We start from the raw sequence: 143,166 nt of genomic DNA on the forward strand, positions 1-143,166 counted from the left end.
TGTCAGATAGGGTGGCTATTTAAATTAATAAAATGTAATAAAAGCAAACCTTCAGTTCCTCTGGTGCACTAGCCACGTTTCAAGGGCTCCGTAACCACATGTGCCTATCATTTTGGACAGCGTAGAAATTCGACATTTGCATCATTGAAGAAATTCTACTGGACAACACTGCCTAAAAGGTTGGGTCCCTGGACTTAGGGGACCAAGGTTATAGGGCCAGGATTGGCACCAAGCAAACTTGGCCAGGAACCCCTTTCTGTGCCCTTACCCCCACCATCCGGTCCCTCATCATTTCCCTCAAGTGAGCTCTGCCCTTTCTATCAAAAGCTCCTCAGAAAAGATTTAGGAGAAACTTAACTCACATTTCATTTTTCCTGACCCAACCTGACAAAGAGCCTCCTCTTCCAAGAGGCCTTCCCAGCCTGGCACAGGCCCCTGAGCTCACCCAGGCTTAGTTCCTTCCTCCTCTATCCGTAGAGCCTATTTATTTGTCTGTCTGTCCCACCGGGCTGTGGACTGTGGCAGGAAATATGCTGCATCCCTCCTTATATCCCAATGCTGATGGTATCTGGCACACAGTTGGTGCTCAATAATTGTGTGTCAAAAGTTTAACACTGAGAGCATGAACAGAAGCAGGATAATGCAAATTCTGACCAGATTTAATGGGGGCCTTTTCTGGGGACCTTGTGACTATTAGCCAATGGAATTACTATCTAATAACTACCGTTCAGTGGCCATGCAGAGGAAGTGTTCTCAGCAGAGGGTCTCCCTGGCTGCTGATGGAGATGGGACGAGGTTAGAACCCACCTGACCACTGGGCTGAGACGGATGGAATGTATATTCCAAAGCCTTTAAGCAAGATTCCAAGGATGGGAAAAAAACAAACCCCAAAAAACAAACCCCCTCAAACCCCTTCCCCCTACCTGCCTTTCCGGAAGCCCCAGAAAGGCTTGAGAATCTCAGCAGGCCTTTCCCAAAGCTTCACATGCTGCATGGGCTGCCCAGGAAGCGTCATACCTCTAGAGCAATGTCCATTTGCCTTCGGAGCAAGAGAACTTAGGTTCTTGGCTTGAATCTCTATCGCCTCTTATTGTTCCACCTTGGTTAAGTAAACTCGCTGAGTCTCAGATTTCTCCTCATCTGGAGAACTAGCTTAAGAGTACAAACAAGCTATGCCTAGACTGAAGTTCAAACGAAGTGACAAACCCCAAAGTACCTTGTGGGCTCCAAAGGTCTTCCCCCAAATAAAGTGTGTTCTGATGCAGCCCCTGCCAGCTGGTCTGACAGTGCTCATGCCAAATATAGGTCCCCTCCGCTATGCTATGCTTCGAGGCCCACCCCGCCCCTGCTGTTCTCAGCAGGAGGTGGCAGAAATGAGTGCTCCCTGCAGGGAGGAGGATTTGGACATCTTGTAGCTCAAGGATTTCTGGCTGAAGGAAGGGCCCAGGTAGGGGACTGGAGCAGAAAGTGGCCCTCGTTGCTGCGGGTGCCGGTTAGCAGGCAGGGTCAGGAACTCTGGCCTGCAGTATATAAGCAGAAGGGCCCAGCCAAACCCCAAACCACTATCCGGCCAGCGGCAGGAAAATGAATCAGAGGCGATCAGGAAGAAGTCCGAGGTTAACCTCATGCAGACTGCGGGCCATGGCCAGGAAGGGGTTGGTGGAAGGACTGGGGTCTGGGCAGGGCCTGGGAGGGCATGCAAAGACCCCTTGAACAAGGCACTAAAGTCATTTAGGGGTGGGCGGTGAGCAGGCAGCCCTGGGCAAAAGCGGCCATGTTTGCTAGAGAGTACCCCTCCCCTGCCCCAGCAAAGGCCAGAGCAGCCCTTCTGTCCCCTGGTTTCTCTCCTCGGTATCTAGGAGGGGTAGTAGGGTGACCCGGCTCTGCTGCCCTGGACGCTGGACTGCTGAGGGAGCAAGGTGGCCCACACCAGCCTGGTAAGCCCCACAGCAGGGCGGTTGGACCACAGAGAGGCTCACTCTGTCTCCCCCTGCAGATGCTAAGCCTGTGCGACCAGACGCTAGTGTGGGACCACAGGAAAGTCCACACGTTGCTCCCTCCGGCCCTGTCTACAGTTTACACTGACTCAGCTCCACGACTGGGTGACTGTGAGTCAGAAGAGGTTATGGATTGGGGTGGTGGAGGAGGCTGGTCAGGGTGTTGGTGGGTGAATTCCTGGAGGAGGGCTGGGGCAGAACTCTAGGTTGAACTCCAACCTCTCCGGCCCCTGCCCTGGGGTCCTGGACACCGGCCCCCAGCCACTCTGCTGTTTAGTCTCTTCCTGTGTGTGCACCTAGTGAGGTCTCTAAAGGCCGGATCCTCATCTTCATTCATTCATTCATTTCCCCATTGATTGCTAGATACTGAGGACCAAAGTCGGTGAAAGAGATAGACACCAGCCAAATAATCACACAAATAAATACCTCATCATAAAGTATGCGTAGAGGTAGGAAGAAGCGCAACAGGGGACCTGATCCAGGGACGCAGGACCCTGCAGGCCTTCAGAAAGGTTAAGACAGAGAAAGCCATAGAAGGGTTACAAGTGGTGAGGCATGGTCTGTTCCTCCTCCTTATTCAAGACTGCCAACAAGATTGAATGGAAAGCTATTTGCTAATTACCTGGTATTGTGAGGCACTCTAGAAAAATGCAGTCTCGTTCTATCTCACAGTAGCCCTGTGAGCTAGGTGCTAATATCCTAATCCTAATATCTACAGATGTGGAGACTAAGGCTTACAGAAATTTAATAACTCAGCTGAGGTCATAGCAGCTAGTAAGTAGCAAAGCCTGGATTTGAAGCCAGGTCTGACTGTTTTCAAGCCCCACACTCTTGTCATAACATCACACTCTTGCAGGCATTTAACAGATGGTTCTTGCACAAACGGACAGCTTGTGCCGGCCTGGCGGACTTTGAGGGTCCCCAGGGCTTTAGCATCCTTCTTTTTCTTCCTTTCAAAAGGACTGTGTTGTCTGCAACTGGGGAAAAGTTGCCTGCGACAGACGCCTCCTCTCTCAGCCTTGGTGCTGTCCCTAATTCACTAGGAGAGGAGAAGGGACCCTTGGGTTGTGTGCCCACTGCCTGGGCCTCTGGGAAGGGCCTCCCTTGACCTCCAGCCCCTCCCTCAAGCTTTGGCTAGGGTCCTTTGTGACCCATGTGTTTTCTCCCCGCCCTCCCTTTGGGCACCTTCCAACTCCCTGATTAATAATTGGCCCAGGTGACATCTGGGCACTGATCCCTCCAGCTGGCAGCAGGCTTTGGCATCCTTCTTATTTTGCCCGATTGTGACCTTCTTGGATGAAAAAACTATTAATTTGCTTCCCCACACCCAGCCATATCTCTAGGAGAGGTTGTCCAGCCCTGGGCTGGGGTTGCATGATGGGAAAGGCTGGATAAGGACCACCGAGTGTGACATCTGCAGGCTCAACATGCTCTAGTGATTCTGGGGAGAAAGGCCAAAGGCTGGGGGCTGGAGAGCCTCAGGGGTGGAAGCAGAGCCCTCACCCTGCCTGTGATATTTGGAGGAGCCTCAAAGAGCCATCATTATCAGAGTGCACTATGGTTGCTTGATCTATGTTGGTTTTCCTGAAACGAGCTCCATGCCCACATGCAGGAAGCCCTCTATGCCTACTTACTCTCCCAAAGAAGAGCTTCAGGGGGGAAGGTAATCTGGCCCAAGTTCTGAGATATGTTCAGAATATTTTCCTATAGCAACAACAACAGCAAACCCTGGGGAAAGGTTAGAAATCTGATTTCTATAGTTGCTGCCTTATATTGTTTTAAACATCTAGTTTTCAACAACAACAAAAAATTGCAAGGCATGTAAAGATACAAGAAAGGAAAAAAGCAATCAATAGAAACTGTCCTTGAGGAACCTCAGACATTGGTTTTCTAGACAAAGACTTTAAATCAGGTTTTGTTCTTTTGGTTTTTTTTTTATTCTTCAGCTGAAACGGATTTATTGTACACTTGTTACACTTGGCCACAGCTGAGAACAGAACTAGTCCAGAATGTCAGATTGAGGGTAAAGGACCAACAGGGACTGTTCTGGCATGAGCAAATGGGTCTCTCAGAGGTGGTCTTAGCGATCGGATGATGATGACGTTCTAGATCCACTGTGAGGCAGGTTCTAGACAGTAGCGTGCAGTCCAACAACTTGTACCAGTGTCCTCAGCCTCTGGCATCCACGTTTCTGTTCTTGTGGACTTCATGTGTGCACAAGCAAGCAGTTTACTTGAACTTCTGCCTCATCTTTATTCTTTTATGTTTTAGCCTGCACATTTGCTTCTTCCTTCACTCGGCTCTCATAATAGGGAGGTTTCTAGAAGATGGTGCTAAGGCCAAGAGCTAAATCAGGTATTTTAAATGTGTTCAAAGACTAAAGGAAAACATGTATAAAGAACTAAAGGAAAATATGAGAATGATGTCTCACCAAGTAGAGACTATCAATAAAGATGAGAAATTATTTAAAAAGAACCAAATAGAAATTCTGGAATTGAAAAGTATAACAACTGAAGTGAGAATTTCACTACAGGGGTTCAATAGCAGATTTGAGCTGCCAGAAGAAAGAATCCATGAACTTGATTGAAATTATCCAGTCTGAGGAACAGAAAAAATGAAGAAGAATGAATAGAAATGGAAAGAGCCGAAGAGGACTGTAGGACACCATCAAGCACATCAACATATGCACAATGGGAGTCCAAGAATGAGAAGACAATGAAAAAGGAGTGAAAAGAATATTTGAGGAAATTTTGTTTGGAATTTTTCCGAATTTGATGAAAGATGTTAATCTACACATCTAAGAAGCTCAGCATACTCTAAGTAGGATAAACTCCAAGAGATCCACACCTAGACACATACTCAAACTCTTGAAAGACAGAGACTCTTCAAAGCAGCAAAAATAACTTACCCAATGCAAAGATAGTCTCAGTAAAATTAACAGCTGATTTTTCATCATAAACCAGAGCTGCTAGAAGACAGTGAAATGGCATATTCAAAGTACTGAACAAAAACCCCTGTCAATCAAGAATTCTAGGCCAAGCACAGTGGCTCATGCCTGTAATCCCAACACTCTGGGAAGCCAAGGTGGGAGGATTGCTTGAGGTCAGGAGTTCGAGGTCAGCCTGAGCAAGACAGAAAATAGAAAAATCAGCTGGATATGGTAGTGCATGCCACACACCAAACGGGCACAATCCTTTCTGCAACAAGGACAATGGGGCAATCATGAGTACCTCCAGCAGGGCTGGACCAATACAGCAGCCCACCGTGGGAGGCATGCCTGAGGGTTTCTTTGCCAGGACAGCAGAGCCAGACTGCAGGTTTGACCTGGTCAGAGGAAGACATACGATTGCCATTTCTGATCTCAACCTTCTCCTTTCTGGGCTAGATTAACCTAGTTCAATGTCCTGAACAAAGTGGGCATCAGATACTGATCCATAAGAAAAGAAGATTGGATTTTAGGATCTCTGAGGTCCCTTTCCAACTCCAACACTCTGATCTTTTCTGGGACCAATTTCCTCCAAAGTCCATGGACCATTTAAACTATACTAAGGAGAGACATTTTTGTTTCCTCAGTCATAAATAATCATGTAAATGTATTTCCCTACTTATACACCATCTTATTGCAGCCATGATGTCACCTACACAAATTCCACCCAGGCAGCTCGACCCCTTGGGGAAACCACAGATCACAAGGCAAACCTTCAACTAACCAGTCTCTTCCATGGCGTTCTTGCTTTCTTTTAAGTGGATGATTTATTCAATTTTTTTTTCTTTTTATAAAGTTAGCACAAGTTGACTGTAGATAAATAGGAAAATACAAAAAGTATGAGTAAGAAAATAAAAATCACTCTTATTCTCACCAGAGATAACCACTGTCAGCATTCAGTTGTATTTCCTTCCAGTATTTTAATAGCATGTTTATATTTTTATGTAGTTGATATTACAATATACGTACAGTTTTATATTGATTTTTTTTACTTAATGTTATAATCATGAACATTTTCCCATATCATTACAATTTTTTGGAGATAGCTTTTTACTCTTTTACTTTTATGTTTTGTACATACATGTACAAAGCTTTCGGGAAAGGCCAGGAGGAAAGAAACCATTGTGTCGGAGGAGTGGGAAAGAGACAATGGGCAATTCTAGGGACCATATTTTCTGATCCAAAAATTGGGCTCCAAGATCTGACCAAGGTGACCTTGGGAAAGTCATTTAACCTCGCTGAGCCTCAGTTTCATCATATGTAAATTGGGAATGATAATAGTACAAAATTTACCTTTAAAGGGTCCTGGGAAATAGCACTATGCAAGTTCTTGCTGTTTTTATTTAATGTTGTTTGAGGGACACAGAGGTATGCGGAAGCTGTTATTTGGTTGTCAAAATATTTGCATTTCTAGTATATTCTTATGTAGGGATTGTGGGCCAAAGTATTTGAAATCTTAACTGTCCTTGGAGATATGAAATCAAAGACCACCTCTACCTAGAGGAAAGGGTATGAGGAAGAGAGAGAGAAAGACAGGAAAAGAGAGAAAGAGGTAGAAAGAGTCCTTCTAGCAAATGATCAGGGAATAATACATGGAGAAGGAGAGATTTAACATGGGCTTTAGACTCTTCCTTAAAAGTTGTAACTCTTTGATTTAAAAGTTCAAATGCTGACGTAGAGGAACTTTGTCTGACACCCCTTCCCCACCAGACTGGAATTCCATTCATAAATCCTGCTGCCCGGCCACAGACGGACACAGAGGACACACTCAGCTGACCTCCACGGAGCTGAAAGGAACAAACAGAAAGAAAAGACAGATACAACTTTCAGACCGCTTATTTCTCTCTGTCTCTCTCTCTTTTTTAACCAGGAAACAAACACTGACCCAGGACTTTTGTTCCAGTCCAAACATTCTCCACCAATTTTTCAACACAATGTAATTTGATACAGGAATATCAGTAGAGTTCCAAATAGAACATACTTTAAACAGCATTTGGCTTTGGGCTTTCAATGATAGATCATCTCTCCCAAAGACTATTCTCTTCATCCTTTGCATGGTTTGACAATGAGCAATTTTCTCATTAAAAAAATTTTTTTTTTACTTGAACAGCATTTTTTTCTGTAAAATGTTTTATGGGAGACTGAACAGCATTTTTTAAAGAAAAAAAAAGAAAAGACTAGCGAGGTCCAGCTCCTACCTACGTGGCTGGTGTTGAAATAGCACGGATGGGGAAAGGAGCACAGATTGGAGCCACACAGCCTGGGTTTCGCTCTGGACACCTTAATGGGGAGCTGGGGTGACAAGTTGCAGGCAGGGAGGCCAAGGGAGTGAGGGTTAGGAAGGGTTTATGGGAAGGCTCGGATTCAGCCCTATGAAGGTGCCGACCTCCACACCTCTGTCATTGCTCATCACCTGGAGAGTCACGGTCAGACACAGGTAACCCCTCCACAGCCGGGGCCCAACCTATCATTTAACCTCCTCTCCAGCCACTTATATCCACCTCTTGTACCCTTCTTCCTCCTTGTCTTTCCATTTGAGACGTCCACTTCCCGTCCCACCAAAACCTGCTATAACATCAGTCCTCTAGAAAGCTTTCCTGATCGCCCTAGCTGAGAGCTCATCTCGTCTGTCACGCCACCCGAGTCTCTTGCATGACATTTATCTTTCTCACATGCTTTGAAGCTATTTATGTTGCTTGCCTTATTTTTCTTATACCTAATTACAATAATACCTTTTATTTCTAGAATGCTTTATAGGTTACAAGGCAATTTCACATATATTAATATTCTATCACAGCATGTGGTATAATATCTCTTTTTATGATTTACATGGAAGGACCTAAACCCAAAAAGGTTAAATAAGTGGTCCAAAGTGATGATAATTCAGGGCTTTTATGTCAAGCCTCCCCAGTGGGACTGTAAGTTCCTTGAGGGCAAGAACTCTGCCTTAATCATCTTCATGTCCTCCTGTAAGTAACACAGGACCTGGTTCAGAGAAGACGCCCAATAAATGTTTGCTCAGTGAACGAATGTGTATGACCCTGGACAATCCCTTCACCTCGCCACACTCAAAGTGCTAGATGAGATGGCTCTAACAACCCTTCCCACTTGCCTTCAGTGAAAGAGTCAATGCCATCACCTCTATGAATTCCCTGACACCTGCATGCCCCACGTGTCCCCTGGGCAGTTGTCAGGGCGTCCACTCCATCCTGTGCCCCTTATTTCACTAAACGCTGATGAATTCATTTCCTATTGCTGCTGTCACAAATTACCACAAACCAAGTGGCTTACAACAACACAAATTTATTCTCTTACAGATCTGGAGGTCCGAAGTCTGAACTCAGTTTCAGTGGGCGGGCCAAAGTCAAGGTGTAGGCAGGGCTGGTTCCTTCCGGAGGCTCTGAGGGGACAATCCGTTTTCTTGGCTTTTTCCAGCTTCTAGAGGCCTCCTGCCTTGCTTGGCCAGTGCCCTCTTCCTCCAAGCACAGCACTCCAGTCGCTGCTTCCGTCATCACATCACCTTCCCTTCTTGGTCAAAGCTCCTCTGCCTTCCTCTTACAAGGACTCCTGCGATGACACCCTGGGGAAGATACCATTCGCAGGTTCCAGGGGTTAGGATCTGGGTGTCTTTGGGAGACATTATTCAGCCTACCACAATTATCAGTACACTTACAGTTTACCTTTTGTTTATATATTTGTCTGTAAGACCAGTAGACTGTGAACAACGTGAGAACAAGGACTGTTTCTTTCTGTTAACATCTCCATAGTCTCACCTTCTAACATGGCTCCTCATATATGGTAGGTTCCTAACACATAATTACTATCTGAATAAGCAAGCCCATATATATGGACTTCTATTGTTTCTGCCTTAAGGACCATCCAGCACAGCATTCCAAAGAAATCTAAAGCTAACTTAAAAAAAAAAAATCAGTAAAATAAATGTCAGGGATTTTTTTTTTGAGACAGGGTTTCTGTTGCCCTGGCTACAGTGCTGTGGCATCATTATAGCTCACTGAAAACTCAAGTTCCTGGGCTCAAATGACCCTCCCACCTGAGCCTGCCAAGTAGCTGGAACTACAGGTGCACACCACCACACCCAGCTAATATTTCTGTTTTTTGTGGAGATGAGGTCTTGCTAAGTTGCTCAGGCTGGTCTTGAACTTCTGGCCTCAAGCTATCCTCCTGCCTTGGCATCCCAAAATGCTAGGATTACAGGTGTGACCTACTGCGCCCAGACATAAATATCAGTCTTTAGTAGAATTCTTTTGGGGACACAGAGGAGAAAGTTACACAATACATGGCACAATAAAGCTTCCTTAAAATGCCCTGGAGACATTTATTCCTCTCCTCCAGACCCCTTCACTCAGTCTCTCCACTTGCCTGCCCATCCACCACCCCAGTCAGTCAAATTTGTAATTATTCCCAGGGACAACATGCATGCATCAGGATTTAATTGTGTCACTACTCACTCTCAACCAATAGTCAGGCTATCCGCAGGAAGGAAAAAATCTGCTTCCTAAATTCTCAGATATGTTCCTGGATCTGCCTCCCACATAGTGGAGTCTGCAAGGCACCCATGGCCTGGTGCCCAGTGGTCCCGTGACTCCCTTTGGGATCAGCCCTGCCTTACTAGAAGCAATTCAAGGGGACTGGCTCCAGCCAGGTCCTGAGTTGACCACAAGAGAGCCTGCAGTGAGAGACAACCTGCCTGACAGCCCGTCTGAGACTTGAAGGCTCAGAGCATCTGACCTCCTTGCGCCAACCGGGCTTCCCCAGTGTCAATGCCTAAAGGCTTTCCTTCTTCCTGCTCCCAAATTAATGTCATCAACAAACAAAAAGTCCAGGTTAAATCTCAGTGAGTTCAGTAACTCTTAGCTACAAATTCCTGATGCTCTGACCTGATTTAGCAATTTCGGATTCTCCCGGCTGTGCTCCTAGGCACTTTGCTGCATGAGCAAGACACCCTGGGTGCATAATAATGACAAGAGCTAGCGGTTAATGAGAATTCCAATGTAGGGACTTTTCCTGCTTTGTTGCATCTAACACAGCACCCTAAGAAGGAGGTACTCTTGTTATCCTGCATTTTCCCGGGGGCAAACTGAGCCACAGCAAGCTTAAGTGACTTGCTGAAAGTCACACGACTAAGAAATGGTAGAATCAGGATTCAAAGCCAGGCAGTCTGGCAAAGGTCTCATCTTCCTACTTACCTGGATTATGAGTTTTACAAATAAATGGTAGCCGCCCTCCATCTTGCCACATGTCTTATTTAGGGCTTCCAGGCATCCTACAGCACATGCAGAAAGCTCTGGGTGCAGGCAGGATCCCCTAACATTGCATTCTCTGGCATTTCCCACCCTAAGCCCTGGGGGCACCATTCTTGCAGCCTCTGGGGGCACCTCCCTGGCCCAGTGCTCCCTATGAAGTTCTCTAGTTTCCAGGAGCTTATAGCCCCTGAGATGGTTTACTGCTTCCTCCTCAGTGGGCTTCCAGGCTGGGCTTAGCCTCTGAGCCTTTTAATCCTGCTTGCCTGGGCATCCTCCTCCCTCCCACTTCCTGCAGGACAAGAGTGTCCATGAGGCTGAGTTAATAGCGTCCGTGAGGCAAAATGAAATCCTAACTTTAAACCTCAAGCCTCACCAGCAAGTTTCATAGGCTTTTCAGTCTTGACAGCTCGTATAACCGTGTGTAAGGGGATTCTTCGTTTTGTACAATAAATTCTGGACAGTCCGTTGTCCCAAAGATTAGAATTCTGATCCCAAGGGTGACCTCTCTTGGCTTTGTTACAGAAAGATCACATGCCAAGTTCAACATTTCAGATGGTAGCCCTGCTGTGTTAGCATTCACATTCCCCTGTGTTAAAAAAATGTCCCTACATTGTCATTTTTAATGGTCCGATGTGTTGTTATAAGAAAGTTTGCTTAGAAATTCCTCTATTATTTGGCACTTGGGTCATTTCCAACTTTTTACTTTTCTACACAGTAGGGAACAGATTGATTTTTTGTTTGTTTGCTTAATTTTTGTTTCATTTACTTCCTTGGAGATAAGTTTCCTAAAGCGGAATAAATAGTCCAGAAGATATGAACATTTTTATGGCATTTGATACAGATCATTTTATCGTTTGTTTAAGAGATTGCACAAGCTCATATTGTCACCAGCAACATATAAATAAGGACTTGTTTCCCCACAGTTCTGTTAACATGGGGGTTATCATTTTTATTTGCTTTTTACTAGTTTAATATTATAGTTCTAGAATGATACATTGCAATTATTTGAATATGCTTCTCTTTATTGTTTTCAAGGCTTCATACTTTTCTATGTGATGATTGTTCTTCCTTTTTATTCGGGAATAAACTATTCCTCTCCTTTGGCAACTCACAGAGGGGAATCCAGACACAAACAATGTATTTGTATCACCAGTTCTTTCCTGTTTTGGGATAAGCTTCTAATAATTATATTTTTCACATGTCTTTTATTTCTACAGGTTTGTTTTATATGTAGCTGCTATAAACTCAGAATAATCTTTATATATTTATGTTTCTCTTTTTCCTTAATAATATTTTTATTTCTTTAATAGTTAGATATTTATGATCCTTTCAAACATGAGGTATGCATGTTATTTTTTCCATTAAAAAACATACTACTATCTAGATGCATTCATTACACAATGCCAAAAAAAGAATAAAAAATATAAAACAAACAAACAAACATACTACTAGGGAGATGGTCACACTGGAAACTCAGACTTGTGGGGGGAGGGGGAAAAGGGGCATTTTTTGAAATCTTAAAATTTGTACTCCCATAATATGCTGAAATAAATTTTAAAAAAACAACATACTACTAGTATAGGTTTTACTTGAATCCATCTGAAATGTATTATTAAACATGATGTGATGTATGACTCTAAGATATTCACTTCCTATGTCTTATCCCATTGCTCAAACAATTAGCAATCAGTGAAATCTTTCTGCATTGTTGTGTTGCTTCTGCTTTGTTGTAAATTAAGTTTGTAAAATAGAATGGCTATGCTACAGAAATTTATGTTCGACTTTATTTATTCACCCAACACCTACTATCTACCAGGCACTGTTCTAGGTGCTCAGGACACAGCCGTGAACAGAACAAACATTCCCCACCCTTACAGAACTATCATTCTGATAGTGGGGGAGACAACTTAAAAGATAGATACCAGATGGATAAATAAATAACAACTAAGATAGGAAAGAGTAAGGAGTAGGGAGTGCAACATTGAACTTTGCACTGGGAAGCTGGAGGAGGACCTCTCCGAGAAGATGTCACTTGAGCCAAGCCTAAAGGAGGCGAGGGAATGAGTGTGCACATACATGAGGGAAAGAGGCTCCAGGTGGAAAGAACTGCAAGCACAGAGGAACGTCAACTTCCATGACCAGGAAGGTGCCTAACGTGTTCAAGGCATAGCAAGAGGCCAGGGTGGCCGCAGCAGAGTGAGTGAGGGACAGAGAGAGGTGACCAGACAGAGAAGGGTGGGAGCAGCTCTTTCAGGGCCATCGTAAGGACTATCGTGTTTACTCAGAGGGACACGAGAGCCTTTGGATGGTTTTGCACAAAGGAAAGGCAGGGTCTGACTTAGCTTACCAGGGACACTCTGGCTGTGGTGCAGAGAAAGTTTCGATAAATGTACTTTTTGTAATACATTTTAAATCTTGTGAGGGAGTCCTAATTTTTTCTTAATCTCAAAGATTGCTGTCAATTATTCTGCTTCTATCATTACTTTCCAAGGCCTTAAACTAGTATTGCATGAAATCTATTAACTTTGAAACACTGTCACATTCATTAGATTTTTTTTTCAGTAATGATCTGGTGTATCTGTCCCTTTGTTCACATCCTCCTTTACTTTTCCTGCTATGGTTTAATAATTTACTTGGAATAAACCTGTGGCTTAAGGAAAATCCTCAAGCAAATTATATTTGGTTCGTGGTTATGAATGGAATCTTTCTCTCTTTTTTATTTTATGTTTTTGTTAATATGCAGCTGTATTTCACTGACAGATAGAAATGCAATTGTTCTATGTGGGTTTCTTTTGACTCACATCTTTGCTGAATTCATTTATTATTTATAGTAATATGGGAGATGCTATTTTTAGAATATTCAGGTATATAATTATGTCAACTGGAGTCGTATTTTTTTATCCTTATATTTTTATGACCTTCCCAAATAGCTATTGCCAACATTTCTAATATCACTTTGAGAAAAATAGCCATGGGTGAACCTTCTGTTTTATTTTTGAGGAGAAGAACTCTCATGCATCTCCAATAAATATGACATTGGTTCTTCAGAATAAGTACATTCCTCTTCTCATTTGAGAATAAAAATCTCCACATCTAATTGCAAAGACATAATGAGAAATAAATATTAAACTTTCTTGGTTGTCTTTTCAACAGCTATTAAAAATATGATTAATTGCCTAAAATTGCTTTTTTTTTTCCATTCATGATTTAATTTTCCCCATATTCTCTCTTTTGAAAATGAAAATTAGCTATAAAGTGCCAAGGAATCCAAATGCAATTATATTCTTATTTTTCACTTCAATTTTTCACAGCTTTTTGTATGTTTTTATTATTACATTATTTGGAACTTAACACTTGAGAATTATTGGACGTTCATTGTTCAATGTATGTTATCATCCTTCATATTTGTAATTATAAAATCTACTTTATTTGATACCATGTTTTTTATATATGCTCATGGGAGAACTTAGGATTCTTCCACCATTTTAGTCTTTTTAAAAAAAAATATTATGGTTTTAATTATTTTAAATAATAATTTAGTGAAAAGTTATATTTCTTTATATTTCTTTTTTAGCCCAATCTTTAATCTTATTTTCTCCTTATAAGGAAGTTATCTCCTTGACATGTAATGTAAGTGATATACTTGTATGATCTTTCACTGTCACTTATTTCTATCTTTATTGCACCATTCTTAGCTTTCCTGTTTTCTTTAACTGGTCTCTGAAGAGGAACAGCATCAACCTTTGTGAGAATATCTTGACAGTCTGGAATTCTTTTTGAGGTTGACTTTTTTAGATAAGATTTGACAGAGATTTGAAGCTAGTTATTATTATTATTTTTTGCCTATACTGTCTCATTTATATGGGGTAACAATCTTGGGAAGTAGGTATTATCCTCATTTTGCAGATTTTGAGGCTGAGGGAGGTTTGTGACTTGTCGATGTTTTACATCTAGTAAGTGGTAGAACCATGATTTAAACTTTTTTAAATGTCACTTTACCAGTTGGTTTTACTTCGATTCATTTACTTTGCCTTTTGATAATGTCCTAGTGGATTACTTTCTCCTAAAAGTTTTTCTGCTTCTTAGACTGCTTTGTCCCTGGCTGTGGTCTTTGCCTTTATAGGAATCTGCTGATAAATACTACCCCGCCCTCTCCTTTGGTCTTTGAGAGGTGACATCGGTCAATTTCCCTTGTTTATTGGCAAAGGGGAAGCCTCTTTGTGCCTCTCCAAACCCTGAAGTAACCTCCAGGACAGTGTTTCTGGATGTGGGGACCACCTGCCTCAGACACATCTGAGAAATTAACTGCTGGTTAACACAACAGACTCCTGGGCCCCGCCTCAGACTTACTGAGTCAGAAATTCTGGGGGTAGGTCCCAGGAATCGTAACTATTAACAGGCCCCCTAGGTGTTCTTAGGTACACTCAAATTTGAGAAGCACTGCCCAAGTTTGAGACAGTACACTGCCTGTAGAGGACACACCCTAGGATGACCCCCCAAAGAGCCATTTCCTTGCTCCCTTTGAGAATGGTTGGAATGTGAGTTATGTGAGTAATGTGAGTATGTGAGAATGTGAGTATGAGACTGTCATGTGATTACCTTACATTATATAAGACTCACATTATGTTATCTTACGTGATGTTATATGAGACTCTGTCTTTGGGGGCCAGAGAGGGAGATTTGCTTGCTGGTCTTAAAGAAGTAAGCTGCCATGTTGTGAGAGCTACGTGCCAGGAAATGTGGGTGACCTCGAGAAGCTGCGAGCAGGACCCAGATGACAACCACAAGAAAATAGGGGCCTCAGTTCTACAACCACAGGAACTGAGTTCTGCTAACAGCCACGTGAGCTGGAAGAGGATCTGAGCTCCATAAAAAAATGCAGCCTGGCAGAAATCTTGACTGCCACCTTGTGAAACCCTGAGCAGAGCACCCAGCAAAGCCATACCTGGACTCCTGACCCACAGATGCCGTGAGATAATAAATGCATGTTGTTTTAAGCCGCTAATTTGGGGATAATTTGCTGCATGGCAATCGAAAACTAATATACCTCCCTTCTCAAAATTTCAACACTCAGCTTTTTCATAGCATTATTTATGGAACTGAGGAGAGAGGCTGCAAGAAATTATCTATTTATTTTTTATTATAAATGTATCTTTTAAAATAGTTAACACACCACTGCACATTCATTATAAAATTAAAAAGACTAAAAACACCAGGTATTGGCAAGATTGAGAGCAACTGGAATTATTATGGTAGGAATGGAAAATGGTGCAATCACTTTGGAAAACTGTCATTTCTTTAAAAGTTAACATACACGTATCATATAATCGAGCCACTCCACTCCTAAATATTTACTTAAAAGAAATGAAAACATATTTCCACTCAGATACTTATGCACAAATGCTCACAACAGCTTTATTCACATAGTCCAAACCTGTAAACAACCCAAATGTTCATCAACAGTTGGCTGGATAAACCAAATGTGGTATATCCATACAATAGAACACTGTTCGAGAATGAACTATTGGCCAGACATGGTGGCTCATGCCTGAAATCCTAGCACTCTGGAGGTCAAGGTGGGAGAACTGCTTGAGCTCAGGAGTTCAAGACCAGCCTGAGCAAGGGCCAGACCTGGTCTCTACTAAAAATAGAAAATTTTTGTGGGCATCTTGGCATGTGCCTGTAGTCCCAGCAACCCAGGAGGCTGAGGCACAGGATTGCTTGAGCCCAGGAGTTTGAGGTTGCTGTGAGCTACAATGACGCCACAGCACTCTACCCAGGTCAACAGAGCAGGACTCTGTCTAAAGAAAGGAAAGGAAGAAAGAAAGAGAGAGAGAATGAACTATTGATACACATAACAACACAAATCAAAATCATTACACAGAGTGTAGAAGTAAGATACAAAAGATACATATTGCATGATTCCATTGATAAAAAATGCAAACTCATCACTAATGACAGAAAGCAGACTAGTGGTTGCCAGGGGCCAGGGCTGAGAGAGAGATGGACAGCAAAGATCATGCAGAATCTTTTGGGGATGATGTCAATGTTTTGTATCTCGATTGTGGTGGTATTTTCACAAGTGTATACAATTTTCAAAACTCATTGCATTGCACATTTTAAATGGATATGGTTTAACTATATATAAATTATTTCTTAAAAAGTTGATAAGGAAAGAATATATATCTATTTTTAATACATCTGTGGTACAAAATTCAAAAGGTATAAAAGATGCAAAGCAAGTCTGTCCAATCCCAGAAAAACTGCTGTTAACCAGTTTCTTGTGTGTATTTCTGGGGATATTTTTACTTAATATAAGTTGCAAATCTTTACATACCAGTACATTAAACAAAACTCTCTTTTTAAAAAAATAGCTGCATAAATGTCTATTTATGGTTGTACCATAATTTACAAAGCTGGTCTCTAATTGATGGGGACTAGATTATTTCCAATCTTTTTACAAACAACAATGAGCATAAAATTGCTGGACTAAAGAGTATGTGCATTTCTTTTTAATTTTTTTTTTTTTGAGGCAGAGTCTCACTCTGTTGCCTGGGCTAGAGTGCTGTGGTGTCAGCCTAGCTCACAGCAACCTCAAACTCCTGGGCTCAATCAATCTTTCTCCCTCAGCCTCCCAAGTAGCTGGGACTACAGGCATGCACCACAATGCCCGGCTAATTTTTTCTATATATTTTTAGTTGGTCAATTAATTTCGTTCTATTTTTAGTAGACGGGATCTCGCTCTTGCTCAGGCTGGTCTTGAACTCCTGACCTCGAGTGATCCACTGGCCTTGGCCTCCCAGAGTGCTAGGATTACAGGCATCAACCACCAGGTCCGGCCCATTTTTTTTTTTTTTTTTTAAAGATCTTGCTAAATTACCTACATAGAAGTTATATCAATGTATAGTTCCACCAGTGATGAGAGTGCCTATTTTTCCACCCCCTTTCTGACACAGCATGTTATAAAACTATTCAATTTGACAGGTAAAAACAAATATAATAATCTCAAATATAACAAGTGCAAACCGTGGCCCTAGCCCAACCTTCATCCTGGGGGAGGACAAGACAGGCAGCGAAGTTGGGGATAAGGCAGCGAGGGCAGTAGCCGAGGTACTCTATTGAGCAAGCCACTGAGGTCCTAAGGGGTGGGCAGATGTGAGCAATTCTGGAGGGAATGATTGATACAGATACAGATATAATCATATGCAGTTATAGCAATATATGTAAAATCATCCTTTTGCTGTATTATAAGCTTCAACTATTCCTCTTCCCCAGGTTATTTGACTTTAAGCATATATATATCTATCAAACATTTATTGATATAAACATTGATATATATATATATATATATATATATATATATATATATATATATATATATATATCAAACATTTCTGCAGGCCAATATGTGTATATTGGCCTGCAGAAATGTTTGATTTTTATATACCTTAATTTATCAATGATTTCTATTATGGCTTCAGCCCTTTCCTCCTCTGAGATTACGGAAACAAACAAAAACAAAAACTTCCTATGTTTTCTTCTGGTGCTTCTGGCATTTCATTTTTCAAAGCTTAAATATTTCTGATTCAGCTGGGTTTTATTTTGCAGTAAAGGCATATAGTATGGATCCAATTTTATTTTTTTCCAAATGGCCACACAGTTATCCCTGATGTAAAAGGCCACCTTTATCGTATATTAAACTGACTTACTTTTGAAGACTTCTTATTGAACATGTTTTCACCTAAGTGAGTATGAAGTTTACCAAGCCTAAGGAATGATTTATGAGAGGAGAGTCATGCAATTGTAAGCTGGACTTTTTCCTGTACTGTTGTCAACTCTATAGAGGGCAATAGTGGTCAAATAACTGGCAGTTAAAATATAGTTAATAATTCATTTTGTAATACTATGGCCAAAGTCTCATCTTCTTCATTTCACAAAGATGTTGCTGGTTATGGAGACATCGCCCAATCCTGATGTATTGTGGTTTGAATTAAAACTTCTTTCCCTGGAGAATGTGCTTAAATATAAATGCAGTTTAAGATGTGCTATTTTTACTTGGCATGGTCTGTGGGATATCCTCAAAGGTTTTTAAAGTGCCAAAAAAACAGCAAGACAGGGATGAATAGGAAAAAGGAAAAAACATGTTTAAAAGAAACTGGATCTCTGAAACACCACTTGCCCTTCAGAATTAACCCTTGTGCACCCAACCATCCCTACCACCAAAATAACTTTTACATCCTTCTGGAATAACCCCAACACAATTTTAATGGCATTTAATTATTTATAGTCCATCCCTCCTGGCTAGACTATAAGTTTCTTGGGGCATAGACTGGAGGAAACCATGCGCATGTTTAATCCCAGGGCTTAGCCTAGAGCCTGAAACAGAGTAGTTGCTCAAAACACATTTCTGGAATTAATGAAATAAAGAGCAGGATAATGAATCAATTAAAATCGCCTCCTGTGAAAGTCTGTTCTGACATTGTCATTTCTCCCTCCAACCCCATCTGGACTGTGGGGTCCCACTGTGTCCTTTGATCTAATCACTGATTTCCCCACTTATCTATTTATGTGTGTGTCTCCCCATCAGAGTATAAATTCTTTGAAGATATAGCCTGTCTTAATCATTTTTATATCCTTAGCACCTAATATACACTCAATAAACATTTGCAGAGTGAATGAATGAATTAATTGCATGACAGAGGCATACTATTAGAAAAGGTCTGAAAGTTGTTAGGAGTAGCTAGTATATCTGGTCTTTGTGCCCAGAAAAGAGAGACTTCTCTTCCCAGAGGAGAAAATGTGATTAAATGGAAAGAGCATGTGTTTGGAGGGAGAAGGCCTGAGTTCTAGTTACAACTCCATCACTTTGGGCAAGTCACTTCTCTTCTCTGAGCTTCAGTTTCCTGCATTGTAAACTGGAAATGGTTAGGATTGGAGACAATGTTCAGAAAGCCCCACCACAGGGCATGGGTATGTAGTAGGTGGTAGCTGTGCTGTGGCTATTAGTTTTATTTACACATATTGTTATTAAGAGGTGTAAGGAGAATACAGAGAAAGAGAGAGCTGTTAAATTCAGAGTCTAGGTATCTTTAAAGAAGATAGTTTGGGCATGGAGAAGTATGGGGAGGGTCCTCTAGTAATTGTCACGGTGATGATAACCATCAAATATTGAGCACCTACTGTCAGGCACTCTGCACACATCAGTTCATTAAATCCTTACAACAAACCTCAACATCAGTAGCCTCACCCCAGTTGTCAAAATGAGGAAACTGATTCTCAGACAACATTTCTGAGTTTCAAGGTCAAAGAGCCACTAAAGGGTTGAAATGGGTTCAAACCCAAATACATTTGATTTCAAAGCTAGTGGTCCAGGCTTAATTTTTATCTTATTCTGCATAACCTAGGAGCTAGAATATTCTGAGAGTAAAGCCTAGATTAGAGACTTGTCAAGAGCTTAGCTAGTGAGTTGAGCTGGGCTGAGATACTGAGTAAGATGACAAGGCTACAGGTGCCAGCTTCTCATCTTCCTGTGCTTATTTCTCCTACTGTCATTAAAGATGTCTTAGCATTTTAAGTGACTGAGCTTGTGCTGGACCCATGGACTATATTGGGTGTGGGAGCAGGTCCTTGGGGAAAAACCTCCACCTGCCCCTGTATCTTTAGCAGCAGAAAGTTACCAGCGGTTTTAGGAAAGCTACCTTTTAGGGGACTGACTGTCCTGGGCCTGGCTTACCTCATGAATGGAGAATTTCATTGGTTTGCAATTTCCCAGTCCACAGCAGATGTTTGCCTTAGCATACCATACATTCTCCAAGCTTGCAGGACATGGAGACGCACCCCAGGCAGGGCTGTTGCAAAGCTTCAACCAGCCGCAGCCTCTCTGATCCCTTCTCTACTGCACAGGCTCATCCTGGGCAAAGACTTCTCTTTAGCAACAGAAGCAAATTTAGAAACCAATTCTGAATTCCCATGCATTGTTTGCCAATGTTGCACAAGTCTTCCCTCCTCCAGCCAGATGGTCTTAAATGTGTCTTGACCCCCACAGTTCGGAAGGAGTTGCGGAGCTCTTGGTAGGTACTCAGTAAATATGCTCTGAACTCAGAGGTTAATTGAACAAGAGGAGTTTAGCTGTGTCACCTCTTGGCATCAGTATTATGTAGCATCAGTATGTAAGAGAGGATGAGGGACTGTGGAGCAGGGGTGACTTCTTTAAAACCTCTCAGTTTGTATGTATGCCTCCCCCACAGAGTCCTCCTGGAAACACACACAGCCTGCCCTGTGAGTCTACACCACAGGAGGGCATATAGCAGGGATAAGAACTGGCTTCTCTGAGAGAGCTTTTCCAAAGGACACCATCTATTTACTCAGCAAATATTTACTAAGCAAAATCGGGGGAGGAAGGGCATTCCAGGAAGAGGAAACAATTTGGACAAAGCTAAAGGGGAGAGAAAACCACTGGGTAAGTACGGCATAAGGTGAGCAGTGAAATTCAGGAAATAAAATCAGAAAGGAAGGAGGGAACTGATCAGATAGATCTTTGAATGCTTGGCAGAGGACTTTGGACTTATTTCAACAGGCAAGAAGAAATCAAAGAAAGATTTTGAGCAAATGATGGACATAATTGAAAAATACTCATTGTGAAAATTAATTTGCCAGTTGATGCCTAAACTGGATTGAAATGAAGAGTAATTACATGAAGCAGCTAGCAATGATTGAATACTTACTATGCACCCAACACCATACCAAAATCTTTACATACATTGTCTCATTTAATGAAAGCAATAGATAATGCATGTAAGATTCAGTGCCTGGCCCATGGTGTTTTCCCATTTTCACAAAACACCCTGTAAATTGAGCATTATTATTATTATTATGTCAGTTTTACAGAAGATGCCTATATTAGTCAGTTTTCTTTTGTTTATGACAGAATACCTGAAACTGAGTATTTCTAAAGAAAATAAATTTACTTTTTATAGTTATGGAGGCTGAGAAGTCCTAGGTGAAGGGGCTGCAGCCGGTGAGAGTCTTTTTGCCAGTGGGGACTCTCTGCAGAGGCCCAAGGCAGTGCAGTGTATCACACGGCAAAGGGGCTGAGTGTGCTAGTGTGCTACCCTCAGGTCTCTCTTCCTCTTCTTATAAAGACGCCAATTCCACTCCCATGATAGCCCATTAATCCATTAACCCATGAATCGATTAATCCATCCATAAGAGCAGAGCTCACATGATCCAATCACCTCTTAAAGGCGCCACCTCTCAGTACTGCCCCATTGGGGATTATATTTCAACATGAGTTTTGGAGGGAACAAATATCCAAAGTGCAGCAAGGCGTGAGGTTCGACGAGGTTAAGTTTATTTTAACCAAAGTCAAACAGCTATCAATGGCAGAGCTAGGATTTAATCTCAGATTGGTCTGACTCCAAAGCTGACTCTGAAGGCAGGGAAATGCCAGGAAGCAATTTCTGAAGTCCTGGCAAGTGGCAATGCTACAGGAGGGCAAGAGGGAAGGAGAAGAAACAATGAACATATGACTAAACTGTGGCTGCATAACAGACCTGACACGGCAACAGATAAACCTTTGGGTATAGAGAGTGGTCAAAGATGACCCAAAGTTTCAAGCATAGGTGACTGACAAAAAGGTGGCAATAATCAAGAACATAGGAGGCAAGGTAAGTTAAAGATATTCTGAATATGTTGACTTTGATGTGTTGATGCCATAACCAAGTAGAGATATCTTGCAAACATGTAGAAAAGTTGATTTATTCCTTACACTCTATTCCCTATTTATAACTTCTTTCTTTTCTTTTTGAAAATTTTTAATGTGGCAAAACATACATAACATAAAACTTATTTTAACTGTTTTTAAGGGCCTTTTATTTTCTTAATTAACATAAGGTTGGCTTCCAGTTTCTCATCCAACATGTAAGGAGCTTGGAAGTCATCATTACATCCCAACAGTAAGTAAAAAGCTGAACAAACAGAATCATCAACAATGCTTCTGAAACCCATCATAGATGTGAGGTCATAAGACAAATTACTGTCTCCAAAATTAGAGAGACAGATTCAGCGGATCATAACTTACCAAAGAAGAAACCCACGAGCAGGAACCTCTGTGGGAACCAGAGCCAGGGTAGGGAGACCTAAACTGTAGCTGATGAATTGCTAAAGGCTCAGCGTGGACAAGGTTGAAAAAGGAAAACTCCAGTGGGTCCCAGTCAGAAGGGGGATCCCCAAGTTTTCATGAATTTTACCTCCAGAAGCTGTACCAGGTTCTTACAGAGATGTTCAGAGAAAAATCCCTTCATGTTTCTGGGGAAAAGTAACCATTTTGAAATATTCCAAAGCTTTCTGTTCTTCTGAATAAGTCCTGCCTTCAAGGGAAACTATTTTACCAGAGCCTAACCTAATGGAGCTTTATCAGAGACTAAACAATCTGGGGGAAGGGAAATACCCAATGCCAGCTCACTGTAGTCACTGCAGTCCTCCTGTCCCACATAGATGGGGTGAAGGGCACAGACTGGGAAGCTCTGTGAAGTTCACAGCCCATGGGCACAGGCTCATTAAAAAACTGACACCTAATTATATCTAATGCTATAAAAGGCTTACCCTACCCCCAAAGCCCCGCATCTTACAACCATGCCACTAAGGACTATTTATCAGAGTTCTTTTACCCAGTACATTGTGTCTAGCTTTCAGTAAAAGATTACAAGACACGCCAAAAGGCAAAATTTGTAGTTTTAAAAAATAGAGCAGGCATCTGACTCAGATATGGCAGGGATGTTGGAATTATCAGACTGGGAATTTAAAACAAAGATGATTAATACACTAAGAAGAGCTCTAATGGAAAAGTAGGCAACATGCAAGAACGAATGGTTAGCGTAAACAGAGAGCTGGAGATTATTTTGTTTTTTGTTTTGTTTTTGAGAGATGGAGATTCTAAGAAAGAGTTTTTATAAAGCTAGAGTTCAAAAACACTGTAATAAAAATGAATAATGCCTTTGATGGGCTCATTAGTACACTGGACATGGCTGAGGAATTGGTAAAATAGTTTCCCTTGAAGGCAGGACTTGTTCAGAAGAACAGAAAGCTTTGGAATATTTCAAAATGGTTACTTTTCCCCAGAAACATGAAGGGATTTTTCTCTGAACATCTCTGTAAGAACCTGGTAGAGCTTCTGGAGGTAAAACTCTGAGATTGAGGATATGTCAATAGAAACTTGCAAAGAGAAAAAAGACTATTAAAAAAAAAAAAAGAACAAAATATCCAAGAACTGTGGGACAACTACAAAAGGTGTAATGTGTATAAATGAGAATATCAGAAAGAGAAGAGAGAAAGGAACAGAAGAAATATTTGAAGCAATAAAGACTGAGAATTTACCCCAAATTAATGTCAGATACCAAACCTCAGATCCAGGAAGCTCAGAGAACCCCAAGCAGAATAAATGCCAACCCTGGCCCAAAATAAAACCTATACCTCGGCATATCATGTTCAAATTGTAGGAAATCAAAGATAAAGAAGCCAAAAGGGGAAAAATTTTTACCTATAGAACAGCAAAGATATGAATTACATTTAACTTCTCAGAAGCCAAACAAGCTTAAAAGACAGTGGACTGAAATATTTTAAGTGTCAAGAGAAAAAAACATTAATCTAAAATTTTGTGAAATGATTGCAGAACTGAAGGAGAAATAAATAATTGCTTAGACAAACAAAAACTGACGGAATTTGTTGCCTGCCTTTTCTTCAGAAAGAAGAAAATGATATAGATCAGAAACTCAGAGCTACATAAAGAAAGGAAGAATATCACAGAAGAAATAAGTCAAGGTAAAATTAAAAACTTCTATTTTTATTATTCTTTTTTTTAACTGCACAGGATGTTCTGTGACTATTTTCCTTGTTCTTAATTGATCTAACATATAACAGTTTGTTAGAAAAATAGCAGCAATATATTCTGTTATGGATGTTTTTATGTGTATATATGCTTATGTATATTTATGTGTAAGCAAAACACATGGCAGTAAATGATTCAGTAAATGATTCAAGGAACTGGGGGGAGGAATTAGGAACAATTTGTTATTATAAGGTATGTGGACTGTCCCTGAAGTGATATAGTGTTATTTGAAAGTGGACTTGGATTAGTTGTAAATGAACATTGCAAAATCTAGGGCAACCACTGAAAGAAGTTAAAAAAAAATTTATAATTAACATGCTAAGAAAGGAGAGAAAATGGAATCATATAAAATGCTCAATGAAAGCCACAAAATGCAGAAAAAGAATGGAAGACAAAAATAGGAACAAAGAACAAGTACAATGAATAGAAAAGAGTAATAACTATGGTAGATATTAGTCCAAATATATCTATAATCATGTTAAATGTCAATGGTCTAATATGCTAATTAAAAGACAGATTATCAGAGTGGATCAAAAAGATGTAACTGTATAAGAAACCCACTTTAAATATAAAGTTATGTATAGATTAAAAGTAAATGAATGGATAAAAGTAAATTCTGCTAACACTAATGAAAAGAGAGTATGATAGCTATATTAATTTTAGACAGCAGACTTGAGAGCAAGGAAAGTTATTAGGAATAAAAAAAGGTATTACATAATGATAAAGGGCTCAATTATCCTAGAAGACACAACAATCCTTAATGTGTATACACCTAAAAACAGCATTAATATACATGAGGCAAAAATACATAGAACTGCAAGGAGAAATACAAGAAACCACTATTATAGTTGCAGACTTCAATACCCCTCTGTCAGAAATGGACAGATCCAGCAGCCAGAAAATCAGTAGGGCATTCTTGAACTCAATAGCCTCATTAATTAACTGGATATAATTAACATCTATAGACTACTTTATTACAAAACAGCAGAATACACATTCTTCTCAAGTTCACATGGAACATCTACCAAGATAGAACACATTCCAGACCATAAAACACACTTTAACAAATTAAAAGAATAGAAATCAGGCCGGGCGCTGTGGCTCACGCCTGTAATCCTAGCTCTTGGGAGGCCGAGGCGGGCGGATTGCTCAAGGTCAGGAGTTCAAAACCAGCCTGAGCAAGAGCGAGACCCCGTCTCTACTATAAATAGAAATAAATTAATTGGCCAACTGATATATATATAAAAAATAAGCCGGGCATGGTGGCGCATGCCTGTAGTCCCAGCTACCCGGGAGGCTGAGGCAGAAGGATCACTGGAGCCCAGGAGTTTGAGGTTGCTGTGAGCTAGGCTGACGCCACGGCACTCACTCTAGCCTAGGCAACAAAGCGAGACTCTGTCTCAAAAAAAAAAAAAAAAAAAAAAAAAAAAAAAAAAAAAGAATAGAAATCATACAACGTCTAACCTCAAACCACAATGGAATTAAACTAGAAATCCATAACAGAAAGATAGCTGAAAAATTCAAAAATACTTGAGACTAAATAGTGCACTTCTAAATAACTCATGGATCAAAAAAGAAATCTTAAGAGAAATTTTAAGATATTTTGAACTAACTGAAAAAACAACATATCAAAATTTGTGGGATACAATGAAAGTAGTGCTTAAAGGGAAATGTATAGCAATAAATGCATATATTAGAAAATAATAAAGATTTAAAATCAATAATTGTTATATACTGAATGTTTGCGTACCTCTAAAATTCATATGTCAAAGCCCTAACCTTGAATGTGATGGTATTAGGAGGTGGGGTCTTTTGAAAATAATTAGATTTAGATGAGATCATGCAGGTGGAACTCCATGATAAGAAGAGGAAAAAAACACCTGAGCTTCCTCTCTCTACCATATGAGGATACAGCAAGCAGGCAGCCATCTGAAACCCATGAAGAGGACCCTCACCAGAACCCAGTCATGCTGGCACCCTGATCCTAAACTTTCCAGCCTCCAGAACTGTGAGAAAAAAATATCTGTGGTTTAAGCCACACAGTCAGTGGTATTTTGTTATAGCAGCCTGAGCTGACTAAGACAATAATCTAAACTTACACTTTGGGAAACTAAAAAAAGAAGATTAAATTAAATACAAGTAAGCAGAAGAAAAGAAATAATAAAAATTACAGGACAAATCAATGAAGTTGAAAGAGAAAAGTCAATAAATAAAATAAATGCAACCAAAAGCTTGTTCTTTAAAAATTCCATAATATTGATAAGCCTCTAGCCAGGCTAACTAGGAAAAAATTAAGCCGGGCGCAGTGGCTCACGCCTGTAATCCTAGCACTCTGGGAGGCTGAGGCGGGCGGATTGCTCGAGGTCAGGAGTTCGAAACCAGCCTGAGCAAGAGCAAGACCCCGTCTCTACTATAAATAGAAAGAAATTAATTGGCCAACTAATATATATATATATATAAAAAAAATTAGCTGGGCATGGTGGCGCATGCCTGTAGTCCCAGCTACTCGGGAGGCTGAGGCAGCAGGATTGCTTGAGCCCAGGAGTTTGAGGTTGCTGTGAGCTAGGCTGATGCCACGGCACTCACTCTAGCCTGGGCAACAAGCGAGACTCTGTCTCAAAAAAAAAAAAAAAAAAAAAGGCCGGGCGCTGTGGCTCACGCCTGTAATCCTAGCTCTTGGGAGGCCGAGGCGGGCGGATTGCTCAAGGTCAGGAGTTCAAAACCAGCCTGAGCAAGAGCGAGACCCCGTCTCTACTATAAATAGAAAGAAATTAATTGGCCAACTGATATATATATAAAAAAAATGAGCCGGGCATGGTGGCACATGCCTGTAGTCCCAGCTACCCGGGAGGCTGAGGCAGAAGGATCACTTGAGCCCAGGAGTTTGAGGTTGCTGTGAGCTAGGCTGACGCCACGGCACTCACTCTAGCCTGGGCAACAAAGCGAGACTCTGTCTCAAAAAAAAAAAAAAAAAAAAAAAAAAAAAAAATTAGAGAAGACCCAAATTAATAGTAGACATGAAGGAAAGGACATCACTACAAATGCCATGGACATTTAAAGGATAATATATGAGTACATGAACAACTAAATGAATAAATGAACAGCTAATAAAGTAAGACCAGAAAAGGAAATAAAAGATATTTGGATCAGGAATGTAGAACCAAAACTGTCTTTGTTCACAGATGACATGCTTGTCTATGTTGAAAATCTGAAAGAATCAACAAAACTGTCTTTGCTCACAGATGACGTAATTGTCTATGTAGAAAATCTAAAACAGTCAACAAGGTGCAGGATACAATGTTGATTTACAGAAGTCAGTTGCCTTTCTATATGCCAGCAATGAACAAATGGAATTTGGAATTTAAAACAGGATACTATTTACATTATCACCTCCCAAAATGAAACACTTAAGTATAAATATAACAAAATATGTGCAAGATCTATATGATGACAGAAATCAAAGACAAACTAAATAAGTGGAGTGATATTTTGTGTTCATTAATAGGAATACTCAATATTGTCAAGATATAAGATTGTCAAGATGTAAGTTTTCCCCAACTTGGTCTGTAGATTCACACACAATTCCAAAAAGTTATTTTGTGTGTATCGATAAACTTATTTTAAAGTTGATCTAGAAAGGCAAATGACCCAGAATAGGCAAGACAACATTGAAGGAGAAAAACAAAGTTGGAAGATGAACATTACCTGAATTTAAGATTTACTACAAAACTACAATAATCAAGACAATGTTGTACTAGCGAAAAAATAGACATAGATTAATTGAATAGAATAGGAAGTCCAGAAATAGACCCACATAAATACAGACAACTGATTTTTAACAAAGGAGCAAAGGTGATTCGATAAAGAGATTCTTTTCAAAAAAATGGCACTGGAACAAGTAGACTTCCACTTGAAAAAATGTGAATCTAGACATAAACTTTACACCCCTTACAAAACTAAACTCAAAATGGATTATAGATGTAAATGTAAAATGCAAAACTATAAAACTCCTAGAAGATAACATAGGTGAAAATGTCACATGGAGGAAATCTAGATGACCTTTGGATATGGCAATGACTTTATAGATACAACATCAAAGGCATGATCTATGAAAGAAATATTGATAAGCTAGACTTCGCTAAAATTAAAAACTTTTGCTCTGTGAAGGAAACTGTCAATGTTACTGAGCCATCAGTGGGCTTGCTGCCTGAAGCCAATACCATAGCACCAGCTTTTGAGAAAAGAAAAATTTTATTCCAAGTTGACTGGCAAAGAGACAGGAGGAAACACTCAAATCTGTCTCCCTGAGCTGGGGACTGGGTCAAGTTTTATAAGAATAAGATAATGAGGCATGATCTGATTGGATCTTGCGATTATGTCATGCCAGGAGCCATGATTTGACTGGATCCTGCCATAGGATGACACCAGGCCTCAATGTGATTGGATCCTGGATCCTGCCATGCAGTGTCCACTTCTTAATTTAGTCCCCCCCCCCCCAATCCTTCTGAACACTTAGGGTCTGCCCATGGCTGCACTGCTTGGTTTATCTAAGCATGCTCGGGTCACATGACTTTCAAACTGGGGGTTCATGGCAACTAAAAAAACAACTCACAACTTTATTACATAAAAGTCTAGCTAGATTCTTCTGATGCAGTTACATCAAGAGAATGGGAAGACAGGAATGTAAAATGGTATAGCCACTGTGGAAAACAACATAAGCTTTCCTCAAAAAATTAAAAATAAAATTACCACATGGTACAGCAATTACACTTCTGAGTACATACCCAAAAGAATTAAAAGCAGAGTCCCAAAGAGATGAACACCCATGTTCATAGCAGCATTATTCACAACAGCTAAAACATGGAAGCAACCTGCTATCATTTGGATATTTGACCCTCCAAGCCTCATGCTGAAATTTGATCCCCAGCATTGGATGTGAGGCCTAGTGGGGGTGTTTAGGTCATGGAAGCAGATCCCTTACAAATGGCTTGCTGCCATCCTCAAGGTAATGAGTTCTTACTCTCTTAGTTTCCCCACAAGCTGGTTGATAAAAAGAGCCTAGAACCTTCCCCCCTCTTGCTTCCACTCTCTCACCATGCGATTGCTTCACATACCAGCGCCCTTTCACCTTCTGCCATGAGTGGAAACAGCCTGAGGCCCTCACCAAAGGCAGATGCTAGTGCCATGCTTCTTGTACAGCCTGCAGAACCATGAGCCAAAGAAACCTCTTGTCTTCATAAATTACCCAGCCTCAGGTATTCCTGGCTAGCAACACTAAGGGGACTAAGACACAGCTCAAGTGTCCATCAACAGATGAATGGACAAGCAAAGTGTGGGATAGCCATACAATGGAATATTATTCAGTTTTTAAAAGTAAGGAAATTCTGACATGTGTTACAACATACATGAACTTTGTAGATATTATGCTAAATGGAAAAAGCCAGTCACAAAGAGACAAATACTGTATGATTCCATTTATATGAGGTACTTAGAGTAGTCAAACTCATAGAGACAGAAAAAGTATAATAGTGGTTGCAAAGGGCTGGGGAAGGGGAAAATGGGGAGTTATTGTTTAATGGGTACAGTGACTTAGCTTTTGCAAGATGAAAAGCATCATAGAGATGGATGGTGGTGATGATTGCACGACATTACGAGTGCATTTAATACCACTGAATCTGTACACTTAAAAATGGTTGAGAGGATACATTTTATGTCTTGTGTAGTTTACCACAATAAAAAATTGGAAAAACATAATGAGAAGACCAGCCACAGACTAAGAAAAAACATTTGCAAAAGACATATCTGACAAAGGATTGTTATCCAAAATATACAAAACATTTTTAAAACTGAATAAGAAAACAACCTGATTTTAAAAATAGGCAAAAGACCTGGACAGTCACTTCATCAAAAAAGATATACAGATGGCAAGTAAGCATATAGAAAGATGCTCAACATTACATGTCTCGAGGGAATTTCAAACTAAAACAATAATGAGATTACCACTATACACCTCCTAGAATAGCCAAAATCCAGAAAACGGACAATACCAAATGCTGGGGAGGAAATGGGGCAATAGGAACCCTCATTCATTGCTGGCAAGAATGCAAAATAATACAGCTACTTTGGAAGATGGGTGGATTTTTACAAAACTAAACAAACTCTTATTAGCATATGATTCAGCAATTATGCTCTTGGTATTTATTCAAGGAGTTGCAAACATGTCCACACAAAACCCCACACATGAATGTTTATAGCAGCTTGATTCATAGTTAACAAAATTGTCCTTAAAGTAGGTGAATGAATTAAATGTGGTACATCCAAACTATGGAATATTGTTCTGTGCTAAAAAGAAATGAGCTATCAAGACATGAAAGGATATAGAGGAATCTTAAGTGCATATTACTAAATAAAAATAAGCCAATCTGAAAAAGCTACATACTATAGGATTCCAGCTACATGACATTCTGGAAAAGGCAAAACAATGGAGACAATGAAAGGATCCGTGACTGCTAGGGCTCATGGGGGTGGGAGTGGTGAACTGGTACGGAGGATTTTTAGGACAGTAAAACTATTCTGCCTAGTACAATAATGGTGAATACATGTCATTGTACATGTGTGAAAACCTATAGAATGTACAACACCATTGGTGAACCCTAATGCAAACTACAGTCTTTGGGTGATATTGATGTGCTAATGTAAGTGTTAGCAATTGGAACAAACACGTTCATGGAGGAGGGGAAGGCTGTGCATCTGGGGGCAGTGGGTATATGAGAAATCCCTGTGACCTAAAACTACTCTAAAAGTTGTCTATTTTAAAAATATTTAACATAAAGTTAAACTGATGTGTGTGTGTATGGATTTAAAAATTTTAACACATGTATAGATTTGTGTAACCACCACCATAATCAGGATATAGAATAGTTCCATCACCGCCAAAACTTTCTCATACCATCTATTGGTAATTACACTTTCTCCTTACCTCTAACCCCTGCCAGTCACTGATCTGTTCTCTATTACTGAAGAATGTCACATGAATGGAATCACACAGTATGCAACTTTTTATGGCTGGCTTCTTTCACTCAGCATGCCTTTGAGATTCATCAAAGTTTTTTCATGTATCAATAGTTTATTCCTTTTTTAATCCATTGTGTGGATGAACCACAGTTTGTTTATCCATTTAACTTGTTGAAGAACATTTGGATTGCTTCAGTTTTTGGCAGTCATGAATAGAGCTGCTATAAATATTCTCGTACAGGTTTTTGTATGAACATAAATTTTTATTTCTCTAGAGCAATTACCTACAAGTGCAATTGCTGGGTCATACGGTAATTTATGTTTCATTTTATAAGAAATTGCCAAACTTTTCCAGAGTGGCCTTACCATTTTGCATTCCCACCAGCAATGTATGAGGGTTCCAGTGTAGGAGAGCATCCTCATCAGTACTTTGTATTGCCAAAATTTTTACTGTAGCCATTCTAACGTGTGTCATGGTATCTTATTGAAGTTTTAATTTGTATTTTTCCAATGGCTAATGATATTGAACATCCTTATTTGCTTTGTATATCCTTTATGGTAAAGTGTCTAAGTCTTTTAGTCATTTTTTTTTTTTTTTTTTTAGAGAGAGAGAAGGAGGGAGGGAGGGAGGGAGGGAGGGAGCTCTTTTAGTCATTTTTTGACTGGGATGCTTGCTTGCTTTTCCTCTCCTCTCCTCTCCTCTCCTCTCCTCTCCTCTCCTCTCCTCTCCTCTCCTCTCCTCTCCTCTCCTCTCCTCTCCTCTCCTCTCCTCTCCTCTCCTCCCCTCCCCTCCCCTCCCCTCCCCTCCCCTCCCCTCTCCTCTCTTCTCTTTTCATTCTCAGCTCAGTTCCTAACAGCCCAATGATGTTTGCTTTCTTATTGCCAAGTTTTGAGAGTTCTTTACATATTCTCCATTCAAGTCCTTTGTTTTTATATGATTTGCAAATATTTTCTTCCAGTCTGTCGCTTGTGTTTTCATTCCTCTTAATTGTGTATTTTACAGCAGTTTTTTAAAACATGGATGAAGTCCAGTGTTTCCATATTTTTCTTATATGGATCATGTTTTTCTTGTCATGTCTTAGAACTTTTTACATAATTCCAGGTCATTAAGATTTTCTCCTGTTTTCTTCTAAAAGTTTTGTGGTTTTATGCTTTACATTTAAGTCCATGATCCATTTTTTTATGAATCGATTTTTGTATAGATAGAGGTTTAGAGTGAGGTTTGTTTTTCTGCATACGGATGTCCAACTGTTCCTACACAATTTGTTAAAAAGACTATCCTTTCTCCAGTGAATTGCCTTTGCACCTTTGTAAAACATCAATTGGCCATATTTGTGTATGTCTATTTTCAGATTCTTTATTCTGTTTCATTGATCTATGTGTTTCTTCTGTTTCTAATACCAAATGTTTTGATTACTGTAGTTTTGTAATATGTCTTAAAATCAGGTAGTGTGATTCATCCAATTTTATTTTTCTTTTTCAAATTGTTTTAGCTATTCTAGTTCCTTTACCTTTTTGTATAAACTTTAGAATTGACTTGTATATGTCTACCAAAATCTGCAGGGTTTTGATTGAAATTGAGTTACATTTATTTATCAATTTGTAGAGAATAGAGTTTATACGCTATTGAGTTTTGCAATCCCTGAACATGGTATGCCTCTTGATTTATTTAGGTCTTCTTTGATTTTTTTTCATCAAAGGTTTATAGTTTTCCACAGATAGATCCTGGATATGTTTTAGGAGATTTGTATAAAATATTTATATAAAATAAAATATTTCATTTTTTTAGCTATTGGAAATGCTATTGGTTTTTTGAATTTTGGTTTCCAATTTTTATTGCTAGTATGTAGACATATGATTGATTTTTACATGTTGACCTTACCTCCTGCAACCTAGCTAAACTCAGTTTTAGGGATGTGTGTGTGTGTATGTGTATGTGTATGTATGTGAGTCCTTCGGACTTTTCTATGTAAACAATCATGTCATATGTGAATAGAGACAGTTTTATTTCTTCATTTCCAAACTGTGTGCCTTTTTTTTTTTTTAATCATAAATGGATGTCAAGATTTGTCAAATGTTTTTATGTAAAAATTGCTATGGTTTTCTTTCTTTAAAATACAAATATGGGAGTTACATTGATTGGTTTTCAAATATGGAACAAGCCTTGCATTCACTAGATAGACACCACTTGGGCATGGTGTATTATTCTTTTTTAAAATATATTGTTACGTTTTATTTCCTAATGTTCTGCTGAGGATTTTCATGTCTATGTTCATGAGAGATATTGGTCTGTAGTTTTCTTCCCTTGTAATTTCTTTTCTGGGTCTTGTATAATGATTCATTTTTAAAAGGATGAAACTTAAATGACTAGGATTTTGCAAACATCCCATAAAAGACACTTCCTGGTAGCATTTGCTGGTCTGTGAGTTGGATATAACTATGTTTTGCTCCTGAATCTAAAATACAGATGATAGTCATATTATTCCCAGTAATAACTGACTTTTGTATCTCACTGTCTTATCACAAATGTTAAAACTGCTCTTTCCTGCTGACACATTTTCAGTGATTGATGCAACAGATGTTCATATTTTCCTACAGCTGCACCATCAACCTGATCACTTTTTCTTCTTGTTTTGCAGCTACACCCCAAATGGGACAAAATCTACCAACCAAGACCCTCTGTATTTCACAACCATAGAGATTTCTAGGGAGCTTAGGGCATTTCTGCTTCATTTCCTTCCAGAAAAGCACAAATAGTTCAGGTAACCCCAAGCCTCTAGGTAAGAAGGGCATTTGGCTAGTAGACTGCCCATCTGAGGCCTGCGGTCATTCAGGGAAAGGCCACTAAGGCTCGCCAGTTGGGGCGTGTGCAAACAGACAAAGGGGGAAATTTTCACCAGGCAGCCCCTCTGCAAATGGTGGGAAGAACAGACAAAAAGTTAGTTATTCATTTGTCTTGTTTCATTTTCAAAAAAAAATTTTTTTAACTTTTTCCTAAGTATTAAGTAGATATAGTCCTAATGTGCAGGGATGTCTATGAAATAGAGCAGCGTGGGAGGGTTTGCCAGGAGCCTGGCAGTGGCTGGGTGGATGGAGGTGGCCATGGCTCCAAGGAGGAGTCCCCCCGACGGACCCCAAGAGAAGAGCCTGCAGGAGAGGAAAGTTTATGTGAACTGCAATGTAACCACTTCCCTGGAGCCAGAAGTTATCCAGCCATGATTGAAGCCATGCTGGAGGCCTGGGGAAGTCCCAGCAGTCCTTACCTGGCAGTGTGATCTTATTCCACCATCCTTTCATGCTCCTGTCTTCATGAGTGGGAAGCAAGGCAGATGGCTACAGCTTCCCCTCTCCTCTGGCGTCGGGTAAAAAGGCCAAGGACATTAGAAATGCAACTTGGGAAAGCCTTGTGAAAATGATAGGTGGGAAACCTCAAGATGTAATCTTCACTTCCAGGGCATAGAGTCAAATAATTTAATAATCCATTCTATGGTGAAACACTTCCATGAAAACCAAACCCCAAAGGAGGGATATGGTAGAGCGTTGTAGCCCAGTGGAGGGAGCGAAACCCCATTTTATTATTTGAACAGTGAAGCAAGACTCCAACTCAGAGCCCTCCCTGGAGCACCTGGTGAAAGAACAAGTAGCCACGGTCACCTTTGTCTGGGTGTCCATGATGAATGGGCAGGCAGAGGTTGACAACATCCTTGTGGCTGTTCACCTGACCATATGCCTTGTGACCATTGTGCTGGCCAACAGTGGGACTGGCATCATCATGCACATCTCTAAAATAGTCAGCACATGAAAGCTCTGAACCAGAAACTGGCAGCTTCCAAGCTGCCTCACATTCTCATGCACACAGACGCCAGGCAGGCCTTGGGGAAAAAGCATGTGGATGAGGAGGACCTGAGCAAGGACTTCCTTACAATTGTGGGGCACGAGTTCTATGGTCCCAGGATTAAAGCACTTTATGTACAAGATCTCAGTAAACTTACCCCTCTGCACCCAATCCTGTTTGGAGGTGGACAAGAATGGAATTTCAGACCAGGGACAGAGAACACTCCAAATGATTGCCAGCCTTGGGAAAGATGCTGAGCTGGTGACCCACAACCGTGCTGTTTATGAGGGCCACATTGAGGAATGTCCAAGACTACCTGGAGGAGACACTGGAGGCTGCAGTTGATAAAAAGAGAATCCATTTAATAGCCAGTTGCCAGGTCCCCAGTTGCTTCCCAATACCTGTAACTTCTCTATCCTAGGACCTGAGCTTCAAGGCCACATGGTGCTCACACAGTGCTGGATGCTGCTGGCCAGTATGAGGGCCAAATGCCACTAGGACCACGGGGACCAGCCGTCCTAGGTGCTGCTGAGCTATGGCTTCCCGTTCAAAGTGACCAGAACCCACTCAGGCTCAGCATGAACCACAGCACCCCCAGCACTGAGGTGGACCCTGCTGGAGGGCCAGGCCTAGCATGAGGGCCACCCTCTCCGCTCTGCTCAGAGGAAGCCAGTTGCCAGGGCAGCTGGGTGCTTCACCTTTCGTGCTTGAATGACTGTCTTACTTCTCCAAATCTTCATTCTGTCCTAGAGTATCTGACTTTGGGCCATTCCTGAGATGGGGAATCAGGTCATCTCTAACTCGGCTTCCATCTTAATTTTATTTTATCTTCACAAAATATTCTGTGGCATTCTGACACACATCACATGTCGATATTTATATAGGAGTGGTTTTCAGTGGAATAACATTTTTAATATGTGTTTTTAAGGTACAAAGAACTACATGATAATATTGAGGAAGCAATTGTCAGGAATTAAATTAACTAAAGTTTTCAGTGCTCAGCAAAAATAAATAAATAAATACATTAAAATAGTTAAAACTCATATAGTGCTTTTTATATGCCAGGGACTGCTCTAAGAGCTTTACATATATTAATGCGTTTAATTCTAACTTAATAATGGTACCCCATTATTATCTTGATTTTAACTAGGAAACTATCACAAGAGGGGTTACAGAATAATATGGATAGTGCCATATGTACAATAAAAAAAATCCACATATGAAAATATGATGTGGAGGTGAGGTTCTCTACTCTCAGCCTGGACAAGAGTGAGTAGGGAAATAGAAGATTTTCACTTTTGTTGCATATGTGTCTGTCTGTTTAGATGTTTTACAATGAGTATGTATTACTTTTGTAGTTTAAAAAATTACTTTAAAAATTTTTTCTTCCAATTACTCACCAAAATGAGGTAATACATACTCAGTGTAGAATTTTTGGAAAATGAAAACAAACAAAAATGAGAAAGTCAAAACAACCTAAAATTTCATTGCACAAAGGAAATAAACATTTTGGTGTTACCTTTCAGTTCTTTTTTCTTTGTATAGATATATAGCTTTATGTTTACCCCAAAATTGGGCCACACTGTGATGCTGTTTTAACAGCTGCTTTTTTTCAGTTACCAAGGTTATCATGAACACCTTTCCATGTCATTAAATACCCTCCTGCTAGGATGCACACTATGGCCTTGTATGACTATACCATATTTTTGTCACCTGCTACTGAACTTTTCTTTTGCTGTTAGAAATATAACAGGGTGATTAATTGAACATTTAATGTGGCATAATTATATGATTGAGAAATCAGCCCTATCTGGTTTTCTTGGCTGTGGACTCTTCAGAAAAGAATGTGAAGCATTTTCCCCACATCCTCCCTCCCAAGAGGGTGGTCAGGGCTTTGAGTCCAAGAGGTCAGAAAGGTTGGAAGGTGGTTTTTCAATTGGGAAGTAAGAGTAGACTTACCTGTGGCCAGTGACTCCCGGCACCTGGAAATAGGGTGGGAAATCATAAGTGTCCACAGTGGCAGAAGTTGAGATCCAACTGGAACTCCCCACACACACACTCCAGAGATGCACAGCCCCAGGACGGAGCCAGGAGCAAGGAGGCTGGAAGAAAGCCCACTAAGAGGCCAGCTGCTGGGAGAGGCCACTGTGAGTGGGCAGTTCACCAGCCTGCCCAGAGAAGCAGCACCCACGGGGAAGATCCATGCTCAGCATGCAGGGCAGCCACTAACAGTGGTGATCTCCACTGAATCAGGACCAGCTGCCCCAGTCTTGCAAGAAAAAAACTCTGCTTGCTTGGAGATTTTTATTTTATTTTTTGTGAAATCTAATGAGCCAAGGGAGGGAGTCCTAATAATATTAGACTTCTCACCAACTGTGGATGGAGTTTGGGATCAAATTTAAATAAACTTGGGAAGATAATGAATACTGGCATTTTATTCCCATCATGTGTCATGGAGCTATCGATTCCTCCTAAATACGCAACACCATGAGGAGCAGTCATGTAGCCATAATCACTGGTTGTTCATTTCATACGTCTTCTTGGCCCACTAAGGGGCGGCAGGGTCTGTTGGGTCAGCCAGCTTCATGGATTAAGCCCCCTGCATTAAGAGACCTGAACTGGGCCAAGACCAAGAAGAGTGGGAGAACCTGGGTCTATTCCTTGCTCTGCCACGAATGTAGTGTACAGCTCCAAGAGAGTTTCATACCTTTCTGTGCCTCCATTGGCGGATCTATAAAGCTCCATGAACCAATAGGTCTTTGCCATTTGGGAGCCCTCAGACTACAGGAAATCTAGACAAAGTCATACACCCATGGAAACATAAGCTGCTCCATATTCTCCCACGTGCTCCAGTCACACCAGATTGCTGGCCGAGTTCCCAAACATATCCTGAATGTCACACCTCCGTATTTCTCATTTCTGCCTCATGAAACCATTTCTGCCTGATGAAATCCTGGTCATCCTTTAAGATTCAACAGAAACGACTCCTTCACAGGGCTCCTCATTCCTTCCATGGGAAGCATCCTTCTTTCTTCTTCTGCAGGCATCAATTTAATGCCTTTGACTGCAGACATCTGGCTACACTTTGCAAGCTCCCTGAAGGCAGGGGCTGGGCTTCATTCATCTCTGCATCCCCACAGGACCCAGCTCGGGATCCTGCAAGTTATAGCGCAGCCAAATGTTTGTGGAACTGAAATTGGGACCCGGGCCTAGGCTTGGATGAAGTTTCAGGCTATTTCAGGCCCTGGAATGGGTGTGGTGATGAAGGGAATGCTGGGGCTGGAGATAAAAGTCCTGAGCGGGAATGTGGCCTGGGCTTTGCTGACTGGAAGGCCTCTCCACCCCCACCCCATGCCTCCTCTGCCAGCCCCTACAGGAGCAGGGAAACAGTATGTACTTGCGACTCTCCTCAGTCAGCCCCATGGGCCCTCTCGGGCCGTCACTCCACCCATTCCTTCCCCAAGCTCCTCCCGAGAGGGCAAAGGCGCAAATAGGTCTGCAGGAAATGGCTGGAGAGGCTCTGGGGAGGGGCCAAGGGCCAAGCTTCTGGCCTCTGGCTCGAGCCCCGCTCTTGCTCTAGGTCTAAAACGTCGTGTTGACCCTCTGGCGGGACTCTGGTTGGAGTGTGGAAGTGGCATGAGCTCATGCTGGAGGCTGAGGAGCTCTGTCCTCACCGCTGCAGAATGGGACAAATGCTGAGGGTGGGGATGGCGGAGGTTAACTCTTTTCCCGTGGAAGAGACGAGGCTGGCGTTGGGTATGGTGGAGCCTTCAATCCTCAAAAGGCTGCCCAGGCACAGGCCCTGGGTGTCACGGAGTAGAATGGAGGTTTTCAAGACCTGGGCAGAGAGGCATGAGGGCAGCCTTGGGAATCCAGATTGGTTGCAAGGAGGGATAGGAGGGTGAAATGGTTAATGGTTTGTTGAAAAACAGGGAGAGTCCCTCCTCCAGGGGCCCAGCTGGCTGCAAAGCCAGCAGCAGAGGCTCCAAGGCTGACGCAATGGGGCCCGCCCTGCACACCAGAGAGGGTGAGGAAGGTGGCTGCCACCCAGCAGCAGCCCACATGACCCACAGCCCACCACTCTGTCCTCTCTGTCTCCAACAAACCAGGCTCAGGGCCGGGCCTTTGGGACAAAAGGGCAAGACCCTGCCTGCCTGAGCTTTGGGAGATAGTGGCTTCTGTCTGTCCCACTCTGGGCAGCCCCTGCACCTTTCCAGTCAAAACGAACCCCTCCACTAGCCCCCGGCAGGCTTCCTGAAGCAGTGCCCACCCGGGGGATCTAACCAGTCTGGCCAACTGCATCTCCTCTGATTCCAGACCATTTCCAGTCCTAGGGGCAAGCAGCAGGTCGGCGGTGGGGGTGGGAGGCATGCCCGTGAGAGTCACAGGCAGGAATTGCAGTCCCTGAGCCCAGCGAGCTGGCACCTCCGCCTCCCCCGCCCACTCGCCGTTGTCTTGGGAGAGGACGCCTGCCAAGGAGACAGTTTCCCAGAAGCTCCTAAAAGACTCAGGGCAACTTCAAGGCTGGTGAGCATCTCTGAGCTCTGGAAATAGACTGCTCTCCCCTCCCCACCTGGGCTCTGACAAGGTTTCAGGGGCCAGGGAGTGTGCACGCCATGTACTCCTGAGAAGGACTGCTTGGGGTGGGGCACACGGAGACAGCAAGGAGATGCCCTCTCTGAGGGCACTGGGGGACCTTGATTTTCTGACAAAGCTGTGCTATTGACTCTAAGCCCCATGAGGACAGGAACTGTGTCTGTCCTGTTTACTGTGCCATCTGTGGCGCCTAGCACAGCTCCTGACACAAAGCCGACGCTCCATAAATGACTGACCAGGCAGAGGCTGAAATCCAAGGCCAGTTGCACAATGTCTGCTTTTTTGGTAAACTCCTCACCACACACACACACACACACAGAGAGAGAGAGAGAGAGAGAGAGAGAGAGAGAGAGAGAGAGAGAGAGAGAGAGAGAGAGAGAGAGAGAGAGAGAGAGAGAGAGAGAGAGAGAGATACACAAAGTAGCACAAAGAATCATTAGAACAGATTCCTTGAACATTGTTTACAGTGACTGAATGCCTTCTCTGCCTTAATTTTAATGGGCTGCAGCTTTGGGAACTGAAGAAAGCTACATCAGGATTTCTGGTCCAACCCAGACAAAAAGCATTTGAGGAAGTTTGGAGGGGCTGCTGGATACACAGTAGCCAGGCCCTGGGCCATGTGTGGCCAGGGAGCAGCAGTGGCTCCTGGCAGGGGCAGTTTCAGCCCTCCTTTTCAAGGAAGCACAGCCCAAGTGTAAACAAGTACTCAAAACCAGCAATGCTGATCCTTTCCTGCAGCAAGCAGATTTCTGCTCAGCAGGGCACAGAGAGAATTCTGAATTCTTGACAATAGCTTCTTTCCTCTTCAAATTTTTAGTCTGGACCCACATATTAATAACGTACATTTGCACAATATTTACGACTTGTTTAAAGCTCTTGTGTACTTATTATGTTATTAGATTAGGTCATCACAAGCCCCAGATGGAGAGCTATCACCCTGTTTTGCACAAGGAAGCAGAGGTCCAGAAAGGTCCAGGATCCCAGTGGCTGAGTTGGTAGCAAAGCCAAGATTTGAGCCCACATCTCCGACTGCCCAGATCCCCTGCTTCCTCCACGCCAAGCGGCCTCTCCATGAGTCAGCCATCATGAGTTCCGGGTACAGGACCTCAGATCTCCTATGGCCGAAAGGTGCCTTGTCCTCATTCTTGTTTATAGCCAGGATAACTGGCCCCAAGACTTAACATTATTGCTTCCTTTCTCTGCCAGAAACTGGTTCTGTGACTCATCTTAACCCGTTTTGCTTGAAAGCCATTCTCTTTCAAAGATGAGTGCCCATAAAAAAAAAAAAAAAGAAAGCCATTCTCACACCCACTCCCAACCACCCCCCACACTCTATTATGTTGCACTAAGTTGGAAACAACTCAAATGCCCAACAATGGGGAAATGATTAAGTAAACTCATAAAGCAGTATGGCAGAACCTTCAGGAAACACGAACAATGGCCAGTGTGCCGACGATCTCTGTATAGGCAATTTGTTTTTGAAACATTGTAATTTGATCAAAGCAGAATGCAAAATGACATGGATCTACTGATCACAGGTATGTAAAAATGAGTTTCTGTAAATTGATATGAACCAGAAGTGAACTTAGGAAGATGAAGAGAGTTTTTTAATCTCCATGGGTTTTTCTTTCCCAAAATATTCAAAGTAATAATAAATCATAAAAAATAATAATAAATATGACGATAATGAGCAGAGGGGAGCCAGAGAAGGAGAAGGGATGTTTCCCTACGGAATTGCAGAAAGGGAAGTGGAAGAGGCTGGGAGCAGGAGCCAGGGAGCTCAGAGGGAAGCAGGAGCCAGGCTGCCTGGAGAGCCAGCACCCAGAGCTGCGGAAGTGCACCTGGAAGCCAGTATGTGGGTGCTCCTCAGGGCCAGCGAGGCAGGTGATCAGTCTGAAGACAGTGTTCTAGGGACGCCCTTCACACTGACACCCAATGTCAGTGGTGCCTCTCAGACCTGTGCAAAGTGGCAGGTCTGGGACAGAAAGAAGACTGGGGCTGGGGAGGGTTTGCCCATTTTGGAGAGCTGGAGACAGAGCCACTGTCCTCTTCACCTGCCCCCAGATTTCCACTGTCACCCAAGATCTCTGCAGATTTTCCACACCTTTCATTACAGAAGGCTAAAAGGAGAGCACAGCCTCCCTCTGGTGGGGAGCCAGGTAGGCAGGGAGCAGGTGAGTATAATAGGCCAACTCCTTATCTCGGCAGCCCCTCCCACCCAGACCTGCTTCTCCTCCCGTGCTCCCCAGTGCAGTGGGCGTCACCACCACCCACCCAGGGCTTACTGGGCCCTGCAGAATCGGGCTCTGGTTTCAGTGCTCATTCCACCCTGCTTTGCACCCCATTCCCCCCGCCCCTGCACTGCAGCATCAACAGTTGCATGATATGCCACGCTGTTTCAATCGCCCTGCCTCTTCTCAAGCTGCTTCTTCAGCCTGGAGCCACTTCCTCCCTTGCCCAGCTCCAGCAGCATCTCCCTCTGTGACATCTTTCCTGGTCATTCCCTCACCCCCACTGCACCCCACTCCATCATGTGTCCCCAGGCAGAGATCACAACCCCATCTCACTTGTCTCTATAGTCACAGCATCTAGCACTGCCCCAGCACATCTTCAGCATTCAATATATAGTTTGTAAATAAAAGAACAATTGAATGAATGTGGAACATAAATTTTAGAGTGGACAAAGTGAATTTGATTGACCAGACCACGCCCACATGTGGTAGCCCAATGCCAATACATTTCTAGTGACAGCATCTCCCAATTCACCTCTACCCTCAGGTCACTCCTCTCTAGAGAGGGTCCTTTCTGGTCTCCAGGCCCTTGGAGATGTCCCACCATCATTCACAACAGGTGCACCTGTCCTTGGGTCTCTGCTCTTCACAAACTAGCCCCTAGATGGGTCTCTCATATATGTGCGAATTGTGCTGTTCAGGGTGAGGAGCTTACCAGTAGAGGTGCTGAGTCAGGTGGATGGGTGGGCTGAAGACAAGTAACTCCTTGGCTTTCATGAGAGGCAATTGCCTTTGCTGGGCCATGTGAGGCCATCTTAAGATTAGGCTTTGGTGGGGGGTGGGCAGCATGCAGTGGTTCTCCTGGATGTTAGGATGTCCCACTCCCTGGCTGGGTGAGCTCTTTGATCTCCAGCCCACACATGGTGGGAGGAATGGCAGCCACCCATGCCTTCTGCAGTGGCTGGTTTCCAGGAATGCCCTGGGGCCCTGGCCTGACAAATGCCTTTCCACCAGGGCAAGTGGTACCACCCCTTCCCCCTTCCAGTCTGAGCACCCTGATTCTTCTACGTCAGCTCACTAGTGTCCCCTCATGCCAGGAACTCAGGTCAGTGGAGTCTGACCCACTAGTGTCCTTTTTGGACCCAAACTGCTAAAGTACTGCCTCCTCTAAACCTGGCCCTGTCTTCACCATTCTTGGCAGCAGCAGCAACAACAGCCACCGTTGTGAGCCTGGTGCTATGGCAAACCTGTTACTACTGGTCCAAGAGGAGTAAAAGAGAGGCTGAACTTCCACCTCTAGGAAGGTGACAGTCTGGATGCTAAAATGCACAGCAGAACTGGGGTACTGAGAAACAAAGTGCTTGCACAATGGAAGTTTTAAAAATCAAATCCAAAAGATAGATACACTGATGCTATTTTTAAAAATAAGTAATAAGAGGTTATCTTAAGTCACATGTTTTTCTAGTTAAGGGACTTGGAGTTTTCACCCCTGGTTCCAACAAACTCTACCTCTGGTCTTTGAGCAGACAGCTCTGATCCCTGGGCTGTGACAATGGTTCGAGCAAACCTATGAGGATAAAAGCTACTGTGGGACTTATGTCCAGAGTCCTCAGTGGGCCAGGTGTGGTTCTTGACCCCTAGCTAGAAGATGAAGAGAAAGGTGTCAGTCTGGCACCCTTATGGATGAATCTGGTATTCTGGTCTCTGTCTGCCCCTTCTGCTACAGGAGTGCCCCTGACAAGGAAGCCTGAGTCCTCAAAAATGTGGACAGATGAGAGAATTCTAACAGTTCAAGATCAGGATCTGCAAAATGTGCATCCTTCCAGCACCTCCACAGACATGAGGTTGGGTGGTTGGAACATGGGCTTCTGTGACTAAGACTTTTGGGGTCCCAAAGGTATTTCACACTCTCCCCAACCTTGAACACAAACCAGCGGGGATATGTCATTTCAACCACAACTTCCTTCTTGAAAGGAAGTTCCTTCCTTCTTAAAAACCTAGTGGGTTTCTGGATATAAAAAGGTTGTCTTGGTGAGGAATTTAGAAAAAAGGCATTGGGAAGACTTGAATTGCTCAGCACAGTAGAGAAGAAGCTGGCTTCTCAGTCAATCAAGGAAGGAAGGGTGAGGTGGAGGGATGGGAAGGGAGTAGCAGGCAGAAGCTAGATTAGATAGCGGTGGGCAAGGGAGCTGTGTGGGGCTGTGTGGCCACTGAGAAAACCTGGGGTGGTGAAAGAGCCAAAATAACTTTTCAGAACATTTCAGAAATGTGATTTAAAATTGTTTGCTATGTGATGTAACCTCTCCCCTGTGACCCACAAACCTTTATTAAAAGTTCTGCTACATGTTACAGCCTTATTTTTGTGGTTGCTTTAGAATAGGGGTGGGAATTGAAAGGAGAAGGGGCTGAATTGACAGCAGGGACTAAAGAAACAGTCACAAGACCAGAATAGTGAATAAAATTCCAGACGGGGCAAAAACTAGAGCCAGAGGCAACCATGAAAATCTAAGTTCTCTCAGCAAGTCACAGAAATCCCGGGGAGGGCATTGGACTTTCCACAGGACATGGGAATTGGAGCCAATGTCATTTGAATCTCAAAGGACAAGCTACCTCAGCTGACATTAGGTTACAAACAGGCTTTGCCTCTCCAGCTGAACTAAACCTAGCAAAACATAAAATGTGTCACATGCACCTTTGCCACCCAGAGTCTTAACACAGGGACTGCACACAATGTGGCCCAGTAAGTGAGTGAATGCTCCATGAATGCCCTGGATGCTTCCTGGGAGCTGGCAGAACCTAATGCTTAGGTAGAGCCTGGAGCAAGAAAGCCATTTGGCTGGGGACTTCTTCAGCCCTCCTACTCTCCACCCTCTCACCGATCAGCCTTATCCCAATGGACACTTAACATCAGCTCTGCGGCTTGAAGGTCTTGTAAACAGGCAAGGCCCAGGCCGAGATGGTAGCAGAGGAAATCACAGGGGTTATGCAGAAACCAGACGGCGGCGCTGAGTCAGTTCTGCCCCCTGTGAAGTCAAACAGGCAAACACTGCCAGTTGCAAAGGAGATTCTGGTCCAAAGGGCCTGGGGCAGGGGCATTGAGTGACTGGGCTATCTCAGGCCCCGACTTTTCCTAGGAATGGCTATAAGATGTGTCATGTGGAGAGCTCTGGTTTTTGTTCCCAAGCACCCCTGTTATGCCCCTCTGAGGCCTTGTCCAGAAGCCCGTAGCTCAAGAATCCTCCGTTCGGCGGAATCTTTGCACGAACCACGCGCCGCTCACAGGGCTGATGGCGCCACCTGGTGGCGCAAAAGGTCCGGCTCACCCTGAGAACTTCACAAGCCGCGAGCAGGAAAGGAAGAGGGGCGGCTTCTGCGGCCCGGCCCAGCCCAGTGTGGTGACATCAAGACACAGCGCCGACTCTCCCCGCCCCTTCCCCCCCATCCTCCCGCACTCCCCGGAGCTGCCAGTACTTGACGTGGCGTCACTGCCCTCTACCCTTACTTTGCGTGCGTGTTTGCGTGCAGCGGAGGTGGCGGCGCGGGCAGGTCGGCGCTCGGCGCTGGGCACTGCTGTTTTTGGTGCTCCTGCGGCCGGTGTCGCGGTCAGGTTGTCTTAGGCTGCCGAGGAGACCAGGCGCCGGCCACCGCACCTCGGAAGCCGGCGCAGCTGGACGCGCGGCCCGGCGGGAGGGTGGGCGAGCGCGTGTCGGAGGGCGCCGCGCGGCCGGGCGAGCGGGCGCCCGTGAGGGGAAGAGGCGGGGGCGGCGGGTCAGCCGCGGGCCGGGCCGGCCGGGGGATGTCGATGCCTGACGCGATGCCGCTGCCCGGGGTCGGGGAGGAGCTGAAGCAGGCCAAGGAGATCGAGGACGCCGAGAAGTACTCCTTCATGGCCACCGTCACCAAGGCTCCCAAGAAGGTGCGGGGGCTCCGGGTGGTGGCGGGGGCCCAGACTCCGGCCTCGCGGGATGGGTGCGAGCAAGCCCGGGCCCAAGCTCCGGCTAGTTCGGGGCTTAAGGGGCCAGGGTTTGGGGTGACCAGGGACGACGGAGGTGATGAGCGGAGGGAGGCGGCTGAGCGGCCCCAGGCCTATCCCGGGCTGAAAAGGCCGCCCCTGACCTCGCTTTCCTTTGTCCCTCGGCCCCACTCCCCCGGGATCTTTTTGAAACCTAACGGGGCAGGGCCTTAAATTTGCAGTTGAATTTTTCTGGTTGAAGGATGTCGAAGACGAGAGTGGAAGGGGGTGAACCAACTCAGCTGACCTCTGACCAGTCCAGGGGATGGCGGTGTTAGAGAAAACCTCCCTTTAGGTGGGTGGGTAAATCTGGCAGAACTTCCGTCAAATCTTTTCGAGCAGTGGCCAGTTTATCCAACAGCTGCGTGATAGCTGGGAGGCAAGAGAAAAGAAAGCTAGCTTTATGCAGGTGAAGGCAATGAGGGCAGCATGAGATTGAAAATCTACGATTTTCACATTGTGTGGTCTTCCAGTTGCTTGGACATATGTAAGAAATTGACATTTGGAGGTTTGTGACAACAGACACTGTCATGGATACACGTTGATCCTAGAGTCATGTGAATAGATCACTTAGGCATCCCTTGAGAAAGGAGCTTGGGTGGGTTGGAGCAGTGGGTGGTAAGAGAACGATTGCTCATTCTTTACTGCACTTACTGAGGCGGAACAAGTTTAGTCTATTGTGCTGTGGGTTGAGCTCAAAGGACATTTTTCTATTGCTCTTATAAATGGTAACCTTTGGAGGTTTTAGTATAACTAGCTCTCTGGGTGGTGGAATTGGGATCCCTAGTGCCTTTTGATCATTCACTGCCAGCCACATCTTGACTTTCTACATACTTGGCATCCAATTAACAGTAGACCAGAGAACCTTTGCAAGAAGGTGACCTTCCTGAAGCCAATGAGAACCCAGATAAATATTTTTCTCATGGATGAGGACAGAGTGTTTCAAGGCTGTCTCTTTGCCTGCAGTGTTTAATGGGATGCAGGGCTTGTATAAGCTGAACAAAGCAAAGTTTGCAGGAATAGTTACAGTCCTGGAGTCTCCTACACCTGAGCTAGTTAAACTGTCTTAAGTGTGAGAAATGTGGTTTTTTTTTTAAGTGAATTAATGTACCACTCCAGAAATCAAAAGCAAGATTGAAAAGACAAAGCACCATGTGTGTTTTAGCTCTGTTTTCTCACAAAATTAAGATTTTACCAACAATTCATTTAAAAGATTGTGGAACGTCCCTTGATTCTAAAAAGTCTGATTAACCTTATGTTTAGTACTCTCAGCTCAGCTGACTGCTTTGTTGAGGCAGTAACCCCCTGTTAACTGCACTATTCTTTGGAGAAATAGTCACACTTATAAGTAGAATGCTTCAGAGTGGTACCTCAGGTGAATTAGGGGGAAGAATGGGAAAGCCCAGATACCTTAATTCCCAGACTTTTCCTTTCCCTGTTAACTCATCTTCTTTTGTCTAGTAGCTTCAGAGGATTAGGAATCTTTATTGTTACTTGCCTTTATTTTTGCAAGTACCTGTATTCTTGCAAGTACCATTGTTGATAGGAGAAAGTCTGTATTGTAGATTGTAAACTCCCATAAAAGCAGGGACTCTTGTTCACTATTGTATCTGGTGTGCCTAACCTTGTATCTAGCATTTAGTAGGTACTCAGATTTTTTTTGGTATTCAAATATTAATTGCCCACCTGGCTAACTAGTAACTCAGGTATCCATGTGGCTGCCTACCAGGAATAAATATATCCCTTTTCCTCTCTTCTTCCCAGGAGGAATGTTGCTAATGTGTATTATTATCAGGCCAAGTGCTAATGATTTTAGACTAATATTCCATTAGCTAAAAGAAGCAGTCTCTGCTAGGAATGTGGGAAGACCCTGTTGTAAGTTTCCATTTACTGGTAAATGTGCCCCTGTGTTTTACGTAGCATTTACGCAGCACTTTGTATTAAAGTGGTTTATGATGACTAATTACCCTATCCCTAGTGATGATAAAAGGCATTTATTTAGTTAATGGATCAGTTGAGGACTAGTCAAGGTCACATAGGGAGTCCTAGGTAATCTGTTTTTCACTTCAGCTGAATTGGACATTATGACTAAGTCACTTTTGTACCTCTGCCATGTGTTGATAATGTGAGAAAGCATGAGAAAAGTAAGGGAAAAAAGTAACTTTGGCATGGTACTGAATGGTGTGAGAAAAAAACCTCTTCAAATGTGCAGTCCTTTACGTGTGAGAATTCTAGTCTGGCTGTAGACCAAGTAATCCCTGGATCATTTCAAGGTCCAGAGGCCCCTCAGGAACTGAAGACATTCCTAATGCCAGAGATATAGGTTACTTCAGGGTGACCTTGATGGTCCTCAATCAGCTCAGATCCCAATATAACTTTCTGGTCAGCCTTTATTCACTTCATTTGCTTTGAGGTAGAGTGGATGTTCATCAATTAAAACATAGATATCTGTATTCTTCAGTTATAATCATGACTTAGTTTTGTATGCTGTTGGGTCTACAGCATTGCTATGAACATAATAGGACTTGTTGGTTTGATTCAAAGTTTGAGATGTCTGGGTGTCAAGAAGCCAACTGGTAGGCAGCCATACAGACATCTCAGTTAAATTAATTAGATTCTGTGCTTCAGTTTCCTCATCTGCCAAATAAGTGCCTATTGTTTGGAACAAGTGGAGATAGGGGCATGTTGGGAGTTAAGATAGCAAAAATGATTTTTAAAAAGAATTCTGTTAGTATATTTATACTTGTAATGAACATTTGAGGTGGCTTGTAACACAGGACATATATATGATATTAATATAAATAGGAAGTCAAAACTATAGAAAGAAGGAGAAAAATATCGTTAATCTCAAAGGCTGAAGTAGTTTATGAGGTTGATCATCACATGCAACTCTTAACTTCCTGGCAGCCAGAAAATAAAGAGAATCACAGTCTCCTTAGCAGGCATGGGAAATACCAGTAATACATGCCAATTCCTCTGGAAGACAACTTTTCTCGACACAAAGTTCTAAAAGAAATTTTCATGGGACTTTATTAATAGCTATAGTATGATTCACATGGTAAGGCTTGTTCACAACTGTCACTGGTGATTTCAGATGGTATGGCTAGGAAAATCTGAGGTGAGAAAAGGAGATCTTGAGTTGTAAGAGTAAGTATACATTGTACCACAACTGAAGACCCTTTTCTAATGTTAACAGTTATTAGTCAAACCAAATTGGTCATCTAGTTCCCCATAATCACTAGTTATTTATCCCTCTCTTCCTCTTACTTTGTATCACAGGGATGATAACTGTCAGTGGACCTTTGGAAATTAACACTGTCAAATTGACTCTTTTTTTCATAGAGTAAACTCAATCTCCAATTTGCTGATGAAACCTCCTACAATATGCATGTTTCTCTGGAAGGCCTATCAGAATGTTTGCAGTTCCCTGAGCCTCTGAACATTGCGAGGACTCTCTGGAGTGATATATTAGGCATTTGACCTAAGATCTGTGCAATCTGACCTTTACCACCAGGAAAATACAGGGAAGGAGAAGAAGAATACAAAAGAAGCTACTTTTGTTTATGGGATATTCTTTATTTGAGTAAATCATGTGTGGCACTAATTCATCAAAAGAGTCAGCTGCGACTTAGGAAGCCCACCAAGTAGAGTCCCAGTGAGTACTGCATAGTTGTTAACCTGTCCAGGATACTCCTTTTCTCATCATGGTTATCTTATGGCTAATTTTTGGTTCAGTTTTATAGAATTTACACCAGTACTTCTCAGGATCACTGAAAAGAGATTTGATAGGTCCACATTTCCTGTCTTCTCCACATCATTAGTATCTCTTGATTCTCTTTAGAGTGCTACTGTTTTAGTAGTAGTCTTTGAAATAGGAGTCAGGGGTGCAAGAAGATCCTCTTTTTAAGATTTCTCCACAGATCTTGATCACCTTTCTTTTTTGATTTGGTTTGGTTTGGTTTAGTTACTTGCGCTCTGGTTTCCAAATTACTTTGTTCCAAGTTCCTTTAGACATTTAACTTGTAACAGAGAAATCTGTTCATTGTCTAGATCCTTTGCTGGCAAGATTACAGATATGTACCTTTTATTAGGAGGGTGTCATTTGGATCCAGTGTGTGTTACCCAGTATAATATTCTTTTGAATTTGTCTATAAAGGTTATTTTGATACATAGAATCATGTAGGTCTTTAGATGCCTGTGATTCCTAGAAACTTTACTCTGCCACCTCAAGTAGTTAATGATTTGTAAACAAACCCCAGTGCACCCTTGGGGTTGTTTTAAAGGAACTACCTGGTAAAGGAGAATCATACCTGTTTCTCAAGTTTGGGAATGTGGTATTAAATTTTTATAAAGAAGGGCCACCTTTTTTATACTGAGCATATAATTCATTATAAATCAGAAAGGAATAATAATTCAGAACACATTCTGCTGAGGTGAGTCAGAATCATTCCCATCATATATGCAGGACAACACGTTTGCATAGACCGGAGTTTTTTCCAACCTGAAATCTGAGAATCCCAAGTTGAAGGCGGATTCTTAACACAAATTTTCCTTTCAGTTCTTGTCAGCGCTATTAGTGCCTTTCACGTGGTAAGCAGTAAATAAAAATTCACATAGAATTGTGGTTGCCTTTATTTTCCTTTGATTCAGATAGTTAGTTCTCTTATTGTCCCACTCTTGCTTGGCTGTTACGTAAGACCTCTTTAATTTCCCCTTTTTGTTCCTAAAATTATGAGTAGTAGTACAATGTAAGTTAAGCACTTGATTTTTGGAGTCAGGTTTATCTTCAGTCTCTACCATCTATGGTTATGACCTTGGACAAGTGACTTAACCTGTCTGAGCCTCCATTTTCTCGTCTATAAAATGAGGAATAACAGATTGGTTGAGAGGATTAGCATTTAGTAAATATTAGTGTTTATTTTTTGTATACCTAGAGTGATTATATATCCTGCTTTGCCTGGGACAGTTGTGGTTTATACCCATTAACCTAGCATGCTGACCAATGAGTGCCTTCTTACAATCTGAAAAGTACCCTGGTTTATATGGTCACCCTATTTATAACTTTCTGGATGATATGACATGATAGTTCAAATGAGAGCAGCTAATTTTGAAATATTGCTAAAGAGCCAAAACAAAGATGTTTCTATTGGAACATCTATGTAGAGCTTATTTGTTGATTACAAGAGGGTGCATAGACTATGAGAGATCTTAGAGCTTGTGATGGAAGTGAGATGTGCTCTACCTTACCACTCCCCAACCCCGCCTCCCCCAATACAAATTGCACTCATAGAATGTAGGTGTTTGTCAGACATTGAGCTAGGCTCAGTGCAGGAGTTTATTTCCATAAACTGCAATAGTTTAGGGGTCTTCCCAAAACTAGAATCCTTGAACTACATGAAACAATTCATAAGACTCTTCTGAACTGTGACTTATAATTTTATATAGCCACCTTCGGATCCTGTCTCTATGTACTCCAACTCCCTCCCCCAAGGAGTTTCACACTGCTTTAACAGCCTGCTCCTAATTATGTAAAACTGATTTTCTCCTGCAGAAATATGTGGCCTTTGCTCTAAACCAATTACAGAACTAGGGTGGAGCACCCATGTCTTCCTTGAGACTCAGACTGGTTTCATTTTTGTTTCTATCTCTGTTCATTTTTCTAAAGGATTCACCCTGGTGCTTTAATCTCAGAATTTTTATGATTGGTACTACCTAACAGTATAGACAGTGGGGCTTAATAATTTACTATGCAAACAAGACACACAGTAAAAAAGTTTAATGAACCACCAGTAATAGGTAGTAATTGAAATCCTGGGGAAGAGATTAGGAAAAGGACTTTGAGAGAACCACAAGTGTAAGACTATGCAAGCATGCTCCTGCTTTCTTACCATGAAAGCTCTAATGCCTCAGCTAATGAGCCTGCGTACTTAACCTGTGAGGCTTAATGGGCTTAACAGGTTCTCCTCTGCCAGTCCAAGCCAGTTCACTTCTTTTAAAATGGACACCCTGTACTTCGTTGTGTGATGGAAATGAGGCTTAGTAAACAGAAGGGTTTGGAACTGCTCACTGTTCCATGCTTGTTCATCTTGGACCAGCCTCGGGCTTAGTTCTTTACAATCCGAAGAACTGCCCAACAAGAGCACACCCTATCGTTTAGATGTTTTCTCTCCTGAACCTGTGAGTAGACGATGGCATCAGTGGAATCCCACTGAGTCTATGTACTCAAGGTGCCAAGGAAAGTGCTAATGTGCTGATCTGCAATGTCACTCTGTGAGCTAGAAGGTAAATTCGTGAGTGTCAGAGTGAAGGGGCTGAAAGCCTGGAGAAGATGAGTATAACCATTTTTCATTCACTTAGACCTCTTGAATGAAGCTGTTCTTGCTGAATTTTGAGCAATGGCAGGATTTTGGAAGTTTTTAATAAATGGCTCCAACTCTTGTAGTACTTATTAATTGTATTAAGGTGAACCTTTTGGGCACAGGTTTCCATGGACATAATGGGAATTACTTTATCCTTTTCCTCCAGACTTAGCTTGACCTCAGGTTAAAGCTTTTGAGCCATGACCTATTTCCATTATGGTCTGCAAAGCCTGACATTAAAAAAAAAAGAGAGACCTATCAACATGTTAATAGGACAGAGATTCTGATCTGCCCTCTTTGACCAGTGCCACCTCATCTCCTTCCTCGAAGACTTTAAGGAAAACTTATTTGGGCTTTCACAACTATTAGCTTTATTTTGGAGATGTAAAAAAGAGACATTCACCTTGACTTTTAAAAATGCACACCCCCATCTCTGTTTCCAATTTCAGAAGAGAGGTCAATAGACAGATAAATTTGTGTGCAAGGTAGAGAATTAAAATAGGCTTCTCTTTTCCTCATTTGAGGAAATGTTCTTGAGAGTCTCTGGATGAGAGACTCTAGAACAATCATTCTTCATCTTTTGAGTCTCAGATCCTTTGAAGAATTTTATGAAAATCATGGTTCTTTCCTCAGAAAAATTCAGGAGCACAAAAATTTCTGTATACTTTTGGAGGATTTATGAGACTCCTGAAACTCAGTCATAGATCCTCGGTTTAAAAGACCCTGATTTAGAAGGTCAGGCCTCTAAGTCATAGTACCTCTTTTTGTTACATGTCCAGAAACTGCTAAGAGATTGTTTCCAGCCTGCAGTTTGTCCTTGTGGCTTGGAATAAAGCTGAAGTTGTTGGTGTTTTCACCCCCCTCTTTGGGATGCTCCTTGGCTTCCCAAGAGACTCATTATATTAATAAATGCCTTGAGGGTTCAACTCAGGCACACTCAAAGCAGCATTTCAGCTACTTTTGGAGTTTTCTGTAGTATCTTGACCCCACTGCTCTTCATATGAAGTGTGGATGCCCCTAAACTAAAGCTCTAGGGCAGCTTCCATAAGAGCGTTTGGAATACTAGACTGAGTATAAACAAAATAATTTGCCTCCCTGTGTCTCTCAAAAATAGATTTCACTGTAGTACTTCTCAAACTGTTTTAAAGGCTGATGATATTTGAATCTTATCATTTGATTTCTCTAGATGGAATATATTGAAGGCAAGGATCCTATATCACACATATATACACACATACATATAGTATGTAGTGCCTGGCACATAACACTATCATTAAATGTTTATTGAATAAAATAACATAGATGATCATCCCTAGGAGAAAGTAAGTTGGACTCGTGGTAGCTTTGACTCACTTTCCCTTTCAGTTGGCCAAGGGTGTCTTTCTAACTTAGATCCCTCCCACATGGGTGATAAGGGAGTACCAAGAAGTACAGGTGAGAAATTCTAACACCTTAGTAGATCCCTTTATAAGTCTGAATACCTGCCTCCAGCTGCTTAATCCAGTGGCTGTGGGTTTAGGGATATCCTTAGACATAATGGGGAAGGTGACCTGAATTTTTCACCATTGAAACAAATTTTAAACACTTAGCATCAGGGACACTGCCCAAAGTTGAAACTAGTGTTCTGGTTTACACATGCTTTTGATTTAAGGAACAGGGACGCTTTCACTTAGGGTGTTTGAGGTTTGGGGGCTAGTGATTAGTTGAGCAGTTTGACTTTGGAACACTGAAAGTAATAAACAACAGCTTTCCCAACAGTGCTGAGCAAATTTCTGGTTCTTATTCTGCGACCCTGGCTGCCCCTTCTGAGCCAGGCTGAGCTTGATGCTCAAAAGCTGTATGTGCCCTTGCCTTTGAAACACACCTTCTTTATAATTACAATCTTCTGGGAAATGAGCCAGTGTTTGTCCTAGCCAAAAGCTCTCAGGCTGTAGTTGGCACCGGATTTTTTGTATTTTCTTTCCTTAAAGTACATGACTTAGGCAGGATTTCTGGGAAAGGGAGACCTTCACAATTTTGCTGCTTTGGAAGTTGAAATAGGTGATTTGTAGAGATAGCAGATGTGTCCAGTTGCTCTGGTAACTAATTCTGTTTCCTGTTGGTGACTAGTTGGTACCCAACTTCTGATTCAGTACTTGAGTTTTAACTGCCCAGCTTTGAGCACCAGACTTCTTAGCAAGCAAGACATGAAGATTCCCAGTGTTCACTTACGGGGAATAGCCCAGCTGGCTTGTCCTGCTGGACTAGATGAATTGTGAATGTTAATTATACTGATCAATACAGTGGCCTTGGTAACAGGCTTGTAGCTGCTGTAGAATCTGTTTACTTCAGGTTTGTAACAGAAAAGAGACCAGGCTGGTTTGGGACATGGTGTTCTCAGTGTAATTAGCTGTATTGTAAGTCCTAGGAAAATGCATGTTGGAGGGGCTGACCTTATTGCACCCTTTCCCCAGGATTTCCCAGAGGGAATCATTATTCTGGGAGTAGTTTCTGTTCATGTTTGCCAATTGAGAATGAATTGAGGTTGGCAAAGGCTTGGTTCTCAGTAGGCAGGGTTAAAGGATGTTTACAAATCATAAAGGTTAGAAGGAGAGCGCCTGTGTTGAGGAGCACCTTATTTCTATACCTAGTTTGCAATTAGGAATGAATAGTTGTGATGAGATTAGTTTCAGCCTATACATTCAAGAGAAGGAACTCCTATTTGGGGAGTAGGGGGTTCATAATTCTGCACATTCTTTTCTGCCTTAACAGCAAGGGGATTAGCTAAGTGCTGGGCATGTTTGGAATGAGAACACTTTGCCAATTTTTACTGAATTTAGACCAAGCCGTTGTAAAAATATGGTCTGTCTTCCTCAGACAAGCTCTTTGTCATCTTCTCTTAACCCTTTGTGGAGCCATCTGATCGATTGTCTGTACCTGACAGATGGAGTTGTATGAGAGGTAGATTCCCTACTTCCTTTCTCTTATTTGTTTTATTTCTGAACAAGGCATATCTAACCCACTTGTTCCCTGTCTTCCTCAAGTCACTTTATCAGGAGCCTGATAAACTCAGTGTGCTTGTGTTTGGTTTTTCAGATTCTGCTTAACTTAATTTCTTAGATCAGTACTTCTCGTGGGGTAGGGAGGAGTGGAAGCTGTCAGTCACATAAGGAGCTTTTTCAAAATATTCATTAACTGGGCCCTAAACTAGACCAATTTAATCAGAATTAGGGATGGGCAGGTGGAGAATAGGGTGGCATTTTGAAACAGCTTCCCCAGATGAAAATCCCAGATTTAGAACCACTCTTTTAGATTATCTAGCAAGGCTCTCTGAAATTGTTACAAAATCTGATATTGAGATGGTAATGCAGCTACGACCTATGTTGGATGACTTTGATCATGAGGAAGAAATTTGTGCCTTGTGTGAAAAAGTCCTAAGAATAGTCTGCCCTTACTCTTCTTCATGGCATTCAAACTAAGCCCCAAGCCATGACCAGAAGTCATGCAGCCCTGTCTCTTTAGGATTGAGGACCTGCTGTGTCCCAGGACCTGTGTGTGCTAGGCAGTTAGGATGCATCAGTGAACAAACAAAGATTCATACTCTGTAGAGCTTTCATTCTTATGAGGTTATTATTTGGATCATTTAAGTCTAGTATAGGGGTTCTTAACCATTTGGGGTTTGGAGCCTTATCAGAGATGTGTTCATATTCTGGAATAATGCTTATACAGTCATGTGCCACTTAACTATGGGATACATTCTGAGAAATTTTGTTATTGTGGGAACATCACAGAGCGTACTTACACAAACCTGGATAATATAGCCTATTACACACCTAAGCTATGTGGGGCCTATTGTGCCCAGGTTGCAAACCTGTATAGCATATTACTTTATTGAATACTGTAGGCAATTGGAATACAATTGTAAGTATTTATGTATCTAAACAAAAAGGCTACAGTAAAAGTATGGTATTATATAAAAGATTAAAAAGGGGCAGAGCATGGTGGTTCATGCCTGTAATCTTAGCATTTTGGGAAGCCACAGCAGGAAGATCGCTTGAGGCCAGGAGTTGGAGACCAGCCTGGGCAACATAGTGAGACCCCTTCTCTACAAAAAAATAGAAAAATAAGCTGAGTGTGTTGGCATGCACCTGCCCCAACTACCGGGGAGGCTGAGGTAGGATGATCGCCTGAGCTCAGGAGTTCAATGCTGCAGTAAACTATGATTGTTCCACTGCTCACTAGCCTGGGTAACAGAGCAAGACCCTGTCTCAAAAAAAAAAAAAAAAGAAAGAAAGAAAAAATGGTATGATGGTATGCCTGTATAGGGCACTTACCATGAATGGAGCTCGCAGGACTGGAAGTTACATTGGGTGAGTCAGTAGTAAGTGAATATAAAGACCAAGGGTATTACTGTACACTATTGTAGACTTTATAAACACTGTACACTTGATCTACACTAAATTTATTTTTTAAAAATTTCTTTTCAATAATAAATTTACCTTACCATACTGTAACTTTTTTACTTTATAAACTTTTTAATTTTCTTTAACTTCTTGACTTTTTTGTAATAGTACTTAGCTTAAGACACAAACATATTGTACAGCCATATAAAAATATTTTCTTTATATTTTTATTCTATAAGCTTTTTTCTATTTTGAAAATTTTTTATTTTTACTTTTTAGATTTTTTTTGTTAAAAACTAAAACATACACCTTAGCTTAGGACTACATGGGGTCAGGATTATCAATATCTGTCTTCCATCTCCACATCTTGTCTTACTGGAAGGTCTTCAGGGGCAGTGACAGGCATGGGGCTGTCATCTCTGATGATAACAGTGCCTTCCTATAATATCTCTTGAAGGACCTGCCTGAGGCTGTTTTATGGTTCACTTTTTTTTATAAGTAGGAGTACACTCTAAAATAACGATAGGCCAGGCATAGTGACTCACACCTGTAATCCTAGCACTCTGGGAGGCCAAGGCAGGAGGATTGCTTGAGCTCAGGAGTTTGAGACCAGCCTGAGCAAGAGTAAGACCCCAACTCTCCTAAAAATAGAAAAATTAGCTATGTATTGTTGGTACATGTCTATAGTCCTCGCTACTGAGGAGTCTCAGGCAAGGGGGTTGCTTGATGCCGAGGAGTTTGAAGTTGTAGTGAGCTATGATGACACCACTGCACTCTACCCAGGGCAACAGAGTGAGATTCTGTCTCAAAAAAAAAAAAATAATAATGATAAAAAGTATCATATAGTAATTACATATACCAGTAACATAGTCGATTATTATCAAGTATTATGTACTGCACATAATTGTATGTACTGGACTCTAAACAGGTGGCAGCACAGTAGGTTTGTTTATGCCAGCATCACCATAAACGCTTGAGTAATGCATTGCACTACAAAGTCACTAGATGATAGGAATTATCATCTTATCCATTATATTCTTATGGAACCATTGTTGTATATATGGTCGGTCATTAACCAAAATGACATTGTGGAGCACATGACTATAAACATAACAATTTGCATATGAAAGGGAGTTGGCAGCCTGAAGCCCATCTGTGGACCCCAGGCTAAGAACCTAGAATCCTTGTCAGAATTGAGGATGTGGTGATTGGGATAAAGCCAGGCCCTGGGTTAAGTGTTTGAGAGTATTATATGCTAGCCAGACTGGGTTGTAGTTTTTTGATCTATACAGTGAAGGCAATTTGCAAAGAAGGGTATCTCTAGAAAAAGAGGGAATAGCCAGGTCTCCTCTAAGCCAACAGCATTTCTTGAGTCTGTATTTTACGTGAAATGCTAAGAATCATTTTGACTCTGTCCTCATCCCCACCTCTAGTTTCTGGTTGGCTGTGCTTCCTATACTCAATGGATTAAAAATCAGGTCAAAGAAATAAGAATTCCCATGCCATGCTACTTTATATTATGCATTCCTGGACTGAAGTGAGAGTAAAATTATAAAGATCATGACAGGATGTTTTTGTGAAATTCTGGCTTCAAAAACATAGAAAATCACAGTTGATTTGAGGGGCTGATGAAATGGCCAAAGAGTAAAGGTTAGAGGAAAATGATAGGAAAAAAAGGGGACAGAACTCAGAAAGACAGTTGACTAGGCTGGTAAGCCAGAAGGCCAGGAGAGCAGTTTCCTCCATAAGCCAGAGTGAGCAGATCTGAGGCACACGCACGCACACACACAGACACACATGCACGCACACACACAATTCCTCTTTAGTCTTGAAGGGGTCTGTCACTATTTCTTTATCATCAAATGGGACCCAAGATAAAAAAGGGAAGGCAGATAAGGGTTTGCTTTATTTATACTAACGTTAATATGTCTCTATCCCTAGAAAAATTGGTGTTTGACATGAAAGAAAGGTCAAAGTCCTGCCTCTGGGTTAGCACAGTGTGTAACATGTATTGCAGAAACATGAATGACATTTCATTTGGGGCACTGGGAGAGAGAATTATGTAGAAAGCGGGATTTAGAGGTTGGAGTACATAGAGTCCTGTGCCAATTCTACCTTTACCTCCCTGAAATCTGATCGTTAGTATAACCACAGGCCAAGACCTCTTTACTTTAGGATAGTCTGTACAGGGATATTCTTGTTGCTTTGCCTGAGGTTGAAGGGGACCTTTCCATATTTACACTGAAAGATAGCTGAATAAGGACTGTATTTAAGGCCCTCCAGACTAAACTTGTATAAACTCTGATCCCATTAGAGAACAGAGTCCACACTCCTTCCCAGAGGAGTCAGGAGGCTCTGGAGGTTCCAGTTATAACTGCTTTCCAGCATATAGAAAAACTGCTCTGCTAGGAAACCTTGCAACTGGCTGTTTATACAAGGACATCTCATTGTTTGCTCAATGATGCTTTAAAGCTGAAGCTGCCTAATCTTGGGAAATATAAGCATACCAATTATCTTTATATTTTTAAAGAAACCTTAAAGTGACCAAAGGCATTCCAGACCTCACTTCCTGGGACTATTATGTTTTTCAGTTCTGTTCAGCTTGTGAAACTATATACTTAAAACCTGCTTACTCAGTTTTTGGAAAAATTCTGTTCCTAAAAACCATATAAGTGGAAATTTTTCTTCATTAACTGAGTACTTTATTTTACATTTTTCAACTTTATTAAGGTATAATGGACAAATAAAAGTTACATATATTCAAAATGTACAATGTGATGTTTTGATATATGTATACATTGTGAAATGATTATCACAGTTGAGCTAATTAACTATCCATCATCCACTGCACTCCAGCTAGCCTGGTTGACAGAGCAAGAAAGACCCTGTCTCAAAAAAAGAAAAAAACATATCCATCACCTCACAGTTAACTTTTGTGTGCATGTAGTGAGAATATTTAAGATCTATTCTCTTAGAAATTTCAAGTATACAATATATTATTATTAAGTGTAGTCTCTGCTATACAATAGCTCTTTAGAACTTACTCATCTTATAACTGCAAGATTATACCCTTTAACCAACATCTCCCTGTTTCTCCCTTCTGCTGAGCCCCAACCCCTGGTATCCACCCTTGCCCTTCCTGTTTCTATGAGTTTGGCTTTTTTAGATTCCACATACAAGTGAAATTATTTAATCAGGTACTTTAAATATCTACCATAGTTATGAAATCAAGATTCAATGATCATATATCATGTACTTAAATCAAGAATACTTTGATTAAATTAATAGCCTTATAAGAACTTTAAGTTAATAGAGTCAGAGAGGTGGTACCAAAAAGTGAAAATACATTCATGACAAAATTTGTCCTTTTTTTTTTTCCGATTTGGGGTCCCTAAATTTAATATAACTCTTTTTGTATTGGGGAAATTCAACTTCACTAGATCTTTTAGACATGGTAGTAATATAAGATGTGAGATGACTTGGAGAGGGTGCTTTTTGAATGGCACACCATAGATGAGAAAGGAACCTAATGGAATGTTTTCAATTTAAGGGCATGTTCTCTGATTGTGATAAGTGTTAGTGTGTGAAAGAAAAAAATCCCTTATCACTATTTAGCACATAAATAAATCCCTTTGAAAAGCACATTTAAATATATATTCTCTGTTATATATTTTAAAGTATGGTAACTTCTCATGAAAATAACCAGTGAGTTTCCCAGGTGACCAAAAAAAACCGAAAAAACAAAAACTTACTGGTCAGTTTAACCATACCAAATTGAAAATTTCCTTGTGTAAATGCTGCTAGAATTGATTTAAATAGGAAATTCTGAGTTAATTTCTTTTGTCCTAGTAAAGTGGTCAGGATTAGATTGCCCATACATTCTTCTTCTCCTCACTCCACCTCCCAAAAGACAATGGGTATGCTAGAATGGAATATTTTGCCTCCACGTTGTTTGGGCTCTACTATTCACACCCTTTCCAGGCTAATGAGGTAATGGATATAATGCCTCTCAATGGCAATTCATTGGCAACTTTAAAACATTACATTTTTGTCTGCATCATTTCACTTCTCCCAAAATTAATTAAGATTTTCTTCCTAAAGCTGACAAATGTTTAGTATTGAAAGCTTTAATACAGCAATAGTCTTTTCTGTAAACTGACCCATCGAAAATAAAGAGGAAAGCTGCTGTTTCCCCAGCCTATTCCAAAAGAAGGAAAATAGTACAGAGCTTGTAGGTGCTTTTTGTTTTTTGCTTTTTAAATCTCAATGTGGGTAGTGAATTGCCTTAAGCAAGTCACTTAACCCTCACCCCTGTTCTCTCATCTGTGAAGTGTAGATGCAGCACTCAAAAGATTCCAGAATGTTTTGAAACTACAAGTCCTCTGTAAACTGTAAGTCACTGATGTTGAGGCAGAGCACTTAAACTGTAAAGTCATAGAGATCTAGGCATTCAGGATCTTGGTGTTCACCATACTAGTAAGTGTGGATTTCAAACTTGTTTTTGAATCAGCTTTAAGTAAAAATCTTGACCTAGTGCTTTCAGGTGGTTTTATCAGTGAAGCTTGTTCTTTTTGTATGCCAAGAGTTAAACAAAAATGGTTTGAAAATATTTAGATTAGTGATGTTCTAGTAGTAGTATTTATTGATAAAATTTGCCCAAATAACATCCTTTACAAAATTTAATTTTGACTTTTGGTTTGGCATACAACATATATAGCAAGAAATCTTTATCCTTGTACTTTTGTCTACTTGTCAGAAAATAGCTGTTCAGAAAGTTATAGGTGAGGAAAACTGAAACTTCTGTGTTCTGGTCTTGGGAGGTGGAGAGGATGGGGGGGTTGTGTGTTATTCATTCATTCTAGAGCAACATGTAATGTCACAATCAACAGTTCTTTTCAACCAGCTTATTTCTTACAAGTCATCTAAGGTCATGATTTCATACTGATATTTTAATCTAAAATTGAACATATACATATCAAGTTGTTTGGTATGTGTTTGTCTTTCTAGTCAAGAAGAATGGCAAATACGGCCTCTCTAGAATGAAAAATATACTTATGTTTTAAAAATAGTTTGACGTGACTGACTGATAGTTTCTTGTCTGTGTATTGTGTCTCTAGTCTCTTCTAGAGACTTAATAGTTTTTGTTTTGTTTTTAAGAACTGTGGAAATTAAAGTCAGCTGCAGCTGATCTTTAAAGGGATTTCACTTTGTCCTTTGAACTTGAAAAATATGCATTTTAACTACAAAATGGATTCCGAAAGCCCCATTAACCCAGTCACATTTGGAAACAATACATGTCACTGTATAGTCACTATTTAACATTAGGTCCTTAAAGTCAGATTTATTTAATGTTGAGTTTTGAGGTCTTTTTGCTTCCCTAAACCCATACTTTATAGGAAGCAGTGGATGGTGACTAAAAAAAATGATATGGTTTCTGTCTCATTAATGTTTGTTGGATGTTAGCCTGGGATTCAGAACACCAACCCTCATAGACTTGGCTGCCACTAATTGGGAGCTGCTTGTAATTCTTCTGCCCAACTAAGTACTGCTTGGCAATGACTTTCCATGTCTTTTACCTCTAGTTAAGATATAGCCTAGCCTTCTCAAATGCTGAGCTGACTCAACAGCTGGGATTCACTCAGTCAAGGAAATATGTGAATTTAGTTTGAATTTGTAAAATGTAATTGGCTTTCAACCACTCGAGCTAGGCTTCCAGATCTATGAAGGAAAAATTGTTTTTATACGTTGCTAATCATGTTCTTTTTCATAATATAAAGAAATTACACAGATGGCATTTGCTTAATCTGTGTGACTACCTTCCAAAATGCCAGAGATCCCATCTTCTAGAGCTGTCCAGTGATTGCTTGCATTTGGTGTTAAATTTTCTTCCCATAGACATGAATTTGAAAAATACAGATTTGCCTATTTGTAAGCAATTGACAAGTTTTCATCTTAAAAAAGAACATCCCAGCATATCTTGCAGTATGGTTTGCCAAGTTAACTTCTTGTGCGCTTCATTTAAAATCAAGGTTGAAACCAGGTTCTGTGGCATGTGCCTGTTGTATGGCAGGAGGAGCACTTGAGCTCAGGAATTCGGAACTGCAGTGCACTACAATCCACCTCTTATTTCAAACTTACAAACATATAGTAACCTACCTTGGTCTTTCCTTGGTCTTTTCCAACAATCAAGAAATACTGATTCTTATACTCTGAACCAATACAAAGTGATTTCCAAATGGAAAACACCAGGTACAGATTATATTTTCCCTCTCTTTCCTTTTGATTAAGAGAGGGAAAATAAGAATATAAATACATATTTTCTCCCTCTCCTCCCCCCAAAAAAGCAACAGAAGGATAAACCAGAAAGCAGTGAAAATGGTGGCATTGAGACATAAATGTTTTATATTTCAAAAATAAGATTAAAGCAAAGAGAAAAATAAGGAACCTTTAAATTGTTTATAAACACAAATGAACCTAACTAAACTATCAAATATAACCTAACCTAATATATCAAATTGATTATACAATCACCCAGAAAACTGTACTTTGACTATGCATTCTTTATGAAATATATTCTAAGGATAAAAGATTTTAATGAAATCTTGACATGTCATTCAGTAAATTATGGTTAGTAATAAGATTATTCTTGTCATTTTGAAACTATTGTATGTGTATTATAGAATAAAGTGGATAAATATTGTTATTAAAGAGCAAGATTTTCAACATGGGAGAAAAGAGATACATATAGGGAAATTAAACTTTTTTTGAAAAAAGGTAATATTAAATTTGAAATAAAAATATCAATATGAACTCATGTAAAACAAAAAGATTTTTTTTCCCTACTGAAACAACCTAAAAGCAGTGACAACTCTCACAGCAGTTAGCATGCCTTGTACCCAGATATTACTTTCTGAATACCATTACCCACTAAAAGAAATAAAGACTCCTTAGAGAAATGGCTGATGCTAGGTCTAGAGCAGAGAAAGAACAAGGTGAGCCTGGTATATCATGTCAAAAGAACAGAAGAGTCAGCTTGAAGAAAGTTCCCACTGGCTCAATGCTGGGCAATATGAGCATTCGGTGCACTTTATGTATAACTGAGTGTAACACATTAAATAATATGAATGACAGAAGAAAAGCTTTTCTTTATAAAAGAATGCCAACTAATATCTGTGGAAGGAAGGATAGAAAAACATAATTATGATTTTATAACCCCTCAATATTATTGGTTCAGGCAAGGATAATATCTAGTAAAGTCACTAGGGAGCAGGATACTAATAGAATGACAAGTGTCACCCCACAAATTAACCTTTATTTGCAAAAGAGAAAATGTACCTTTCAATGAAGAGATATGATGGTCTCCCTTTAACCAGGGTTCAGTCTTAGCATTGCTAATAGTGGAACAACCTGATGTCATGTGCTCCCTGATATGATGCAAAGTGAAATGTAATACATCATCTGTGAAATGCTCTTGCCAAAATTTTAATCTCTTTCAAATCTCAGAACTGAACTTCCAGTTTATAGCAAGGAAGCAATCTGAAAATTCCAAGATATTGGAAATTCCATAAGAACTGGCCTGGATTCCTCAAAGAAAAGTCAGTATCACAAGGGGGATGGAGAGTGGAAGGACTGTACTAGATTAGCAGAGGCTAAAGAAATTTAACAAATGCATTTAATGCACCTTGATTCCAACCTGGGTTGGAAGGGCGTGAGGAGGAGAGTGATGGGTCCACAACTATAAAAAGTTATTCCTGAGAAAATTTGGGAAGTTTGAATACAGTCTGGATATTTGATGATATAGAATTATTAATATTCTTAAGTGTGATATGTCATCATGGTTCTGTAGGAGGATATCCTTATTCTTAGAAGATGTATTTTGAAGAATTTATTGGTGAATGTTTGCAACCTTTTTTTTTTTTTTTTTTTTTTGCAGAACCATGTGAAAGTATGCATGTGTATGTGTGTATGTATACCTAGAAGAAAACCTAATATGGAAAGTGGAAAGATTCAGTCTAGGTGGAGAGTATACAGGTGTTCATTATATTATCCTTTTAAATTTTTTGTATGTTGAAAATGATCATAATAAAGTTAGGAAGAATGTTCAACAGTGGTTCTGGTGGGGGAAGACCATAGTGTATCACCAAAAAGTAATGGGTATGTTTCAGGAACTAAGATTTCTTTAGTCACCTGTACTAATATTTTTTTAAACCTAGAATTGATGATAATTAAATGTTTGGGAGAAAAAGAGAGATGACTGGCATGTTTTTATATAATATTGGTAGTGGGATGGAGGATAAGGAAGTATGGACAGGCCAGGCAAATGGACAGGTAGGTAGCTAAATAGGCATTGAAACATAGTCTGGATGTGTGCTACATTCTGTTGTAAATTGTGGTTTTCAAAACATTAGGAACCCCTTTCCTACTTACTGCCATTTTTTTTTTTAACCTCTTGATTTTACCTTTAGTTGGGAGGCCTCGGTCACTTATATTAACTAGAGGAGTAGTCCCCAACCTTTTTGGCACCAGGGACCATTTTCATGGAATACAGTTTTTCCACAGATGGAGTGGGACAGTAGGGGGAGTGGGAGGGTATGGTTAGGGATGGGAGTGGCTGTAAATACAGATGAAGCTTCACTCGCTGGCCCGCTGCTCACCTCTTACTATGGGGCCCTGTTTCTAACAGGCCGCACAGATGTACTGGTACCAGTCCATGGGGTTTGGGGACCACAGAACTAGAGCACTTCAGACAATTAGTAGAAAGCCAGTAATGTGTTTTGTTTCATAGGAAGAGAGGGGGTGTGTCTGTTAAAGGTAAAACTGCTCTTGATAGAGTTTTTAAATCTCTACTTTCCTCACCTTTTAAGTGACTCAGCAGCATGGGGCCTTGTATTGCCTCACCCCTTCCTCTCACCAGCATTGACTGAGGATCAAGTTGAGTCCCACTTTGAAAGGAGTATTTCCTCTGACTGTGGAATTGGATTCTAGCAGCATGTGTATGTTATATCCTATTACTGTTGAGACATAGAGATGAGCAGAGTGGGGGAGGGAGATATGTGCTATGATTAGTCAGCCTGGCACCCCCTCCCCGCCCAAACTCAGGCCCCATCTGGGGAGACTGAGAACTTAAGAAACTTGAGACTGGGAAGGAGAGCAGGGAGCAGCCAAAACCTGCTGAGTCTCAGAAGACTGGTTTCTGTACTAGGGAATGGAACAAGTGACTGAAGGTGGCTGTGGATTCAGCTCTGGCCTGAGATTGATTTCCTTAAGATAAGTTTTCTGGTGGGTGTATCTGAGGGCAACATGTTGGGAAGGGAATCTTTGGGAAGCTTCTTTTATCTCATTGAGGTGAAAGGTGTTCAGACTTGTATATTTCTTGTACCAAGAAATTGGTACTTATTGATAACTTTGGATTCATCTGAAATGGAAATAGACTGATCACTAGTAAATGTCAAAAAAGGTATTGCACCTGTTTCTGCTGCCATATGCTCTTCCTTTCCTCTGCAAAGGGAGTGGGTGAGTAGAATCTGTAGAAGAAAGAATAAATTAGCCAGAAGATGTGTGAAAGAGGGGTTAGAAAAGATGAAAGAATCTTGGAAAGTGTTCTAGCACACTGCTTAAGTCATTGACCTTGTTAAAATTTCTAGCTTCTTTTAGTCACTTTTTTGCTCAGTTATTAAGTGCTAGCTAAGAAATGTGCTGCCCACAATTTCTAACAAGAAAAATCTCTACACACAGTATGCTAGAGGAGATAATGGGACAGAATATATAAAGTTAGGAATGTCCCAGAAAATAAGTAGTGTACCAGAAGAGTGATGCTAGCCCTTCATATATTCCTCAGCCGTGAGAAACATTGATCCCTCTGCTTCCTCTAAGGTATGTTTTCTTAATAATTTGTTTTCCTAATAATTGGTGTTTGCCTTCGAGTCTAGTTCTTTACCCTTAGTAGGAAATCTTTCTCAGGAAATTAAAAGCTGTTAGATCAATATGTTAAATAACAAATTTAATAAGATGTCTAGCCTAACCTCTGATTTTTGGAGGTCTATAGTAAACAATATCCAGATAAGACGGTGAAGACTATAATATCTAGCATGTTCCTGAAGGAGCAGTGAAATTCCATTGGCAGAGCCATTTGCATTATCATTACACTGTGGGTCAAAACACATCTACAGATTTTAAGGGATCATATTTCCTTGCATCGAACTTCCCTGGAATAGCACTGGGGTCTTGGTGCCTGCCGATTGTATTGACTAAAAACATGTAAACACACCATGGATATTACCCTCATCACCATCCCTTGGCTAGAGTGTCATAGTGGAATTCTGGTGGCTTTTAATTCTCTCTGATTCAGGAGCTAGAAGACAAAATTGGTGGGACCTGGGAAGGAGTGCAACTTGAGCTATTTAACATCTGAGTACATAGGACATGTGTTTGTGGAAGTCAGCTCAGCCTCTAAAGGTAAAAAATATCAATTAGGATCAAGTAAATGAGTAGCATATGACAATTTTTCTTCTTTTGAGTCCTATAACTTTTTCGAATTTCCTGTGATCCCTGTTTCTTGGTAAGTTATGTATAACAGTTCTTTCAGCTTACTCTGTCACCAGACTTAACACTAGTTGGTGGATATGCTATACCCCAAGTTATTTTGTTCAGCAGAGCTTTTCTTTGCCATCCTTACATCACATGGAAGAAAGTCAACCATGGTACCTGCTAAGCTATTTGAAGAGGTGCTTTAAAATAGCACATTCGACTGGCCTGATAATTAATTGGGTTTTTAAGACACAGCAAGTAGACTTCTGTATTTGGGTGTGCTATTTGAAGAATGGGTCAATCTGACCTTCTAGCCTTTCTCAGATGTGCTATTAGTTCAAGAATGGAACACTGTTTTGCTTGTTCAGTTATGGGTAAGGCTGTTTATGGATGGTGAGGACTCAAGCACAAAATAGTTTTTTAACATAAGACTTTTTTACTTTAAGATACTTTTTGGACTTTAACCATCTTATTTCCTTTACCCCCACCCCCTTCCCAGTCCTATATTTTATTTAAGCTTAGTATTCCTTGTAGATCTAGATTTGAAGAAACATGAAAGCATACCAATTAATACATAATTATTGGAAGAAATCATGATGATAGGAATTAATATAAACAGAGCAACCTGCAGTCAACTTTTGATTTTCTTTTTGCCCAGATTACCATATTTGGCTTAAATGCAGTGAGTTCAACCCAATCAGAAGGCAGTTACTGAAATTTGGTTTCACTGGAGAGAAAACTTGTGACTTGAAAGTTACTTTTGGCAGCAGTGTCTTTATTTACAATGAACAAAGGGAACAACACTCCAGGAGGTACTTCACCAAGTGGAAAACAAGCTACTATCTGTGAAGACAACCAGTAGAGCTAGCAGGCCTAGAGGAAACTGGCAGAGTAGGAGTATTCCACAGTAGCAGTTGTGGTAGAGGTTCTCTTCAGCATGTAGTTTGGGGTGGAAGAGAAGACCAGGTTATCACACAATCTTTGTATTTCTGGGCCACGTTATAAGCAGAGAGAATATCAAAGAGCTGCAAAAACAGCCAACCACCCATCCATGTTTATGACTTAACATTCTGCCCACTTCAAATATGGACCATACTCATTATTTGAGAGATGGGGTGGTAGGTGCACTGTACTAATTAGTAAGCTGCTTGTAATACAGTCTAATATTTTTCGATGAGAAAGATTTTGCTAAGCTTTAGGCTACTGATGAACTTTATTAATACAAGAGGAGATTATGACTATTAATTCAGTTCTTAGGTTGCTGAAGAAACACATTCTGTCTTATCACAGCCACCTCTCTATTTTTGATCTCAAAAACTGCAAATGTTATTGCAGTTCCCTCCCCCACCCTCACTCTCCATGTAGGTGGTATCTGGGAACATGCCCAGAGCTTTTTGGAAAAAAAAAAAAAAAAAAAGATGAACAGGGGAAAGAATCATAACAGCCATGAGAGGAGAGCAGCTTCTGAATTGGCTGCCCATGCTAGCAGCAGGGAACCTGGTGGAGGAAGGGCTGCCTCTAGAAAGTGTTAAAAGGTGTCGATGGGGCCAAGGCAATAGCTCATGCCTGCAATCCTAGTACTCTATAGAGGTTGAGGCGCTAGGATTGCTTGAGCTTAGGAGTTCAAGACCAGTCTGAGCAAGAGCAAGATTCTGTCTCTACTAAACATAGAAAAATTAGCTGGTTGTTGTGGTGCACGCCTGTAGTCCCAGCTACTTGAGAGGCTGAGGCAGGAGGATCACTTGAGCCCAGGAGTTTGAGGTTGCAGTGAGCTTTGATGATGCCACTGCATTCTACCTGGGCCAACAGAGCGAGACTCTGTCTGCAAAAAAAAAAAAAAAAGGCATTGATGGTCTCTTAACTGTTGGTATTTTTTCACCACCAAAATAACAGCATATTGGGTTCGAAGTCATTGCCTTGGTCCTGGATTAATCTCTTCAGTAAAACTAGCTTTGCTGACTAAAGAAGTCATACATTGGAAAATCTTATCTAGAAGGGTAGAAGGGCAAATGCTGACCTGTGGCCACCTCAATGACTATTTTTTTAAAGACAGTTCTTTTGATTGTTTGAGCTATTTAAAATTAAAGTTTTAGCACTGAAACTGAAAAAAGTTGCTTTAGACGTATGTACAAAGATACTTATTTGTTGACCAAGTTCTTATACAATATATGTAGTTTAGCTTGAGTATTTTACTTATCTTTGAAACTTTATTGACTTGATGTTACACAAGAAAGGACTTTGAAAGGTTCACTCATTTTACAGATATTTCTTGAATGCCTTCTTACATGTATAGGACCCTGGGCTAGATGCCAGGATATGTACCTCTTACCCTTCCATGCCTCTAGGAACTGTTCTTAGACTTAATAAAACTGTCTGTAGACTCTGCCCCTAAAGAAAAAAATACTTGCCTGGTTGGATGTTGAACCAGGATGAGTTTTAATTGGAGGAACACCCAGGTTTTTTCTCTCAAGCCTTCTGCACAAGTAGTAGTATCCATGGCTGCTGTTACTGCATGGCCGTTCTCTGCTTTCATTCTTGGTGTGAACCATGCTAGATAGAAAGTTGAAAATACAAACCTTTGTTCCCCTGATTACTGCTTCATTACCTGTGGAGTCCTACTAATTCAGTTTTCAATTTGTACATGTTAGCTGTTCATGCCAAGGCTGCACACTTAAGCCTGTTCTTACACTGCAAGCTAGTGCTCCCCTAGCTGAAGGGTACATGTGAAAGAGGAGGGGAAGGTTTTGCAGCTGTAGCTAATGGGTAGTTTACTGTTCCTGGCTTGAAATGGGCTATACCATGTTGCTAGTATTATGCAGAGATTTTAATCTGTAATAGTTTACATTTCCAGAGATACTTGCTGAAGATTTCACTTAATGGGTTCTCCATGGGAACCTTTTGAGATTTAGATTGAGAGGAGAATCTTAGTTCACATTCTCAAACAATCTTGCTTATTTCAGGAAGGTGAAATTTACTTTATATTTGAAGAAAGTGTTTATCAGAGTTTAAACAGGAGTTCAGGAGGAAGGTTTAAATCATGTAATAAAAGTGTTTTTATATGCTTTAGAATATTCATTAATTTGTCTATAAGTAATATTAATTGCAAGCTATTTGCTATTTCTTTAAGCTAGTTATCCAAATATCCTTCTAACAATTATCTAGTTCTGGTTTATTTCAATTAAGGAAGTTTTTAGGCCGGGTGCGGTGGCTCAAGCCTGTAATCCTAGCACTCTGGGAGGCCGAGGCGGGCGGATTGCTCGAGGTCAGGAGTTCGAAACCAGCCTGAGCAAGAGCAAGACCCCCGTCTCTACTATAAATAGAAAGAAATTAATTGGCCAACTAATATATATATATATAATTAGCTGGGCATGGTGGCACATGCCTGTAGTCCCAGCTACTCGGGAGGCTGAGGCAGAAGGATTGCTTGAGCCCAGGAGTTTGAGGTTGCTGTGAGCTAGGCTGACGCCACGGCACTCACTCTAGCCTGGGCAACAAGCGAGACTCTGTCTCAAAAAAAAATAAATAAATAAATAAGTTTTCAATACAGAGTTACCAAGTCATTATTTTCTCCTTCCTTCAAAGTTGTCCTAATTAGTTAGAACTTAACTATAGTATATATGGATTTTTCAATTTCTCTTTATCATTATATTCTGGTATTTTAAATTTTCATGGGTATAGAAGTTCTACATTGGCTTGGGAAGCATAGATTATGATTGGGCTCTCAGTATTGGCAAACTGATGCCCATCTAGGCATCTCTTCATAATTCTTTCAGAAAGCAAGACTGTCAACTTTAGAATAAGAATGTGCTACTAGAGAATATTCTGAAAAACCAAAAAACCCAGTAGCACCACAAGATTTTGAAAGAGTTAGGAGGAAGGGTAAAGAGTTTAAGGTGTTAAGGTTATAAGAGGGAAGAAAACTTTGTGGAATGTGAGAGAGATTTGTAAAATTGGATAAATGCTAAAAGAAGTTGGGTCTTAACCTCACCCCTTTCCCCAAATAGAGCTGAAACAATTGGGAAGAGACAGTAATTGGCATTTTGAGAGAAATCAGAGAGTAGCTTCTGCTTTCCCTCATTTCTGGTGGGAGAGTTGGAGGCATAGTAGGAGTCATGTGATAACATTGGCTTTTAAGGATGCCAGTATATGGCCTTAAAATATGGAATATTTCATAGAATTCCCTTGTGAATTTTTAACTTTTTGTCTTCCTTTTATAGCAAATCCAGTTTGCTGATGACATGCAGGAGTTCACCAAATTCCCCACCAAGACTGGCCGAAGATCTTTGTCTCGCTCCATCTCACAGTCCTCCACTGACAGCTACAGTTCAGGTAGGTGTGAATGAACTTCATGTCCTCTCTAATCCCTCTTCCCTATCTACTACTTAGTGCTCTTTACTTGTCTAGAATCTGATAATACCTCATGTTGAGAATGTCCATCTTTATGCTGAGAGCTGTTCATCAGTGGCTGGGCAATAGGAATGTTCCCAGCCAGGGAAGGCTGGTAGCTGCGGAAGTTTTGTCATCTCAAGACTTTCTTCCCCTGACCATCTCTGTGTGTGGTCTGTGGCCAGTGTCCAGTTGGTAGTACTGGGCCAGTTCCAATTCCCACATTTATCCACCCATGTTTCAAAGAGAGAGAATCAATGTTGTTTTGGCTGACAGAACTGACCTTGAAAAAGAAGTGTACTTTGAAGCACTATTTCTTTGTATAAATAATACCCTGTTGATTTACTAGAAAGACTCAAAATATATACATACCTATACCCTGCTACCTTTTTTCCCCCTATGCGCAAAGCTGCTTAAATTGTAACAGTAAAAATTAGTTATTATGGCTCCTTTTATTTACTAGGTAATTCTTTATGTTGAAATATCCTTGCCTGTTAACTGATGGAATGGGAAAGATTCAAACTACTATGATGTGATTCCAATTCTGTTTCTTTTTAGTTCTCCCCCCTATCTTATCCCTCTATAAGTAAAGTCTTTTTCTGATTTGAATTATGCTCTTCCCATCTATAAAGAGGGTATTAGAAAATTAGTGTGGAAAAGGATGTATCTTAGAAATTAAATACTGGAGAAAACATTAGGGGCATATAATACAACTCTCTCATTGTCTAACTGAAGAATCATTGTTAATAGATTAAAAGGCACGCCCAAGATCACAGACTGCTATTAATGTCACCAAAGAGATTTGTACCAAAAGCCATTCATTGTTGTTTGCCAGAATATCATTTGCATTATACTATTAACATTAAGGACTGGGCTCAAGGTTTAAGGAATGTATAAAACAATTTAAAAGGAACTTATCTCTGCCTTGTGCCACTGATAACCCAATATAGACAAGACAGGAAGACAAGAACAAATGGTGGTATATAGGGTTAACTACTGAAATAAAGGAATATATGGGCTCTCTGTGGGGATAAGTGTGTAAGAAACTCCACACATGTAATGGATATCATAAATGAAAAGGGTTTCTTGAAATGGCAGATAAAAAAAGGTGGTGGGTGACAAGCAGACTAATTATAACTAAGAAAGAATAAAAATTAATTTTGAAAAATTGAGTTAAAAGAGAAAGAAAGAATGAGTAAAAAAGGCTTTAAAGATGTCTTCAAAGATCTTGATGGCTATGTTACAGAAACCTATTAGAACCTTTTAAAAAGCTTAGTGATAGAGTTAAATTGTCATAGTGGGGATTATAACCTTTAGTAGTACTTGTGTTAGCTGGACAGTAGGAAGTCTTTTATATAGAAGTCAGTGAGAGAGACCTGGTACACTGGCAGAAACAGTAATGAGAAAAGTTCAGAGAGAAATGTGATTTGAGAGTTAAGGAATGATGATTGTTATATATCCTCTTGCATATCAGAAGGATATTTTTTAGCTTTTATGTAAAGCTGGGGGGGGTTGGTTTTTTTGTTTTATTTTATTTTTGAGACAAGGTCTCGCTCTGTCACCCAGGCTAGAGTGCAGTGGCACAATCACAGCTCACTGCAATCTCCAACTCCCAGGTTCAAGTGATCCTCCTGGCTCAGCCTCTCGAGTAGCTAGGACCACAGGCACGAGCACCACCAATGCCTGGCTAATTATTTAGTTTTTTGTAGAGCCAGGGTTCTCACTATGTTGCCCAAGCTAATCTCAAATTCCTGGCCGCAAGCTTTCCACAGTGCTGGGTTCACAGGTGTGAGCCAACACACCTGGCCTGAAGCTGCTTTTCAAGTTGATTATCTTGACAGACTTCCCCAAGACTGGCAATACAACTGGAACTGCTTGCCTTTTGTGTCATTTCTTTCCTGCTCTATATTCCCTGAGCACAACCTACTGTAAAATCCCTTGTAAGACTATCTTACCCTTTCATCTGTGTCAGTGGTTCTCAAAGTATGGTCCTCTGAGCAGCAACACCTGGGAACTTGTTAGAAGTACGAATTCTTGGGCACCACCTGAGACCTACCAAATGGGAAACTTTGGCCATGGAGTCTAGCTATCTGTGTTTTAACAAACCTTCCGTGTGATTCTGATAGATGCTTTAGATCTTTGAATTTGAGAACCAATGATATGTAAAAATAGCATTCCTTCTCTGCCCTAAATTAATTCTTCCATTGTTGTCAGGTCTGGTTCCAATCCAGATTGGGACCAAGTGCCTCTATTATCTGGGATCACTATAGTTGGTGCAGGATTAGGATCTGTGGCCCCTTATCACAGGCACTAATGGCACAATATTGTTAGGGTGGGCAAACACGCTGCAACACTGAAAGATCCACAGCAGTTTCATTCATACCATCCATTAGACCGTAGAGGAGTAGAACTGAGAGTGACAAAAAAGGTAGCTCCAATTAAGAGTGTTCACTTAGCCGGGCGTGGTGCTCACACCTGTAACCCTAGCACTCTGGGAGGCCAAGGTGGGTGGATCCTTTGAGCTCAGGAGTTTGAAACCAGCCTGAGCAAGAGCGAGACCCCGTCTCTACTAAAAATAGAAAGAAATTAGCTGGACATGTAAAAATATACAGAAAAAATTAGCCAGGTATGGTGGCGCATGCCTGTAGTCCCAGCTACATGGGAAGCTGAGGCAGGAGGATCTCTTGAGCCTAGGATTTTGAGGGTGCTGTGAGCTAGGCTGACGCCAGGGCACTCCAGCCTGGGCAACAGAGTGAGACTCTGTCTCAAAAAAAAAAAGGGTGTTCCCTTAACTTAAATTGAAGTCCCTTGGGGACTATACTGTGTGGAGTTGGGGCCATTGAGGTTTTTCTGTCCTCATTTTTTCCTGGCTCCAGCTGCATCCTACACAGATAGCTCTGATGATGAGGTTTCCCCCCGAGAGAAGCAGCAAACCAACTCCAAGGGCAGCAGCAATTTCTGTGTGAAGAACATCAAGCAGGCAGAATTTGGACGCCGAGAGATTGAGATTGCAGAGCAAGGTAAAGAAAAGGGGTGGGTAAAGAACCAGAATCAACCCTCTTGTTGGTCATCAGGATCCACAACAACTTAAGGCCTGAAAGCTAACTTGAAAGTATCCTGGGAAAAGACACTATCCTGGATTTTAGATTCACACTTCTCTCTGTATGGGAGCTTGAGCTTCAGGATTCTTGTTCTTAGGTTTTCCCTTTTTGTTCTTCTCATCATGTGGTAATTACTCACAGAATAGTTTCTGTTTTCCACCCCCAACCCCCATACCATATTCAAAGATCTACACTGCAGAGTCAGCAAGTCCTACATGGTGATTAGTTATGTGGGATCTTACTTTAGCTGCCAGTCACAGAGACCCAGATTTCCCAGAAGCAGCTGATGTGGGAGGGTTTTAAGCTAAGGATGCCATGACCTAGGATCTTGTTTGGTCCTGAGCACCCTCTGCTGGAGCAGAGTAAAAGTGACTGATAATCAATTTAATCTTGGTTTCTCTACCTGACCCCACTCCCAACAAGGTCCTCTTTACTCTTTTCTTGTTTCCAGTTGCAGGCATGTTTTATACTGAGAGTAGAAAAATCAAACAGACTGACAGAATAGGGTAAAACAGAAGAGAAACCAGAAGCTAGTGGATCCTGCTGAGGGTAAAGTCTTTCTTCCTGGTCTGATGATTATATGAGTTCCTTAGCCAATGCCATAACTACTTCCCTCTCCTCCCAAGTGAATGGTGAGATTCACCCTCCATTTTGACCATTTTGAGAATTTACTTCACTCTCTATTCAGTCCTCTGCATATAAAGCTGAAGTTCCAGGTGGGCATATGACAACTCTACTGTTACACTGCTGTTGAAGCAGCCAGATCATCATGGAAATATGCTTATAGTTTCTCAGTTTTCTCTGCCTTATCTCACCCTATCTCAATAGATCCAGACTGGCCCTAGATGCTGCTGGGGCAGGAACTGATGAGACTGCTAGTGCAGACCTAGCTCAAATCCTCTGTTCTTTCACAGACATGTCTGCTCTGATTTCACTCAGGAAACGTGCTCAGGGGGAGAAGCCTTTGGCTGGTGCTAAAATAGTGGGCTGTACACACATCACGGCCCAGACAGCGGTGAGTTTGTTGTGAGAAAAGAGAGGGACTTCTGATAAGGGGAAGAATGAAGTAGGATGTTTTGGTGATGGTTTTTCACTTTTCTTTCTCTACCTAGCCAACCTCCAAATGCTGACTTTAGATGGGATCTCCCCATTACACAATGATGGTGTTTTCTACTTTTGTTTGTATAAGTAAATTCACTTTGAGCAAACCTGACCTAGGAAGATCTAGATTTACAAAAATATAATTGTTATTAAAATGTTATTAAGACTTTTAGGTACCTATCTTTTGGGTATAGTTAAATGCCAGTGTGCCAACCTACTAGAATATACCCTTTTGTAACTTCCCAGTGTAGCACCTGTTGCTACAGAGTTGATGGGTATTGTTTTCTTACTGAGGTTTGCTCCCCACTTCTGGTTGGCCTTCCTCTTCCTCACCCTGTCTTCCTACACATCCACACAGGTGTTGATTGAGACCCTCTGTGCCTTGGGGGCTCAGTGCCGCTGGTCTGCTTGCAACATCTACTCAACTCAGAATGAAGTGGCTGCAGCACTGGCTGAGGCTGGTAAGTTCTATGTTTTTCACCAACTTTACCCAAAAATAATTGTCTAAACATATTTTTTATGTATCAGACGTGTTCTTACAATGTCATGTATGTCTAGGGGCTGTAAACTTTGAGGGATAATAAGAGCATCAACAAGAAGAAAATGGATAATAAAATTAAGGTCTGCAACCATAGTGGAATAGTATGTAGCCATTAAAAGTGATCTTTGAAAATAATCTAATGACATGGGAAAATGCCCAATTCTAATGTTAAATGAACAAAGAAGAATATTAAACTATATAATCTATTTAAGTGTGAGCTCAGCTGGCCTCTTTTCACCAAAAGTCTCATCAATTTTGAGAGAGAATATAAGTAAGCCTTTTAAATTGATGGTTCCTTAAATAATTTATTATTCTGGCATTCAATATGGCATTGAAAGTATATGGGCTACTGGTGAGTTTTACTAAACATAATTTGGGGTTTTTTTTTTTGCCTTGGGTAGAGTGCTGTGGTATCATCATAGCTCACTGCAACCTCAAAGTCCTGGGCTCAAGTGATCCTCCTGCCTCAGCCTCCCAAGTAGCTGGTTCTACAGGCATGTGCCACCACGGCTGGCTAATTTTTCTATATTTAGTAGAGATGGGGTCTTGCTCTTGCTCAGGCTGGTCTCGAGCTCCTAAGCTCAAGCGATCCTCCCGCTTTGGCCTCCCAGGGTGAGTGGCTTACAGGTGTGAGCCCTTGTGCCTGGCCTACACATCATTTTTATTGTTAATATGTTCAGGAAAAAATCACCATGAAATTTGTTTGAGGACCTCCCATCTTCCCAGGATTCTCAAAAAGCAACTTTATAGTACTTTGGGGTTTTTTTGTTTGTTTGTTTATTCTTTTTTGAGAAGTGTTTATTGCAAAAAATTTAGAAAGTTCTCCCATAAATCCACAATCCCACCACTATACAGAGATAGTATTTGACAAATTTTTTCCCTTTTTTCTATCTGCTTTACAGTGATGAAATAACTCTTAATATGTATACAGTTTCATAATCTAAATATAACATTTTCAGAAGTAGTTTTCAATGTCACTGAAAACTTTGACAGCATCATTTTTAATACTTATTCATGTAGTTATGTGATTTTACTTCACTGTTTTCCTAATTTGAACATTGAGGTTATTTCAAGATGTTTATATATATAAATGATGCTCCAGTGAATAATTTTATGTTGATTCTCATTTCATTTTATCTCCTTAGGATAGAGTTCTAAGTATAAAAGTGGCCCACGGAGAATAACATTGTACGGCTCCAAAATACTTTTTTTTGGAGGGTCTTGCTCTGTCTCCCAGGCTAGAGTGCAGTGGTGTCATCATAGCTCACAGCAACCTCAAACTTCTGGGTTCAAGCAATCCTCCTGCCTCAGCCTCCTGAGTAGTGGGACTACCAGTGTGTGCCACCATACCTGACTTTTTTTTTTATTTAGTAGAGACAGGTCTTGCTATGTTGCTCAGGCTGGTCTCAAGCTCCTAACCTCCAGTAATCCTCCAGCCTCAGCCGCCCAAAGTGCTAGGATTACAGGAATGAGCTACTATGGCCCCAAAATACTTAAAAAATAAAAATATCTTAATTTCTTAACCAAAATAATTTCTTAAAGTACTATGAGCTATATAAGTGTATTTTTACGTTTCTTAAGTTTTTTCTTTCCTGGGATAGTTTCCTTTACCTTTTTCTCTTCATATGAATCTCAGAAAGTGATATCAGTATAGTACATTACTGAAAGGAATAATCAGCTGACTTATTTCTGTCTCTACAGGAGTTGCAGTGTTTGCTTGGAAGGGCGAGTCAGAAGATGACTTCTGGTGGTGTATTGACCGCTGTGTGAACATGGATGGGTGGCAGGCCAACATGGTAATAATGCATATCCATCTTACACTTTGATAATAGATTTATTTCCTTTTTTTCCCTCAAAGCATGGTTCCCTAAATATGTTTTGGATGTTTGGTCTTATGCACTGATTATGTTGCTAAAGTGTTTAGCTTGATACCTATTCAGAATGAGTCTGAGTACTGAATGGAAAGGTGGGGGAAGAGTAAGACTAGCCAAACACATGTGGCTCAAACACAGCAGAACAAAGTAGAAGGAAATTGTCATACTTTTTGGAATAGGATTCTGGTTTCTTTCCTTCTTGCCCCAGCTCTCCTTTTTCATTCAAAGGGGCTGTATATTTCAAGACTCTAAACTGAAAATGAGTCTGTGATTAGCCTAATACTCTTCACTGTAGTCTAGAACAAACATAGGAATCCTTTTAATCATTTTACACCAACAAACTTGACTGTATTTCCACTGTCTAAACCTGCTCTAAGGAGCTCCAAGGAGTGCTCTTCCAAAACATATAGGGCTCTCTTACTAGTGCAGAAAGTGGGTTCAAAGTTCCCCCCAGCTCTAGCAGCCTGAATGCCCATAGAAGTCTTCTGGCTGTTCTATAGATCCTGGATGATGGGGGAGACTTAACCCACTGGGTTTATAAGAAGTATCCAAACGTGTTTAAGAAGATCCGAGGCATTGTGGAAGAGAGCGTGACTGGTGTTCACAGGTAACAGATTCTGGAGTAGCTGCCCCTTGTGTCCTTGCCTCAGCAAATTCTTCTGGTCTCTATTAGGCTTTAGGGCTGTGTTTCAGACTTGTAGTAAAACTAAATGGGAGTATCTTCATTAAATAAAACTTTTGCATTTTTACTTTTGAAAGTCAAGACCCTAGAAGGAAATTGTTTCAGGTTCTAGTTCACGCATTTTTCTCTCCCATTTACTCCACTGAATGTTTCTCAACTAGTGTTTGGGTATGAGGGGTAGGAAGTGAGTATATCTTGAAAAACTGTATTCAATATTGTATTATAATTTTATATTTGAAATATGAAAACAATTTTACTGTAAAACTACACATTATACACACTACAAAAGTAAAACTGGGCAAAATATTCTTGACTTGTTGAAATACCTAAAAGATATCTAAAAGAGTGTTTCTCAATTGGGGGCACATTGCATATGGTTATTTACTTACACACGTGCACTTACACACACAGGGAACCATATCAGAACCATTAATAATCTTTGTTTATCAGAAGTAGGCATGGGTTTTTAAAGATTGAGAAATGCTGGTCTAAGAAAATAACATCCCCTCTATGGAAAAGAAGTAAATTTCTTCAATTGAAAGGTTTTTTTTTCTTCCAAAAAAAAGGTGGGGGGAGAAAAACATGAAAAGAAATGAGGAGGAATGACAAGGAAATAATGTTTACTAATATCTTTGGGCAATAAATAAGACTGGGGAGGGCAGCATGGAACGTGAGACTTAGGCAGATTATGCCATGTATTATGTTTTACCAGCTAACTTGTTTTTTGTTTTTGTGGCCTCTTTCTCCCTTTAGGCTATATCAGCTCTCCAAAGCTGGGAAGCTCTGTGTTCCTGCCATGAACGTCAATGATTCTGTTACCAAACAGAAGTTTGATAACTTGTACTGCTGCCGAGAATCCATTTTGGATGGGTAGGTTGAAAGTATATATATTCCAATTTGAAGGGGGTAGATTTGGGTTGGGTTACAGTGTAAGTCTGATATCGCTCCAGTCTTGTCCCCTGGTCTTCCTTTGACTTTAAAACTTTTGTTAGAGGGGTCAGTTCACATTGAGCCAACTTCCAAACAAAGTTCCTATGGGCATTGCCCCACACTTTTAACTTTGTGCAGGGGGCCTAAGTTTGAGCTAATAATGTTTGAGTTCAGCCCTTGTCTGTTTCCACAGCCTGAAGAGGACCACAGATGTGATGTTTGGTGGGAAACAAGTGGTGGTGTGTGGCTATGGTGAGGTAAATAGCTGGGCCTGAGTGTCTCTTTCTTTTCATAGACTTCTTAGAAATATTGCATGAAGGAGGCTTGTGCTGTGAGTCTAGAGTCACTCATGCGGGGTTTAAAATTTTTTTAGATAATGTATCTCAAAACAATAGCAAAAGTCTTTATTCTGATTTATGAATAGAGACATTTAGAGTGAATTGAGTTTTCAGGTTTTACTAGTTTGTTTTATGGAATGGAATTTCAGCATCATTTACCCCTAATTATAATAATAACCTTTAATGAGACTTATTTTAAGTGAATATGTAGCATTTTAGCCCCACAGGTGACTTATAGTAGAATGAAGGGTAGAATCTGAAGTGGCATATAATTGAGTGTCTCTAAACTAGAGTAGCTTACAGGAGATTTTATTGTCTTCAACAATACCCACAGAAGTTTCTCAGCTGATAGGCTGTCCTTGAGTAGATGCATCTCAAGTGAGAGTTAATGGGTTTTTCTGGAATAAGAAATTAGAGGTTACTGAGAGCAAGTTGCTCTTGCCAGGTCTTGTTTCCCTAATGATAACATTTTTATCCAAAGTCCCAGCCCTTGCTATGACATGTCGGCTAAATTACCTCTCTGAGTTTCACAACATAATCTGGGACTATTTCTGCTCTGCTCATGGTCAGGGCATCCCTGCAGGTGCTCACTAGATGGTTGGTGATTTCATGAAGGTTAATTCCTGTCTCCCAAAGAACCTGCTTATCCCAATATCCATGCCTTAATGAACCTGACAACCTGACCTTTCTTATGTACTGCAGGTAGGAAAGGGCTGCTGTGCTGCTCTCAAGGCCCTTGGAGCAATTGTCTACATCACAGAAATTGACCCTATTTGTGCTCTGCAGGCCTGGTAAGAACAGTGTGATGATATTAGATTCACTTCAGGTACTTTATGTTTCTGAGAGTTCTTGATTTATTATATTAATCATTTTTGCAGAAATCTCCCAGAGGAAGAGAAGGTTAGAAATGCTCTGTCAACCTCAGTGTAACCCTGGGGCTCTTCTGGAGCCTCTTTCACTTTCCCTTCCTGAATGGAGCCTTGGGGATTCTGAGGAGGCCAGTGTATATAGTTTAGCACAGCTTATCACTTTCCATCCCTGTGAGGTGGCACCGGCTCTGACTTTAGAAGGGGGTCTTGTCTCATTTTGTGGCCAGCTTCCCCTGCACTGTCTCCTTGCTTTTACTCATAATGTTCTTTTCTTTTCTTCCAGCATGGATGGGTTCAGGGTGGTAAAGCTAAACGAAGTCATCCGGCAAGTTGATGTTGTAATAACTTGCACAGGTAAGTATCAACGCTTTGGTGTGCGTGGAGGAGTGTTAATTCTGAGGTTAAATCTTGAAAATAGACTGACTTTCACAGAAAGTAAGACAGACCCGTGCTCAGTATAAAGGTCTCAGAACTTAAGTAAGCTATCAAAACCTTGACATGTTTTTCAGAGGAGAGAACCTTTTTCCGTGGTGACTTTTGTATATTTCTTGGTCTTATAACCAGATAACGGAGCGTAAGGAGCTATTATGCACTGATTTTCTCGCAATGTATATGTGTTCTTTAATGCCAGCAAACCTCCTCTCTCCCATGTTCCAACTGAAAGCTGGTCAGTACCTTTGTTTCTGGCATTTTTTTCTTCAGCCACTCATCTTTACTTTTAGGAAATAAGAATGTAGTGACACGAGAGCACTTGGACCGCATGAAAAACAGTTGTATTGTATGCAATATGGGCCACTCCAACACAGAAATCGATGTGGTAAGGCTTCTCTCACGTATTGCTAGGCGTTTCTGCTCTACCTTCCATCATAGCCACCGTGGTCAACTGTGCCTTCTTCCTTTTAGACCAGCCTCCGCACTCCGGAGCTGACGTGGGAGCGAGTACGTTCTCAGGTGGACCATGTCATCTGGCCAGATGGCAAACGCGTTGTCCTCCTGGCAGAGGTACACACACAGGACTCTGGCAGAGCAGCTCAAGCAGTGTAGTTGGATCCATGTCAGGGAAGGGTGGTAGAGAAAAAATACTGGGCCTGTGTTTCCCTGATTCTATCTTTGAATAGAGGTATATTTCTCAAATGGTCTGATCCTTAAAACAGAATCACTCAAAAAAAAAAATTTACATGTGATTAAATAACATACTACTTCCTGACCACAACTGATTATTCAACCTTCCAAACTCAGATGGATTTGGATGGATAAAACCTAGGGTCCTGATTTGCAACTGTAATTCTTTCTCTTCCAACTGAGTCTAGAGGTATAGACTCTTCCAACTGAGTTTAGGGGTATAAAGTCCTTTCCTGCATTGGTTTGACTTGGAATCTGAGACAAAGGGATAATAGCTCATCCCAAGGTTTTCTCTTGCCTTTCCAGGGTCGTCTGCTCAATTTGAGCTGCTCCACAGTTCCCACCTTTGTTCTGTCCATCACAGCTACAACACAGGTATGTGACAAAACACCTGTTTGCCCTACACTGTGAATTGTGGAACTGGATATAGATCAGAGTTCCAATGAATAGGTCAGCCATGCTGTGTTCTTATCAACCTGTTCTTTTTTCATGTAATAAATTGTTAAGACTTAGTTAGGCTCTTTTCAAGTATAGAAAAGAGTCACTAGTCAGTGTTTGTGTCTCTTTGTCTTGGCTGTTTTAATTGAGAATATAGTGTTCCAGCTTGGTTGTATTTAGTTTGTTCTTTTGTCAGGAACTGAACAAAAACACCAACAAATCCTCTTGTGGTGTGTGCTGGCCTGTGTTACAGGCAAAGTCCTAGGTGCTGTCACTATGGTAGATCACTATAGTACTTACACAAAACCCTGTTAAACCTAGTTTTATTTTTATGTCCCTAAGAACTGTTTTTGTGTTTCCTGGCCCTCTTTTCTCACCTTAGGCTTTGGCACTGATAGAACTCTATAATGCACCTGATGGACGATACAAACAGGATGTATACTTGCTTCCTAAGAAAATGGGTGAGTGAAAAACAGTGGAAACCTATGTTGATCCCCAGCTGGATGGTTTGGTAAAATGACTTATCATGAAGAGCATTGGATTTAGAGTCAAAGTACTAATTCCTATTTTAGTGCTTATTGGTTATTTGACCTCAGTACAAGTTTTAATCTCTATGAGGTTCAGTTTCTTGATTAGTAAAGTAAGAATAATACTATATACATTGCAGAATTGTAGTAAGAATTACAGCTATAGAATAACAGTGCTTACCACAGTGGTTTAGAACAGATGCTCTTATTCTAAACAGGCTTGTGAAATTCAGTAAATTTCCCAGCACAACTGACTATAGCCTTGGACCAAAATGAGAGAAACAGAAACATATACATTTATTGTCCATTCTCTACGTAGATATGTAAATTACCCCCTACTTAACCTCCTGTCATGCTACAGGACAACCTATTCTGTGTTCATATGACATAATACATCATCTCTAGTCCCTTACCTTTCTACACAGTGGTACTCACCTCCCATCTATCCTTGGCCAGCCCAAATTCTTGACCTCTTAAAGCTAAAAAACTTCTTGTCCCCTCCAATAGCTTATCTCAGATTGGTTTTTTTTAAAAATTCATAATCATAAAAGTCAGGGAAGCTTATTTATGGAATATTATCTATGGAAAACAGACAAATTTGTGCCAACTTAGAAGTCCATGATTCTAAGATTTGAGGCCTTTATGGATCTTATCCTACATAAGTGTTAATGACACAAGGATCTTTTGAGCTTACTGGTGTCCATTTTGATTCCTAACTTGATTATAATTTAATCCAGTTAGGGGGGTTGCTGCAGGAAGGTGGGAATCGTATGTGACATGTTGGCCACTGAGGTGAAGCCAAAAGCTTTGCCAGAGGAGCATACGGAACTATAACTCCACCCCCTTTTGTCACCCTGCTAAGTGGCTTTCCAAACACACTTAGGATGTATTGAGAGAAGTACCCTGTCCTAAAGGCAGCTTTGAAGTTTGTTTGTTTTTTTTGGAGACAAAGTCTTGCTCTGTTGCCCAGGCTAGAATGCCATGATGTCAGCCTAGTTCACAGCAACCTCAAACTTCTGGGCTTAAAGCAGTCCTTTGCCTTGCCTCCCAAGTAGCTGGGACGATAGGCATGTGCCACCATGCCCAACTAATTTTTTTTTTATATATTTTTAGTTGTCCAGCTAATTTCTTTCTATTTTTAGTAGAGACAGGGTATTAATCTTGCTCAGGCTGGTCTCGAACTCCTGAACTCAAGCAATCCTCCTGCCTTGGCCTCCCGGAGTGCTAGGATTACACAAGTGAACCACTGCGCCTGGCCTGAAGATCTTTTATTATTATTATTATTATTAAGGCAGTATTTCAAGTTGTGGATTCCTTCAAAGTCATTCCATCCCTTGTCCTCTTTCTTAAAAAGCTTCAAATGAAAATAGGGGGAGATTACACCCTGAGAGGCATATTTGAAAAGGAGTTTGCTCCTCTCCCATTTTGCTCTTCCTAGATGAGTACGTCGCCAGCTTGCACCTGCCATCATTTGATGCCCACCTGACAGAGCTGACAGATGACCAAGCAAAATATCTGGGACTCAACAAAAATGGGCCATTCAAACCCAATTATTACAGGTAACTTGGGGGAAGCAAGTGAAAAGCTCTTTTCCCCAGTATTAAACCAAGCAGTCTAGCCAGCTTTCTAAAATAAAGACCATATGCTAGACCTGATTTTGAAAAGTACAAGAACTCTGCTCCAAATTAACAGGGTAGGCAGAGAAATTGTTTATTTAGTGGTAGATATAAAGAAGTTAGAGTTTTCTGAAATTTTGGAGCTTGGGCCTCATCTCCAGAGATTCTGATACACTTGGTCTGGGACGGGACCAAGCAAAATTATTTTATAAAAACTCCCCCAATTAGTCTAATGTATAGTCAGGGTTGAAAACCACTGACTTTTATTATCAGGGAGCAGGAAGTAACACCAGAAATGGTATTGTCAGAAACCCTGTGGAAGAGCAGGGAAGAATGATTCCCTGGCCTGAGGAATGACTGCAGGAATCCCCAGCCTGGGCCAGGGAGGGACTCTGGAGAGGGTGCTCTCTTTCTGATTCTTCTCTTAGAACTCTCATATGGAAGATGTAAGTGCTAACCAGTCAATCTCTTTCTTTACAGATACTAATGGACCATATTACCAAGGACCAGTCCACATGAACCACACAACTCTAAAAGAAATATTTTTTAAGATAACTTTTATTTTCTTCTTATTCCTTTCCTCTTGATTTTTTTTCTATAATTTCATTCTTGTTTTTTCATCTCATTATCCAAGTTCTGCAGACCACACAAGAACTTGCTTCATGGCTCTTTAGATGAAACTGAGATTCAAGGTTTCTCACCCTAGTCACTAAAGAAGGATTTTACTCCCAGCCCAGAAAGGTGATTCTTTCTTTACCATTTCTGGGGACTTTAGTCTTAATTGAGGTACCTTATTAACAGGAAATGCTAAGGTACCTTCTATGTGGAACAATCTGCAATGTCTAAATTGCCTTAAAAGAGCCCATTTCTTAGCTGCTGAAATCTGCTGAAATCAGTGCTCTTTCACTTCTTCAGAGGAGCAGGGATGGTACCTACCAGCCAGGTAGGTTAGATGTAGGTGGTGCATGTTAATTTCCCTTAGAAGTTCCAAGCCCTGTTTCCTGTGTAAGGTGGTATGTCTGGTTCAGAGATGTGTACTAGTGAGTGTTGCTCATAAAGATCCAGGAGGCCCACTTGGATTTATAGTATAGTCCTTCCACCACTCCCACCAGACTCTCATATTTTCTAGTTTTTAACTTGACTGCACTCTAAGTTGAATTTTGTCCCTTAGCATTATTTCTGTTGTACAAAAAAAAAAAAAAAATAGAAAAAAGGAAAAATTTTTAATGTTAACATTGAGGGACTGCTTGGGTGGCTAGTTGTTATCAATTTCTCTTTTGAACCTTTGGAGCTAAGGTTGCCAAGTTGAGTCTAGTGAAATGAAAGTCTCAAACTCTAATTAAAGACCCTGTGTTTCTAGCCCATAGTTTATAGCATCAGTGAACTGGAGCCATAACAGCAAATTCTATCAGCTCTGACCCATACAGCTTTTGCTGAAGGCAAATTTCTTAAGCCATTACTCAGTATAAAGCACTGAGCTCTATCTTTAGGATTTATCCTTTAAGAGTAAACTTCTGGCCAGCTGTGCTTCTGCAACCTAAAATATTTAAAGGAAAGTAGATGTGGATGGGAAGAAGAATGATAAATTGGGTCAGGGTAAGAGAAATCTAGCTCCATATAATTTGACTGGGACTATAGGCCCTATATAACATTAGTTTTACAGAAGTGATACCACTTTTGATTGACACATGCCACAAAAAGTTTATGAACTAAGATCTTAAAGGGCAGTTTATGTGTAGAGAAAGTAATCCGTACATCCTGGCTCACATGCTGAAAGAATCCCCAGAGAGGCTCTTTCAAAGATCAGGGAGATGTATTCTCATGCCATGCCCCCTGCTTACCAGCATTTCTGCATGGTCAAATGAGCTTTATGCTCATGAGCTTTAAGTATATAATTACCCAGGATTTTAAATCCTCAACTTGTTCTAGCTTGTGATCCTTCAAAGTTGGGTCATATATTAGTGCTAGATATTAGAAATTTTCATTTCTCTCTCTCCACTGATCAGAGAGACAGGCATTAAAAAACAGGAATATAAGAAAGGAAAGCTTTCACCCTGCAGTTTCCTAGCAGGGGACAATTGTCTTGCCAAAACGTTTTTCCCTTTCTTCTCCCATTTCTCCCCACCCAGTCCCTTCTTCTTACTCCTTGCCAGTATGACCATGCTTTCTTCCCTGTAGATACTAACAGTTAAAGCCCTTTTTCCTAGGGCACTTAGCCAATCAGAATACCACATCTCTTAGGGGAGGTAACCTGGCCAACAGCGTATCTATCACATCAGCTCTGTTGGAAGGAAGGGGCCCAGGTCCTGCTGCCCTTTGGCCTGCTCCCTGATCCCATATCTATTACTGTGTCCATAGGAATGATAGGTAAGGGCTCTGTCTCTGTCAAACTATGTAAACAAAGGACACTGTAGAAAAATATCTGGCATCAGAGGGAGCATGTGGAGAGCAACTTGAGAGGAACAAGTTCATTTTGTATTGAATGATTTTTAATGAATGCAATATTAATCCTTGCAGATGAGCAATAATCATTAAAGTCAATTAAAATGATAAGACCTTATTGTCAGTCTGTGTCATTCTTGGTTGAAACTTCATTATAACCTGTTTCCTAGTGGGGAGACAAGGCATAGGTGAGTAGTATTTAATAGAGATTTGTTGAGGACCTTTTTTTGTTGTTGATTTTGGAGACAGAGTCATACTCTGTTGCCCAGGATAGAGTGCCGTGGCGTCAGCCTAGCTCACAGCAACCTTGAACTCCTGGGCTCAAGCGATCCTCCTGCCTCAGCCTCCAGAGTAGCTGGGACTACAAACATATGCCACCAAGCCCGGCTAATTTTTTCTATATATTTTTAGTTAGCCAAGTAATTTATTTCTATTTTTTAATTTTATTTATTTATGTTTTTCTCCTTCTTTAAAATAATTTCTATTTTTAGTAGAGACGGGGTCTCACTCTTGCTCAGGCTGGTTTCGAACTCCTGACCTTGAGTGATCCTCCCGCCTCAGCCTCCCAGAGTGCTAGGATTACAGGCGTGAGCCACTGCACCGGGACTGCGGACCTATTATGTAGAGGCTGGATGCAGATTTCTCCAGTAATAGCTTCAGTTTTGTATGCCTGCTCTGTGCCAAACATTGGGCCTAGGCACTTTCACTCTTAACTTCCTTTAAGAAGCAGACTTGCTGCTTAAGCTTCAGGACTCCTCATTTATATAGTCCCCTTCTGAGATCCTATACCTAATTCCTAAAGAATGCCCCCAAACTTACAAGCTTCAGCCTTCCCCCATCAGAATGCTTCTGCAGCAACAGTGTGTCTGTCTTAGTCTGTTTCTCGTGCTCTAACACTGCGGTCCCCAACCCCTGGGCTGCATAGCAGAGGTGGGCAAGCAAGTGAAGTTTCATTTGCATTTGCAGCCGTTCCCTATCACTGGCATCACTACCTGGGCTCTGCCTCCTCCAGTGGCTTTGCACACTGCCCCCTGTCCCCATGAAACTAGTCCCTGGTGCCAAAACGTCTGGGGACCACTGCTAAACAAAATCTTGAGACTGAGTAATTTATAAAGAATAGAAATTTATATTCTCACAGTTCTGGAGACTGGGAAGTCCAAGATCAAGGCGTGAGCAGATTCAGCGTCTGGAGAGGGCAGCTCTGTGTACTTTGTACTGTGTCCTCACATGATAGAAGGTGGAAGGACAAAAAGGGCCTAGCTAGTTCCCTCCAGCCCTTTTATAAGGGTATTCATCCCATTTATGAGGGCCCTGCCCTTAGGACTTAATCGTCTCCTAAAGGACCTACCTCTTAATACTATCACATTGGCAATTAAGTTTCTACTGGTAAATTTTGCAGGACATAGTATTCTGCCCCTGGCCTCCAAAATTCATGTCCTTCTTATATGCAAAATACATTCATTTTTTCCCAATAGCCCCCAAAGTCTTAACTGATTCTAGCACCAACTCAGAAATGTAAAGTCCAGAGTCTCATCTTAATCAGATCTAAGTGAAACTCAAGATAAAATTGGTCCTGAGACAAACTGCTCTCCAGCTGTGTTCCTGTGGAATCAAGTTATGTACTTCCCAAATACAATGGTATTGTACATAGGATGTACAGGGAGAAATAGGAAAGGAGTTTCAGGTCCCAACCAAAGCTAAAACCCAACACAGCAAACATTAAATCTTAAGGCTCCAGAACAATCTTTGACTCTATGTCCCACCTTCCAGACACACTGAGATGGGGGTTGAGCCTCAAAGGCTTTGCTCAGCAGTTCACATGGCAGCTCTCACAGGTGGGAGTTGCACACTGGTGGCTCCACAGTTCTAGGGTCTAGAGGCTACCCCACTCACACAGCTCCACCAGGCACGCCCCTGTGGCAGTTCTCTGCCTGGTAACCATGCCTCCGTCACTTTTGTACTCTGCACCTGCAGAGTTAGCACCACATGGACAACGCCAAGGTTTATCCCATGTGCCTTCTGGAGTGGCAGCCTGAATTGTACCTGGGCCTGCTTTGGAGCCACAGCTGGGGTGGTTAAGGAATACTGTACCAAAATGTGGGGACAGGAACTTGAGGCGGTCCTAGGCAGCAAGCCCCAAGGCTCCGTGGGTGCACTGGACTTCTTCTTTTAAACCATTTTGCCTTCAAGGCGCTTGCACTCTGGGCATCTGATGGGAGTGGCAGCCTTGAAGATCTCTGAAATGCCTCAAGGTTATTCTTCCATTGTCTTGATAAGAAGCTTCTGGCTTCCCTTCAGCCATACTTCAAATGTTCACTTGGCCACACTCTTAGTATTTTCTCCCCAACACACCTTTTTATTCTTTATAACCTGGCCAGGCCAAGAATTTTCCAAATCTTTTAAGTTCTGCTTCCCTTTGATTATAAATTCCATCTTTAATTCATTTCTCTGTTCTTGCATTTTATAAGCAGTCAAGAAAAGCCATGCCATACCCTCAACATTTTGCTTAGAGATTTCTCCTACTAAATAAATATTCTAGTTCATTGTTTGCAAGTTCTGCTTTCCACATAACACTACAACTAGGACACAATTCAGCCAAGTTTCTTTGCCACTTTATAACAAGGATGGCCTTTCCTCCAGTTTCCAATACCTCCTTCCCCATTTCTGAGACCTCATCAGAATTGTCTTTATGGTCCATATTTCTACCAGCATTCTGATTACAACTGCTTAAGTAATCTCTAAGATTAAGGTTTTCTCTGCAGCTCTGTCTTCTGAGCCCTTAACCAGAATAGCCCTTTACCATCAGACTCTATCCATTATCCAGTTCCAAAGCAACTTTCACATGTTTAACTATTTGTTATAGTAGCACTTACTTCTGGTACCAGTTTCTCTCAGTCCATTCCTGCTGCTATAGCAAAATTCCTTAGACTGGGCAATTTATAAACAGCATACATTTATTGCTCACATGTATCAAGTCTGGGAGTCCAAGACACCAGCAGGCTCAATGTCTGATGAGGGCCCAGTCTCTCCTTCCAAGATGGCTACTTATTCCTGCATTCTCCAGATGGGGCAAAGAGGATGAGCACAGGGTCCTCATGTGGCAGAAGAGATGGAAGGCGGAAGGGCCTACCTAGTTCCCTCCAACCCTTTTATATAAAACCTTGTTCCCATATTGTTAGAAAGTAAAATCCTTTCTATTTTCTTTTATTAAATTGTCAGTCCCACACAATGTTGATGACTTCTATGTAGGCTGGTAAAATTAGTGTATTTAATTCTGTGAGGCTTTACGCATGCACGTAAATCCAAATTTAGATAAGCTTCATGTGACTAGAGATTGGAACTTTAATTGTCCTGTTAATCTGTTTGATAACTTTCCATTTTATAAAAAGTTATCTACAATGGTGGGAAAGTATCTTAAAGTTAAATATTTGAATGTATTTAAAATAACTGTCAACCTTACAGTTTCATAAAATTGATTCTTCAAAATTGGTGGGTTTTTTTTTTTTTTTTTTTTTTTTATTGAGTGGCTACTATATGCCAGGGTCTGTTTTAGACACTTGGAATATATTTTTTTTTTTTTTTTTTTTTTTTTGAGCCAGAGTCTCGCTTTGTTGCCCAGGCTAGAGTGAGTGCCGTGGCATCAGCCTAGCTCACAGCAACCTCAATCTCCTGGGCTCAAGCGATCCTCCTGCCTCAGCCTCCCGAGTAGCTGGGACTACAGGCATGCGCCACCATGCCCGGCTAATTTTTTTATATATATATCAGTTGGCCAATTAGTTTCTTTCTATTTATAGTAGAGACGGGGTCTTGCTCTTGCTCAGGCTGGTTTTGAACTCCTGACCTTGAGCAAGACACTTGGAATATATTACTGTAAATCAGAAGATCTCTTCCTTTGTGGAGTTTACATAAAATTCCAGCAAGACTCTGCCTTCCCTCCCCCGTTTTTCTTTGACCCACAATTCAGCCATTAGGTAAAACAGAGCAAGCCAGGTATCCACATGGATGTGCAGCCTGGGGAGTTTAGTGGGGTCCACTTAGGAGCTGAGGCTGTGGCCTGGTGTAGGGAGTTAGACCCTAAGTGGGGTGGGTAGGGCATACATGCAGGGGATGGATAGCAATGGCAGATTGGTTAGGAATAGGAGACTTGATCAATATAAGCAAAAATATTAAAGGTAATGGAAGCTAACTTTCTCATTTTTGGAGAAGGTGTGAAATTGGAAAGGAAAACACTAGAATGAACTCTGGGTTTGACTAGGTATTGGAGTGAGCTCATAAATTTCAACATAGATAAAGAAGTATAAATGTATGTGTGGGTGTACAAACCTCCCTAGCTCTGTCTACTAAGCGAGCTTTGGAGCAGTGGTACCTCTCTCCCCCCAGTGCAGTGCACACACCTAGCATCCAGGTCTAGGCACTCCATTCTCTATTGAAAGGAGCCAGACCTCCTTGGAGAAATGACTGATACCATGGCTGGGCAGGAAAAGTACAAGATGAGCCAGAAAGCAAGGAAGTACTCTAAAATGGACACATTATCCAGCTTTAAGGAACTAAAACTGAGCAAATCTGGGACAATCTGATCATCAAAATAATAATGACTTGCAACCTATTGAACAAAATAGGAAACTATGAGTCTATACTGACATGAATGAGTAAATAAATAGAAGTTTAATGAGAAATGGGATGTGTATATACTTTCAAAATAGCTTTCCATAAAATATTTCTTAAAAACAATGAGGGAAAGAGGAGCTTCAAAGTGGAGAAGACTGGCAAACCACCTTAATCAAGTGAAAAGAAGCAAACACCAATAATGGGAGAAATCTGAATCCTTTGCCACTTGATAGGTTGCATTGAGAAGAAAATAGCACCTCTTCTGTGATATTTCTGCCAAAGATGCATAAACTGAATCTAATCATGAGGAAACATCAGACAAATCCAAATTGAAGGACACTTTACAAAATAACTGGCCTATAATGTTCGAATGTACCAAAGTCAAAGAAAGATTAAGGAACTGAATAAGGCTAACACAACTAAATGCTATCCCTAACTTGTTCATTTTACCATATAAATGACACTACTGGGACAATTAGTGAAATCTGAAAGGGTCTGAGGATGAGATGATAGTAATATTGGTTCATTTCCTAATGTTAATGACTGATCCGTCGTTATACAGAATGCTCATTTCTAGGAAATAAACACGAAAAGTAGTAGGAGTGATGGGTCATCAAGTCAAAAACTTACCCTCAGGTGGGCCAGGAAATAATTATTTGTAATATACTTGCTACTTTTTTGTTCATTTGGTTATTTCAAAGTTAAAATTTTACTAAATGAGAATCCCAAGACAGAATACATCAGACTGTAGCTTAATTAAAATATTTTAAAAAATCAACTGTGCTCTGTTTAGGGACATCTTAGACCAAATAATAAAGGTAAAGGCTTTTGGATTAGTAAAGGAAAAGAAAACAAAGTCAACAGAAAAATATCATTTTACATGCCTACACAAAACAAAGTATTTGACTGACAAGAAATCCCAACTAAAGTAATATACAGACTGATGATTCCAAAGAAAGTGGGGAGTGGGGTGCAGTATGGTGTAACCACTCCAGACTGCTCGCTGGCCATGGGTACTGAACAGTGTCTCACCTGCCAAATAACTTCTGAGAAATTTGAGAAATTTCTAGAGAAGTTTGTCAATTTTGAAAGAATGTGAAATAAGAATTGACATTAGTATTTCTCTGTCACTGGGCCGGGGTCCTCAAACTTTTTAAACGGGGCCAGTTCACTGTCCCTCAGACTATTGGAGGGCCGGACTATAGTTTTAAAAACACTATGACCAAATTCCTACACACACTGCACATATCTTATTTTGTAGTAAAAAAACAAACAGGCAAAAACACCTGCATGTGGCCCGTGGGCTGTAGTTCGAGGATGCCTGGGTTAGAGTAATAGTTGGCAAACTCTAGCTCCCCTGTAAGCCAAATCTAGCCCACTGACTTTTTGTATGGCTCACAAGCTAGGAATTGTTTTTACATTTTTAAATGGTTGGAAAAAAATCATCACTAATATTTTGTGACACATGAAAATTATATGAAATTCAAATTGCAGTATCCATAAATGGAAGTTTTATATACACAGCTGTTCTCTTTTATGTGATGTCTATGGCTACTTTCATGCCACAATGGTACAGTTTAATAGTTGCAACCATATGGCCCACAAAACCCAAAATATTTACTATCTGGCCCTTTACAGAAAGTTTGCTGACCCCAGGCATAAAGGTTGTGTTAGGTATAAAGGGAAAGACGTTAGAAAGCATTCAATTTGGATTCTATTAGGTAAGAAGAGGGAGTCTTCCTGTGAGAGCAGAAACAGAGCATGAAAGCATTAGAAAAGAAAGGATATTGAACAAAGAATATTCTAGTCTTGGTTAGCAGATGCTAAATCCACCTGCATCCTGGCCAGGATTTACTCTGGAATTGGGAAATTTCAAGAAACTAATAAAGGAACTAAAAAATTACTTGGGATGGTAATTTTTATTCCAAGTTAAAATGTGTAATTGAGCAATCCACTTAGACTTACAAGTTTAAGTTACAACCAATTTTACATATAGTAATGGAAATTTACATTATGTATTCACATTACACATACACAGTATTGAACTTTTAGAATAGTGTTTTGTTTTTATTTTGTTTGTATTTCATTTGCCAGACAATCGAAGTACTCCAAAAAGGAAAGCAAATGTATTAAATATATAAATGCATTTGAAAATATATAAAAGTCTGGGAGGCCGAGGCAGGCGGATCATTTGAGCACAGGAGTTTGAGACCAGCCTGAGCAAGAGCAAGACCCCATCTCTACTAAAAATAGAAAGAAATTAATTGGCCAACTAAAAATATGTAGAAAAAATTAGCCAGGCATGGTGGCACATGCCTGTAAGTCCTAGCTACTCCGGAGGCTGAGGCAGAAGGATCGCTTGAGCCCAGGAGTTTGAGGTTGCTGTAAGCTAGGCTGACGCCACGGCACTCTAGCCCAGGCAACAGAGTGAGACTCTGTCTCCAAAAAAAAAAAAAAAATGTGTAAAGGAGTTCAGGTTTATAACCTGAACTTTAAAAAAAGCTTAAGTAATATTATTTTACTTTAATAAGCTGAATATTAATTTTTTTAACTGAAGTAACATCTCCTGCTGCTCCTCAAGCAGTCCTTGAGGATATTTTAAAGTATCCTCTGAATAAAAGGAATTGTCCAGGATTGTGAGCTGGAGGGTCCTTGTCTCTGATCCAGGCCTTTCTCCTTTATCCTGCTGCCCTGTGGCATGTTTCTCCACTACAACCACCAGATGGCGCGTTTTCTCATGTGGTCTGGTTGTCAGGGTCTCTGGCTAACAAAGGGATAATAAAATACAGATCCACAATCCTTTCTCTGACACCCCTGTATTTTGAAATTGAAAATTTTCCAGATGTTTAAAAAATAACATGAATACACAGTATATTATGTAATATTTTTTACTTGGACTTTTGATTTAGTCTTTTGCTGTGTGTAAGAAAGCTGGGAGGTTATAAATTAATCTGACCTAGAACAGAGTTAAGCTGACTGATCCCTTCGGAAAACAGTATTAACTATTAGTTATTTGCCCTATTAGTTAACTAACTAAAACATTATTAATCTTTTCCTTTTCCTTTCCTGTTATCGGAGAGAAATCCATGTAACACAGCAACTAGAGGGCAAGACTGGACCCACAGATGCCTTATATGCTATATAGATGACTTTAATATCAGCCATTTCAATGACCAGCAATGTCTTAGCCAGGGCTGTGCTGGAAATTGCAAGAAACAGGCACACTCTGCCTCCCAGCATGCACTTAGGTATCAATGGGTGAGAAGCATCTTGCCTAGTACCTGACACCCTGAAGGCACATAATATTTGCTATTTCCTTCTACAAAGCCCAACTGAACCACCCCACCAGCATGTTCTTACAGTTCTTGCAATACTTGTAATGGCTCAAATATGAAATTTTACTTCTTCCAGTCTCTTGAACAATGACTGCTCATGGTGAAGGAGGGCATCTCAACTTAGGCTTCACCTCTTGGTAATAATAATTGTCCTTTAAAAAAATATATATATATATATTATAGTTTTCAAAATGATTTCACATAAATTAGCTCATTTGATCCATACCCTCAAAAGACAGGTGGGATTATCCTTATTTTATAGAGGGGGGAAAGAAGAAAGAAAGGAGAAATGCAAAAAGACACTTCTGCAACTTGCATCCACTCCCTACCGGGTCGGGTTGTGCTTTTTTTTTGGAGACAGAGTCTTACTTGCCCTGGCTAGAGTGCAGAGTCATCGTCATCATCACAGCTCACTGCAACCTCAAACTCCTAGGCTCAAGTGATCCTCTTGCCTCAGCCTCCCAAGTGGCTGGGACTACAGGTGCACATCACCATGCCCCACTAATTTTTCTTTTTGTTTTGTTTTGTTTTGTTTTGTTTTGAGATGGAGTCTTGCTTTGTTGCCCAGGCTAGAGTGAGTGCCTTGGCGTCAGCCTAGCTCACAGCAACCTCAAACTCTTGGGCTCAAGAAATCTTTCTGCCTCAGCCTCCCAAATAGCTGGGACTACAGGCATGTGCCACCATGCCCGGCTAATTTTTTCTACATATTTTTAGTTGGCCAATTAATTTCTTTCTATTTATAGTAGAGACGGGAGTCTCACTCTTGCTCAGGCTGGTTTCAAACTCCTGACCTCAAGCAATCCGCCCGCCTCAGCCTCCCAGAGTGCTAGGATTACAGGCCTGAGCCACCACGCCCCGCCATAATTTTTCTATTTTTAGTAGAGACAGGGTCTTGCTCTTGCTCAGGCTGGTCCTGAACTCTTGAGCTCAAGCAATCCTCCTGCCTCAGCCTCCCAGAGGGCTAGGATTACAGGTGTGAGCCACCGAGCCCAGCCCTGGGTTGTGCTTTTCTGAAAGTTTCCTGGCAAATTGGGGAAGTGAGCTCCAGCTGTGCTCCTGTTCCTTCACATTTGGGATTCTGTTTCTTTCTAGATTCTAAAGGAGTACAGTTCGAGGAGTTTTTGCCAGCTAAAGTCAGGACTCTCTGGGACTCAAAATTGTTGCCAATTTAAGTGGCTCTTACTTAGAATTCTTGAGCTGGTCACTGTTGGATACACCACACTTAATTCAGGACATGTTTCCACACAAGCTCAGGTGATTCTTATAACAAAGACTTGTTACCTTTCAATATTAAGTTTGATCAAGCAAGAAAAATTTGAAACAACCCACATACTGATCAACAGGTAAGTGGATAAATAATAGAATACTGTTTATGAACTATTGCTATCATGAAAAAGATATATTACTTTCAAAATAATTAAGTTGAGTGAAAGTCAGACACAAAAGAATATATATCATGACTTCATTTATGTGAAACTGTAGAAAATGCAAACTAATCTACAGTAATGGAAAGCTTATAGGCCGGGTGCGGTGGCTCACACCTGTAATCCTAGCACTCTGGGAGGCCGAGGCGGGCGGATTGCTTGAGGTCAGGAGTTCGAAACCAGCCTGAGCAAGAGCGAGACCCCGTCTCTACTATAAATAGAAAGAAATTAATTAGCCAGCTAATATATATATAGAAAAAATTAGCCAGGCATGGTGGCGCATGCCTGTAGTCCCAGCTACTCGGGAGGCTGAGGCAGGAGGATTGCTTAAGCCCAGGAGTTTGAGGTTGCTGTGAGCTAGGCTGACGCCATGGCACTCACTCTAGTCTGGGCAACAAAGTGAGACCCTGTCTCAAAAGAAAAAAGAAAAAAAAAAAAGAAAGAAAGCTTATCAGTGGTTAACTTGGAATGGGAGAGGAACACAGTGATGTGTAGGAGGGAGGAATACAACAAGGAAATTCTTGCAGGGGATAGATATGTTCATTATCTTGGTTGTGGTGATGACGTTACAGGTGTTTACATATGTCAAAATAAACCAAACTGTATACTTCAAACATGTACAGCTTATTGTGTATAAATTACAACTCAATAAAAGTAGCGCATTGGTCACACAAATTTTGAAAACACAGAATGGTGTAAAGAAAGAAATGAAAATAGCCTATGTTTTCACCATCCAGAAATAAAACACACTAAGATTTTGGTGTATTTCCTTCCAGTCTCTTTTCGACACATACATATACACCTACACACTGAGAACCAATTGTACACTCCATTATATTATAACCATTTGCCCATGCCACTAAAAAGTCATCTTAATATTAAAAACAAATATTAATAGCTTCTCTATATTCTATCTTATGCATGCCCCATTCAGTTAGGCACTTTCTTATTAGCTATTTCTCAAATTAGGGTGGTCCCAACTTTACACGATTGAAAATGCCACTGTATGGAACATTATCATATGCATATCTTTGTCTAAGTCTCTGATTATTTCCTTAAGATCTATTACTAGAAGTGGAATTATTGACCCCAAACTTTCCCTGTTTTGAATGTAGCTGAAACAATGTAGGGTGTCTAAAGGTCTAAAGTGTTTTTCCCCAAGCTCTAATAAGATAGAGCTTGTGGTAGGTCAGTCTTAGAACTTGACCAAGCTGTGGCCACTAAAACTAGATGTCATTTTTTGTTGGGATATGTGGGATTTGCTGCTTTTGTCTAAGAAGTCTCTCAGCATTGGTCCTTTTCCTGCAAATTCCTTAGTTTTTCCTACAAATTCCTATCAGCTTGGCCCAGCTTTGCTTGGATGAAATGCTAATATAGAGGGTGTATTACTGGATATAAGAGGGAACAGTAGCAAAGAACAGGAAGCTAGGTAGGAGGAAATAGCAATATGGTGGCTTTGGATCTGTTCATTAATTTATAAAAGTCTTTTTAAGCACCTACTAGGTTGGAGCCCAGAAGTCACATGAGGATTTGTGTCACAGGGACTTTTTGAGAATTCGGTCTGGGCTGCAATGTAGCCAAGATATAGCACTGGAAAGATAAAGATGGATAAAATGCCTTTTAAGGAGTTCACAACATAGCATAAGGTAACTGTAAGAGGTAATTATTAATTACCTCTAAGATGTCTAATGAGCATCTCAAACTTGCTATGTCCAAAACAGAAATCTTAATCTTCTCCTTAAACCTATTTTTCTTACTCCCTGGCTACCTTATGTGTTCAAGTGATTCACCCATGCACCAGATGCTCAAGCCAAAAATCTAGGATTCATCCTTTATTCCCCCCTATCTGGCTAACAGGATTCCAGCCTATCAGTAAATCCTGTCAATTCTACCTATACAATATAGAAATGTCATATCAAACCAACACCCAACCGGACCGATACTTAATACAATCACCATCATCACCATCTATGCAGTCTCCTAACTTGTCTACTCTTATCCACTCTTGCATCTCTCTAATCCATTCTTTAAAAGCAGCCAGACTGATCTTTTGAACATCATATCATGACATCTGCCTAGTTAACACCCTCTAATGGTTTTCCATTTCATTTAGAATAAAATTAAAACTCCTTTCCACTCCCTTGAAAACCCTGTATTTTTCTGGCCTCTGCATTATCTGGCTCTCATCAACTACTATTCTTCCCTGGCTCACTTAATTCCAGCCATACTGACTTCAGGCCTTTGCACTTGGCTGGTCCCTTTGTCCCTGTGCCTTCCCTGAAACTTTGCAGATTCTCCCTTACTTTGTTGAGAACTCATCCAAAATTGCACCCTCAGGCCTGCCTTCATTGGGGCAGTCTAACTAATATAGTCACACTCCCTGCCTTGCCCTCACCCTCCACCCCCTGCCACTTTCTAATTCCTTACATTTCTTTTTGTTTTATCAGATAAAGACTCTCTCCTTTTACCATAACTTTAGTCAGGCTCCTCTGAGTCTTCTGCCTGACTAGGTTGGATCCTGGGCTTCCTTCTCTGTCCTTGCTAAATCCAGTTTGCGCAAGAATCCTGCTAAATCAGTGTAGCAACAATCCCCCACCCTTCGTGTCTTAGTCTGTTTTCTGTTGCTATAACAGAATACCAAAGACTGGGTAATCTATTTTTTAAAAAACAAATTTATTTCTTACAGTTTTGGAGGCTGGGAAGTCCAAGGTTGAGGGGCTGCATCTGGTGAGAGCCTTCTTACTGTGTTCCTCATAACATAGTGGAGGGCACCACCTGCTGAGATGGCAAGAAGAACAACAGTTCAGATCTCTCTTCCTATAAAGTGTCATGATGAGGGCCCCACTCTGCTGATCTTCTCTAATACTAATTACCTCCCAAAGGTTCCACCTCCAAATACCACCACATAGGAATTTGGGGTTAAGTTTCCCACACATGAAATGTGGAGGACATTCAAACCACACCACTTGTTATCTGGCTACCCTTAATATCTCAGCACCCTGGCCTGCTTTCAGCAATAATCCTTTAAGTCAGTTTAGCCAAAAACCCCTTATACTTGATGTTTCTCTTAGTAATTTTCCATCCACTGACCCTCACCCTGCTCTTTGGTAATAACTCCCATTTATCCTTGGTAGAGTTGGAGTGGAGCCCCATCTCCCTTCCCCACTGCAAGACCTGGTCGTAATGGTCCCTATGCCTATCACCATGGGCCCCTCAAATAATGTCTGCCTTACCGTCTTTAACAAGTGTCATGAATAATTTTTTCTTTAACACTTTTTAGCACTTATTTCTCTAATATTAGATTTGTTTGTTGTTTGGCCCACTAGGCACTATGTTATGTATTATGAGTGCACAAACTCGACTTATTCCCTATTCTGTCCCACTACTTGGAGCATAGGCAACCTTTATAAAATGTTTGTTGAATGGACCATTAGCACTTGGCACTACCGTAACTCTGTGAAGACTAGGAACCTGGCTATTTTGTTCACTACTATATCCCCTAAGCCATTTACAGGGCCATGGGTGATAAGCGCAAAGCAATGTTAGAGCAAGGAGCAAGTAACTAAACTGACTGAAGGAGCTAAGGGAAGCCTCATAGATAAAATGACACCCAAACTGGGAACTGAAAGGAAAAGAGGAACTTAATAAATAGACCAAGAAGGGAAGGATTTCAGACGGAGGTAATATCGCGAGGCATTGGGCAGCCAAGATGGCTTCTAACACTTGCCGCCACACTTAATATGGAGACCAGAGAAATTTCCTGGAGAAAATCACGCGAGAGTGGCATCTCGACGACTGCCCGAGAATTGAGCTGGGGGTGTGGAGCAGCCAAGATGGAGCCGGCAGCCGGCGGTCCCGGCCCGTTGATGGTGAACAACAAACAGCCCCAGCCACCGCCACCTCCGCCGCCGGCAACCGCACAGCCTCCACCTGGGGCACCGCGGGCCGGCGGCGGCCTTCTGCCTGGGGGAAAAGCCCGAGAGTTTAACCGAAATCAGCGCAAAGACTCGGAGGTCAGAAGCATCTAGGGGCGAGGCTGCCACCGGAGGGTGGCGGCGGGGTCCTCTCTAGAGGACAAGCTGGGCTTCCACGAAGGCTCGGGAGGGCTGTCACTTTACAGCAAAAGGAGCAGGAAGCGAGGCTGGCAGCTCCCGGGGCTGGGGGCGTGAAGCTGGGATCCTCGCCCGGAGCTCCGCCGCCCGGGAGAATCTCCCAGAGCCGGTGACCACTCCTTTGCTCCCTTGGGGCCCAGGCTGTGGGCGTCGCCCAGGGGAAGCCGTCCCGCCCCAGTTCGGGGGTGTGGAGTCGGTGGTCTCCCTGTGCTCCGGGGGACCAGGCGGCATGTCCCCAGTCTCTAATCATTTTGGCCTCTGGTCCCTGGCAAGCATATGCCGGCTTGTGGGTTCCGCAGCGCTCGCTCGGCGGACGGCGCGCGTGGGCAGGGAAGGGTTTAGAAGGCACTTAGAGCCGGACGGAGCTAATTATCACTACCGTCCGGCCCGAGGTTTGTGACACTAGGAGGGGGAAACGTGCCCAGTTCCTCCGACCTTAGTGCAGGTTCAGGCCATGGATTGACAGTGCCTGGTGGGCGGTTGTGCCCAGTGCGCCTGGTACTGAATTGTTAAAGATCAGAAATGTACATTTTAAATATGCATTAGGGATTAGCATTCCCTTCTGTTCCGGAGACACCACAGTCTGGAGCTGACTATTCACCTCACCCCGAGTTAAAGAATTCCTCCCACTGCCTCCCTTTGCAGAATTCATGAATGAAGATACACACGTCGTCGCGGCGTTTTAGGGCTTTCTGAGCATGTTCCCAGAGCACTTTACTATGCAGTCTCCGAGGCTAATCAGCAGCCAGGCGCTTGTTAATGAGAGGAATTCCTCGTTGAGCATAATGTACCAGCTCATACATGACAAAGAGTAATGATACTATCTTTAGACTTAGGAAATCAGTTCCCCTTAAACTTTTGTTTTTTGTTGGCAAGCCCAAATCTCTGGTAAAACATGTCAAAAATTGGCAGTCCCAAAGTAGACATAATTTGAGCTTGAAGTGAATTATTTGAAAAAGCAAAGAAACCGTCCTTTTCAGAGCCATTGCATGGTGGGGTGATGGGACGTCAGGGATGACTGCTCAGTAATTTTTCAAGTGTGATGTAAGTGCAAAGCGATGTTGGTGGAAGGAGGGAGGGGGTAACTGAACTGACTGAAAGTGGTGGGGGTGAATCCACCTTCATCATGAGAGGAGTTATCCTTTCGAAAAATAGTTTAAATTTTTCCCAAGTAGCTATGAATGGTAAAATAAATACCTTTGATGCGTTTTCTCTTTCTATCCGTTAATTTTCACATAGACTTGACAAGTGAAAGGGCAATAAGATGGACACATTTAAGCTGAGAGACCTGTCCAAATCGGTTTCCCTGGAGATGCTGTGCTCTTCCTTGAGTCAGAGCTGAAATCAGTAGTTTGGGAGCCTGATCAATGCCTGGAGGAGAGGGAGGCTGACATTTGATGAGAGCCCACTATGTGCTACATAATTCTGATTAGTTTTTAAAAACCTTCAAGGTAGATTTTTGTCATCCCCATTTCATGAGTGAAGAAACTGAAGCACGGTAACTCACAAAAGCATACACTGTGTTATTTCTGAATAAGGAGTTCTTAGTTGTGGGTGTCTTATGCCATTTTGTTGGTGGTCTTTGTCTTCTAAGTAGATGGTAATTAAGTCTAACTACTTTACCTATTTCTTCCTAGCTGCTTCTCTCTTTCCAGTGCAAAGCTTCCAAGATGGGGTGTTCTTAGTAATCACCTAGCCCCAGCAGTAAACACATTCTCTTTGTCATATTCTCTCCTGTGTATGGGAGGAAAGCTGATCTATTCGGCTACTGCCTTCTCTGTCAGTTCTCACTGAAATTTTAGACAAGAGCAGGAAGACTGAGGCTTTCAGTACTCATTTTGTGCTGAGCTGTTGATAGTCCACTAGCCAAAAAGGAGTAAGGCTTCTAGAGTCTTAGCATCACATGGAACAGTCATTCACAGTACAAAGTACATAGAAGCTTTGTGTTCATTAATTTAACAGATATTTATGCCAGTATAAACCATTCATCCACTTATTCGTGCATAATACTGTGCTGGGCATTGTGAAATCATTGGTGAGCAAAACAGACAAAGTTCCTGCTCTGAAGGAACTTGCAGTCTTGTGAGAAAAAGGCAGACAGTAAACAAATTATTATCTTCCTATATAATTGTAAGTTATGATAAGTGCTCTGAAGGGAAACTATGAAGTGCTTAATAAGGAGACCCGAGCTAGCCCAGGAGACAAGATATTGTGATAAAACATTTAAAAAGTAGAGGCAATAGTGCCTTGTAACTCAGCAGTTTCTCTGGAAGCATATGTGTTTCTTCCTTTGGAAAAACTCAGAATGATCTTTTTCATAAAGCTTTCTCCTTTTCCCAACAGGGTTATTCTGAGTCTCCAGACCTTGAGTTTGAGTATGCTGATACAGACAAGTGGGCTGCAGAGCTGTCAGGTAAAGCATAGACCTTTGTGTTATTTGGGGGTAGTTTTTTCCTCATTGGTCTTTAAGAAAATTAATGAATATTTTGGAGTTCATTTTTTCCCCCTAGTTAGTTCTATTAATGATACATAAAAAACAGGTTAGTTATTCGATTCGAGCCTTGTGTGTTAAGAACTGGGTTGTCCTTTACTTCATGAAGTGTCTCTGGTCAGCTCAATTGGCTAGAGTCCAGTCCCAGTGTGAAACAGTCAGTGATGTTTCTTGGCCACACACTATGGCCCTGACAGTGGTCTCTGCTACAGCAGTGGGTTGTGATGAATGCCTGCATCTATGCATATCTTTCATTGGCACTGCCACTAACACTTAATATGAGATCAGAGGGTGCTGTCCCTCCACCCTCCATGGTACAGGTCCTACTCAAGAGGTAGCAGCCATTTGAGAGATGTGTATTCTGGGTGGGGGTCAGCTCTGGCATTGCATGGTAGGATGGACGCACATCAGACTGGAATGCCCAGATGTGTGCTTCACTGTCATTCTGGTTATCAGCTGCAAGGCCAGTCAGCATTCTTTCCATTGTGAACATCAGGGCATTAAGACCCTCTGAGAGCATAGTCCAGGAGTCACTGTGACTCAGGGACAGAGTTGGGAGTGGAAGCAAATGCCTTACCTTCTCTGCATTATGTGAGACCTGGTGTGGGATGCAGACATGGAGCTGACAGTGATGAGCCTTTGTTCTTGACAGAGCTTTACAGCTACACAGAAGGTCCAGAATTTTTGATGAATCGGAAATGCTTTGAGGAGGACTTCCGGATTCATGGTGAGATGATTTCCCTCACTTCTTGGTTCTTTCACCCTGCGTCATGGCAGTTGCAGCTTTCCTCCTAGGCATCTGAATGACCTACGTCATCCTGGAGCAGCCTGAGAAACCTGTTGAACCATGATTGTTCAGGGCCAGACAAGACATTTAGAGTGAGCTTATGGGCACTTTAATAGTGACTTTTTAGAATGTGAGTATTGGGGTTGAGGGGGAAGCTTAATGTTATTAAAATTGCACCATGAATACCAGTGTTTCAGTTTGGAAATTCAAATTCATAGAGTAGCAGTACAAATTTATCCCTTATATAAGGGAGTAACTTGTCTTTCTGGTCCTGTGACAGTGCTGAATTTGATGGGTTAACACTGGGTCCATTCCATTATGAGGATTCTTCTGGGCTCAGGTGTAACTGGGGTTTTGCCCTGTAGTGACAGACAAGAAGTGGACTGAGTTGGATACCAACCAGCACCATACCCATGCTATGAGGCTCCTGGATGGCTTGGAAGTCACCGCCAGGGAGAAGAGACTAAAGGTGGCTCGAGCAATTCTCTATGTTGCCCAAGGTACTGAGTGGACCTCCCCAGGGATCCCTGGCACCTCTGCCATTGATATTGCCCAGCCAGATGTGGGGAGGGGGCTGGTGAGCTATGCCTTGTGTTTGCAGGCACCTTTGGGGAGTGCAGCTCGGAGGCAGAAGTGCAGTCCTGGATGCGCTACAACATCTTTCTGCTCCTGGAGGTGGGCACGTTCAATGCTTTAGTGGAGCTTCTGAACATGGAAATAGAGTGAGCACTTCTTCATGGGCGTGAGTGGGGAAGGGAGGCAGGGATGGGAAGGAAGACAGGATTGTAGAACTAACTGGGTTTGAGAGGGTTAAATGGGCCACATTGTGCTGAGGGTCTGGTCCTAGTCTCTGTTCTGACCACTTGGGTTGAATAACGGCGGAGTTGCTCACCTGTACCTTGAGGACTAATAGGACCAGTGACAGGTCCCTGCAGCTTCCTAACACCAGAGCTTTACCCGGACAGTGCAGGTCCTGCCCAGGCCTAGGATGCCCCTTTGAAGGAGGCTTCTCATTTTGAACCTGCAGACTCCACTATGCATGTCCTGCAGTTTTCCCTTCAGCAGGAGGCCAGGCACAAGTCTGACTCATGAGCTCAACCAGTGCCTGCTCTAGCCTATGTTACCATTGTCTTTTGTCTAATGGACAGGTCAGCTGCTGCTCATCTAAGGATAACACCATCAGTAATAAGAGCTAAGAATACTCATTGAGTGCTATGTGCCCCAGTCATAAGGATATTACATGTACCAATTCATGTTAATGACATAGGTACTATTATCATACCCATTTTACGGAAGAGGAAACTGAGGCATAGTTAGTGCCAGGATTCAAACCTTGGCAGTCTGGTCCAGAGCCTGAGTTCTTAACCACTGTTTTCTGTAACTGCTTGTTCAGTCTAAGCACATATCACGGCATCTTACTCCCCCATTGAGTGGTACTTGTCAGAGGCATCACTTATCTTCCTTCCTGGGTGAAGGTGCTGACTGTTAAATCTTCTGCAGCAACAGTGCCGCCTGCAGCAGTGCAGTGAGGAAGCCTGCCATCTCCCTGGCTGACAGCACAGACCTGAGGTGAGGCAAGCAGCAAGCCTGGGCTCTCTAAGCTTTAGTCAGAGATGAGGTCAGAGCTGGGCATTGGGGGTGTCTTTGGGTTTCCTCGCTGTGTGTGCATTCCTCTGTACACATGAACCTGTAGGTATAAGGGGCTCAGTGTGAGTGATTAGTAGGCACTGCTAAGGACTCTACCTAGGTGGGGTTCTGGGTGGTCCAGGGTCAGGCCACTTACGAGAGGCATAGTTACATGTGGGCCTTCTGCCCATACTACTGCAAGGAACTTGGGTGTGGGATATTTTTTTGTGGGGGATGAAACACATGATGTTGCTCCTTAGACTCCCACCTTCTTATGCACATAGCCTGATTTCTCCATCTACATTTGGTTAGTCCTGACAACTTCATAATGTTTCATGGCTGCACAGGAAATATTACCAACTGTTAAACAAGATCACCTTTTCGTTTTTGAGGGTCAAAATCTTTTTATGAATTTGGAAGTTTTTCAGACTGGGTGTTTGTGATGTTCTCTAGTATAGTTAGGGTCTCTGAGTGTCACCTCCTGGCTGCTTGTTTCCAGTCCATCACTATAACTTGTGACTTCTGTTTCCACTCCAGCACTGTCCTTGTTTTTACTGTGACTCCCTTCTGTTCAGACTCCCACAGCTTACTACTACCTCTGTGTTTTTCTTTCTAGGAGGTTTAGGACAGTAAATGCTTTTGGCCATTCTTATTCATTTTCATTCATCCAGTAACCATTTATTAAGCACCTGGTGTGACTAAGCACTTTGTTACACCCTGGAGAGACAAAACAGAATGAGATCTGGCACTAGCCAGGGCAGCACAAGCCAGTGAGGGAAGCACCAAGGGAAAGACTTAAGCATTCCTGTGCTCTGTGGATGCCCAGATGCTCGCCTCTGCTTTTTCAGTTTTCTCCACATTACAGCCTTTCCCCCACCAGCTAGCGTTTGTGCACAGGCTTTCTCACGTTAGCTGGGAGTTGTAGAAGCCAAGGGTGCTCCCTTGATCCTCCATCCTACTGGCTGTCATCCTCAGGGTCCTGCTCAACATCATGTACCTGATTGTAGAGACTGTTCACCAGGAGTGTGAGGGGGACAAGGCTGAGTGGAGGACAATGCGACAGACCTTCAGAACTGAGCTGGGTAGGACCCTGGGGATCCTCTCTAGAGGCCCGACTTTGAGACTGAGGCTGGAGGCCCTGGGAGGGGTCCTTTTGCTTCCTGTGTTCCTGATATCTTTGTGTTGCCTCCAGGCTCCCCGCTATACAACAACGAGCCATTTGCCATCATGTTATTTGGGATGGTGACCAAATTTTGCAGTGGCCATGCCCCTCATTTCCCCATGAAGAAAGTTCTCTTGCTGCTCTGGAAGACAGTATTGGTGAGTACCTCCTTGCAGGGGAACTCAAGTGCTAGGCCAACAAGACAGGAGGGAGACTTTTGCTTGCATATCCTTTTGAATATTGAATTATTTGAGTATATAACCACTTTGACAAAAAAAAAAAAATTATTTAAAAGCCCCTGAAAGGAGATAACAAAAGAAGTGCCAGTTTGGGCCCACTGCAGCCAAAGAGGACTTGGCCTTTGAGTCAAAATAGATTTTTGGCTCCCTGACCCCTGGCAGCTGTTCCCTCGGCCACAGAACAACTCTTCCCCAGACAAGCAGCTTCTCGGGAGCAGCTCCTGAACCTACAGTTTGTAGAAGGATGTGAGGCAAAGTTAGAGCTGGTATAATTGGGGCTCCTTGGTTAGATGCTGCTTGAAGAAAGCAAGAACAAATCCTGAGCTAGCCTCAGAGTATGCTGTGAAACATGACTGTTTCTAGCAAGGGAGGGAATGGATGCTAGGGTGGGCTGGCTGGCACACTTGGCTTGGAGCAATGTCATCAGCTAGGCCCAGGCCACACCAGGAGCCCTTCTGCTCCAGGAACAGCGACCTAGGGAGAAAGTGAAGCTGGAATTTGGACTGCTGCTGTCACTGGGGCTCACGCTCCTCCTTTCAGAGTGGATTGGCTCTGTAGAACCAGGGTTTAGTAAGTTTAGGGCCCCTTGAGAGTCATCTACACATTTTATCTTGGCCAGGCATCCTGTCAGTTCCTCCTAAAACCTCACTGAAGCTAGAGAGGAAAGCTGAATTGCTCAGAAATGGTGAAACTAAGCAGCCTAAAATTGCTGTATAGTGCTAGGGTTTTGGCTTCTAGGGAAATGTTTAGATGAAGCTTTTTGTTTTCTTTTAACCCTTTGCACTCGGATGTCGAGTGTGACTCTCCCAGTTAGCAAAAATTATAGAGATTAAAATTACTCTTTGAATGTATCAATAATTTGAAATATAAAAAATCCAAATAAATAAGTTTGTATGAAAAGAAACTCCAGTTTTTTATTCTACTGCCGCACTTTGTAAAATCTGTGGTATTTAAAAAATTAAATCCCGAGTAGAATAAAGAAATTGAGAAAAAAGCAAGCGAGTGCAAAGGGTTAAATTTGAGCAACCAATGATATATTTTTGATTTGACTTTGAAAGACTGACATGTACAACTTTTGAAGCATATGAGTGTCACCATCTTTTCTAGGAACTGAGGGTTAGGCACTGCCTTTAAAATTGGAGAGTATATCACACGTACAGAGTTAAAAGTATCTGTGCATTTGGTTCAGTCAGCCTGCATTTCTGTTCTTATTGTGGGTCATGGTGTCATGGGTACTTTCGAGCCGGACACAGTGATCAGGGACTGGCCTTGTGTACATGTCAACCCTGGTTCTGCACCCTTGTCCGTGATGCAGTGCACGCTGGGTGGCTTTGAGGAGCTGCAGAGCATGAAGGCTGAAAAGCGTACCCTCCTGGGCCTTCCCCCACTCCCTGAGGACAGCATCAAAGTGATCCGCAACATGAGGGCTGCCTCTCCACCAGCGTCTGCCTCAGACTTGATTGAACAGCAACAGAAACGGGGCCGCCGGGAGCACAAGGTGAGGGCCACAGAGGTCCCTATGACTCCTGAGGGCTCTCAAGGTGCATACTCGCAGCAGCAGGGTCACTGGAGGAGTTGGGCTGCTGGAAATTGTCTCTGGTCAGCTAGTCTCTGATCAGCAGGGACACTTTGTCCCCATTCTTGGGCCCAGTGGATACTCAGCATATGGCACTTTTTTTTTTTTTTTTTTTTGAGACAGAGTCTCCCTCTGTTGCCCAGGCTAGAGTGCCATGGCATCAGCCTAGCTCACAGCAACCTCAGACTCCCCGGCTCAAGCAATCCTTCTGCCTCAGCCTCCCGAGTAGCTGGGACTACAGGCACATGCCACCATGCCCGGCTAATTTTTCTATCTATTTTTAGTTGGCCAATTAATTTCTTTCTATTTTTTTTAGTAGGGATGGGGTCTTGCTCTTGCTCATGCTGGTTTCGAACTCTTGACCTTGAGTGATCCATCAGCCTCTGCCTCCCAGAGAGCTAGGATTACAGGCATGAGCCACCGCTCCCGGCCAGCATATGGCACTTTTGAGGACTAGAGCAAGAAGTGATTTGTCACTTGGCCCCAGTCTTGACTCCCTCTCTGGTTTTTCCCTGTTCTTGGCTCTCTACTCAATGCTTTTTGCTGTGTCCACTGTAACTGCATTTCCCTTTTCTATTTCATCAGCTGGCTCTTGTTGTCTCATATCCCTGCCCTGTTTTTAGGCTCTGATAAAGCAGGACAACTTAGATGCCTTTAACGAGCGGGACCCCTACAAGGCTGATGACTCTCGAGAAGAGGAAGAGGAGAATGATGATGACAACAGTCTGGAGGGGGAGACATTCCCCCTTGAGCGGGATGAGGTGATGCCTCCCCCACTACAGCACCCACAGACTGACAGGCTTAACTGCCCAAAGGGGCTCCCATGGGCTCCCAAGGTCAGGTGAGTCTCAGACCTCCAGAATACTCTTGGCTTCTGAAGCTAGAGCCCTCACACCTCAGGCCTGGCATCTGGCCTGAATCACCATGAGAGGTCCTCTGCAGGGCCAGGCTGACCTTAGCCTTGGGACAAGTCTCTCTTAAAGTGCCGTGTGCTGACCTGAGAGTTTCACACAAAGTGGCCCTCATGTGGCTCCTTAGCCAGCAATTGAAATTAGCTCTTAATTAGACATGCTAGTGAAGGGAGATAATAAAAACAAGGGGACTTAAGTGAACCCATCCCCATCCATCCTGAGGTTATATATTCTTGCTCTGTCTCCAGGCTAGAGTGCAGTGGTGAGATCATAGTTCACTGCAGCCTCCAACTCCTGGGCTCAAGCAATCCTCACACCTCAGCCTCCTGAGTAGATAGGACTATAAGCACATGCCACCACATCTGGCTGATTTTTTAAATTTTTGTAGAGATGGGGACTCGCTGTGTTTCCCAGGCTGGTCTTGAACTGGCCTCAAGTGATCTTCCTGCCTTGGCTTCCCAAAGTGCTGGTATTACAGGCATGAGCCACTGTGCTTGGCAGTAAGTTTCTTTAGGACCATAATTAAGATGTTTGAGTTATGTGTAGGTGAATCGATAGATGGGAAAGTACCTGGAGATACATAAATGGTATCTGTTTGATAGGCAGCAACTTAAGAATTAGATGAACATGTGACAGGATATGGAAGTCACTTTCTTGATCCAGGTAAAGCCTCAATTTTCATTGATCTGTGAAGTGAATAGAAGATATCAGAAATGCAAGGTATGCTAATTGTTCGGGCCAGGAATATGTGACCTATATGAAAAATCAGTAGCTTGTAGCTTTAATTGTTTAAACATTTTTAATATTTAAGAAGATCTATTGAGAAACTTGTTACTACTATCTGAATAAAGTATGCTTTTAAGTTTGATGTTATCACCTTAATTTTATGAATGAACTAGTTATACATATTTGCAGGTTATTGATCCAACAAAATTATAAAGAACATTAAAATACTCTGGATTTTTCAGTTTTTTTTTTTTTTAAAAATCATTGTGGGAGACTTTTCTTCTCCTGGCTTCATAGTTTCCTGATATTCTAGATTTCTATTAACCATGACACTTTGAAATAGTGTTTGATAAAAACCTTTCTCTCTGTTTTTTTTTTTTTTTTTTTTTGGGCAGAGAGAAAGACATTGAGATGTTCCTCGAGTCCAGCCGTAGCAAATTCATAGGTTACACTCTAGGCAGGTGAGTATGATCTGAGTTCATTTTGATGTTCACTCTCCTGGCCTTTGGTGCTTGGGTGAATTGACGGCTCAACATAGGACCTTCTTTATTCTCCAGTGACACAAACACAGTGGTGGGGCTTCCCAGGCCAATCCACGAAAGCATCAAGACTCTGAAACAGGTAAGTGTCTTTGGGTGAGCTTTTGGCCTAGTTTGGTCCCAGGTGAGTAAAGTGAGACCAGCCCATAGGGAAAAGCCTTTTAAGACTGTTGTCTGGCTGCAGGACCCTGGGCTGGAGGTGTGGGTGGACTGTGGACTACCCTCAAAAACAGTTCTTAAGTTTTACTCATTTTCACTGAATTTTTGTTTGGGACTGACTGGAGGGTCATTAAAGATTATATTACCCAATAGTTGTTGGAATTTTAAGGAGCTCAATAAATAGCTCTCACTTTTCCTTGCCCAAGTTCTAAGACAGTTGAAATAGAGGAGTAGGCAGTTGGAGATTACAGTGCCAGCTTTATAATTCATAGAGTGATTGGGAATGAGGCTTAAGAACACAGTAATGTGCTAATACCATAGTGCCAGAATTAGGTGGACTCGCCTACCTAGTCCTCCTAGGCAGTGTTGGGAGGCGCTGCTAAGCCTGGGGGGTGGAGAGGAAGAGAGCACAGGCTCTTGGCAGGCAGGCAGGCAGATTCTAAGAGAAAAGAGAAGGGGCTTGGGCTAAGACTGTCCTGTTTCCCCTCCCGTGCTCACCAGAGAGGGGAGGAATGAGTGTGGGGAGAGGGCAGGGAGAGACCAGGAATGTTTGGCAAATTCATGTTCCTCTGCATGGGAGGAGGGTACATCAAGAGTGGGGAAGAGGTGTTTCCACTGGCAACATATCTGGAGTCTTAATTGTTCATATGTTTTTGGAATTTGTAGTACTAAGTGGTCTCTGCAGCTAGGCTTTTTGTGTACTTGATTTTGCTTTTAATACCTTTTTTCATGTCACTGTAGCTATTTGAAAACTTCTTTTCCTCCTTTAATTTGCCTTTTTCTAATCTACTATGGGCTTTTTGCCCTGATTGTAAGAGATAGGAGCCCACTTAGAAAAGTATTTTTGGGTTTTGGATTTTAGTTAGGGTTGTTTGGGATGACCCTCTTTCAGAAAATCGTGTTTGAAGAAAAATGCTTGGGGTTTTTGCTAGGGTGCAGGAAGTTTGCCCAAAAAATGAGGAATGTCTTCCTTTCCCATCTCTCTCTCCAGCACAAGTACACATCGATTGCAGAGGTGCAGGCACAGATGGAAGAGGAATACCTTCGCTCTCCTCTCTCAGGGGTGAGTTGAAGGTCTTCTTCAGCTCACAGGGTCCTTAGCTCTTCCCAGGCATTGTGTTTGGCCTAGACCACAAAGCTGCCCCAGGTCCTGCCCTCAGAGAACTCCCAGTGCAGAGGGCAGCACATACCTAGTGCAGGGGTTAAGAACCCAGACTCTGAGCCAGGCTCTTGCCTCTGAATCACAGCTCCACCACTTTGTGGGCAGCAACTTAGTCAAGTTACTGGATCTATCTCTGCTTTATTTCCTTGCCCATAAATTGGGAATAATACTACCTTCTTTTTAGGGTTGTGATAAGGGTTAACTGAGTTATTACAAGTAAAATGCCTGGCACAGTGTATGTGTTCAGGCTTTGCTGTCGTCATTTACATCAATATTTATAGATTCTCCTCCAGCCAGCTAGCAAGCTGGCTCAGGAGATAACAGTCTGGACTGGGACGTTACATTTGTACCCACTGTGTTAAAAGGGAGAAGAAGAAGTCGAGCAAGTCCCTGCCGAAACCCTCTACCAAGGCTTGCTCCCCAGCCTGCCTCAGTATATGGTGAGTGGGACCTGCAGTGGGATCCCCCTCCCCACTACACTGGCCTTGAGAGTAGACCCTGCCTGCCTCCTTCACCCCCTCCTGCCAACTGCTCACCTACAGAAGGTGCCTTTCAGGGCTTGATTATGGTCCTGGGCACTCAGACCCATGTCTGAATGGTCTGCTCTTCCCAGATTGCCCTCCTAAAGATCCTGCTAGCTGCAGCTCCCACCTCAAAAGCCAAAACAGACTCCATCAACATCCTGGCAGACGTCCTGCCTGAGGAGATGCCGTGAGTATCATGCTGTGAATGGAGCAAGTCTGAGGCAGAGGGTAGAAGGGGAAGGGCAGATGTTTTCCTTTTGTTAGGTTGATTTCTTTTGTTGGTGCAGCTTTTTTGCTGGTTAAGTTTAGGGTGTTTTTGACTTAGAAAAAGGACGCTGTTCTGGATTAAATAGTTTAACTTGTTGGGGAGATGGCTTGGTCCATTTGCCTGGATTCTAGTGTAGACTCTGCCGCTGAGTAAACTCTTCAGTGAATTAGGGAATGTCATTTCCTCCTCTGTGAAATAAATGGGGCTGCATTAGACATTTCCCAAAACCTCCCTCTAAAACTGCCTGATTGGGATACCCAGGACCTGCAGCTTTAGCTTCTGGACAGTTTGCCAGCAACAACTGAGCCTGAGCTGGGTGTGAAGTCTTTCCTGTTTGCCAGTGAACTGGCAGACAGAATACTGGCGAGTGTCTCAAGGTGATAGAGTGAAATCCTTAGGGGTTCTTCCACACTGGGCCTTGATCTCATCTCTTTGAGGTGAGTATACCAAATGAGATTGTGTTCTACTTTGAAAAGGACCCAGGCCTTGACCTGATCTCCTGCCTTCCTGCCAGTGTCACCCAGCCCTGAGCCCAGCTCTTGGGTGGCTGTGGCCCTGGAGTATGGCCAATTCCCAGGTGAGGGAGGAGGCAGGAATTGGCTGATACCAAAGGGAAGGTCATAGAACACTAGGCCATCATGATAGCCTTTGGAAAAAGGGTTCCAGAGTCAAATATTATATTTCCTCTTAGAAAGATTTACTAGTGAGAAGTCCTGAATTAAGAAACTAGGAAGAACTTGGTGCTTCCTAGATTTATCTGACTTTAAAACTCTGTTTTCCCCAAACATGAAATTTTTCAATATACTAGTATTCCACAGAACACACTTTGGGGAACTGAAGTTAATATGGTGGCAGAAGCTTAGGGGGGATCTTGGAAAGGAGAAGTTTGTTTTTGGAGGAAAAGCAGAGAAAGAATATATTGGGGGCATCATGGGGAAGAAATTTTACCGAGCTAGATTGCTTGGGAGGTTGGTAGGTAGAGCCCTGGGCTTGACCTCTGAGATGTCCAGGGGGTGGGTAGTGAAGGGGGAGCCTTTGCTTAAAGAGTCTCAAGAATCCATCTCCACTGGGAAGCCTAGAAAAGAGGTGCTGCACATGCTGGTGGCTCACCTGGCAATTGTGTTTCCAGCACCACAGTGTTGCAGAGCATGAAGCTGGGGGTGGATGTGAACCGCCACAAAGAGGTCATTGTTAAGGCCATTTCTGCTGTCCTGCTGCTGCTGCTCAAGCACTTTAAGTTGAACCATGTCTACCAGGTACCTGCAGGGCCTTCCCTCCTGTCCTCTGGGCTGGGGCCTTAGGCAGTACTGCCCTCCAGTTTGCAAGAACAGGAGTTTTGGGCTTCGACCTTGCTTGACTTCTGCATGAATGTTCTAAAATGTGGTCCTCCAACCAAGGCCTTTTGTCACTGGAGGAAAGAGGGCAAGGTCCCAAGGGACACGCTTATTTTTTTCTGTTGGTTTCAGTTTGAATACATGGCCCAGCATCTGGTGTTTGCCAACTGCATCCCTTTGATCCTAAAGTTCTTCAATCAAAACATCATGTCCTACATCACTGCCAAGAACAGGTGATGAGGGCCAGGGACTACAAAGGGGCGGGTACAGGCAGACAGCAGGGCTCCAGCTGGTCTCTCCCACTGAGTCTATTCTGCTAACATTTTCCCAGCACCTATAAAGCCAGTACTCTGCCAGGCTTCGGGACGTAAGGATGAATGGGACAAGGTCCCTGTCTGTAGAGAACCCAGTGTGTCAAATCTTAGTCTAGTAACAGGTGACTCAATGTATGCCTGTACAGGAGAGTTCTCATCTTGGGCTCCAGTACTGTCCTTGCTGTCCCTTCTGCACTTTTTTTTCTATTTTTGATGAGAACACAGGCTACCTGCTCTCTCTAAGGAGCTCAGCCACGTGCACTGTAATAACTCGTCTGCTGATCTTACCCACCAGTCCCTGCCTGGTACCACTGGGGTCTCTACCCCTTACGAGATTATAAACTTGTCTTTGGCTATAGGAGGACCTTACAAGTTCTCCTGTAGCAGATATTTCCTCACCTTATAGCTGGGGAAGCTGGAGTGAGGCAGATAAGGTAGATTCCTGCTTCTGCTCCAAGTGAGGGAGGAGAGCCAGGAACCAACTCAGTCACGGCTGCTCTGCCAGTCCCCAGGCCTTTGCTCATGGTGGGTGCCTGGATTCTCTTACCCTCTGCAGCATTTCTGTCCTGGATTACCCTCACTGTGTGGTGCACGAGCTGCCAGAGCTGACTGCGGAGAGTCTGGTGAGTGGCTGGGCTCTCCTCAGCTGTCCCTTTGGTGTGGGGGCAAGTGGGTGGAGAGCCTGCCTCCCCCAACACAGGAATGGAAGTGTCTTCCACAGGTGAAGTCACTGTTGAGTGCCTGGCTTTTAAAGTACTGTAAATGCATAGAAGGGCAGAGGGGAGGGACCTTGCAGAGCAGAGAGATTTGGATGTAGGGATCAGTCAGTCAGGGTTCACCTGGTAGAGTTGTTTCCTTCTCCCCACACTGGACTCCAGGGTTACACCTCTGGGGCAGCCTAAGGCCACAGACCCCAGTATCATGGTCTGTTGTTTCCTTCAGGAAAAGTCTAGGGAGACTCCATCCCCCAATTCCATGCCAACTTTTAGGATAGAGTCCACCCCTGGGCTGCTCCGAGAGCAGGGTGTTCCTGGTAGAGGCGAGGAGACCTGGCTGTTCTAAGGTCATACATAGGAGGGCCTTTTGGAAACTGTGGAGCACCTTGCAGCTGTGAGGGTTATGGTGATTCCTGGGTTTACCTTGCAGGAAGCAGGTGACAATAACCAGTTTTGTTGGAGGAACCTCTTTTCTTGTATCAATCTGCTTCGGATCTTGAACAAGCTGACAAAATGGAAGCATTCAAGGACGATGGTGAGTCAGTGCAGTCAGCGGGCATGAACAGAACTTGGAGCTTAAAGATGAGTGCCACGCCTCATACCGTCTTCTTCATACTGGGAACAGGGAGTCTCCAGGGAATGGCCCACCACTGTATCCTCCACTTCACTTTGCTGTAGCCACATCCCTGTGTTTTAAGGCTGCAGCCCAGTACCATTCTGTGACCTATTAGGTGCTGGGCTGCAGAATTCTGCCACACCCCCAACCCCATCTGTGGAAAAATAGTTTTCTGTGAGACTGGAGGGGGGGCTACACAGCAGGAGGTGAGCAGTGGGTGATTGAGCAAAGCTTCATCTGTGTTTATAGCTGCTCCCCTCCCCATTGATCCCATCACTGCCTGAGCTCTGCCTCCTGCCTTTGGTAGAAAAATTGTCTTCTATGAAACTGGTCCCTGGTGCCAAAAAGGTTGGGGCTGCTGTTTTAAGGGCTGATTCCTGGTTTCCTTGATAAGTTGAACTAGAACCTAGAAGAGGCTCAGTCACATACTGAAGCAAATCCACACTAATAGAGTTTTTTTCTGTATCATCTGAATCTTGACTGGTGATATAACCAGGGTTCTGAAAGTCTTCCTTAACCCTGTGTCTGCGGATGCCTTTGGGGTGGGGAGGTCCATGAATCCTTTGAAATTATGCGCACATGCACATAGGAATGTCTGGCGAAGGAATTCATAGCTTTCTTCAGATTCCAAACTGAATCATAATTAGGGTAACCAATAGTTTGGAAACTCTCCTGGTTTTAGCACTTAAAGTCCCACATACCAGGAGACCCTTCAGTCAGTCTGAGGGATACTGGGATAGTTTGTCAGCCTGCACATAACCCCAAAAGGACTAAGCAGCAGTGTGATGGTGTATGGACATATTTCTGTCCTCAACTTGGGCTACTCTTGTGCCCCTTCCCAGATGCTGGTGGTGTTCAAGTCAGCACCCATCTTGAAGCGGGCCCTGAAGGTGAAACAAGCCATGATGCAGCTCTATGTGCTGAAGCTGCTCAAGGTGCAGACCAAATACTTGGGGCGGCAGTGGCGGAAGAGCAACATGAAGACGATGTCTGCCATCTACCAGAAGGTGCGGCATCGGCTGAATGACGACTGGGCATATGGCAATGGTGAGGCTTTGCATGAAGCAGGATTGGGGCTGGGTGGGTGTGGGGAAAGGTGACACCTTTCACTCCCTGCCCATGATACCTCAGGGTCTTCTCTGCTCTGCGCTTCCCACCAAGGTACAGGAAGGAACCCAGCTCCTGCTTTTGTAGTGTCAGGATAGGCTCTCTAGGAAAGACTTTGAGAAGCCACCTAGGCTTGGCATCTGTCAAGGGATAGACATCTCCTTGTCCTTCCCCTCTAGGTCATTCCTTTTTTAGAAATTGTCACAAGACTCTGTCCCCTCTATTCATCCCCACTGCAACTGTCTTAGTTGTAGCTACTTACATTCTTGTAGCTCCTGACTGGCTTCCCTGCCTTCAGCTTCTTCTCCTCCATCAGTGTCTCAAACTTTGCCCTAGTGATCTTTTCAGCACGTAGATCCTGTGATGTTACTTCCCTGAGTAAATCCTTCATTAGCTTCTTATTTTCCTTAGAATTAGTCAAACTCTTTTTTTTTTATTTCTTTATTTTTTTTTTCTATTTTCAGTTGGCCAATTAACTTTTTTTTTTATCTTATTTTTTTTTTAGTAGAGACGGGCAGGGTCTTGCTCTTGCTTAGGCTCGTCTTGAACTCCTGAGCTCAAATGATCCACCCGCCTCGGCCTCCCAGAGAGCTAGGATTACAGGCGTGAGCCACCACGCCCGGCCTAGAATTAGTCAAACTCTTAAGCAAGGCATGTGAGACCCACCCATGTTCCTTCCTTCTCCCCCTCTGTACTCTGACCCAGCTTCCTTTATAGCCTGTTACCTGCTGTCAGCCTCCATCATACCCAGGGCACTGGGCACAGGAGGACTTAGTTCCTGACCACTAGCCATGTCATTCCCCACATCTGGGCTTCACTGAGGGGCCTCTCCCTCTCTGTGTCTACATAATCTCTGCAGTATAAGCCTTCTTTTCAGTACATCTGGCTTTTCTACTTGTACTTGACTCTTCTTTTTGTCTAGGAAAGAATTCCTGTTAGTCTTCCTGAGGATGAGCTTGAAGGTGTCTTGTTCCCAGTTGATAATTAATATTCCCAGCCCTGCCTGGCCTGGCTCCTGAGCTGCAGTGAACCCAAGCAACAGGGCTTGGCCTCTAACCATGTTCTTCCTTCTTTGTCTCAGATCTTGATGCCCGGCCTTGGGACTTCCAGGCAGAAGAGTGTGCCCTCCGTGCAAACATTGAACGCTTCAATGCCCGGCGCTACGACCGGGCCCACAACAACCCTGACTTTATGCCAGTGGATAACTGCCTGCAGAGTGTCCTGGGCCAGCGGGTGGACCTCCCTGAGGACTTCCAGATGAACTATGACCTCTGGTTAGAAAGGGAGGTCTTCTCCAAGCCCATTTCCTGGGAAGAGCTGCTACAGTGAGGTTGCTGGGCAGGGGACTGAAACAGCTGAGTGATCTCGAGGTACCTGCAGGACTGTCCTGGTGCATTGCTGCAGTGCTTCCATCTCCCTCCAGGTGGCAGCACAGCCCCACTCTGTCCTCCACAGCCAGCCCTGGGCTTGTGGGTGAGGCCAGGTTGGCTTCTCTCCTTGGTTCCCAGCATCCTGCTCAGGAGTAGTCATCTCTTTGCTTGGGATCCACTCTCCCTTCATTCCCCCCATTCTCCTCTCTTGGACATAGTTGGTTGTAGCTCATTTCACAATCAGCTCAAGGCTGGGAAAAACTGGGATGGGCTAGGAACCCCTTCTCATTGCATCTGAATTTCAGGGGTCATGCTGACTCCTCTTGAGACATGCAAATTCTTGGCTTGTCAGCTTACAAAGGACAAGGGTTTACGATTAGGGCCAGGGCCAGAAAGTCAGCACCTTGGTTTTGCTCTGGGGGTTTTCTGATGTCATTCCAGCCTCCTGCTAAGTTTTATCCAGAAGTAATTGCAGAGGCTTCTGCAGCTGCCTCAGCACTTTGGTTTTAGATGGGATTGAGGTAGGAAGAGAAGCTTCCCTTAACCAGAGGTGCCATTTTTCTGCTTGGTTTGCAAGGGCCTGTAAATATCTATATATAAATCTGTGTGTATTCTCTTGTGTCATGTTGGGATTTTTAATGTGTTTGTGTATTCTGTTTACATTAAAAGGAAGCAAAAACAATCCACATTTCCTTGTCTGTAGGAAATATGGAAATATATCTTCTCCAGGTCTAGAAAGTGGCTTTTGCAGCCAGCATTGATAGGTCATCCACTTGTTCTTGCCAAACTGCCTGCCTTTCCTATCTAAGAGGGAAGAGGAGGGAGGAATTGGTACTTACCCAAAGTGTTATCTCCACACATAAATCTAGGATTGCTCCAGCCCAGCTCCAGGGTGCTGCTTGCTGGAGTGACAAGTTATTCTGCACCCCTGGGTTTGATGTAATTTCAGTAGGAGCCCCACATTTCTCTGGATCACATTCTTGAGCTGGCCTCAGCCAAGCCAGTGTCACTGCCAGGGAGGGGAGGAGCTTGGCTAAAGGGGAGATAACTGCTCTAGGCCCTCCCTGAGGCAGGTGGTTGGGACTGAGAAGAAACTTATGAGCTCAGAGCCCGGGAAGCAGACCATCAGGAATCATGTTCGCAGTGGGAAAGAGTGCTGGAGGGCCCAGGGGACCCTATGGCTGAGGGAGAAGTAAGGAAAACCTTTGTGGTAGGTGTCAGTGTAGTCCTCCTGAATCCTGCCTGCACTCTGGCTTCCAGACCCCTGGTCATGTCTGCCTCTGCCTAGCTTTGTCTTGAGGCTCTGCCTTAGAGGATATTACCATTTTGATGCTGATGGAAGGAGTGTTCCCTTTTCAGAATTGCTAGAAAGTCCCTTACCTGTAGGCAGTGTGTATGGGGTCTTAAATTTTCCAAGGGTCTTGACTTTAAAGGAAACATACTCTGGGGAGAATCTCCCCTTTGTTGGGTCTTATGTTTAGTGGCTACCTTTTCTGGGACCTGCTGAGCCTCAGTACAGGCCTTGATGTGCCAACATGGTTAGATACAGCAGGGGTAGAAGCCAGCAGTATACTCCTGATGGTCACACAGCCTTTGAGATGGGAAGTCCCTGTGACTGGTTGGCCCTTTGCCTCAAAGTGACTTACACAGGACAAGGGAATTGACACAATTTGTGCATGCATGAGAGATTTCCTGCTGTTTCTTGCCATGACTTATAGGAAGTACATTCCTTGAGATTTTAATTTGAGGAAGATGATTTTCACTTTCTTACTCCACCATGCAGCCTGAGTCACTGAACCTGCCTGGCCTGAGGCTTTGTACCCCTTCCCTTTTGACTTCCCCAGTCTCTCTGACCTGTACAAGAGAATGCAGAGTATCAAAGCTGCAAGGGTCATAAAGCCTGAGCAGATGGATCCCATCATCCATAGCCCCAGGAACTGGCCTGGGGAGGAAAAGGGCCGTCTCACTGCCACAGAGCGTGTCAGTGGCAGGTTGGCCCTTATGGAGGAGGTCTCGCTATGTTGCCTGGGCTGGTCTTGAACTCTTGGCCTCAAGCAGTCCTCCAACCTCTGCCTCCCAAAGTGCTAGGATTACAGGTGTGAACACCATGCCTGGCCATTTTAACCCAGGTCTTTGTACAGAAATGTCTTTTGGAGCCATCTAGTCTCTGTGACTTTTATCTCATCTGGGCCATGAGACGGGCAGAGTACATGAGGCCCTTTGTAAATGGTTGAGTTACATAAAATGTTGATTATTGCTGACGATGCTCAGGATCCAGTGCTCTTTCAATCCACTGAGGGACGATTATCCCGAGGCTGGATCACTCTGAGGATGGGAACTTGTCACTTGTTAATCACAGGAGTTACCACTTACTGGGTTGTCAAGTAGGTACTAGACACAATATTAGATGTTTCTTGAAGGCTTATTTCCTACACAGTGGCCAGCAAATATTGAGTACTTGTATGTGCCAGCTACTGTTCTGAGCACTTTGTGTATAATATCTTACATATTCCTTATAATAACCCTGAAAGGTAAGTACTGTTATAACCCCTATTTTATAGATGAGAAAACTGTGGCTCAGAAGGGATAAAGAACTTTCCTCAGGTTTCTGTTTGCAATTTATTCACCTTAGCCAATACTTAGTATTTGCTTTAGCATGGTCCCTGGCACAGAAGATTCATGGCAGATGTTTACCACCTTAGGCCCTAACTGGGGCCTTGGCCTAGCCTCTGATGTGTCCTCCTTAAGGTAATTTAAGGGCTGTTACTGCTACTTTTTTTTTTCATTTTCAGCCTGAGCCTAAATTTCTTTCTTTTCTGGGTCCCAGAGGACTCCTGTGTTGGCTGCCCCTGCCATACCTGTTAGGTTTATCTGCTGGGAGGCTGGTTTCCTATCTGTCCTCTAATGAACTGACTGCTCAAAGAAGCAGTAACTGTTAACATTCATTTGGCACTTGGCAGAGTCAGCCTTAGGCTGCTGACTGTAAAACCCAGGGAGTGTACCCTTTGGGAGTGAGACAGCCCTGACTTTCAATCCAGGCTGTGACATTTACTCACTGAGGAACTTTGAGCAAATCAGGCTCTAAGCCTCAGTTGGCTCATCTGTAAAAATTGATTTAATAATAGCCCTATTGTGAGGGCTGAATAAGATAATGGATAATGAACTTAACATACCTGGCTGATGAGAGAACAGTAAGTGGTAGCAATTATTAGTATTGCTAATTGTCCTTCCAGCTCTAACCTGTGAATTTATGTCCATTTCTTATATCCCCCTAGAAAAGAGAAATCCCCTTCAAGGACCAGACCATGTCCTAGGCCTCCTTATATCCCTATACCTAGCTCACAGAGGCCCCTCAGAAGAGTCAGCTGCTCACCCAGCAACCCTGCCATCACACCTGAATGCCAACTCTGGGCCAGACCCCTTGCTAGATGCCCTGGATGTCCAGGTGACTAGGACACCACAGTCTCACTTCTGTTGACAAGCTCACAGTCAATGGAGAGACAGCCACCAAACCAAGTAAAAGCAGTAGCATGATAGGTACAGAGACAGACATCTGAAGGGCCCACCACAGGACCTGTTGGTCCCAGCCTCCTCCTGGAGAAGAGGCTGCTGGGGGAGCCCACAGCTGCTAAGTGGAAGCGAAGGCTCCAGCAACATCAGCAGTGGCCATGAGAACAGATGCTTCAGGTTCATTGCCCTCTAGGTGAAAATGGCTAGGATGAGCCTTTGGAGGAGGCTGGGGAGGGCTTAGGTATGTGCTTCCTCTGCTGAATAAAGGAAATATTACAGTCTACCCAGCTCCTGGCCATGCTGGCCTCTGTTCTGTCTGGAGCTGCATAGGGTCTGTACTCTGGGATTGTCGTTCAGGTTGATGTGTAAAATGGTTGGGGGAGGTGAGGAAGGAGGATCAAACCCTCTAATGAAAAGATTTCCTGCTGCCCCACTGAGGCAGGAAGCCTGGAATGATGGGCTCCCTAGTTATAGCCCTGACCAGGACCAAGATTTAGGGCTCTGGGATCTTCTCTGAGTGGGCCTCACTGGGCAGAGAGGAGCCTCTCCAAAGAAAGATTGAGCCTAACAACTCCCTTAAAGTTGGGATTCCAGGCAGAACCACTTCCCCTTTCCTTTCCTAGAAGGAGTGACCAGAGCCACAGCCTGGCCTTGGGGATCCAAGGCTGAGGTCTGAGGTCACCTCTGGAGTAAGGCTGAGGGTGGGGGCATCTGGAGATCTGGGGGCTGTGTCTTAGCAGTGTAGGGGAGGAGGGAGACATGGCTAATGGGAAGCAGGTGGAAGGGCTGCCTGCGCCTAGCCAGGGGACAGGCCGCTGGGATGGCCCAGTCAGTGGGAGGACCTGTCAGCTCACAGATAATCCCATGGAACAGGCTACGGGTTGCCCATTCATATTCATTATGTGTGAAGTGGGCGGTTGTAAAGTTAGCTTTCTCTTCATTTAGCTGTCACTGGACAGAAAAATATGAGCTGTGGGTAGATGCCCCTGGATGAGAGCCAGTAGCCAGTCTCTGGCCTCCCTGTGCCCTCCCCAAGCAGGGCCCCACCACAGGTCCTCTCCTGGCCTCTGCCTGCCTCTCCCACTCTTGCTGCATTGATCTCTGGCTCGACTTTATTTTCTTCTGTGTGTCTGTTTCCTTTGCTCGAGCTTTGACAGATCCTTTCCTCTTCTCTCCATCTTTCTAAGCCAAGAGAAAGAACCATGTTTTTCTCTATCTACATTGCTCTCTCTCGCACCCAGCACAGTGCCTGGCAAAGTAGGCACTCAATAAATGTTTGCAGAACAAACTAACCTCTCTCTGCATCTCTCTGACTTTTATGGAGCAGAAGGTCCAAAACTTTGCTGTCACTCCTTGGGTGAAGAGACTTCTAGTACAGCAGTGTGAGCCCTAGAGTCAAAGGAGTGGGATCTAGCCCCAGTTCCATTACTGACCAGGTGAGTGAGGGACGTTCTGTTCATCAGTGGCAGCGGGCATGCCTCTTCCTCCTAGCTGACTCTCTGCCCTCCTCCCCGGTGTGTCCCTCCCCCTGCTGGACACAGGGCTCACACCTGGACCTCAGAGTCAACATCAGAGGAGAGACGAAAGAAATCGCCAGAAACCAGGCACTTGAATTGAGGCAAGGAAAGGGAAGAGAAGGAAGACACTGACTCCTTTGGGGATACATGGTCTTGTCACAGCGCCTGTCTTGGCTGGGAAATCTGATCTGATGGGGGACTCGCTCCCTCCTTGGGAATAAGCTCAGCCCTGTGTCTTTGTGGGCTTGGGTTTCTCTGTGCCTGAAAGATGAGGCTTGGGGTGGGGGTGGCCGGGTTGCTGGCTGAGGCTAAATTTCTAAGCAATGTGGTTGTGTTTACTGGGAGGGTGGGAGGGCCTCCTTTTTTCCTGGCTTCCAGGCTTCAGAGATAAGTCAGAAAGTAGGGATGAAGGATAGAAAGGGTAATACTCTGAAACCACAAGAAAGAGTTCTGGCTTTTGTCTCTGCCCCACAGCTCAGACATGCTCCTGGGTGTCTGGGAGAAGGGAGTTGCCCCACCCCCACCACTCTGGGGTCCCAGCCCACGGTGACAGCTCAGAGCCTTTAGTGGGCACCCCGTTCTTCCATTGTACTTCCCCTCTACTGTCAGTTTAGCCACAGTTATTTCAGCTTTTTCACTCCTTCCCACCCCCAATTTTCCCTGCCAAGTGAGCCCAGCCCGAGAGCCACTCTTCTCCCTGCTTCCCAGCACCAACCAAAGGCACAGAGACCCTGGGCAGGTGACAGGGCCAGGTGTGGCATGCAGCGGCCCAAAATGCTCTCCTGCAGGCCATTTTCCCCTAACCTCTGGGATCCTTGTTGGGCACTCAGGAGGGCCTGGCTCAGCCTGGATCCTGGGCACAGATGGGACCTAAAGGGCCCGGCCCTGGGGATATACAATCACCTAGTATAAAAAATACAACAACATCTTTATTATTATGCTGGGCAGCATTTTTTTTTTTTTTTTTTACAAAAGTATCTTTACAAAAATGAGGGTTGGGATCTCAAAGTCTGTGGAAATCTGTTTTTTTCTGAGCAACATCCAATGCAGTTTCCATGGCATAGCTCTGGGCTGATCCTGTGAAAGAGAATCCAAATATTTGGTGGTTTCTGGTGGAATTCCTGTCCCCTTGAAGGGGAAGATGACTGCATAGCATGTTAGGGCACAGGGCAGGAGTAGGGATGGCTGGAGCAGGGGCGCTGAGCACCTTTTATGCCAACCTCGCCTTGCAGGCCCCCTGGTGGTGGGCAGGGGGAAGTGAGGCCGACTCTAGGTGGTCACCCAGGACTGTCTTAGGTTTCCTCTCTCACAAAGAACTCCTCCCAGTTCATTGTGCATCCTCCTCCCATTTTCCTGGGTTCCCTGAATGAGGAGCCAATTACGCTGTTTCAGCTGGAGAGATGACAGTTGGACAAAGTCTCAAGGACACAGGGCAGTGTCTCCCTCCCTCCAGCCCAGAGTTTGGGCTAGGGGACTCAGTTTGTGGTACGAAGAGTCCTTTGAAGCCCTTTCTCTTAGGCAGCCCCACCTTATTCTAAGAGAAAAGACCCTGTAGCATGTTTCCTGCTGGGGGCTGAGGGTTCCAGCTGCTCTCCCAGGCCTCTGGGGCTTGGAGGCAGAGGTGTGTCCTCTCTGGCATCCAGGCAGGGATGGGCTGGGAGCAGCTGGGAACAGAAAAGGGGTGGATAGCACAGTGTGGGTCCACGTAACCGATCACGTGGTCCAGTTCAGCAGGCTGGGTGGCTCCTTGGGCTTCACCCTGAGTGAGACAAGGCTTGGAGACTTATAGTCACCGTCCAGGGAGGGCTCAAAGCTGTGGCCCCCCAGGGCGGGGGTAAAGCTGTGGATGGAGTAGATGCCAGGGTGGGCTGCAGGGGAGGCTGGCACCCCCATGAAGCCAGCCACGCTCCCATGGGGGTGGGAATATGGAGACATGCATGGGGAGGGGATGCCTTCTGGAGACACGAGACAGGGGCCCCCAGGGCTCCCAGATCCTGGACTGGGCCACAGGGAGTTCTGCAGCTGAAAAGAGAGGGAAAAGAAGGCCCATGAGCCAGTAGCCCCAGAGCTGACTACCTTACCCAGAGGCTCTCTCTGTCCTTGGGGCCCCAGAAAACTTCCAAGAAACCTCCACTTGGCTCAGGTCTATCTCCCCCACTACCTGCAACACTGGCAGTGGCATCTTGGGAGGCCTTTGCCACTGCTCGCAAAATGAAATTTCCTTTTATGATTCCTTTGTGCTCTGCATGCATCATTCATGAGACAGGCAAGAGCCCCGATTTGCAGAAGAAGTTCAGTGATTTGCCCAAGGTCACACAGAAACCTGAAGATGTTCTAGGTCTCCCTGGGCCAGAGCTCATATTCTTTCTGGCCACCCCATGGGACAAGGTTGGGCCCTGACTTAGGTGGGGTTGGGGTCTCACCTGGGGGTGGCTGTCAGTGTGGGGCAGCACAGAGATGTCATAGGCAGCCGTGAAGGGGTTCCGCCCTTCCTGGATCTTCCCATAACGCTCACGCTTCCGCCACTTGGCTCTGCGGTTCTGGAACCAGACCTGGGGGCAGGTTGGGAGGGGTTGAGGGGGTGACAGAGCAGCCCTGAGGAATGGAGCCTGCTGGGGAGAGAGTCATGCTGTGTCCTATGGGGTGGGGAGCTAGCTCCAGGCTGGAGCATCTTGAGTTGCAGGGGATTGTTAATCTTCACTGTTCTCGGGGCCAGGGGAGCCTGGGAAGAAGCCTGAGAGAGGCCCAAGCCCAGAGCGAGTTAATTGGCCCCATGGGCTCCCAGCTACCAATCCCTAGGCTGAGTCACTCTTTGGTTCCCCAGCCTGGCTATGTTTGGTAGGGGTGTCATGGGGGGTCCACAGGTCTCAGAGGCCCTGGACAATGCATGTGTGTTAGGTTCCTCGTCCCCCTGCCTCATCTCCTTTACTGTCTACCCACTTCACAGCATCTGAGAAATCTTAAAGACATTTCTGTTCTGGTCATGGTCCTGCTTTAAACTCTCAGTGGCTCCCTGGAGACCTTGGCCCAGAGCCCAGCTGCTTAACAAGGTCCCTGCCTCTTTCCACAGCCTCATGTCCTGCCAGGCCACAGCTCCCACCCCAGCTCTCCTCTGAAATACTCTGCTATGTTGCTCTCTCCTGCTGTCGCTTAGGTTTCCTGCTGGGGCTGCCCATCCTCCCAACATATACATCTAAGCTAGACAACTCCACTGGACTTCCATCATGCCCTGGATTTCTCTCCTTGTTCTTCCCACATGCCATTATCATCTGTTTTGGAATCTGCCTGTCCCATTCCTTTGTAAGCTCTTGGCAGTTTGGGGTGGCACCTCTGTGTGTTGTGTACTGTGTGTATATTATCTGTGAGAAATTTGGTATACACCCTATGACTGTTACATATATGTGTATTCTTGTATGTGTTTTGTATTTCCTTCACTTAATCAACATTTATATGTCAGGCTCTGGGCTAGATGTTAGCATTATCAAACAAAACTAAACAAAACAACTTCTGCTTTCCAGGGATCTGGGTGGGAGCCACAACAGAAGCATCCCATGTGTGTTTGCACGTATATGTATAAGTAACCCAACTACCCTGGCTGGGATGAGAAATCTCGCCCCAGCCCCTCACACTCCACCCCCAACATGGTCAGTCCTACTCACGCAGGCAGGTAAGGTGCTGACAGTTAAGGAGCTGTGCATACTCACCCCCCTAGCTCCCGAGGTGCAGAGATCCCAGAGCAGGTCTGGTGCATGGTCAGGGAAAGGCTACCCCCACCTGCCCAGATGCCTGGATTTCCTTTCTCTATTCTCCCTCCTCTGCAGGAGGATGAAAAAGCCTGGAGCCAGCGAATCTGATTACTGGGAATTAACTTCTCGATCTCCACCCACTTTCCTCCAGAGTCCCCCCTATAGACCTCACGGGGGGGGGGGGGGGGGGGGGGGGGGCTTTGGACCTATCCTTTGTATTGCCCAGTGTGTGGTCTTATTGTTCTCCACAGGGCAGGCTTTATGAGTGGGTGTCATGCTTCTGTTAGAGAAAACATCCCAAGTCTAGTGCCTCAATCCTCAGAAAAGCTTCTAGAATCAGGCTGGGTCCTTATGGCTACCCTTGTACCCTTCCAGGGTTGAAAGGGCCTAGGAGATGAGTGGAGGCGGTGTCCTCTTCCCCCAAGCACTTCCATAGGGAAGAGCTATTTGGCCCCTGCCTCTGAGGCCTGCCAAGGTATTCTAGAGACTCGATGTTCCAGATGCCTATGGCTTATATAATCTAGGGTTGTCTTGAAGCCTGGGCCTCTTGCTCTGGTAACCCCAGCCCTTGGGGAGCCTTGGGGGACGGTCCTTGAAGCTGTTTTGGCTGCTACCTGGGAGGAGAAGGCAAGCTAGAGGACCAGCAGAGAAGGGAAACAGCCCAATCCCCTCTGGTCCTGTATTGGATGGTAGGGCCGTCTCTGCTAGATGGCAGTTGGCCTTGTTATAGGCAGGACTGCGAGTCCCCATATCCTGCCAGAGCTGACCTCTGTCCCAGTGTCTTCAAAAAGGGTCTCTGGAAGGGCCCCTTGTAGCATGTGATGAGCATGAGCTTTGCCCCTGCTAAGTCTCCTCTGAGATGGGAGAGGCAGGCTCCTCTGCCTGAGAGGTCACCTCCTCCCCTTTCCCTGGAACCCTAAACCCAGCCCTCCCAAGCAGTTCAAAGCAAGGCAAGGAATAGCCATCTTCCTCTTGGGCCAGACTTACCGAACCTCCTTCCCTACTCCCAGCCTGCTAGCCACTTTCATGCTCCTTGTCACTTCCAATATGCGTGGACACAGACTTCCTGTCCCCCTTTCGCAGCATCTCCCTACCTCCCCACCCCCTCCCCCACAGGCTGGGCTCCCTTCGAAGTGAAACTGGCCACAGCCCCATTCAGGAAGCCCTGGGGCCCGATCTCAGTGGGGGAGTTTATTAGGGTGGGGAAGGGCTCCCAGTCTAGGTCTGAGGGCTGGCAGGGACTGAAAGTCAGTGATCCTGAGATGCCCCCAAGCAGGGACCCTCGCATTCTAGAGAGCCATCTCAGGAGCAGCTCTGATGTATGTTCAGCACTTCATAGCTTCCAAAATGCTGCCACACTGTGATCCTCTAGATACTACCTAAGCAGCTAGTCTAATACTATCATTCCCTTTTCCTGAACTGGGAAACAGACTAAGAGATTCAATGACACGCCCCAAATCACCCAGCCAGCTCGTAAGGGCAGAGTCAGGCCTTCTACACAGGTCTTTGACTCCAAGAGGCCATTACCTTTATACCCACGCATAAGTCTCAACTTGGGCCGGAAGAGCCTGTGGCTGCAGCAGAGCTGGCATGGAGGGTGAGCCCAGAAGGGCAGGCTGGGGGCAGGCACCTGCGAAAGGCAGCTCTTTGAGGGGCGAGCGCCTGCCTCTCCCAGCCCTTCCAGGCTCTGGCCACAGTCTGGGTGGTCGAGGCAGCCAGGAGCCCCGTGCCCATGGTGCCCTCACCTGTACCCGGGCCTCAGTCAGGTCCGTGCGCAGAGCCAGCTGCTCCCGGGCGTACACATCAGGGTAGTGGGTTTTCTGGAACACCTTCTCCAGCTCCTCCAGCTGGAACGTGCTGAAGGTTGTGCGGTTACGGCGCTTCTTGCTCTTGTTCTTGGCCAGCTCCATGGAGTCAGGGAGTCCCGGGGAAAGAGGGAGACGCAGGCTGGCCAGGCAAGGGCCTGGGGAGCCTTGCAAGTTAGAGGGCCCGTCTCTGGGTCCCCCTTGGCAGTCCAAGGGCAGCTGGGGGAAGCTGGCAGTTTTGGAGGCCTTCTCCTCAGCTGCAATGGAAAACACAAAAAGGAGGATGGAAACCGAACCAGGGGCTTTTGTGGGTGGAATGGAGGGAGGGGGGAGAATGCTGACGCTCCAGTCTCCGCCTCCCCCTTCCTCTCCCTTCCCTGCCCTTCCTCCCGGCAGTCACCCTCCATGGCAGCCTGGCATTCAGAGGCCTGCCTGCTGAGGCTCCGGCTGGGGAGGGGGCCCTGGGGAACCATGTGCTCTGTGGTCTGGGCGGATCCGCTGGGGCCAGAGAGGGGTTCATTTCGGGGAAGTGCTCTGTGGTGGCGTGTTCCACAGGGTGTGGAGGTGCCAGGATTGGCGCCACAGCAGGGACCACCACCCTGGCAAGGCCAAGAATAGGGGTGGAGGTGAGGATGGGATGGCTGACATCTGCCCCTGCCAGAAAGTGCTTCCTTGTTCCTGACACTTCAGGCCTTTGTTCCCAGGCCCTTGCACCCACGCCTCTACTCCCAGGCCCAGGCAGGCAGTGGACAGGGATGCTCAGACCACCTTTGGCTGGTCTGGCTGCGCCTTGTTCTCTGGATCCCAAGTCTCAGGTCAACATCAAATTCCCTTGCTCTGGTATGTGAAAGGCAGGATGGGACAAAGAAGCTTCCGGAGGGATCTCCTTTCTCCATTCCTCCTGAAATTATGAAGTCTAGGCAAGGACTTGAGCTCCAGCAATAGAGAGGTGGAGCTGACATAGGCTGTGCTTGAAGAAGGGGAGTTGGGGGACTGGGCCACATCGTCCTCATCATTGCCCTCCTCTGGAGTTCTGGCTGCTCCGCCAGTGCCTGGGATCAACAGGCAGGGCGGACTCTCTTGCAGACTGGGAACGGTTTCCAGCAGCCCCACTCTGACGTGCTTCACTCAGGAAGCTTGGCGGAGCCCCACCACGACGGACCAACCGACAGGCATGATGAAAAATAGGTCAGCCTGATCCCCGCCCTCTCCCTCTGACAAGGACCCCCCAGTGGCATCCCCATGAAATCCTTCCTCAAGAGTCCACTGGGATGGCAGATGAGACGCCACAAAGACGCCCCACTGACTCACACAGCCTTCTTTGGCCCTGGGCCCATCTCCAGTGGGGGCCTGGCCCAGAGGAGGCCCAGCTAGCTGGCACCAAGAGGCAGTTTCTTCCCTAGGACTTGGTGTTGGGATCACAGTTGTAGTTGGGGAAGGATAGGACCAGAGAAATGGGCTTCTCGGGATCTGGGTCTGATGAGTCCCTGTCTGCACTGTGGGGGACAAGTTTGGCAAGGTCCCCCTCAGCTGGAAGGTGGTCAGTGACCTCCCAGGACCACCCAGGCAGTGAAATAAGCTCCCTGTCGTGTGTCCTGGACACCTGGGACAGTCATGCAGGGCCTGGCCTTGGTTATGCCCAGCCGGTTTATAGGTGGCCCACAGCGACAGCCCCAGGTACCAGGTCTCCTCCACTCCGGTGGAACAACGGGGGGGGGGGGGATGTTCTAGTTCCTGACTTCTGTTCTTGGCCAGCACATTTTGGTTCTAGGGGTAGTTCCATTAGGTAGAAGCGTAGGAAGGAAGACTTGTGGAAGTTGAACCAAATAAGTGAAAATGGTCAGGGAGGACTGGAAGGAGACACTCCACACACAGCAGAACCTCAAAATATGCAACCTGAGAGGGAAGAGTCTTGGTGTCTTGGGTTTGCAGGGAGGCTGTGCTGGACTCCAGGCAGAGAAGGGGTGATAATAGCTCAGGGCTGGGGTTCAGTGAGTACTGACATCACTGCAGAGGCTCTCTAAAGCCCTGGGGCTTGCTGATCTGCCTCTTGGACCCTCAGTGTCTGTCCCAATAGGACCTTCCCAGAGGAAGTGACCAAATCTGGGGCCTTGAGACTTGCCTTGCTGACCTTGAGCCACTCAGCTGCCAGGGTCAAGGGATAAAAGTGCAGCAGGACTTCTCAGGACAGCTTCCCAAAAGAAAAGGCCAAGCCCACTGGCCTCTGCTAGCTTCCCATGCCTGCTAGTCTATAGCCCTCGCAAGCAACCAGAGAACTGCTCCCCTCCTTACTGCCATCACCCTAAAACTTCTTTGATGCCAGGGGGAGGATGGCATCCCACCTCTTTTGGGGACAAGGATAATCCTCAGAGAACACAGAGCAGCATTCCAAGGAGCAAGGCATAGAAGAGGAAAAAGAAGTGGGATAAATGGGGGTGGTAAGCAAGGAGAGAAACCAGGAATTGAAGCTAGCAGTTTGGGTCTGTTTGTAAAGGGGAAGGCTGCTCTGCTAAGGGTGGGGCACCTTCAAAGTGTATATAGGTTGTGCACAGGAGTCACGGCATCTGCTCCAGACACTGGGCAGGTAGTTAAGGAGAAGAATTCATGCCAGAGACTGGGAGCCGGGGGCTCAGCCCCAGGCGTCCTTGGGTTGCATAACCACAGGACCACAGCAGCAGCTGTTGGGCGTGAAAGCCAGGAGCCAGGACCAGGACTTTTAACTAGCTCTCTGCCCTTGAGCCGGCTCTCATGCCAGCTGCACTCCTGACCCAGGGGGTGCCAGAGACCCTATCAGAGGCTGCCTCTAGCCACTGTGCAGCCCCAGAGCAGCATAGCTTGGGCGCCTATCGAGTGCTCCCCTGCCCCCACAAAAGGCATGCATCAAGGCCCTGGGCTTTCACCTTTCTGGGCAGCCTTGGTCGTGTGGGTGCGGCGCTGTTTCCTCTCTTCACTCTGGGGTCGCCAAGAGACCGCAGAACTTGCTGAGGAGTGGGCTCTAACAGTCCTCTGGCTGAAAACCCAAAGCCAGTGTGGACATAAACCCCATGGGTAAGACCACGAGGAGGAGACCTCAGTGCTCTTCCTAGAGGCCTCAGCCCAAGGCCGAGGACTTGGTACTCTCTTGGACGTTTGCAGTCCCCGCAGCTCTTCCGACTCAGGGCCTCAGAGGCAGCGGGCAAAACTCTAGCGGGAGTCACTTCCCCATAGCTAGCGTGTTCCAAGGTCAGGGAGCCAAGCTCAGGGACAGACTGGCGGCCCGAAGGGGCAGGAAGGATCTGCCGACCACCTCTCTGGCTCTCAGAGCAGCCACGCGCAGAGGGCACGAAGCAGCTGGCATCCCCAGGACGCGGCCTGGGTCCAGAGCAGGGCTGGGCGCTCTCTGCAAAGTGCGGCTGGCTGGAGCGGCGCGGGCGACGGGTGGGCGAGAAGCGCGGTGCGCCAGACTCAGGGCAGCGCAACTGCCCGGCCTCAGCAAAGATCGCACCGCAGATGGGGCGCAGCTGCGCGCCCACTGGTCTGAACTGGAAACGCTCTGAGCCCGTAATTTTAAAAGCCAGGAAATAAGGCGGGTTCCCCCTTCACCCGCCACTTCCCACCAAATAGGCTGCGCGGCCCCCCGGGGCTGCCTCTCCCCAGCAGCCTGCCCGCCCGGGTCGCTCTGCTGCAGGGACTCGGGCGCCCGTCACGCTCGGGCCTGGGCGCTGCGGAGGCGGCGGCGTCCGGGGTCGCTACCCAGGCAGCGCTCGCACCCGCCGTGCCTCCCTTCGCTTGGCCTGTCCTCGGCTCAACTGGAATCGTTAATTTTTTAAAAATCCCACTTGTACTCATTTTGTGTTAGACTCTTTTAGGATGTCTCTTTTCCTTTCGTTTTGTCTGCTCCCTACCTCTTTGTCCTTTCCCTCCTTCTCCATTTACCCGCTTCCTTCGATCTGCCTCTTGCTTATTTTTTTTTCGTTCGTTCTTCATTTATTCCATTTAGTTCTGCCCAGCTCACCGGCTGCCGTTTACTTCTCGTTCTCGCCGCTCTCCTCCGCTGTTCCGTTTAATTCCCTTTCCCGTTTTTTTGGTTGTTGTTCACACTCTTTGGTTTTCTTTCTCAGCATTTCGTTGTCGACGACACCCTCGCCGTCGGATCCCAAGTTCCTCGAGCCGCTGGCTCCGCAGCCGCGCTCTCTGCAGCGCTCTCCGCGCGGGAGCGGCCCCGGCGCCCGGGCGGTGGGTGCGGGACGCGGCGCGCCGAGCCAGGCCGGGTACCTGTCCCCGGCGGAGCTCACGGGGCTGCGCGGCCGCTGCCGTCTGGCTGGGATCAGAGGAGCCAGGCCAACTGCTTCTCATTAAGTCCCAACTGTGGTTTTTATCAGGAGAGCCTCTTTCAAAGGGCACAGACAAGAAGCTCGCTGGACTCGTTCATTTCCTCCGCTGACCCCCACACACCTCCCCGCCCTCCCCTTCACATTCCCACCGCCCGGGCTGCGCGAAGGCCCGAGATGCCCAGCCACTCTGTGGAGGCCCGTGAGGCGCCAGCGGGGCGGCGGCGGGTTGAGGCGGATCTCAGAGGATCCAGCTCGGGGCCTAGGCGCGGGATGTGGCAGCGCGGACAGAGTGCGCGCGGGCACTGAGATGCCTACTGGTCAGCGGGTGCAGCGGGCGGCGGCAGCGCTGCGGATCAGCTGCCAGGCCCGGGCCTCCAGGCGCGTTCTCGGGTGATGCAGCGTTCCAACCAGAATAAGCACAGGGCACCGGCCCAGGACCCTCAAGGCGCCCAGGGGCTAGGCCTGCCCAGAGCGGCGCCCGACGGGCCAGCGTTGACGATCCAGCGTCGGGAGAGCCAAGACTGCGAGAAGGGCGGCCATCACCGTGCAGAATGACGGGAGGCCAGGTTAGTCTGAGAAATAAGAATACAGTTTTGAGAATGGTCCCGGCGCTGTGGGACCAGTCACGGACACTCCGCCGAGCGCCTAACCCACAGGCAGCGCCCTTACCGCGGAGGCTAGGCCCAGGGAGAAGAGGTGGGCCAAGGACAGGCCTCAGTACTCAGCTGAGCCCGATTTGGCCACTCTAGGTCCGGGCCCAGCCTATGGGCCCTCAACCGGCACCAGACACAAAAGCCGCGCTTCTGCGTCATGCTCAGTGTGGCTCCCCAACCCTCGGCCGGGTCCGGCCGGTGGCACTTCCAGCCCAACTTCGGCGAGCATGGTCTCTCCTTCCTGGCTCCGGCCACTTTCGGCTGGCCCGCCTGGGACCCGAGCTGTCCCCGCTCTATCCTCCTTTGACCTCCTGCCTCCCATTCCCGCCGCCTGGGACGCCGGTGACTCTGCCTCCCGCACAGCACTGGCTTTTGCCTGGCCCGGGCCAGCGCCAGTCCGGTTTTCGTGGGAGCCGTGTCGAAAGGCTAGAGGGGCAGAAAGTTGGCAAATATGCAAGCGGGAGAGTTAAGCGGGGAAGTCCGGACGGGCCCGGGTAGGGAAGGAGGAGAGAGGGTTGGGCTGCGCGCCCCGCGCCGCGCGTTACCTTCCGCGGGGCCCTCGTAGAAGTGGCCGCCGTTGAGCGCCAGGCCCGGCCCGAGGTCCTGCAGGTACTTGGCAGGCGGCTTGGCCGGCTCTGGGAGGTAGGGCTCCAGGGGCCCGCAGGCCGGAAAGCGGGTCAGCCGCGGACCGCGGGGCGGCGCGGAGTGCAGGTGAGGTGCAGTGGCGGGAGTCCCCTGGGGGCCCGGAGGCTCGTCCCCGGTGGCCGCATAGGGTCTGGGTGCAGGCCCCACGCCGAAAGGCGCGCAGCGCTCAGGGTCCATGCTGGCTTGGGGCGCACAGGCCTCCGGGGCTCCGGGGCTCGCGCTGCCCGCGCGGCCTGTGAGCGCCCGCCAAGGGGGAGGGACCTGGGAGCGGGGGCGCGGAGCCCCCGGGAGCGGCGCGCGCCGCGGGGGGCGGGGGGCAGAGGAGGGGGCCGCGCTTCTGACTTAATGCTAGAACCATCCACGTCACGTGTGGCCCCGCGCGGGTTAACCCCTCGGAGCCCGGGACCCCCCTGATTTACCCAGAGCCGGTGTCCCAGGCTATTCAAGGAGAGGATGAAGCAGCTTCCTCTCTAAGGCAGGATCCTTTTGTCTACCCAGCCAGGTGAGTTCCTTCCCCAGAGTAGCACCCTTTGTCCTGACATCCAGCCTAGTGGCTCTTGCCCCTGGAACGGTGAGGCAGGGTGGGGCAAACCTCCCTCCCTCCTCTTGCAACATGCAACTTTACCTAGTTTCCTTTGCTGGGAGCTGGAAGGGCCCTTAGAGATCTGTTGATTCTGACAGGAGAGAGGAGTCATTGGGAATGTGTTGTGTGGAAATGGCTCTAAGCTGGGAATCTGGCCTGGGAGCTTGGACTTGGCCACTATCATTAATTATCTGTGAGACCTTGAGTCAGTCACTTAGTGTCCTCATTGACTGTGGAGGTTGGGCCAACGCAACACTCAGAGTCTTTTTATATTTTGGTGGTGAGTTTCAAAAGTAGAGGCAGGGCCGGAGCAGACAGGGAGACTCCCAGTGGCAGCTCAGGATTGGAGAGGGTCCAGCACAGGCAGCCTTTGGAACAGGTGGAGGAGGAGGAGACGGGCTGTGTTCCCTTTGGGCAGCAAGCACGGAGTGAGTGCCTTTCAATGGGCGAATGACCCGAGTGTCTAAACCCACTGGAGAGAGTCTGTCTGCAGTTGAGACCTCAGGGTTCTGCTACCTTAAGCTTGCCATTTTGGAGAGGATGAGGGTAGGACTGATCTTCTAAGAGCTGGGTCTCCCCAGCCAAAAGGAAACATAGGATTAGGGCAGTAGCTTATAATTTCTGAAAGGAGAAACCACCCTACTCTACCTAAGACCTGGGAAGAAATACCCAAGGACCCCAGGACCCTGTTCACTTCCAGTGGACTGAGAAACTCTTGAGTCTGGGTTAAACTGTTTTTATTTCTAGTGCCTCCAGAGACTAGAAAGAGATTTAGAGAGTCAAGCATCACTTGTATTTAATTTGAATTCTTAATTTTTAAAGGAATCCAAGAGGCCTGGTGTGAACACCTCCTTCTTCCGCTGAGGGCTTAGAGGGGGTTTCTTGGCTGTCCTCAGCCAGAGTTGGGCTGTAAATCAAGGCCAAACAGGAACCAGAAGCCTTGCATCTCACAAGGAGTCATTAAGCTATTATTAAACATACCATAATGTCTCTGAAGCCTTATTGGTTTAAACACCACATTGGAGGCATTATGGCCATTAGGGCCCCTAATCACAGACTGCAGACAGGACAGAGGGATGGGAGCACCTGGGGCTGGTGTTCTTAGCCAAGAGGGAGGCTCAGCTTGAAATTAAGCCTCCCCTCTGGCCTCACTGGGGGAATCCATTCTCCAGGATCCAGTAGATCTGAGTTCTGGGCAACCAGTTTGAACCAATCACCTTTGTCCATTAATAAGGTTTTTCAATAATTGTTGATTGGATATTGTTGACTTTCTAGGAGGATGTTAGTGTCAATTCAGGACACCTGTTCTATTTAACAACGTTATTAAGCAGCTTACTGTGGAGGATACAAGTATGATACAGGAAAATTTTCACAACAATTTAAACAAGGCAGCTTGGATTAAATGCTGGGTCTCTTGCCTCAGGTGATAACCTTCCTGAGCCTCAGTTTTCTCATCATAAAAATAGGCCACACATGTGGACATGGGGTATTTGGACCACAAGCACTCATGTTGTGAATTACTATGTTAATTTCAGAGGTAAGGATGATTATGATCTCCAGAAACGGTAGCCCAGATTTCTGAGCTCTATTCCCAACTTGGTGGAAGGCTCCTGACTCCAGACTGAATGGGTCTAAGGCTGGAGCTGAGCAAAGGGATCCAGGGACCCACAGCCCTCTTCAAGCCCAGAAGTTTCTCCTGACATTCTCCCACTCTCTGAACAGAACCAATTTCCATGCTGTGACGGTATTACCAATTGAACTGAGGAGACAGGAAGCCCCAGATTATATGGGAGTTGGGTGGGTAAGTGCAGTTGCGCCTCCTGGGAGGGTTTTCTCCCAGAGCCATGCAAGTCAGGACACTGAGAGGAGGCTCCGTGTCCCCCTCCACTCCCCTTTTAAGCCAGGAGTGCAAACCCTTTTCTTTATCCATATGTTGTCCGGGAAGAGTTTGATGGAACAGGTGCATAAAAAACACAAAAAGAACAAGCTGAGAGTTACTAAATTTTCCTTCTTAGGAGGGCAAGGAGATCATGGAGTACCACAGAGGCCCCAGCTTTATAGAAAAAACAATAGCTAACACATAGCTCTTGCAGTGTGGGATGCTATCTCATGCATTCTACATACATTGACTTAAGCCTCACAACAAGCCCATGAAATAGGCACAGTTATTACCAGAGAAAGAGCCTGAGACCAGAAGGGAGCCATTTGTTCAGGTGGACACAGCCAGTTAGTGGCAGAGACAGAATTCACTCTCAGATCCGTGGTTCCCTATCCGCCTCTCAGTCCTTCAGCCGCCATAACAGAGCTGGACTCCTTCCCCGAAAACCCTCATTTCCCCAACAGAAAGGCTGAGACTTCTTCCTTAAAGGGAAGTTGAGACCATAGTGGATTGGGGACACTGCACAGCTGCCTTCGGGATCACCAAGTGGCAGTTTAGTGAGACTTTCGCACCTCACTGCGTTGGTGGCCGGGTCAGTAGGTAGAGAGTGGTTTCTAATAAGCTGAGACCAAATGAAACAGAGTGTTTAACACCTGAAAAGCTTTACAATCCATGCAGCTGATGTGGGACAGAATTTTAAGAGGATTTGAGTTCACCGTGTTCGTGCTGTTTAATAACCAGTTGAATTACAATAGCATCTGTCACTGAGACATTGTCCTTGGAGTAAGAGATGAGCTGAGGGTGTGATCCAATTCCAGGCGGGCGCGACAAGGTTCTATAATGAAAAAACTTTTTAAAAAACCTCTTCATCTCTATAAAAAAGTTACTTTTTAAATGGAAGTGATACTGGCTGTTTTACACTCACTGATTGCTTAATTCATTCGTTTATTAGGAGGCCCCACCACGTGACCCGAAATTGTTGGCACCAGGGTAGAGCAGAGAGCAAGACCAACGTGATGCCTGCCTTTACAGCGCTACATGCCTGGACTTTGCTGGAGTGGAAATGTCTCATCCACATTGAAGAAAATCATCATTTGGATGTGAATTAGAATGGAATCTGGTCTTGAGAGCAGAGTGCCTGGATCTGGGCTCAACCATAAAGTCAGTTCTTCAATGAGGCGAACTTGCTCCTCAGAACTTGCTCCTCTTTCTCCCAGTGGATAGCCAGAAGGGGACAGGACAATGGGAAGGAGGTAACCTCAGATCTGAGATTTGCATGACATATACAAAGTTTCCTTCCAGACAGGAAAAACTCAGTTGTTTTTTTTCCTCGAAGGGAAGACAGTCCGTATTGCCCTTGTCCTGTTTAGACACTGAAATACTAAATTGATCCCTCTGAAAATTCTGGGTTTGGGAGACCAAGTAGATTGTTTCTCATTAGTGACATTCTTCCTGGAAGGTCAGGCTAAGGAATGGTAAATAAACCTTCAGATCCGGTGCTTCCCCCTAACCCCTGATATTTTTTTTAAAAAAGAAAGAAAAAAAGCTTTGTGCTATGGATGCCCAGAATCCTTGGCCGTGATTCTGATCATGCAGGCTAAAGGCTGTTCTTTGGGGTAAAGTTTCTAGGAAATTAGAGAGCTCTTTTGTTCTCTTTCATTGATTTGATCTGTTTTCTTGAGAGAGACACTTAACCTCTCTGTGCCTCAGTTTCTTCATTGGAGAGTTAGGAGGAATGATCCTTTAGTCCAGCTTTACTGGAATGAATGAGATAGTGTTTATACAGATGTTTCTTGAGCCTGAATCCAACACTGAACCCATATTTTTCTGCTCATTCTCTCTGTTCCGCTCACGGGAGTTAGGCTGGAACGGGGGCACGTGGAAGTGGAGATATGTGTCTTAATGTGGCAGTGGCGTGAGGGCCTGAGTGTGTCCTGGTATCTGCCTTCCTGCCTTTGCGTGATTCTGTGGCAAGTGCTGCCATGGACCATGGAGAAGTCGTCTTGTGGAGGAGTTTTTGAACACGTCCTTAGTGTAAAACAGAGGTGGGCACATTTAGACTTCTTGGCAATTTTAATACTTTGATTGATTAATTTTATGCACTCATTTATTTATTAAGCATTTACTGAATGCCTGACATGTGCCCGCCAGTAGGGCCGTTCGGTGAGGATAGGGCCTGAGCCTGAGACAACAGCACCACTTACTCTCAGGGTTTTTCCAGACCAGCAGGGCAGAGACACAAAGCCACAGGCACTGACGCCAGAAAGTGTGATCGTACTGAGGTGGGAGAGCACAGGGGTCCGCAGGGGCCATGAAAGGGCACCCCTCCAAGCCTTATGCTGGGGGCAGTGGCTCATGAAACGCTGCAAGGCGAATCTGGGAATTGGGAAGTTGAGTGGGGGTCGCCCAGGTGAAGGTGTGGCGGGGCAGGGAGAGAGGACATTCAGGAGAGAACAGCCCAAGAGCAAGAGAGAGGGAGCCAAGTTTGGGGAACTTGATTTGTTGGATATTGCTGGAGCCTGGAGAAGGAAGAAGATCTGGGTTGGAGTGGGGGGAAGGAGACAAAGATGAAGGCATCCACCGCAATGTAGAGAAACTCCAGGCAGTGGGAAGGAGGGCTCCACAGGCCTCTGTCTACCATGTCTGCCAAACACATGGTAGTGAATCCACTAGCGGGAGACAAGGAGGAGGAAGCCCATGCCCTGGGAAGTACCTCTGCTCTAAGAGGAGGACCCAGGACCCACACCAGCAGGCAAACATTAAGAAAACATGGAAACAACAGGAACAAACAGCACATTTGCTCACTGGAAGCCATGAGATGGAGAGTTGAGTAGAGGGGCGGAGACGCGTGGTGTCAGCCGGGTGCAGTGGTCTGTGAGGGCTGCTGGAGCAATATTTTGGCTCTTACAGGGAATGCTGGCCAGGGCACCCCTTGAACTCATTTCAGCAGGAAATCCATTGGTTCCAGAGTGCAGATTCCAGATTTGTTATTTTACAGGGCTAATAAGTATGTAATTATCACATTTGGGGCCTTTCATAGGAAATGCAAACACACCATGAACACCCTGAGCAATGCTAGTAGAACCCACTCCAGAGTTCTAGAAGGAGCTCATCACCATGTCACAAGACACCCACTCCAGTCTAGTGTCTGTTCCTGCACAGCAGAAAAGAGAGGGATGGTTGGGCCTGAACTTTACAAGGAACTGGGAGAAAAGCAAGAGAAGAGGATGAAAGAGTCTCTGCCCAGCTTCCTCTAGGGTCTGCAGGGAAGCACATGCAGTGGATGGTAGCAGTAATAATACCCACCATTTACAGACACCTGCCATGTGCCAGGCAAACACCATCTCATTTAATATTTATAGCCTTAAAACATTGGTGTTAACATTCCCGTTTTACAAATGAAGAAACTGAGATTGGACTTTGTGTTGGTTATCTAATGTTGCATAACAAAATACCCCAAAACTTAGTGACTTAGAAAACAATAGTCAGTTACTATGGGTCGGAGATTCAGGTATAGCTTGGCTGAGTAACTCTAGCTTGGGGTTTCTCAGGACCCCAGGCCAGATATTGGCTGGGGCTACAGTACTCTGAAGGCTCGCCCGGGGTTGGAGGGTTTGCACTTGATGGGCCAACCGCACAGCCATCAGGACCAAGGCAAAGGGCCATCCCCCCTCGCTGAGAAATCAAAGTGTTAAAATCAATATGTTAAAACCTTGGAGGTCTCTGAACCATAGCCTGAAAAAATGTGAAGGGCTAGCAAAATGTGGGCAGACGGAGAGGTGGGGTGCACAGGAGTGTTGAGGCACAGGGAGCTTGGCAGCCCCAGCACAGGGTTCTGTGAAAGTGTAGCAGAGATGGCAGGAGCAGAGACAGACAGACAGGGACAGACAGGGTGGGACAAGAACGTGGCAGGTGCGAACAATGGAGCTCACCTTTTTGGCAATGGGGAGCCATGGATGAGTGTTGAGAAGCACCTGGAGCAGGGCCTGGCACATAGGAAGCGTTTGATAAGTATTATTACTGCTCTTGCTGTTACTTAGCAGGAGAATGAGAGCTATGTTTTGGGAAGATAATTTTGGTAGCTTGACCAGAATAATAGAAATGGTGACACCTAATATTTATTGAGCATTTATACGGGCCAGGCCCTTAATTACATTTTTTATTTAATTCTAATCTCCCTATGAGGGAGGCACCATTATTTCCATTTTACAGATGAGGAAACTAAGGCACAGAGAGAGAGAGTAACTTGCCCAAGGTATCCATGGGGCATAGCAGAAGGGGGTACCCTCAGCAGGTGAGAGATTGGTCAGACATAAGGTGACAGGGGCCTGCACTGGAGTGTGGCTGAGGGAATGGAGAGGGATGGCTGGAGGGAAGAGGTATTAGTGGGAAGAAATGACCAGAATTATTGCTGAAACGGTAGGGTGGGGTGCATACATGATCAGCAGCCCAGGGAAGGAGGGCTCCTGAGCCCCATACCTGGCATCAGTAGGAGGGATAGCTGGCTCTCTGGAGCCGGGGCACAGGGATGTGTCTTCAGGGGATAGTTTGAACCTCTGAGCTAGATTTCCATGCAGGAAGGAAACCTGCATGGAAATCACTGTAGTGGTGTGGACTGCAAACTCAGGGCATCCATGGAGTCCCAGGCTACTTTGGCATCTCCTTAAGGGAGCAGAGGGAGGAGGGCTCCATGTAGACTTTCCAGCTCAGGAATTCTGTGGTACATACCCTCCAGGTGACTACACTGGGCATACACAGTGCTGAGTGAGAATGGCCAGGCTGCTGGCTCTCTTGTCCCTTAGAGAGTGTGAGCCACCCCTGGTCCAGGCACAGAGGCCTCACTCAGATGGGGTTAGAGGGACAGAGCCTCTGGGATTGGTATGATTTCTGGGAAGCAAGCAGGATGCTGGGGAGCAGGTGGGGAGAGGTAGGGGACGACCAGGCCTGTGGGTACCTTGAGTCTCCGTGTGGAGGTTATGAAACACCCAGCCCCTTTAAAGGGTGCACAGGCCCTCCCCTGGGGGGGGGGGGTGGCTTTCTCCACAAAGGTCCCAGACTTTGGGACTGAGATGACAGTGATGATTTTAGAAGTGGCTCCTGCCTTTGGGACGGGCACTATGCCAGGTTGGGGTCGGGGCGTAGCAAGAGGCGAGCCTGCTATAGGAGAGGGGGCCCGTCGCGGGGTGTGAACAGAGCATGTGCATGTGTGGAGTGTGTGTCTGTGCCTCCCAACTGGGGAGAGGCCTTGAAGCCCTGCATCTGCTTTGGGGGCCCCTTGCAGTGAGAAGTAGGCAAGCCCTGGATTTTGCAGGGTCCTCACGGGGGAGGGTGTCTGTAACCACACGCAGACCCTGGGACGTCTGGGAAAAGGCAGTTCTGTAGGCACATTCACACCAGATCCATTGGACAAAGAGACCGGATATTTTGCTGTTTGATAAACTTCATAAAACAGTGGAGCTGAGTGGTTTTGCTGTTGGCCGAATGGAAGTATTCTAAGAACCCATGCCAAGAAGATAAATAAGACCGTGGCTCCAGGAGAGGAGCTGAAACAAATGTGCAGCGAGAGGTACATCAAAGTAAAACTAGTTCTCCTGACGACTGGGGCTCTGTGTGTGGCGAAGTGTGTGTGTGAACATGTGTGTGTGCACGTGAGTGTGCATGTGAGCATGTGTGTGGCAAAGTGGGTGTGCATGTGAGTGTGTGTGTGCATGTGTGTGTGTGTGTCTGGGGCAAGTGTTGGGCAGACACCAGGCCACATTGAGGGGCCCAGAGATGTACCCTGGGCCGTTGCCAATCCTTCTGCAAGCAGCCCTCTACACACCAGGCCTGCCTGGGATTTAGCTAGGATTAGATCCAGCCCCGCTTAGCACAAAAGAAAACCAACATTAACCCCTGTTGGAGGATTCAGACTCCGTAGTCAGCCAGCTGAGGGGGGGAATTCAAACTGGAATATTTGCACTGAGAGGTCAGGAATCCTTCAGTGACCAGCTCCTGTCTGCCAGCTAAAAGATTTATTCTGCATTGATGACAGGGGGTATAAGCTTGAGTGTGAAAACATCAGCCCTCTCATATTTGGCTCCAAATACTCCAGAGAGTACAGAGGAAATATAGGGACATGGAATAGAACAGAATGTTAGATCTGGATGGGAGCCAAACATCTAGTCCAAAGGTTCTGAAAGTGCAGTGTTCAGGCCAGCAGCAGCAACATTTAGAAACTTGTTAGGAAGGCAAATTGTTGGGCCCTACCCTAGACCTACTAAGACAGAAACTCTTGGGGTGGGGCCCAATAATATTTATTTTCACAAGTTGTTTCCAGGTGATCTTGAGGCACTCTAAAGTTTGAGAGGGGCTCTC

General features: G+C 44.0%; 3 protein-coding genes, 1 long non-coding RNA gene and 1 pseudogene across 5 annotated transcripts; 3 read left to right on the top strand and 2 right to left on the bottom strand.

Annotated features, from left to right (window-relative positions):
• Nucleotides 1-34,166: 34,166 nt before the first annotated feature.
• Nucleotides 34,167-37,405, top strand: LOC105864057 (selenocysteine lyase pseudogene; annotated as a pseudogene).
• A 7,903-nt stretch (nucleotides 37,406-45,308) lies between these two features.
• Nucleotides 45,309-87,173, top strand: AHCYL1 (adenosylhomocysteinase like 1). The gene is made up of 17 exons (XM_012751585.3): nucleotides 45,309-45,724; nucleotides 71,306-71,417; nucleotides 74,351-74,494; nucleotides 75,490-75,590; nucleotides 76,035-76,137; nucleotides 77,919-78,013; nucleotides 78,592-78,698; nucleotides 79,527-79,643; nucleotides 79,897-79,960; nucleotides 80,744-80,832; nucleotides 81,194-81,264; nucleotides 81,633-81,727; nucleotides 81,814-81,912; nucleotides 82,339-82,407; nucleotides 82,853-82,931; nucleotides 84,436-84,556; nucleotides 85,094-87,173. The coding sequence occupies exons 1-17, from the start codon at nucleotides 45,605-45,607 to the stop codon at nucleotides 85,098-85,100; spliced, it is 1,593 nt and encodes a 530-aa protein (XP_012607039.1). The 5' UTR covers nucleotides 45,309-45,604; the 3' UTR covers nucleotides 85,101-87,173.
• On the bottom strand, nucleotides 68,824-100,239 carry LOC142869559 (uncharacterized). The gene is made up of 4 exons (XR_012918132.1): nucleotides 100,150-100,239; nucleotides 99,107-99,200; nucleotides 69,497-69,638; nucleotides 68,824-68,910 (listed from the first exon to the last, which is right to left on the bottom strand). It is a non-coding gene; the product is annotated as an uncharacterized LOC142869559 (long non-coding RNA).
• STRIP1 (striatin interacting protein 1) lies at nucleotides 100,166-118,849 on the top strand. Of its 2 annotated transcripts, none has more exons than XM_075999958.1 (21): nucleotides 100,166-100,435; nucleotides 102,878-102,947; nucleotides 103,678-103,752; nucleotides 104,184-104,312; nucleotides 104,414-104,534; nucleotides 105,313-105,381; nucleotides 106,414-106,520; nucleotides 106,631-106,758; nucleotides 108,155-108,337; nucleotides 109,039-109,256; nucleotides 110,448-110,513; nucleotides 110,610-110,673; nucleotides 111,742-111,813; nucleotides 112,278-112,352; nucleotides 112,526-112,623; nucleotides 113,834-113,960; nucleotides 114,171-114,271; nucleotides 114,909-114,975; nucleotides 115,499-115,603; nucleotides 116,527-116,731; nucleotides 117,873-118,849. In XM_075999958.1, exons 1-21 carry the CDS (start codon nucleotides 100,256-100,258, stop codon nucleotides 118,118-118,120), a joined length of 2,508 nt encoding a protein of 835 aa, XP_075856073.1. In that variant the 5' UTR covers nucleotides 100,166-100,255; the 3' UTR covers nucleotides 118,121-118,849. The 2 variants fall into 2 exon arrangements, with proteins under 2 accessions (XP_075856073.1, XP_012607042.1); XM_012751588.2 differs by having other exon boundaries at nucleotides 100,167-100,435; nucleotides 104,178-104,312.
• A 5,725-nt stretch (nucleotides 118,850-124,574) lies between these two features.
• ALX3 (ALX homeobox 3) lies at nucleotides 124,575-134,592 on the bottom strand. Its single transcript, XM_012751590.3, has 4 exons — nucleotides 134,251-134,592; nucleotides 128,680-128,996; nucleotides 125,612-125,740; nucleotides 124,575-125,210 (listed from the first exon to the last, which is right to left on the bottom strand). Exons 1-4 carry the CDS (start codon nucleotides 134,525-134,527, stop codon nucleotides 124,902-124,904), a joined length of 1,032 nt encoding a protein of 343 aa, XP_012607044.1. The 5' UTR covers nucleotides 134,528-134,592; the 3' UTR covers nucleotides 124,575-124,901.
• Nucleotides 134,593-143,166: the final 8,574 nt, after the last annotated feature.

Source organism: Microcebus murinus, chromosome 2 (assembly GCF_040939455.1).
Source record: "Microcebus murinus isolate Inina chromosome 2, M.murinus_Inina_mat1.0, whole genome shotgun sequence".
Classification (NCBI taxonomy): domain Eukaryota; kingdom Metazoa; phylum Chordata; class Mammalia; order Primates; family Cheirogaleidae; genus Microcebus; species Microcebus murinus.

Coding starts and splice junctions, on each gene's coding strand:
- AHCYL1 (XM_012751585.3), top strand. CDS start 45,605: ATGTCGATGCCTGACGCGATGCCGCTGCCCGGGGTCGGGGAGGAGCTG. Junction 78,699..79,526: donor AGCGTGACTGGTGTTCACAG/GTAACAGATTCT, acceptor TTCTCCCTTTAG/GCTATATCAGCTCTCCAAAG. Junction 79,961..80,743: donor TGGTGTGTGGCTATGGTGAG/GTAAATAGCTGG, acceptor TATGTACTGCAG/GTAGGAAAGGGCTGCTGTGC.
- STRIP1 (XM_012751588.2), top strand. CDS start 100,256: ATGGAGCCGGCAGCCGGCGGTCCCGGCCCGTTGATGGTGAACAACAAA. Junction 104,313..104,413: donor AATTCTCTATGTTGCCCAAG/GTACTGAGTGGA, acceptor TTGTGTTTGCAG/GCACCTTTGGGGAGTGCAGC. Junction 109,257..110,447: donor CCATGGGCTCCCAAGGTCAG/GTGAGTCTCAGA, acceptor TTTTTTGGGCAG/AGAGAAAGACATTGAGATGT.
- ALX3 (XM_012751590.3), bottom strand. CDS start 134,527: ATGGACCCTGAGCGCTGCGCGCCTTTCGGCGTGGGGCCTGCACCCAGA. Junction 125,741..128,679: donor TGACTGAGGCCCGGGTACAG/GTGAGGGCACCA, acceptor ACCTGCCCCCAG/GTCTGGTTCCAGAACCGCAG. Junction 125,211..125,611: donor ACACTGACAGCCACCCCCAG/GTGAGACCCCAA, acceptor CTCTCTTTTCAG/CTGCAGAACTCCCTGTGGCC.